At 36.3% G+C, this 134,631-nt stretch overlaps 4 protein-coding genes across 6 annotated transcripts; 2 read left to right on the top strand and 2 right to left on the bottom strand.

Annotated features, from left to right (window-relative positions):
* Window positions 1-24,249: 24,249 nt before the first annotated feature.
* On the bottom strand, window positions 24,250-29,780 carry MS3_00000130 (uncharacterized protein). Its single transcript, XM_051208019.1, has one exon. It carries the CDS (start codon window positions 26,485-26,487, stop codon window positions 25,027-25,029), a length of 1,461 nt encoding a protein of 486 aa, XP_051069798.1. The 5' UTR covers window positions 26,488-29,780; the 3' UTR covers window positions 24,250-25,026.
* An 8,025-nt stretch (window positions 29,781-37,805) lies between these two features.
* On the top strand, window positions 37,806-45,572 carry MS3_00005698 (uncharacterized protein; the record flags this gene model as incomplete). 2 transcript variants are annotated; one of them, XM_012940878.3, is made up of 7 exons in its annotated part: window positions 37,806-38,310; window positions 38,341-38,501; window positions 38,532-38,669; window positions 38,704-38,760; window positions 38,791-38,932; window positions 40,631-40,772; window positions 45,057-45,234. In XM_012940878.3, the coding sequence occupies exons 1-7, from the start codon at window positions 38,250-38,252 to the stop codon at window positions 45,232-45,234; spliced, it is 879 nt and encodes a 292-aa protein (XP_012796332.2). In that variant the 5' UTR covers window positions 37,806-38,249. The 2 variants fall into 2 exon arrangements, with proteins under 2 accessions (XP_012796332.2, XP_051069797.1); XM_051213796.1 differs by having other exon boundaries at window positions 37,806-38,501; window positions 38,704-38,932; window positions 45,057-45,572.
* Window positions 45,573-50,965: 5,393 nt separating this feature from the next.
* ABCA3_11 (ATP-binding cassette sub- A member 3) lies at window positions 50,966-102,990 on the bottom strand. 2 transcript variants are annotated; one of them, XM_051213794.1, is made up of 10 exons: window positions 102,898-102,990; window positions 99,547-99,719; window positions 99,163-99,504; window positions 98,175-98,324; window positions 88,042-88,521; window positions 81,155-82,054; window positions 68,321-69,064; window positions 55,955-56,729; window positions 54,271-54,764; window positions 50,966-52,338 (listed from the first exon to the last, which is right to left on the bottom strand). In XM_051213794.1, exons 2-10 carry the CDS (start codon window positions 99,676-99,678, stop codon window positions 51,988-51,990), a joined length of 4,368 nt encoding a protein of 1,455 aa, XP_051069796.1. In that variant the 5' UTR covers window positions 99,679-99,719; window positions 102,898-102,990; the 3' UTR covers window positions 50,966-51,987. The 2 variants fall into 2 exon arrangements, with proteins under 2 accessions (XP_051069796.1, XP_051069795.1); XM_051213795.1 differs by lacking the exons at window positions 50,966-52,338; window positions 54,271-54,764; window positions 55,955-56,729; ... (1 more) ...; window positions 81,155-82,054; window positions 88,042-88,521 and adding an exon at window positions 94,097-97,575.
* Window positions 102,991-113,850: 10,860 nt separating this feature from the next.
* Window positions 113,851-124,286, top strand: BBS5 (Bardet-Biedl syndrome 5 protein; the record flags this gene model as incomplete). The annotated part of the gene is made up of 10 exons (XM_051219629.1): window positions 113,851-113,998; window positions 114,047-114,112; window positions 114,151-114,200; window positions 114,234-114,361; window positions 114,398-114,533; window positions 114,568-114,663; window positions 114,701-114,763; window positions 116,918-117,067; window positions 123,356-123,427; window positions 124,143-124,286. The coding sequence occupies 10 exons, from the start codon at window positions 113,851-113,853 to the stop codon at window positions 124,284-124,286; spliced, it is 1,053 nt and encodes a 350-aa protein (XP_051069794.1).
* Between the last annotated feature and the right edge of the window lie 10,345 nt (window positions 124,287-134,631).

Below are 134,631 nucleotides of genomic sequence, written 5' to 3'. Positions count from 1 at the left end.
GGTTTGTGAAAAGTTTTAACAATTTCAAAGTATAGACGGTCTGTGAAGACTGAGTATTCTAACCTGGATTATGAAGTGACTATAGGTAGACGACCATTGAAGAAAAATAAGCACTAAACATCTGTTTTGTTCTAGCACACATCGATCCTATCTGGGATAGAGCTGGGAAAGTAGGGTGGTTACTCAGAAATGGGAATGCAAGACAACTTTTAGAAATGTGAACTGCTGAATGTCAACTTAGTAGTTTAAAGGCTGATAATCTGATAGAAGACTCTTTTGATTGAAGATGAGTGAAAGATAATCACCATTAAAAACACTTATAAAACATGATTTTGGCTGATTAAAGATTGGATGTAGGCTATAAAGAATATTTGTTCCATTATTTCACCCCTGAATCTGAGAATTCCTAACTATGGCAAAACCCATGGGTAACATTTCTTACTTCAATCAATTCTGGAGATTACTCAACCATTTTTTAATACTATCGCCTCACTTCCAACACGGTCGAACTCTATTGGTCAAGGTATCTCACTAGAACTTATAGAATAACCTATCTGAATTAGTTACTGGTAAACTCATGATTAATATTATTTTTATGAGGGGTTCATAGGGATTGTAAAATTTAACGATTCGCTTCTATAGAAGTTAGAAATGTTAAATATTGAATACAGACTCAGTCATCCGAAGGTTAAACGCTAGCGGCGAAATCTGAAGGTCTTATGTCTTATCACCAGTGAGGTTATGGATTCTCACTGATGACGAGTCTCATGCTAGAACAAAATAGCTGTCCAGTACTACATGATTTGTGATGATTGTCTAACTATTATAATTTTGTGATGTAAAACACAAAATTCAGTCATCTTCTCGAGACCCTCATACCAATACTTACTATGAATTACATTTCCGCAATATTTACGGGTTGGCTGATAAATAATTAAAGAAACAGTTGTTTTAGTTATATTCAACAACAGAATCATTTCAGCAATATGAAATAAACTGAAAATTCGTCTTGAATCATAGATTTTCTTTGAGGCTATTAATAGGAAAGTAGGTTGAACTATTTTATCGATGTTATTGTTATCTGGTTACATTTTCAAATGCTGCATAAGTTGAAATCATGAGTCAGTTTAAGTCAGAACACCTTGGAAAACCTAGAAGCACTGGACGGCCGTTTCGTCCTAGTGTGGGACTCCTCACTAGTGCACATCCGTGATCCTCCCCCCACAAGATTCGAACTAGAGACCATTAGATAATAATACCATTGGATGCTAGCCCAGTGGTCTAATGGTAAAGCGCTCACGCGCCAAACTGTTAGGTCCTGAGTTCGAATCTTGCGGGGGCGGGATCACGGATGAGCACTGCTGAGGAGCCCCATACTAGGACGAAACGGCCGTTCAGTGCTTCCAGGTTTTCTACGGTGGTCTAGCTTCAATTGATTCATGATTTCCACTATTGAAATTACTAAAATCTTTACAAAATCCCTTCTGTTGCATAGGTATTTAATTCTCTGGTTATAGTTAACTTCACGACAGCACTTATATAACACGAAATTAAAGTATTAATCTATCGTACCTATTGAAAAGTAATATCAGATTTACAAAGAACACATGTAACCATTTGTGTATGTCACATTTTACTTTTTATTATGATGCATTCAAAGACAATAAAATATCGATTATTTCTCCAGCCTTTATACATCACTTTGAGAAATACTTGTTTTACTGAATATTTTTTTAAAAATAGGTTGCAGGTGTAATTATGTAAGTGAAATCAGTAACTGTGTTTTCTTTTATTTCGTGAGTTACTACGTGGGCACGTAAAGTCATCGAATAATTTATAATTTCCCATCAAATTCTTAGCATTGTGATCTTTTGAATTTGTTTACTGTCAAACGTTTTAGGCATAACTGACAATTTGTACCATTCAAGCTGCACAGACATAAAAATAAATTTGTGGAAATAACTTAATCACACTATGTGATGAGATTGTTTCGAATTTTTTATCACCTTTTCTCATGGTATTGGCTTTGTAAAACATTATGTCTTTGTGGGCTTATAGAGTATTGTGAAAACTGCGATCATCTGGAAAAGATTAGTGTCTTGTTCAATAGTTACTAAGCTAAGATGGTGGTTGGGGGTAGTCAACGGGAAACCCTGGAACCAGGTTTCGTGCTATTTGGCACACGTCAGCAAGGTGTACCTGTAATCTTGAGAGAAATGATGCTCCTTGACGGATTCGGTTCCGTATCACCTAGCTTTACAGTCAGAGACTTTGCCACTGGGCTATCCAGGCCGCGACTGACCTCCTGTAGAACTAAGATGTATTCACAATTGACTACCCACAACCACCATCTTGTCTCAACATAGTGCACGCAATATCGAGCCACCTAGACTAGCGGCCATGTTGCAACTTGATCGATACTATTCGATTTGCACTAAAAAGGACCTGACGCATGACACTGATCACCACCCAGTGATCAATCAGTTATGGGTACTTAGCTAAATTAATTTTCGTCTACCTTTGGAAAGTTATGCAACATCTAAAAAAAACTCGGTAATATACCGAATAAATAGAGCTTTATTTAAACGTGAATACTTAATTTTATCCAGTTTCATTAGATAGGCTGTAGCAAGAAGTCTGTGGTCAAACCGAAAATTTAGAAATTCCATAAAACTTCATTGAATATCATTCTCCTAATCCAAATTTAAATATTCACACTCACAGGTAATTGATTAAGATAAAAGACACTTATCCAATTTTCTAAGTGTATATCATCCTAAAGAGAAACCAAACCAGGTATGAAACTCACCAGTATCATATTTTACATCTAGAATGAATTGTGGTCATATATTGTTTAATCAGTCAAAGTGTAAATAAGTAAATGTAAGTTACTTTTGTGATAAATATATAAAAGCAGAAGGCATAAACTCAGTGTAGATCATTCATTTTTATTCTTTTGCAAATCAGTATTCCAAAACAAATACCTAATTACACATTGTGTATTTAGTAATTTTGAAACGTAGGATAAAATATTATTTCCAAATGATCTATCAATGATTTTTATGATCTATCCCATCACTAGAATGAAACTAATTAGCTCAATTTAGAACTGAATTAGTCATTAAAATGTTTTTAAACTACTACTCCTAAGTTCATATAAGTAATCTTCATGATGTTACATAAAATAATACCACTCTCCTTGACTAAATATAAAGATATTTCGTTTTATTATTTTCAGAACTAATATCTATAAAAGTCGATCATTTTAAATGGTATATAAGTTTTTTTGTACGAATTCCTATGGCTTCAGCTATATATAAGAGGCTAACACGAACTCCGTTGGGAAATGATGAAGTTATACGATAGATCACTCGAAATGATTTCGATTTATCTACAGTATGACCGCTATCAATGAGATGTGCCAAGATAGAACTGTGAATTGTTTTTATCTGACCTTTTATAAACCAAGTTGGTAGATGTTCACTCATTCGTTGGTTAAGTTGTCTGGTAAGTTTTGTTTTAGATGATTCAAGTAATTTCAAGGATTTTCATTCTTTTAAAAAGTTACAAAACTAATAAGCATAATTTTCCATTGTTACACTAGATAGTAATAATAATAATAATGAAGAGAATCTTTTCAAACAGTCTATAAAACGATACTTTATAATGCATGTATGTATGCTTAGATTATTGTCTAATAAAAAAATTCTTTATTTTTAGTTAGTACAAATGATATTTCTTACACATTACTTGTACAATACATTTTCATCAATTTTCTATAATAGTACATCCATTTGTATGTAGGTATGTATGGTATCTCGAGAAGTTGCCTGTTCATAGATTATGTAAGAAGAAAATCAATTTGGATAGAATGAAAAATAATTTTCAATGAGAAGTGTTGAAATATCAAAAAATTGTCATTAATAAATATTATCTTTCTTGTATAGGGAGGAAAAAAGCAAACAAACATAAGATTATCGAAAAATTCCTATCATATTTAAATACACATATAGATGAATATAGAAGAATACGAATGAGCCTATCAGAAGCGTTTGAGAGATCCCAGGGTCACGGCGTCAACTTCAGTGCTTAATTCTAACGTTCGATCGGTTCACAGGGAATTTTGCACAAAACGTGATAATTTAGCGGCTATAACAAATAAAATGGTGACTGTAATTTGTGAACGAATCAATCAGGTATAAGATAATAGATCTCGGATTTCGGCGCGAAAGCCTTTCATCTATTTGACTAAATAAATTTCTGGCATTATAGCTGATGACAGTTCGTGGTGAAAACCTATAAATAATTACTAACTAAGGCAAATTATGACAATTATGGCGAACTGGATAGTAAAGACACCAGTAACACTGGCTGTAGACAGGTACTACAATATATACGGATGACTGAAGAACGTACAGACTCCCACATAGGCTTGTTTATGTTTATCGTGTCGTTATACACAAGTAGCATTTTGTGCACTCAACAACCGGAGTGCACACAAACAATATTGAAGTTATATGTTCGAGGTTGAAAGAGTTTTTGAGACTTTATCATGGCTCCAGAGGCTGACTATTCTGTAGCCGTGTGGATGATTTCCTCTACTGCATGCATTACGATTTTAGAACCTCTGAACCTCTTTCTAACCTTGACGAGTTTTTGAACCACGTATCAGAAGTGTATCCACTTTATTTCTTTGGGTTTGTATAACATATTTTTAATCTATACAGACTGTTTTCTGATTGGCTAACATTTATCAAGGTCACTTAAGATTCGTTCAAAGGTCGTCCATAAACTATAGTCTCGCCGAATATACTTTTCAATCAATTCTTTTCAGGTGCACTTAGTATTGTTTAGAGTCCCAGAGTAAACATCAACTCTGAGATGCAGACACATCCAGCTGACGAGTCCTAAATAAGACAAAACGCGCGTACTGGATTCCACTGCTAGCCACTAGCCATCTTTGCTTATAAATTCTCTTCAGGTTCTATAATTTATAAATTCAATATCCAAATTAATAATTCAAAAAAAAATCAGTTTTAAGGGAAAATTACATCATTTAAACTTATAACATGTGAATTTAAGATTGTTTGTCATATAAAATCAATTTGGTAATGTTAAGTTGATAAACATGAAGTATCAGAAGGGGTTTTGTGGAGATTGTAGTAATTTCAATAGTTGAGATGAAGTAGTCACTTGAATAAGTTTAAACGTTAAATGAAATAATAAGCTTAACGATTAGAGTAACATTGGGATGAGAGAAACGATAATGTGGTTGCAAATAAAAAATCAGGTAATACGCAGAATACTATGAATTAGGTACAAAGTCGTAAATAAGGGTGGATACAGGATAAGTTTCTCAAAAACGTTGGAAGATGTTATAATAATAATAATAACAATGCTAAGTTTGAGCTATGATAAAGAATATTAATCAGAATGCGTCACCATATAATAAAAATGATTATTAACTAATTAGACATGTAGTTGCCCAAGGTAGAAGAAGCGGTTGAACATATTTCTTTTGGACGCAAGGCTGCAGCTTTTTGATCCGAACAGCAATTGCTTCAGTTGTCTGAAGAATTCTCAATCTGATGGACATAGGAAGGTTGGTGTTATTATGATATATTATTGCGAATAATTGCTCGATGTTGTCTGTATGACTCATTTGTACTAAATGAGCTAAAATTGAGCTGTTAACAGTTTTGGCTATACCTAAGAGGTGCTCGCGAGCCAAAACTACAAATTCTTAGGATACCTGCCAGTATAACTTGCTACGCAGGAGCAGTTGAATTGATAGACACAGAAAAAAGTAGCTACTCTAAGCAACTTATCTTTCAATCTCGGATTAATCATCGTATGTGTAGAAAGCAATAATCGTGGTCTGCTTGCATCAAAAGTCTTTTGGATTGCTCACTGTAACTTTAGTATTAGCACTGCACTGGATGCATCGCCTTTAAATTGTAAGCGCATACACAGAGACTTTTTGCTCACAGTTAGGCTTGCCTTATGATCTGTTTACTTTGCTAAATGTTTATTTATAAATTTATTCGAATATCCATTTTCTTTCAGGGTAGCACCCAATCCTGTTGTTTCTTCTTCAAACTCATCTAGGGATTATTCATTCATTATTCAAGCATTTCTCTCTCCAAACATTAACTGGACGTAAAGAAGAGTTAAATTAGAGATTATTTTGACATTTGACATATAATTCCCATTTAAACACTAAGAACACGAAATTCAGAGAAGGGATCTTTTTCCAACAAATTTATTATCAAGCTGTACAATCATATAAACATCACATATTAGTTTTGTTAGGACATGTAAGCAAGGGATAAACATGACGATGTGATAGAAAGATTTTAACACAGATTACATAATGTAAATAATTACAATAAAAGATTGCGTGTAGTGTGTGTACATAGAAAGCCTTACAAAACTAATAAATCAGCATTAGATTATAATGTGAATGAAGTAAGGTGATTAAATTGTTTTTGATACGATGATCAAAGGTAATGGATGGGTTAGATGAAATGAAGTGATATCAGAATGGAGATCGCAGTAATTTAAATGGTTGAATTCATGAGTCTGTTTAAGCTAGACCACCATTGAAAACCTGGAAGCAATGGACGGCTGTCTCGTCCTAGTATGGGACTCCACAGCAGTGCACATCCACAATCCCGCGCTCGGGACTCGAACATAAAACCTTCGGTCTTGCGCGCAAACGCTTAACCTCTAAACCACTGAGTCCTGAATACTCACTGCTGAGGGGTCTCATATTAAGACAAAACGACCATCCAGTGCTTCTGGACTTTCAATGATGGTATGGCTTAAATCGACCCATGAATTCGACTATCAAAATATCAGAAATAATCATGAATAAAATCATGAGAATATGAAACATAATTAAAGAGAAAGGGGGATATTTTCAAATACGAAATGAAATAATAATAACATTTTAAGGCCAATGCAACGATAAGAATATGACATAATTCTTTTGTATGCACAGCTCTGGCTTGAACTCATGGATGGCAAGAGCTTCTGCTATTTTAAGGAGTTGAGTACAAAGAATTCTTGGTAGATTTCTTCAAAATGTATAGACAACTTTAAATTCAACCCGTGGATCAGTGAAGTGATTACATTCGATTAGATGTTCAAGAATGGATTTTCTAACTACTGTCCTCTCACCCTTGTAGAACCACACTAGGATGAGTTCTTGTATCCCAGTTGAAAGCGAGCGCTGGCTACGGCTTATGCATCTTGTTCTACAAGAGTAGGTGAACTGGTAGATGCACATGGAGGTGACCAGACGAGGAAAATTATCTTTTACGAATATAGAAAAAATGTTCGTACTGACGAACATTAGTCGCATCTTTACTGCATTGAACGTTGTTTTATAATCATATTCTTTCTATTACATCATCATGTTTATTCCTTGTTCATACGTCCTCACGGAACTAATATTTATAAAGAAATTTCATATATATATATATATATATATATATATATATATATATATTGTACAGCTTGACAATAAATGCGTTGGAAGGAGTTCTCTTCGTTGAACTTCGTACTTTGGCATTTATTTTGTGACAATATTATTTAAGTATTATTATGTTAAACATTTTAATTAATTCAATTCAGCGTATTCAGTTTTGTGTATGTTAGTGATTTATCGACTGTATAAATTTAAACTGCTTGTTTCTAATTGGCTAATTAATTCATAGAGTTTTCTGATGAAGATTTGTAGCTCAGCTAGATGATTTTGGTGAAGTTTTGTTTTCTGGGCTGGATGGTTTGGTCGTCGAGCTTTCATCGTTTTTCTGCCTGAAGTTTATGCTGCTGATGTCGATCAGCAGAACGATCATATGGTTGTTCGTTATAAAAAAGTGTGAATATGTTTGACTGAAAAATTTTACTCACTACGAAAGAACTAGTTATTTATGCTTAAATTGATTTACTCAAAATTACTGACACTTCTTGAAATATAAACTAATAATGTTCTTGCTTGAGTGAAGCCAAACAACATATTTTAATCCGAAAACAAAACTTCCAAAATCTATTTGGTACATTTCTAATCTGTAGTGTTCACTATTTCTTCATTTGAAATCATTTTCTTGATCTTTGAACATCATTATTGCAAGTCCTAACCAATCAAATTGTTTATCGGATAATTGTTGTTCGTACAAGCTTTCCTGAAGGTGGCATTCACTAAACTTAAAACGACGATATTTGTAACAAGTACCGATGGTTTTGAAAGCAATATGGAGCCTACCTTCTTAAGATGTAAGATACTTAGGTTAACTTGGCATTTCTGAGAGTAGTTAGATGGATTATCAGCCATCGTTTACGGAACTTCGCCTAAACAGATGACTTGTTGGTTGTGAATCGCTTTCCGAATGAGGAAACATCATTCTTGTATTTGATTTTCAAAAATTTGGAACTGTTGTTGAGTGAATCGTTAGATACTAGTGATGAACAATTGTAGGTTTTTCTGGGAGACTGTGAAGAGGCGACTATCTTCTGATTTTTTCCATATTTCTATACCACATACGTTTCGCCCATCTGAGTAGTACTCACTTAAAACATGTTTCATATGCCACGTGGAGTTTACAAACCACCACTTGAAACTTAGTCCATTGGCAAATCATATGAAGTCCAAGAAGGTCGACTTTTACTAAAGATTTTTCAATATTAAATTGGAGTAATTGAAAAAAACAAGCCAAAAATATTAATGATTATGGGGATTTTTTTCATTTCATTTGAATGTAAGTTGATGGTTTATTTTTATGTTTCATCCAATGTAAATTTTATATCATCGTAGCGGCTTCCGGAGAATTCTAAACACTGAAAACAACCGATTTGCGGATAAGTTGTCTGATAGTCTTAACAAAATTTCAAGTGTTTGAGAGAGATGATGAATTATTATTATTATTATTATTATTATTATTATTATTATTATTATTTTGATCTCTCAATATGACCATCTGTAGAAGAGACATTCTACGGAGCTGTTCTGTTTCCCATTATTTTGATGATAATTTTTCATGCGATGAAATTCCATGTGAATCAAAGGCCTACCAGTTTCCTCCCTTATTAGAAAAACTGTTGAATCAAGTTTTTTCACTCAAAAACTTCACATATTTTTCCTATTTTTCCTAATTTGAATAAAGCACAAACAATAAGCGTACCAGAATAAGGTGAATACATTTATATCGTGGATTCTTGCCAGCTGCTTACCACCTAGAAACGATATAAATGATAATTTATAACTAATTTACATCTTTACATCATATTAGTGATGATTAGTAGAATAATAATAACAGTTATGGAAAAGTGGATGAACATCTATGTGTTAAAATTCTAGGAGAAAAAGTTTTTTCTAAATACGAGGAGATACGCTTCTAGAGAATGAATATTGATTAGAAAATTACGTAATAACGATCATTAAATTAAATAATAAATATAGTTTTTTGTTATTATCCCTATGAGTAGAAACTTGTATTTCTGACGTTTCGTGACTTGGTGTAAACTACTTCTACAGTTTAAATAAATAACTGAATTAAATCAACACATATTTCAATAGTACAAAGGAAATAAATAATTAAACTTGATTAAATAACAGAGTAAGATGAGTGAAGCTCAAAAGACCCAGGGACGAAAAAGGATTTTGTAGTTGCTTATATGACATAAGATATTACTTAACTAAATAATGTAAATATAAGTTACCACGGTAGTGAGAGAATTACAAATGTGTCCATTAGAATAAATACGTTTGGTATCAACTTCTCAATCGTGATAGTCTTGCTGTATCAAGGTAAATTAGAAATCGCTTAGGTGTTGATTATTTTGAACGATTTATAGAATATCAGTATCGTGTTCACTGTCAGACAGATGATAGGCAATAGTATGTTGGTCTTTAACTCTCAATGTTCTGTACAATCTGCTCTAAAATGTGAACAAGAACTATCCTTACTATGCTTTCAATTTATGTTCTTTGGCATGAACACGTAAACAGGCAAATAAAATTGAGGATGGAAATTTTTCCACTTTTGTCTGTTTTGATGAGCGGTTTGTTTAACATAATGAAACTAGTTTGGTGGCTGGATACGTCCTCTTCAACGCAGAATTTAGTCTAGGATTAATCATACTACCTATTTTGTCACATTTGAAGCTAAACCATAAGAAAACGGGCTTTTTCTCAAATGTAGTGATTCCCATACTTTCCTTTCTTGCTTCCCCACACTCATTAAGATACTTTTGTGATCAATAATAAGGAAGAGGTTTCAAAAACTGCCATAAGTGGCTTTGAAGATAATAGGTTCTCATCGTTTATATCACAAATTGATATTAGTTTGAAAACCACTAAAAAACCAATAAGAACTGGATAGCTGTTACGTTGTAGTATGGGAGTTCTCAGCACAGCTCATTCACGACTTATGAAAACATTAACTTACTAAATATGAGTACGGTGTATTTCAAGCAAATACCAAATCAATAACTTTAAGTCACAGTCATAAAAATTAAATATATAAGCACAGACAAAATGTTTGTATTTAACAATCTATCATAAAAATTCAATCCAAAAAATTAAATCACATTTCTAACAGTCCCTACAATTGATTACATTCATTCAATATTCAATACTTTCAATGTTGATCTACCTCTAAATTAAACTTCAAATTAAGGGGAATAAATCAATAAGTCGACTTGATCAAATTTCAATTTCCCTTGAGTATAAAAAAAGAACGCAAACTTCGTTTACTAATGTCATTCTTTTAAACCACATAGTTTACGAAGTTTATTCACATTAATTATCTATTAATTAATTTATTTTTAAGGGAAAATGATTTCCCGATTGTGAAGAATCAAAATAATTATATTTTATTATTAAGTCACATATCTTTCCTTAATTGATGTTACGCTGTATTCGATTATGTCATTGTATTCATGTGTATGCATACACACTTTATCATACGTCATTCAGGGGGGAAATGTATTTCTAACCAAGTTTAGTTAGAATGTAAACAATGAAATGTGGATTAATGCTTTTTTTAGATAGAGATAAGTGAATTGATATATATATTAATATTACACTGTGCAAAACATAAAAATACGGTTCATTTGTATGCATCAGTACACTATATATCCATGAGATCTATACGCAGGTTAAAATCATGAATCAATTGAAGCTCAGTGGTCTGGTGGTTAGGTGCTCGCGCGCGAAGCCAGTAGTTCCTGGGTTCGAATCCCGCTGGGTGCGGGGTCGTGGATGCGCACTGCTGAGGAGTCTCATACTGGGACGAAACGGTCGTCCAGTGCTTCCAGGTTTTCCATGGTGGTCTAGCTTCAATTGACTCATGATTTCAATCTGTGAAATTTCTAAAACTCTCCACAAAACCCATTCTGAGATCTATACTCATTCCAAGATAACATTTAATCTGTGACTGAAAATGACTATTCTTTAACAAAGATACTGAACGTTATATACACGCACATTCACTTCAAATCAACATAATATTATCACTTAGCATTGATCAGTAGCTTATAATGTCATTATTTAGCTAATTCACTTCCCAGTAATTTAAAAGATGGTTAGAAGTTAAATTTTTATTGCTCAATATTTCGAAAACAATCTTCAACGTATCAGCATTTAAATGATCAGAATCAAATATTCGCCACAGTTAGTCAGAACAGATGCTCAAGCAATTGATTAATACCGACCCGTGTCATGGCAATCTAATTAAAAGAGTCCTGCCATGGATAAAGAACGCTTTTCAAATCACTGATGAGATGTTCAAAGACTGTAGAATAAATGATAGTCATAAATAAACAGAACCACCATAAACAAGGTCATTGTGCAAAATGAAAGTATAACTAAGTGTATATTCATAAACAAGTTCAAACATATTTACCGTTTGTAAACATCCTACAAAAAATTCAGGTCACTAAAATATCAAATCGTTTAGTTTTAAAACTAAACTGAATAAAATTTTACGATTATTTATATGGAGCTTTATGACTCAATGGTAAACTGTGATTGTTGATAGAGTGTGGGCATCGTTAGCTACATTATAACATCGAGTTCTTTGTGATACTAAAACAGAAGACTTGTAACTTCGATCGATTTATTACAATTCAGTCACATAAATATCTGTATGGGGATTTGTGGAGATTATTGTATTTTCATAGTTGCATTCACGAGTCAATCTAAGATAGACTACCATTGAAAACCTGGAATCACTGGACGGCCTTTCCATACGAGTATGGGATTCCTTAACAGTGCATATCCACAACCCCGCACACGGAATTCCAACCCAGCGAATACGGTCTCGCGCGCCAACGCTTCACCTCTAGACTGATGAGCCAGTATCGAATAATGTTAATATCTAACTTTAATCGACCCATAATCTTGCATGACCATTCATCCATTGTGTGAGGCGAAAAACACTTTCACAATCGACATGGACTGGACTCTGTTGGTCATGCGCGCGACAGAAGGTTTTGGGTCTGAGCCCCGAATGCGGGATCGTGGATTCACACTGCTGAGGGGACCATGCATAAGTACCTGTTTCTTTGAATGCTAACATTTAGCCCACCAGTGATTTGAGATAATACGTCACAAAACATTTCAGCGATCTCTTGACTATACCAACTACCTAAGTCTATATTAAAGTCATATAAACGAGCTATTCAACAAGCGAGATCAGAACTGTCTACAACATTGTGTTATTATCGATTGTTAGTAGGAGTCTAGGATAATGAGGAAGGCATTATGGTTTACTTTCATAAAAAAACTAAGGCGATGTATAAATACACTAGGTTACATCAACTGTAACCAAATAGAAGCATAGGCAAATCAAACTTCCCTACTTTTGAACGTTCAATTATCTAAGTAAGGAACTGTAATTTACCGCTGTTATTATTCACGACTACAAATGACTAGTCTCTGTAAGTATATTTCCATCCTGAACCGATTGCCTCGATATTACTATTTAGTCATAAATTTCAGCCTCGTGGAATTGTTTCGAGATTTAGAATTGAAGACAGACGTTTTATCCTATTTGAAACTCGTTATCTCAAGTTACTTTCATCCCGATTTCAATGAGATTATACTACGTTTGAACGATGCTAAAGTGACCATGTGAAGAATGTTCATCAATTTACTAGAACTAAATAAAGATTATCAACCAAAAATTTTCAAATATTTTACACGGATATATTCCACTAGTTCATGGTTAGTTAATTTTTCTTTCATACAATTTTGCCTACGCTAATTTACACAACAGAGTATCGTATACTTTTTTTTTCAAAAGTGATAAATTACGAAAGAGTGAATATTTAAATTAGGTATCACAAGGGATTAATTTTTTAAAAAATGTGCAATTTTCAAATATAAATTCAATGACTTCAATTATCCTTTCATATTTTTTAAAAAAAAGAAAGAATTTTACAGAATCCCCCTTCCCCCCCCCCCCGAAAAAAAATATGGCATGAGATCACATGTTTTATGTATTCACTTATTTTTTTTTATCCTGGTTACTATCTATAAACAGAATATATGTTTTTAGCTTATTTTAAGAAATTTATTGCTTATTCTAGATCAGTTTATGCTGATGGGATGTTTGTTAGCTTAATTTCAAATTATCTTATTTTCTAGTTGACATTAGAATTTAACATAGACTGTAATTAGTCCAATTTGTTTAAAAGTTATTACTGGTTGAATATATCTATGTATCCAGTGAAATGGATTATATTTCATGTGTTTGATCTAAATAAATGATATAGTATTATTACTAGTACACCAAATGACGTATGTCGTGAGAAAATCCCTACTGTTTCTATGACATTGATTTGAACTATTTCTGATTGTTATAAAGTTGTAGAGGTTGTTGTTTTCTAAAAGAAAAATAGTACAGTTTTTCCTATATAGATTTAAATTTCTTATGAAGAAATGACTAAATTTAGAGTAAATTTAGAATTTAAAGACAAACCATTGGTTTTCTCAAATCTATAGAGTAAATTTATTCTAGGAATGATGATCGGTAAAATCAAGACATGGATTCAATTCATGAATTCATTGATTCTTAGTTCGAATAATGTCTGTATGTGCAGACTACTTAATTGAAATCCATATGGTAACCGCGACTATTTATTTAAAATGTTGGGTAATTGTGGTGTTTGTATGAACTATTGATTCATTGTTACTTGGTAATTGCCTGATTTCGAATTCTAATTCTAATATGTTCGTATGTGTTTATCTAGTACTTCTTGGTTAGATTGTGTGATTTCTGGGATTCCTAGTTCGTACAATAATTCAAATACTTTAAATCATCATAGTAATATGTCTCTGAACGAGTCACAATGACTTAGATGCATTCAATCTCTATATCTAGAGTTCTAGTTTCCTTTCGTATATACCTTTTAATTTTTTCTCTTTGAGCAACATACCAAATCATCCCTATTACATTGTTCTGATTACTTTCGCAGTTCATCTCAGTAATCTCATCTCGTCACTTTGATACGATATTGCAACTTAAGGCAACATAAATCTACTCTAGGCTCTAATTGATCAAAATAAAATGAATGAAATGAATTTAAAATGTACATCAGTTTTGAATAGCTTTGAACTAACATTAAAACTTTATCATAATAATAAATAATTTCAATTCATCTTTTAAATACACCAGATTAATAAATATCAACAAATAATTAATAAATTCCTAGATTCAGTTTCAGTTTAGAAAAGACAGGAGGCTTGATGGCCTGTGTTAGTCCTGGCAATGGTGTTCTCTCAGTTGACCCAACTTTCTTTTAAAAGAGTCGACGGATGGAGCCTCAATCACGTGCTGAAGTAATGAATTCCACTCGTTGATGATTCGATGGGAAAGTCGATGGTCAACTGACAAGTAATTTGTTCTCGGCTTGTGAACTTTTTTGGAGTGTCCTCGTAAATACTCTGTTTCGGAAGACAAGAAAAAATGAGGGCATATCAGGTGCAAATTTATCACTAAGCAATTTGAAAACTGTAATCAATTCGTCTCTAGTTCTTTAATATGATAACGGGAATAGGTTTAGCTTGGCTAGTCGAGCATCATACGGGAGCTTCGCTAGTCCGGGAATCAGCTTAGTTGCTGTTCTCTGAACCTTTTCCAAAAGTTCACTGTCTTTTTTTAAGCAGGGGCTAGCCGCTTATATACAGTACTCAAGTTTAGAACGTAAGAACACCACTCTTAATTGATGATTCAATTCAAAAGTTTCTATGTTCACAAACGTTAGTTCAAGATTATTGAAAGAGATGACTTTTTAAAGATATCAAATAAGTACAGATTAGTTTTCTTTCATTTTGCTAATTTCCCATTTCTAATATAATTTAAATGTATACAAGAAAGATAATGTAATGGTGATTTGGAATATTTGTTAAGATTAACTAGATAATAGATGTCAATATGTAATTAATTAGAATCTATTAAAAGATTTCCTTTTTCATTGGGAATAATTTAATCAGATGATATAAGTAAATTATGTGAAAAATTTGTAAAATACAGCAGACAAACTATCCATCTTATGATTTAGTAAACACATTTTGAAACTACCGATTATTATGAACTCAATTTCAATTCCATACTATTCACCAACTAATAGATATTCAACGTCAAAAGGAGTTTTGTGGATATTATAGTATATATAATAGTTGAGATCATGAGTCAGTTGAAGCTAGACCACCATGGAAAAACTGGAAGCACTGGATGGCCGTTTCGTCATACTATGGGACCCGTCAGTAGTGGTTTAATGATTAAGAGCTCGCGCGTGAGACTGACAGTTCCTGGGTTTGAATCTCGCCAAGCGAGATCGTGGTAGCGCACGGCTGAGGAGTCCCATACTAGGATGAAACGGCCCTCCAGTGCTTCCAGGTTTTCCATGGTGGTCCAGCTTCAATTGACTCATGATCTCAACTATTAAAATATATTCATCTGTTACACTATGAGTCGAAAACATCAAAATCAATGTTGACTTATTACTTTTTTTATTGTAATCTTTAGTTTGAAAATAAAGAGATGGATATTTGGCTTTATTATCAGGATGGGTGTGTGTGCGTGGGGATTTTAGTAATTTAAAAGTTGATTTCATGAGTCGATTTAAGCTAAACCATCGTTGAAATCTTGGAAGCGCTGGACGTCCAGCACGCGGGATCGTGGACGCGTACTGCTGATCAGTCCCATGCTTAAACGAAACGACCCTCTAGTGCTTCCAGGTCTTCAATGATGGTTTAGTTTAAATTAACTCATGAATTCAACTATTAAATTTGGTTTTATGTTTACTGAGATTGTTGCTAAACTTCAAGCAAAGAAAATGGAAATCATGCTTTTTGTAATTATACAGATTTATTAACCGCTAAATTGTTATTAATGTCATATTATCTAGCCCTTAACATTATTCATGATTACTTATTACCGAGTTTAGTAACATTGATTCAATAAATAAGAAGCATTAATGTGAAATAATGTTAACAAAGTATACATGATCAAACTGAAATGTCTATTGTACTGAACATTTTAGGTATTGACTATCAAGCCAATTTCCAAACCCTAACACATTAACACTCTAATATCGAATGGCTAACAAAGGGAGAAGAATATAAAAGAATATCCACTTTCAAGATTTGTTTCGGCACCGAAAGTATGGGCATCCATAACAGTATGACTAACCAACCATTACTACTACTAATAATGATAGTAATAATAATAATACTTCGATATTTATACCTGATGTTTATTAGATCAATATGTATACAATTGACTGATCACTGAATAATGAGTAATATCATGTTCGGTTACTATTCAGCAATCAAACAATTGTAAATATCTCATCCACATCTCATCCACAACCTTAACAACTAAAGGTTACAAGCATACTTTATTGACGAGAGCCTGCTGTCAAGGAACTGTAGTCTATAGCTTCTTGTTGACTAACTTTGTTCACTCAGAACCACTACATGTGTTTACTATCATTTATTTTCAAACAAAATAGACTGAGTTTTGTCCTAATTTATACTTCTATGAATGTCTTGAATATTGAATACAAGTGATTCTATCTAAACAAAATGAATATTTTTTCGTTTTTAAATAAATCCGATGGAAATTGAAAACAGAAACAACTGTTACTTTCAAGTGTTATGAACTGAGGAAGGAAAAAAAAACAAAATTAAATTTACATTATAGTAAATTAGCACATAGATAACAGATGTTTTTACTGTCGGGTATGAAATTAATTAAGTTTCACAATTTGTGATAAATATGCTGACTACAGTTAGTTTTTTAACTTGAAGTTATATAACTATTTAAACGATTATTAATATCATGAATGAATCAATGTTACACCACCATTGAAAACTTGAAAGCACTGGACGACCGTTTCGTCTTAGTATGGGACTCCTCAACAGTATGTATCCACGATCTCGCGCAGGACTCAAACCCGGGACCTTCGGCATCGAATGCGAATGCCCAATCCCTAAACCACTGAGTCGACATCAAACGGCGTTAATATCTGACTTCAACCAATCCACGATATTGCACGATTTTTGACGCTTACTGTTAAGGAGTTACATACTAAGACAAAACGGCCGTCCAGTGCTTCCAGGTTTTCAGTGGTGGTATAACGTTGATCCATTCATTATATCAATCTGTAATCAACAATTCCCACAACCCTATACTGATAAACGTCCATTGAAAATTGAATTCCACTATCAGAAATTCATTCGGAAATAATATGGTTTCCTCAATGTGTTGATTAGAGTAATACCTATAGGTGGACAATATTGTTTTTGACGGAATCTTCATCAGGCTTTACTCTAATATACAGTATACGAGAATAGTTTTACTCAAACAGTTAACATTCTTACCACGATAACTACAGCCGTTTTCATAATATCACTGCATACTTTTTACTCCTAGTAACTGGTTACGTAATTCACTTCATTGTTATGATTGACATATAAATCACCTTCATTTACTTAACATTTTGTTACAAATATTATTATATAATAGATTAAAATCTGATAAAGATCAAATTTAAGGCAGTATTGTTCAATTTTGTATGTTTCTCCGAAAATACGACCATTAAACTGGTACATCTTTCATATACCTTGTTTGAATATATGCCAAACTAATAATATCATCTTGCTTCATCCAGACTTGGACATTTTCAGTGTAAATTTGTGATTATTTCTTCTCGTTAATTCTACGCTTTTATTTGTAAACCTCTTCCAGGTTATAAGCATATTTAATATTATTTCGTATCACAGTACAATTTGTGGTGTCTTTGTGTTCTATTACTAATATCCAGTGAATGACAATTAAACCTTGGTATGTCTCTCCATAGCTACATAATTATCTACAATAAATGATTAAATGCAATCGTATCGTTGAAGAAGACAGTTTTACAGAGATCGTTCCTTTAATAATAATAATAATAATAATAATAATAATAATAATAATAAAGGGGCATTCCTAGTTGATGCAATAGTATAGCATTCAAGTCAAAACCAATCTAATGCCACTTCCAATGATCTGGCTTCTTCCTGTTCAACAAACGCGCCTATTATTACTTTTTTTAGTCCTCCAAAGTAACTCAATACGTTGTGGATGATAAAATGTTCCTCAGTTTTTCGCACACACCTACGAATTTACATTTTCCTCTAGAAAACACACTAGTTAAGTCAGAATCACAATCTGATTATGTGCCACTGGGTTCAAATTTGTCACCCTGTAGCTTTCACTGTTACTCTGTAAGGTTATGAATCATGATTAATGTATATTTATTCCCATCACTGGTTTCGTATAATATCCTGTTGAGTCCCAATGTACGCTCTGGGTTATTTGAGTAGTCAGATGGTATATTCACAAAAGACATACATACCTCGTTCTTGGTATTCACAATCAATTTATAAATCTCAGGAACTATCTGGTTTAAGTCACCAGTATACGTGTTTAATATGTCCTCATGGTCTACATCAACACTTCATTCAGATCGGTTACTCTGTTACCTTGAGTCATGAAATAAGACTAAATTTAGTGGTGAACACTTACCAGGATGTATTATGTCCCATTAATTAAATAGTTTGTAGGTAAATTAAATAACATACTTGCAATCAACACTGATTGAATAAAACTGGTGATTTCTATTAACTGTTAATCATCTTTGATCTATCTCCATAAATCCTCGTGAAAAGATATACCTCTTGAATTGGCTAGGGCTATGAAGAGAATTACGGGTTGTTATATCTAGCACATCATGAATCAAAGCTAGAAACAGACAAGCTCTAATTACTTCCTTAATACATACTTCGATACTCTGTCAATTTATTGAGAGCTATTCGATTGCTAACAAGTACTTACACTTGTGATCACATTATAATTTTAACTGATTCAATACTCACCAATATGCCAATTCAAGTAATTGAGCCCGGCTTCACACAATTCATTTCAGACAGTCTAGATCTAATGTAAGATAAATCCTTAAGATAATATTTATTTATTCGGAAGGACTTGTTTTATGTTGTTATTGATATTCAAAGTTGAATTTTCATTAGTTTTCGTTATTATTTTTGAATATCTTCATATTACCTTTTAATAACAAGGTCACTGGTGTTTTGTTTCTACAGTCATACACTAAGAAGTGGCTTTAATTAGGAAACCACTAAACATCACAGATTCCTGATCCTCTATAGGTCAAAATCAGTTCTTCCGGGCCTCATGATGAGCGCTGAATCATCAAATCACTGAGTTGTATTCCGTTGGTTTTACTTATGGTAATAAAATATAATTAGGAAAAAATAAAATATCGTTTTCTAGGTTTGTAGGCGTTAGCTAGTGAATGAACCAATAAGAAGTTTATACAACTTTTGAAGTTAAATAACAACAATTTACGTCAGTGTAGTAATTAAATATTGAAGTTGTTAAGTACAATGTACTGAACGATGATATGCAACCGAGTATTAAAAAAGAGTTACTAGCAATCATAAATTATTGTTATTTTGCCTACGATAATTTTCTTCTAAGGTAATGAATGCATTCCACAACCTAATTAATCTCAATTAATTAGGGAAAGGAGTTTGTAGATGAACTTTGATGAAACCCATTACTTTAAAAATATCTAAACTATTTTCTAATCACTCCTACTTATGTATTTCATATCTTCTCAATATTTCTTCCTTGATTCTAACATAAATACTATATTATTAACTCTATGTCAAAATCTTTTGTTGGTTCTTTCTGTTTATATATATTATTTAACGTAGCAACTGTTTGGTTTGTCGAATGATTATTTCGATTATTACAATTCTCTTTCTTTTAATTACTCAATATTATTTCATAATCAATGTCATTGTGTAATTATAACGTAACGTAGCTACTCGATGAGCATTAATTCATTGGTGTAAATCATATATAAATAACTGAAATGAAATTTCTTCACTGGATTCGTTATTTTTACGGAATGTCAAATTTTCCCTATATCGAAATAAATCTGCGTCTGACCATTTCTTCTAATCACTTACATAGAATCGTACATATCCGTGAATTCTATAATTTAAAAGATTTATAAGCTTTAGCAGTTCTAGGAAACCTCAGTTGAATTAACAATTGGTTGTTAACGGTTTATAAAGTATTTTTTCCATTATCAAACATTTATATAGTCACTTCAACATATCCCCTTTGACAGAAGTGATGAATAAGTGAAAATTAAAGTAGATATTTTTACCGTTTTTTTAATAACGTAAGTTATTGGGATATTTATTACGAAAAACCATTGTAGGTACATGGAATGTCAGGATAGTGTGCGAGAGCAGGAAAGTCATTTGAACAGCTGCAGAAATGATAAGATTCAACCTGATAATGTTTTAAATGAATGAAACCTATTGGATACAATTTGGAGAGTAACGACTAGCTTCAGAAGATCCATTATTATATTCTGTTCACGAATAAAGAAATATCCTCGACACACAAGTTGTAGTGATGCATCTCAGCATCCCTACAGTTAAAGAATACCTGGGACTTAAAATAACTGCTACTCAAGACCAAAGCTAGAATTCTAGACAATAAATTTGAGGCAATCCTGTTGTATGGGTCTGGAAGTTTAAGAACTATCACCATCATAACCAAATAGGTAAAAGTATTTATAAACAGCTCTCTATCCATGATTCTCTAGATTCATTGATCATCGACCATCAGTAATAACATACAGTGGCACAGAATAATCCAGCTGCTAAATGAGGTGGAAATCAAGAAAGCTCTGGAGCTCAATAGGAAAATGTGGAAACCATTAAACTCCTTTACAAGACAGGCTCCAACTTGGAACCTTCGAGACAAACGGAAAAGAGGCAAACGAAAACATACGTGGTGCTGGGAATCAAAGACCAAGAGCAACACTTGGTAACAAATAGAAAGGACATCGAGAGACAAAGTAAGTTGTAGATTCCTGGTCAAAGGAGTATACCCCATGAGAAGTAACATGATTAAGTAAGCCAGTAAGATGAGTAAATTCCTCATGTACTTACGAAATTAATAATAATAACTCAAAGATAATTAAGCCTTCTAATTTCGTCTGTTCATAAACTTATAATTAATATAAGATTTATGTTGTTGTTTTTAAACATCAGAATAATGTAATCTGGTCGACCTTAGTAAGTGGCAAAAAAATCATCGCGACCAACTAGATTTATATTTTAAAAACTAAGAAATAATGATAGAATTTGGTTCCCGTTGCATTATGTTGATTATCGGTGATAAGTTACATTGACGATTATTTTTTACTTAGACAATAGGTTGAAATATAGAGAGATATGTTCCGACGACTGTCATATAGTTGGCTCATAACATCCAATTGTTTTCAATTGTGGCTTAGTTTAGATCGACTCGTGAATTCAACTGTGAAAATATAACTATTTAAATCACAAAATGACTGAGAAAAACAGTAGGAGAGTGTACAAACGGCATGATATATACGTACTGACAACCGTTACGACCAACTCCAAGTGAACAGTCACATCAGCATTCAATGAAATAACTTGTTACAATTAGGTGATTCACACAAACGTGTTCATTTGTCTAAGTCTAAGTGGAAACACCAATATTGAAATGCATTCACAAAGAATTATGTTATTTTTAGTATCTAAACTTGTATTTTACTGAACTTGAAGTAAAATATAACTTTCATAACTATATTGACTTTGTATAATTCTTTTTACATTTCACGGAACTATGCAAGAAAACACTGATGTAAAAACGTTTTAAGATCATGTTAAGCTACTTACCAGTAGCTAGATTGATAAATGCAACTTATTTTCTGTGGTTTAATGAGCGTACTCAATACATGATAGATATAAATCTTTTTAAAAACGTTTTGCACCTTTATTAAACCATTTGTATGGTTTGTAAACTATGAGTGCTTTTATAACGTGTTTATTATTCTCTATTGCATGTGCATTATTCTAAAGTATTACTTTAGTGAACCAGAGCTCTCCGCATACAAATGAACCAAGAACATTCTAATGAAAGATATTTAGTTTAAATGTATCTTTAAATTTTTACTTGTCGAAACATCATCCCCTGAAACCCTATATTGTTGTTTATTGATCTAATAAAATAATTGGCGAAGTTATAACTATGAAGCCGGTCATAAGAGCAAAAAAAGAGAGCAATCTATAACCTAATAGAAATCATTTGATGTAAGTATTTTCGACAGCTGTGTGCCGTAAAGTTTGATTTTATTACAAGTCTTAACACATTTATAACATGCTTCTTAAGGGTGAGAGAAAGGTTATTAAATGCGGTTGGTTGGAACAGAAACAAAGGTATGATTCTTTAAATGAGTTCTGTTTATTGTAACATTCCAACACATTATTAGTTGATTGGTAATTCGTAGATAAAATCAATCTAGGTGACTTTAAGAGGCAAGGTAATAACGGTAATCCCTTTGAAATCTGTCCGCCGTTTCGTTTCAACGACCTTGAACGCGCTGACTGGAAGCGGGCATTCCGTATTTCAATTGCCGTGTGTGTGTTGGGTCCTATGAGTATTAAATGTTTCCATATATAAGTCATCTTTTGATGCATAATAAACACTAAATAACTGCTAAGAGCATTAACTGAGTATTTTCTGTTTTGTAGTGCACACTTTAGCTCTGTTGTTCCTTCGAAACTTGATCTGTGGTCCTGAGTGCTGTAGTGAAAGTCAACAGCTATATATAATTTGTTGATAAGGTCCAGAAAACAACGTAAGAAAGATAAAATAACGTAAAAGGTTATAGATGCGCATAGTTTTTGTGAGTTAAGACGAAATGTCAACTGAAGGGTAAGTCCTAAATATTTGTTGTTCTTCCTTCAGTTAATTTTTTTCAAGGAATAACCTTTTTTTAATAACTATTGTATGTTGTCTCTAGTGCTTCATGCTCAAGTGAAATTTCAGTGGACGTAAGCGACGCGTTCCAACGTATTATGCTGAACAAGAGATTCGGAAGCTGGATTGAATTAGATAATGCGCTAAAGGATTTCCATAAAGTATGATAGGATAAATCTATGTTTTCTCAGATGACCCATACACACTACGTTCACGCAGAAAGTAGATTGTTGAAGGATGTGAGATATAAATACTTGTTCGTAGTGTTTCGTTGCACGTTTGGTCGTAAACGTAAATCAGAAGGTCTGAATGTGAATAAAGAACCGTGAGGACTCTAACTAATGTGTTACATTTAAGGTCTAAATTTTTAAATTGCCAATCGATGTTTCGCGTAAGATTGGAGGGTCAACAATACGTTATAAAATCTTACAACATGTCTCACAACCATCCGTGTACTAGTTCGTGGATGGTTTGTGATCCGTTGAGTAGACGATTGTCATCAGAAGAAAAAGAAAACTTGAAACCAGTTATATTGCACTGTCAGTCGACGGACGAAGTTATCGAAAGTATTAAGGAAAGAACAGGTAAGCAGGTGACCGCTGCTGATGTCAAAAATATGAAAGCTGAACTCTCCACTGGTAAGTGTATATAAATATATTTCAGGTTGGACTCGGAAGCAGGTATTGCAGATGATGCGACAAAACGGTGAAGTTAGAGAGTGTAGCGTGGCGTCGAGTTGAGATTAACTGTGAACACCGCTACCCAGAAACACGTGCCAGACAAATCAGAAGGCGAGGATCGAACGTAACCAGATTTATTTCGTTGGCGATCTCGTGGTATTGAACGAATACCGAGATCGTGCCAAGGAATGGTACAAGTGGAAGCAGAAGACAGGAGTACGTGCGAACAGTACCAAAAACCGCGGAACAATGATGGAAGGTAATGGAAGCACAAAATGGCTATAATTAGCACAGTTAAACAAAAGCACATTAAAACAAACACTGGTACAGTTGGTTATAATAATAATTGTTTTTATTAAACCAGTCGTGTTCTCGTGATAAACGTGAGTCACTACAGGAGCCCCCCGCTAGAAAGGGTTTACACTTTCGATAAAAAGTGGTTTGAATCGTGGGACTGATCGGCCGACGAGCGATTGTAGGACGGAAAGATTGGCGAACAGGAAAGCGATAGTTGATCGTCGAGTTGCCAACGAAGGTCATTTTCGGAGAACGGTACCAGGAGCGATGTGTTGTAGTTATCGCTTGAGTTGGTATGCTACACGAGAGTGGTTTGTATCCAGAATCTGAAGATTGCGTTCGTAGGGAATGCGGACCAGAAACGCTGCAGACGAAGGACGAAACCACGTTGAGCCAAAAGACCAGAAGCGACCATAACGACCAAGTTAGAGACCAAGCGTATGCCAAGCATTCGAAACCAATATATCGACTGAGTGCGTTGACAAGAGCATGGGTGGCCAATCCAGCTTTCGCCAAAGTTGACTGAAGTCGACGGAACCAAACGGAGATGGTCGAGGGCGAGGGCTCAGGAAACAAAAAGAAAATCAAAAAAAGAGAAGAGTGTAGCATGCAAGTAGCATAGGAAGATTCCTACACCGTATCGGTTGTCGACTGTGCGACTAGTCGAGGAAGCGTACGGGTAACCATACTCGGCGACCGGAACGTGAGACGATAGTCTCGTTCGCGTCGCGTGAGCCTGCAATCTCATCCGAAGTCAAGGGCGGCGTGGTCTGCTGATCTGGACGTGAGACTGTCGTCTCATCCGTAGACGTTGCAGATGACGCGTGCTGTTGACTGGGACGTGAGAATGAGGTCTCAGATGTATCTAGCGTGGGACCTGAAGATGGTTTGAGGATCCCGCTAGTAGGTTTGATAGGTCTAGCATTGAGTCTCAGGTTATCAGATAGGGCACTGTCATCGACGTGTGCTGGTTTGAGACGATCAATGCTGATGATCTCGACGCGGCCGTGTCGATCAACCTTGAAGGTCTTTTCGTGACGAGCGATCACGCGAAAAGGGCCTTCGTAAGGTTGTTGCAAAGGTTTGCGTACCGAATCTACTCGTATGAAAACATGTGAACAGGTAGATAACTCTCGAGGGAGAGCGACCTGTCGATGTTGTATCCGAGTTGACACCGGAGGCAGCGTTCGCATAAATGCAGACAGTCGTTGGACGTAGTCTGATTTAGCGAAATTAGGTCTGCTCCGTGGTGTGAAGAATTCCCCGGGCAGACGCAATGTCGTGCCGTATACCAGTTCAGCGGCGGAACATTGGATATCTGCCTTTAAACTCGTTCTGATACCTAAAAGAACGAGCGGTAAGGTTTCGTACCAGTCGTCGTTTTCGTGTGCTCGAAGAGCACTTTTAAGTTGCCGGTGAAACCTTTCAACTAAACCGTTTGAAGCTGGATGGTAGGCGGTAGTGCGTATTCGTTCCGTACCAAGCAGCCGAGTAAGTGAGGAGAATAGTGCGGACTCAAATTGTTGTCCTCGGTCAGTCGTGACAGTCGAGGGACAACCATATAGAGCTATCCATCGTTCTACGAAACGGTGAGCAACTGTCTCCGCCGTGATAGACGTGATGGGTATAGCTTCGGGCCATCTGGTGAAGCGGTCGATGCACGTGAGTGTGTGATCATACCCGTGCGATGGTGGCAGTGGTCCTACAATGTCTAAGTGAACGTGATCGAAGCGAGCATCAGGCGTAGCGAATGTACCGAGGGGGGCGGCTACGTGCCTGTGCACTTTTGATCGTTGACATTGTAAGCATTGCTTAGCCCACATACGAACATCTTTATTCATGGACGGCCAGACGTATCGTGCAGCTATGAGGCGTAATGTAGCTGCGATACCTGGGTGAGATAATCCATGCAGGGCATCGAAAACGAGACGGCGATAAGCAGATTTATTTCGTTGGCGATCTCGTGGTATTGAACGAATACCGAGATCGTGCCAAGGAATGGTACAAGTGGAAGCAGAAGACAGGAGTACGTGCGAACAGTACCAAAAACCGCGGAACAATGATGGAAGGTAATGGAAGCACAAAATGGCTATAATTAGCACAGTTAAACAAAAGCACATTAAAACAAACACTGGTACAGTTGGTTATAATAATAATTGTTTTTATTAAACCAGTCGTGTTCTCGTGATAAACGTGAGTCACTACAAGAGCATGCAGAAAATGGATGTATGACGGCGATATGCTTCAGCAGTTATGATCAGATACGGCTGTACAATCAATATCCCGAAGTCGTGTGTATTGATTCTACTTATAAAACTAATAATAAAAAGTGAATATGATTTTCGTTTTGTTCTACTATGTAGATATTCATTATTCCAGTTAGTGGTGACAGACAATTGGGGTCGAGGTCGAACTGTTATGTTTGCATGGACACAAAAAGAAAAGCGTGCCGATGTTACGTGGATTTTGGATAAATTCAAGGAGATAATGGGTAAATTATAAAATATAAACTGCATAGCTCATCAACTTCTTAGGTGTTGCTGCAGATGGAAATTAGACAATACGCACAACTTACAAAACAACACAGCAATTTCATTACGGAGACGGAGTAAAGAATATATACAACTTCAACGGCTCCAAAGAATGTGCAAACAACAAATTGTTGAGAAATATGGTGAACGCTTTGCGAATCAGGTGGAGAGAAAAGTCTACAATTTTTACTTAAGAATTATAAACAGCTAGACAGCAGGTTTACGATTAACAGTTCTTTGTGGCTTTATTTTATACCACTATTTATACAACTTGTAAACTTATCTTTCCACTTTAGTAGTCATGAAAAATCAATAAACTTTTTCTCATTTTTTTATTTTCGTCTTCTTCATACTTTCATGGGGAGGTTAACCAATCGCTTTAACGAATAATTGTGTGTGAAAATTACGAATTTGTACTACTGTATTAGTTACGAACTGTCGTTAGAATTTAGCGTTATATCGTTGTTCATTGTGATGAATCAACGAGTCAAATAAAACAACAATGCGACTTCCACGTAAAACCTTACAGATTAAACAACCGCCTTACATATTTTTCGTTGTCAGATTACGTCCATTATCAAGTTAGTATTAGTATGGAACTAGACAATTTCATGCAGCTAGTTCCCTGATAAGATGGATTACGTAATCCTTAGACCACCCTTCCACTCACACTTCTTTGCTAAATTATGTTAACTCTTCAGATTGTCTTCACTTATCTTATTAGTTCTTAATTCACTGATTTATTCATTACATCTAGAATTATCACACAATTTATCTTGTATGCTTCTGAACTTCACTCGACTATTACACCACCCATCCTTTATGTTCCCTTAAGTCTAACATCAAATGACCTTTGACCTGTTCAAGCATATACATATGTATAGTTATTATTGATAACCTAGGTCATTCCAATTCTTTGCTTTTTATTATCTTTCATACTATTTCTTCCCTCAATCTTAAATTATAATGCATATTCAGTTGTATGCAACTTGTGAGAAACCACGAAATGTAATGCAGTCACATGATTCTGCGTCAATATTTGTTTTGGCTTTATTTAGACCATAATTATACAACCTTACAGGATTTATAATGTAAAACACTGCGTATGGTTGTCATATTTATATTTAAATAATTCATTAGATGAGTGAACATAGCAGTAGGCAATATAAAACAGTTATCGTAAACTTGTAAACCGGTTTTCCACACGATCTTCCGTAATCCTAAATTCCATAAGCTTCATACTATTCTGAAAAACAACAAATCCGTTTTGAGACAAACAATTAAACTTTGTTCTCAGTATCATATTCAATAAGTTATTCAAATAGCAAGTAACAGACTGTGCCTATAAGTCTTTTATTAACAAGTAGTGACATTCATTCATAACTTCCTAAGTAACACAACAACTGTATTACCGAGACGGAGTGAAGAGTTTATAATAACTCATTTGTGAACCCTATAACAGACACGTCACAAATCAGTATTAACTAAAAAACATGGTTGTGTCACCATGCTCAAAAGAAACACCGATCGTTTTACTCATGAAGATTTTGTTCCTACTTGATGTGGTGTTATACAATATTACTGCAGACGTTCACAAAGCCGCTGAACAACACTATAAACGTCAATTGTCACTCACATAATTTTTCTCAGATACGTTACATAATTATGTCACTTCAGTACAAAACAATGGTACCTCTAATGGATATGACTGTTTATGGCTAAATACAAACAAGTTATATAATATTCACAATTAGGTTAACGCTTGATTGCTTCTACTTACATTTTATAAACAACTACCGACATCCATGTTCACCGTCACCGCAATCAAGGAGGTGAACCATATGTAAAAGATTTTACGGTTCATTTTCATGAAAACTCAATCTGTGATGTATTTTTTGACTATAAACACGGTGAACTTTACTTGCTTGAGTTTGTATTGTTACAAATAACTATATTAAGCTAACTTCAGATTTACTTACGTGGTGAGCAAGAAATACGTCAAACTGCCAATAAATTGGAATAAAAACTATGTTACAAGCACTAGCAATACAGAAATTGATGTGTCATGCAAAAAAGCCTGTTAATAGCTGATAAATAACGACACAAAAAATCCACGACAATATGTAACGTGTGCGCGAAAATCCGTGGCTTACCCGCCAGTCCGTGCCCTTTAAGAATGTCTACATAATTGATTTTTGTGCGAAAATCTATTCAATCTAATAAACAAATTAAACACTGTCTCCGACCACATATTCCATGCTTTAACTTCATCCATCTTGATAGTTACAACAAGTAACGGTGTGGTGTGATCTACTTATATCCACATATGCAGTATATAACAATGGTCAGGAATATAATGTATTTCAGTAGAACATCGGAAAGAAAAGAACGGGAAAGGAAAACAATTGGTATGAAAATGCAGGAACAATGAAGTCTGAGAAGACGGACTGATATTTGCAAAAGAAATAGTCAAGCTTAAGACAACAGATTGATATTTTTGTAAATTACGTGTTAAGTGTATAGTTATCAGATTTTAGTGAAATATTCTGTAATTTTGTATTCAAATACATTCGACTGTTCCCACTCATGTTCTTGTTTACTACAATGGTACATAGAATGCAAAGTCAAATATCTTTCGACTTAAGCTCACAGGAAATGACTTACACTGCCTAGAAACGGTTAAAACCTGTTGATAACATATCGTGACAAAACTGTAAGGGTAGTTCTGACGGACCAAATACTCTTTGATGGCAAAATAACAAATCTATGGTCAACTAGCATTAACTCCTCTAAACACGTTAATGAAATGATAGGAAAATAGGCTACTGAAATAATTCAAGAAATAAAGAAGGAATCAAGTAATTAACAATTTTATTTACGTGTATAACAGACTCAATGATGTCAAAATCATACTATTCATCGTAAGCACCCAAATCCAAGTTACTTCTCTGTCCATTTCTTGCTCTCCTTAACGTTTCTTAGCAAGACGGCTAGTAGATCTTATGGAGCCCGTGGGAAGATGTAGCTCTACACACTTTTAAAATATTTCATTACATAAAATAAGTTAATATCAAATATGATTATACTTCATGTTGAGTTAGCTACCCTAAAGTACTACTTGCAGACGCCATTTACTTTATATTGAGATACATCGATGATGATATGACAAATATCAGTATACAGTTTCATATGAAAGGGAGTTTTTATAGCAATGCACGTTTATTTCATTTCTACGACAATCGACAGACTAAAGGATGGCATAACTGTGGAATCCTCTATTGATCCATCAAGATGAAAGTGCTTCATGGCCACTTTAGAAAACAATTAATTAGAGACAACAATCCATCTCGATTAAATACGTTCAGATGATACTATGGTCAGTTGTGATAATAAATGAGATTGGAAATTTTTCTTCAATTCTTCCACAACTGTTATCCTACAATAAAATTTTTGTTTGAAAAACATGCTTAACTTTTAGTAAGTTTCTTATTAGTAAGAGGAAAGATAACATTATATTTCTCAGCACATAAATTCGACGAATTTATAGTCTTAATATGACATGCGAAGATTTAGGTCTTTAAAAAAACATATTAAAAACAGATTTCTACCGAGATTCGTGGACAGCAATATGAAGCCCAACCCTCCATAACTATCAATAAACTCTGTGACAAAGTAAGCACTTTACATGAATACTGATTCCGAAATTGATAGATCTGACGAAAGTTTTAAAAGGGTAACTTCTAACTCTCTCAGAACAATCTTCTTTACAGCAACCTTCAAGTTGGCCCAGTTCACTTATTCACTTGATGATGTCACAGGTATTCAGTGTTTGACAACGCTTCTACCAGTAACACCTTCTAATATATTTCGTTCCCGCCCAGAGAAATCAAAAGACAGAGTCGAGGAGATCGGAAGAGTGTATTTGGCGATGACCAATATATCGGAATTCTCTGATCTAATCTGGCTAGCGATTGCGGTTGATGTTGAGCACGGCGTTACCACACGTGATCTGGTACGGATGCCTGACCGAGCGCCTTCAGCTAGATGAGTCCACTAAAACATATGGTCAGCATCCAATGTCGAAAACTTAGTGCTATTTATTTTGGGGATTTATTTACCGCTACAGATCACTCCCCCCCTAGTGGGGCAGTGACGACCCTAAGACGTGGCCAGCCAGAAGTTTAAACCCAACGATTTTGTCGTTGGTAAACACTCTTCTGATAGCTTACTAAATTTAGCAGCGTCCGGTCGTCTTTCCTTACTATATGGGACGGAGGTTCAACATAGTAAAAAAAGAAAATGTACAATGAAAATTTCGGATCCTCATAAACGTCATCGTTCTTTTCCAGCCGTCCTGGAAAAGAAAAAATAAAATGTAAGTGCATGTCGAAATACACTCGTATGTGTGTAAAAGAACAATGTCAGAGAAAAAAAATGGAAAATAAACTCATGAACACGTAATAGCGTTAAAAAAAATTGTTTTTTTTGTTGTTTTTTTTTAAATAGAAATAAAAATATATAAGCATATTAAAATTGTTTTTCTTTAAAAAAAATAATATACAATGTCGAGAAGTGCCTTACGTGCAATAGTCGTTTAAATGTTCTGGAAATCTCACCCTTCTTCCAGAACGCGTCGTTTTAAGTTTATTTTCGGATACTGTCGAAGTATCTTCGTGTGTGTTGGTTGTCGGATGAGGTATTATAAGTGTCGGAGTCGTGTCGTTCGATTGTACCGAAGGAAAATCCACGTAGATAGGATTTCCTTCTAAATACGCTGCCTTTAAGCGATCGATGCTGATGCTATCGTTGGTTCCGTTCTTATCGACTATATCGTACTTAGATTCACGTTGAAGAACTTTGAAGGGTCCTTCGTATGCTAATTCGAATGGTCGTCGATGCGAGTCTCGACGAACGAAAACGTGTGTACTATATCGTAAGTCAGGTTGAACGAAAACATCAGTTGATTGAGGTCGAGTGAAAGCAGGTTTAACTGAACGCATTGCGTTTGTAAGCCTGTTCGTGTAGGAGGTTAGATCCATGTTCATGGGGGGGAGTGATCTGTAGCGGTAAATAAATCCCCAAAATAAATAGCACTAAGTTTTCGACATTGGATGCTGACCATATGTTTTAGTGGACTCATCTAGCTGAAGGCGCTCGGTCAGGCATCCGTACCAGATCACGTGTGGTAACGCCGTGCTCAACATCAACCGCAATCGCTAGCCAGATTAGATCAGAGAATTCCGATATATTGGTCATCGCCAAATACACTCTTCCGATCTCCTCGACTCTGTCTTTTGATTTCTCTGGGCGGGAACGAAATATATTAGAAGGTGTTACTGGTAGAAGCGTTGTCAAACACTGAATACCTGTGACATCATCATTGGTGAGCCCGACGTGATCTGGTACACCTAATTGCAACTGTGAGTCTGTTCCTTTTTGGGATTTTTTATATATCATTGCCTTATTTTTTATTTTTTTTTAAACATCGTGATTTTTTTTCGTGTTTTTTCTTGGATATATATATTTTTTCCCCTCGTTCATTATCGTACTTCATACTTCATCATGACTGAACAGACACCTAAAATACTCAAGCTTAAGACTTTGTCCCCACCTTCGTTTCAACTGATGCCTTTCTGGCCCGACAACATCGAAGCCTGGTTTTGCTACGCAGAAGCCGACTTCTCCGAGCACGGCGTGATCGACACACGTGCACAATTCCTCGCAGTAGTCAAGGCACTACCGCGCGAATTCAACAGGTACGTAACACCTAGTATGTTTACTAGTGATGTTTCCGATCCTTACGAAATCTTAAAACGCTCGATTCTTAAACGAGGAGACCTAACCGATCGACAAAGGTTAGATCAACTCTTCAATAACATTGACCTGCAACACGGTTCTGCGACGGACATGTTGCAACGGATGAGAGAGGTTATAGGCCTAAGAACTTTCGACGAAGGTCTATTCAAACAACTCTTGTCAAAACTTCCCCAACAGGTGCAAGCAGTTCTGGTCTCGTTCCAGAACAACGCCTTAGACGAGCTAGCTGCACCTGCCGACCGCATTCTAGAAATTACGAAACCTTCTACTACCGAGGTATTTTCAGTCAAAGAAAAGCCTCACACGACTCAGAATGATATAACCGACTTATGTCACACACTCACGCGTTATCTTAGTCTTCGTACCGACCGTAAGAGATCGCGCACACCACGTAGAAGCATTTCTCGTAAGCGATCTGTCTCTAGACCACGAGAGACAGATAACCCCGACTGGTGTTGGTATCATAACCAGTATGGAAAGTTTTCCAGAAATTGCAGAAAACCCTGCAATTTTCCCAACACGAAACCGACTGATTCGAAAAACAATTCGGGAAACTTCCAAGCCGGCACGCGTTAACGGCAACCGTAGCCGGCGAACAAAGCCGTCTGTTATTCGTCACAGATGTGACAACGAGAGTTCGCTACCTCGTCGACACTGGCGCAGGAGTTAGCGTTCTCCCAGCAAATCCTAACGACCGACTACACGAATCGACCCTAAACTTACAGGCGGCAAACGGAAAACCGATCGCTACGTATGGCAAAAGGTACGTTTACCTTAACGTGGGTTTACGCAAACCCATACACTGGATTTTCGTTGTTGCAGATGTTTCTATACCAATCATTGGTATGGATCTTCTACAACACCACAATCTGATCATCGATACGCGCAAACGGAGGCTAGTAGACGGGAACACTAATTTGTCCGTTTGCGTAACTTCTTTTACTGGTTGTAGAGTATCCCCAGTCACAGTTAAACATATGATAGACCCACTCTATCAACCACTACTCGATAAGTACCCTGGGATACAACAAACTCAACCGAAACTACCGTGTGTAACCAGCAACGTTACACATCACATCACGACTACAGGACCACCTGTATTCTCTAAAGCACGACGACTAGCTCCTGAAAAGCTAAGGTTAGCGAAAAACGAATTCGATCACATGATGGACTTAGGAATCATACGACCGTCAAGTAGCCCATATGCATCTCCGTTGCACATGGTCCCTAAAAAGGACAGCAACGATTGGCGTCCAACTGGTGACTATCGGCGATTGAACGCGAAAACCATTCCCGATCGTTACCCGTTGCCTCACATTCACGATTTGACAGCTACCTTGAAAGGTACAACTGTCTTTTCGAAAATCGACTTGGTTAAAGCGTATAACCAAATCCCTATGGCTACTGACGACATATCGAAAACTTAGTGCTATTTATTTTGGGGATTTATTTACCGCTACACACTGTTCAGAGGTGATGTTAAGGATGAGCTCTTGCATCTGATGAACTGTATGTGTTTTCGTCAATTTACCTGCTGTCCCAAAGATTTATTTATCGTTGGTCGAACTAGCCTTCATGAACATCAGTCGAGATGGTCGAGAAGATGCAGAAATGGATTTATATAAAGTTTTATTATTAAACATATTGTAAGCACAGATCATCCGATCAAAACAAACTAATCGTTCATAGTCATGTGCTAGGTAAATCACAGCTTAACAAACACAGAGAGACCTGTTTTCTTACCCTCGCTAAAGCCTTTGCTATGCATATACCAATTCAAATGTTAATTCAATTTGAAATGCATTGGATTATCCCACTGTTGATACTTTTTACTGAAATTTGATTAGTTTTGATTGGTATATGGGCATCCAGTTTGGAACTTTTCGATATAGTCATTGAGATGCAAATTAATATGGAACAGATGGAATCTAGTTAGCAGTCGAATCCAGAAAGCGAGTTTTCATTTATTTGGGGTTCATCAGCTAGATGTACACGCGTATACCCATGATTCCTCCTTTTCATGAACTATTTCCCGAAGATCTGCTAAATTATTCACCAACTTAGGCGGCATCATCTTCGTTGTTCCCCGGTTCAAACTAGATGTGACAGAAAGTAAACTCTGGAAATCCCTCCACAGCATTCTTGTTGGACAGTAGTGCCATTTATTTGTTTTTTCACCCTGTCGTGTATTTAAGCCTTCACTCAGATCTCTTTTAACCACACTGTGTGTCCTTCAGTCTCCCTCGTCTAGGCTTTTATTATGTGACTTTGGTTAAAGACTTAACTTCTGTCACTTAATTTTTCTGTGGCATATTGCCGGAGTATTGACACGTTTTCGTGTTTGACTAAGCTCAAGAATATGGTGGGTTTCGATGTGTGACTGTTAACCTTCGACTGTTTGCTTGAACAGATTGCTGGAATTCCTGCAGATAGATATCTGATCCCATCTTGTTGTGAATAGTTTTATTGATTCTCGGGTATCGAACTCTTGTTTGCTGCCTATTCCTTTTGTTGTTTAGCATTCAAGTTCGTATTAGAGAAACTCTTAACTGCATGAAACAGGCTGCACGGTTTGAAGTATTTTGTACTTTTGATATAATTCGTTTTCTTTCTTGAATTAGAACAGTTTAAATTGGGCAGGGAGTTTGTCTTTTCATATAACTGAATACAAGTAACTCAAAGACGCTCTGTACTCTTTACAGAAGAACGTAGTCTGGTTTTATCGGATAGATTTTTGTTCGTTTATTCTGAGTTCAAACCGAATATTAGCATTTTGGTCGCTATGTAGTGAATGAGAACATTAGTGGGGACAACCAAATGTATTTGAACAGAGAATTACAGAATTTCTTTGTAAAATCTGAGAACCATACATTAAATTCTTCATTAGCAAAATGTCAATAGATTATCTCAAACTTGACTGTTCCTTCGTTTCCAAATCAATCACTCTCTGTTCTCGTTCTCTTCTCTTCGATCTTCTTAACCTTCTGCAGCGAGACACTTCACTTTCAATTGGTGTTACATACTACTTATATCTGTCGACATCAGTCACACACAAAAGTAACACTTGGTTTTAAACTTAAAGCCATTAACCTCTAGACAATAGGAGGTGCTGATCGACTGTCTTGCTTACCAATAAATATTTTCGCCGAAAGAAGACTGTCAAATTCATACAGATCAACAAAATAATGGCTCTGTAGGAGTCCAGGATAATTCAATTATTATTCATTCAAAAACCACTGTTTCATGTAGTGCTCACATAGTTAACCTTTCAAAACAGTTCAGTATTATGTAAAGCTTGTGTGACAAAAGAGATTAAATCATATAAGGTCGGTTAATTGAGCAAATCGGTTAGAGGCTAGGTTGATTGAGTGTATGACGCACTTGATTATTCGCAACCAGAATAAATCAGCAACTCTCCTGAAGACAATATCTCCAGTCCAGCCTGAGTCTAAGAAGTTTCAATTTTCTAAACCACTACTACGTTATATCTTTTCACTCCCACAGCTACTTGACTGGTCCTCTCAGGCGCCCACATTGTCCAGATATAGCATGTAACTATATTATTTAATCCTCCGATTGTCAGAAGGGGCACCAGCCTTACTACTTGTGAAGAATCTCGGCTTTCACCATGATGCGTTATAATACATCTCAGTGAATATCCTTCATTTCCCAAAATAGGGTCTATACGGTCCAAATTGTTTCTTCTGATCAGGGCTTTTAACAAAGGTTGTTTTCTATGGGATAAGTTTGCAAACGTTATCCTCAACGTTCCTCTTTCATTCAGACTTGGGACCGGCTGTAACCTTGGAAGGATCTCAAAAGGAGTTTCCGCCAAGAGGACAGTGTGCGCCAGTGCTGTGAATAAATAAGTTTTTTCAGCCACATCTTTGGATGTTTGACTATCCAAGTACTCTACCAAATTCTTCTGTACTTCACACTCTGTTTCTTTGTCAAGGCATATTAATTGAAAATACTCAGCAGAACAACACATTCTCCCTGATTTCTGCACAATGAAGGTCAAAGTATAAGACATAACAGTCAGGTTCTTCACAAAACAGTAGACGACCCATACTTTTTCACATAAGTTAGATTGGAATACAAAATGAAACCGAATTTTGTAAAGCGTGACTTTTGTTTTCAGCGTCTGTGCAAAATACAGCAGTTTGACCTCTTTTGGTTTGTATACAATCAGTTTATGCTCCCAAGGTATTTTATCCAAGTATCTCTATGCTTAGATCAAATCACTTTGGTAGTCACGACCAACAAAATCATCGATATACTTATGACTCGACATATTTAAGCATATCATAGTTAACCGAAGGATTAAATTCTGAAATGTCTGAATTTTTTCCACTCAGTAATGTTGTGACTGAAAGTCAATCATAAAGAATCTTCAGCTTGTAGCGGCAAATAAATCCCCAAAATCAATAGCTCTGTAAGTCTTCTATATTTGATGCTGACTTCATTAGTTTTAATGAACTCACTTAGCTGAAGGCACTCAGTCACGCATCCGAATCAGATCACGAGTGCGAACTTCTGCTACCGCTAGCCAGTTTAGATCAGTCACTTCTCGATATATTGATGATCTATCAAATGTATCTTCGAACCACCTTCCTTACTAATTTTGACCTCAGCAGGTGGGCACGATTCAATTATAAGTGTTACTGGTCAAAGTGTTGCCAAATTACAAATACTTGCGGCATCTCCAAGCCCTTTAACGGGTGAAGAGTGATTTTCGTTTGTTTGTCCAAATCCGTCACACAATCTAATGCTCTTGATCCGTTAGATAGACAGGTAGCAGCACTGAGTAACTTTCTATATGCGCGTGAACTCATACTTTACTGATCAATAAAGTAACTAGGAAAAAGTAAAGACATTTCGTTTTTAGCTACGGACTATAATTTAAACCGTGCAAGGCATCATTCGACTGCAATGCCATCCACAATGAAAACGTTAAACCTCTTATCATTAGATATGTAAATAAGTAAATATATACTGTCGCTTGATCTGTTAGTTTTAGGCTCCCAAGAATTCAGACTTTTAGTGGGATCAAAAGAGACTCATAATTCAACATGAACCATCGGTAAATGCCTAACAGTCTGTTAAATGTACCCAGATGCTTGATTATGGTCAGTTGTGAGTAAATCACAATAGCTGACACTTTATTTTCCAAGGGTTGAATGTCTTGACCATCAATGGTATCCTCAAGAACAATTTCCAAGTGTCTACAATATGTAAAGACCTCTGAAGACAGACGAATTGCTTGAAACTTTGCATCGTGCCTCCAAAACCGAAAGATGTGATGACAGCAGTCTTATGCATACTATGCGTAGCTATTTGGATTTGAATGTGTGGCTTAAAAAATGCTACCTTTGAACAGACAGTCATACCTTTCAAGGTAGCTGTCCGGTTTTACATTTGGTGTGACGTATAGAGATCTGAACGCCGGAATTTTTTTGAGCGACTATATGCAAAGAAACCATTCGGTTCATACGAGGTGTTGGATAGTGAATTAGTACAGCGAGTTTTCAAGAATGGCCAAGGTCGCTTCTTCAGTTCTGCGCTTCTGTGATACTTTCCTTTTTGACTGTGATGGTGAGGGTTGTCAATTTCTTGATGTTTAAGGTGTTATCTGGAATTCTAACGTCCTTATTCCATCGGCTCAAGCACTTATACAATATTTGTTCGACCGCAAAAAGAATGTTTTTTTAATTACGAATAATAGCAGAAGATCTGTAAAAGAATACGTCTCCAAATGTAATGGCTTGGGACTCCCAGTATCGGAAGTATGATGTGTAATTGATTCATTTTCTCAGAGAAATATAATATGTACGGCTCGTGTTGCTGCTTGTTTTCTTCGAGAAAAAATATCAGACGGGGAGGTGTATGTGGTTGGTGAAAGCGGAATCAGCACTGAATTAAATGAATCTGGAGTATCTCACTTTGGAATCGGAGTAACGTCAATCTATTCCAATTCATATTTCCTAGCCTGACTTCCCAGCCGACTCGTCTAATCCTCTTCATGGAGTAGAATTAAGACCAAACGTAAGACTAGTTAGTTATGTTATACCTTAGGTGAAAGCCGTTGTTGTAGGCTTTGATAGTCACTTTAATTACAGGAAACTGATGCGAGGAACTGCCTACATAAATAATGGGGCTTATTTCTACGCTACGAACGAAGATGCACAACTACCGGGTGGCAATATTGTCTTCCCAGGTTAGCTGAACTTTTAGATTCATGTTGTTCTCCTGTAGTTACGAATTTCCAATTACCTAGCCAAGCTGACGAGAAAGCTGGAATAGAACAGTAAAATTAAATAAAGCAAACAGTGAAATAAGTTTGATGTATGTGCTGACTATCCGATGGGACTGTTATTTATGGACGATTTCTGAGCAGCTCTAATAAGACCTTGAGAAAATTCTTAGAGTTGGAAGTTAGGGTTAAGGATTAAAGTAAGGTTCTTCGTCACAAACTGACATCCGTTATAATGCTTTAGTGTTATTAAGCCATATATGTGAGACTAATTTATTGACGACCCTTGAGCGACGCCAGTGTGACCTTAAAAGTTTCAGTTTTGGAAGGACAGGAGGCTTGATGGCCTGTGTTAGTCCTGGCAATGGTGGTCCCTCAGCTGATCAAACTTTCTTTTGAAACAATCGACGGATGGAGCCTAAACCACGTGCTGAGGTAATGAGTTCCACTCGTTGATGATTCGATGGGAATGTCGATAGTCAACTGACAAGTAATTTCTCCTGGGCTTGTGAACTCTTTCGGAGTGTCCTCGTAAATTCTCTGTTTTGGAAGACAAGAAAAAATGAGGGCATATCAGGTGCAAATTTGGCACTAAGCAATTTGAAAACTGTAATCAAGTCGCCTCTAGTTCTGCGATGTGAGGACAGGAAAAGTTTCAGCTTGGCCAGTCGAGCTTCATACGGAAGCTTCGCTATTCCGGGAATCAGCTTAGTTGCTGTTCTCTGAACCTTTTCCAGAAGCTCACTGTCAGTATCCACCAAATAACTAGAAATAAATGAGGGTTATAAACCAGTGTGAGAAACTAGAATTATGATTTACAGTTGATGGTTAACGTTAGAAATTAGATTTAGGGTTTTCATCACGCACTAACATCAGCTAAAATACCCAGACGTTACTCAGACAAATGTACAAAGAATTTCGCGCCGGAATCTAAGATGTTATCGTAAGTCTGATTGGTTCGCCCATAAATTATAGTCTTACCGAATGTAGTGTATCCCAACATTTTTTGTGTATTGTGACAATAACGTGTTTATCTTATTCGGGAAATTCAGTGATCAGTACAACAATAAAACCTAATTCAGCACCTCCATTTATCTAACAAATGAGCCAGTAGTCCATCACAAAACAGATAATAATGAATTTCCGATGACAAGTACCTCAACGACACCAAAATGGAAAACTAACTTTGAATTTTGGCAGTATTTTGTTCTCCAATTAAATTTCTATCCAAATATTCCTTCTAAATACAATGTCTTATAAAGCTTTTGGTTAACAAGATGATACCTTAACATAGATTTGTTTCTTATGGTTTAATTGTTAGCGATGTAATTGTTTGTCATATTTGTTCTAGATTCCTACGTATTTTATGACAAATTGACAAAGTTTCTTAGTCTAATAGACAGGATGACGAAGAAATAATAATTAGTTCGAGTTTCCTCCAACTTTCACTGGTTAACCTAAAGTCAGAAGTACAATCTACAAACTTAGGTGCTATCTCAGTCTTATTACTAATCACTACAAATTTGACTGGAATCAGGCGAAATCTGTAAATCGCGATCTAGGAAGGCGTAAAACTGCTTGGTCCTTACTAAGTTGTTTCGTGACCACTTACCAGTCCATAATTCCTTCATATATAATCCTGTTTCTGATTGATATTTCTAGGTACTGGATCTATCGTATCAGCTTTCAAAGTTGCTTCAGGAAAGGAGCCTGTTGTATTTGGAAAACCACATAAACCTATGTTTGATCTACTCTGCCAATATTGCGAATTGGACCCTTCAAAAACTGTGATGGTTGGAGATAAGTACGTTACAATAATGTTTTTAATAACACGTTAATTTCCTCAAAAGTTAGTTAGGTGTACTAAGTATTATAGCCATTCTTTTGCATACTATGCGTAATGAAATTTGAATACATTCATCCGCTTTCACTTAAATATCCGGTCTAATACAATTCGTTTGTATATTTCACTAACTATAAAATTCACGTCGCCAGCTAAGCAAACCTTTTCAGGTATCATTAACTCAAAAAACCTATTTTACACAAGAATGTAGAGCCATTGTCGAATATAACCTGCTAGTATACTAAATAACCTTCATTTTACGTCCATACTTTGTCTTAAATGACGTAGTTCCTATTTCACTATCATCACACTCAGAATTAGTATGCCTTTTTTTTGTCTTAATTATTCGTTGACACTACTCTAAAACTTTGCATTTCCTTTCGCGTTCTGAGTTGTTTTACTCATTTCAACATGACTTAGATATCAGTGAAATTTATTGTCCTTTCAGTCTTTAGCATTCTAACTTATTAACACTCAATCAGTCAGTCAGCTACAACGTAGGACCAGGCACATATATGCATGAGTCTAAGTTGCCATACCTCATTAGCACTACAAGATGAAGACCGAATTCATAGAAATAGTTAATTCAATGATGGCAATATATTTTATTTTATTTTATTTGAACGCATAAATATTGCTACAAGAATGCGCCAAATATATATGCGCCACACAAAACAATGAGAATCCGAAGAGAAAAAAAGAACGTTAACAAACAGATTAGTGTAAGGTGGTGTAATAATAATAATGGGGGAACCGGAAAGGTACAACTAGAAGAAATATTTCAGTTAAGGAAGATACAACCTGTTTTTTATGAAGAAAGTAAAATAAGGTTACAGCAGGATCGCCACTGGCTTCTATTCTGAGCCATATCTGATAACGTCTCTAGCCACCGTGTAGCACCATCTCTCGGACCCCAGCCAGGAGTCGTTAAGGTCCAACAGAAGCCAATCCTTTGCAGCTTTCTTTCATACGACGACACCATGTCATATACTGACCACCTCTCCGCTTCTTCCAACCAGTCCCAAATAATGCACGACGTGGATTTCTCTGGGACGACACTCGTAAAACATGTCCAAGCCACCGAAGTCGATGTTTCAAGATGGTGACACCAATTGCATTATCGTCTCTGTGCCCGAACACACGATGCCTAACCTCTTCATTGCCAACATGGTATTGCCACTGGATGTTAGCAACCCTTCGGAGGCAACGATGATCAAACACAGAGGGTCGTCTAACATCCTCAACTCGGAGAGGCCAGGTTTCACAAGCATAGAGCAGAACTGCTCTGACCAACGCGTTGTAGATCCGATCTTATACAGCCAGACTGACATCAAGAAGGCGCCAAAGATGGCCCAGATTGGCATAGGCCGCTCTGACTTTCGCACTTATGCAGCTACCCAGATACACGAACTTCTCGACTACTTCTATCTGCTCACCATCCAGAGTGAGTACAGGGTTAGAATCCTGCAAGTTTTGTAAAAGTACACGAATTCATTGACTATTTCTATCCGCTCACTAACTAGTGTGAGTGTAGGATCAGGGTCCTGCCAGTCTTGTAAAAGTACTTTGGGCTTCGAAGGTGCAAAGCACATACCATACCTACGGACACTGATTGCCAACTGATTAAGTGCAGACTGCATGCCTTGGGCATTATCGCACAGTAAGACAATATCGTCCGCATACTCAAGGTCAAGAAGTCTTTCTCCAGGCAACAGATCCACACCACCATCACTTACATTCATCAGAGCTGTTTCCAGAATGTCATCGATGGCAAGGTTGAAGAGGAATGGTGAGATTGGGCAACCCTGTCTAACCCCATTGCTCGAATGGAACAATTGAGAAAGGTGGTTGTGTGCCTCCACTCTGCCTGAGGTGTTTGTATATAGGGCTTTTAGGATGTTAATAAACTTCTCAGGCACACCCTTCTTCAATAGACAATCCCAGAGAACAGTTCTGTCCAACGAATCGAAGGCAGCCCTGATGTCGAGAAACACTACGATTGTTGGCCTTTGATAAGTATGACGGTGTTCTAACATTTGCTGAGGGTGAGGATATGATCAATACATCCTCGACCAAAACAAAAACCAGCCTGCTCCTCGTGAGTCAATCTTTCTCGGGTTTTGAACAACCTACGAAGTATGACGGAAGCCAATAGCTTGGACGCAATCGGAAGTAGACTTATCCCCCGATAGTTGTTGCAGGAACGACGTGAACCCTTTCTAAAGATAGGGACAACTATCGACTCATTCCATGACGTTGGTACACTCTCTAGTTCCCAAACATTTGTAAACAACGTCGTCAATTCCTTAGTCAAAAAGTCACCACCATCTTTAAAAAGAGCCGGAGGTAAGTCATCTGGGCCAGGTGATTTGTAACGCTTCAAGAGTTGGAGTTCCTTGCGGACTTCCGCCTCATTTGGTGGATCAGTCGTCACCGGCCATGGAGGGCAGGACAGTCTGACCGATGTTGCCGGATCAGCAGGCCAGTTGAACTGCCCTTCGAAAAATTCTGCCCATCGTCCAAGACGTCGATGGATGTCAGTGATTGGCATCCCGTCACCCTCGCAGATTGTTTCACTCACACCAGACTTCTTGCTGCCAGTGGCTCGGATGAGTTGGAAGAGCTTCCGGTAGTTACCAGATGCAGCTGCTGCTTCCAGCTCATTAGCACGCTTCGACCACCAGGCTTCTCGGTCCTTACGCAAGCTTTGCCCAATTTCATTACGTAACAGTCATTGTTTGTGGTCAAACTCACGGTCACCCGGAGTAGACCGACGGGCTTCAATGAGTTGTAAGGAACCAGAAGAAACCCAGTGCTTATAAGCGGGACGTTTCGCGAACCCACAACTTACTGTACCCGCCATTTTCATGGCGTCATGCAATTGCAACCAATGCTCATCTATACTTTTCAGTGGAATGGTAGCTAGCCTGGAAACTAGCTCGGTTGGATACTTACTTGCAACAGAAGTTGCAACCAGCTTGCTAATATCAATCCGTTGATGGCGGTCACTTCGTTGGCCACAGAAAAGTAAGGTATATGTAGAAGAAAAAAGATTGCATATAAGGATATAGTACAGGAAGAAAGAATTGGTTAGTAGAAAGAAAGTTATATAGCAATCTCACAGTTTAAGGGGAGGCGGAATGTATCTACACCTACGCCATTGTGATCGATTCTGAGCCATGTCACCAAGAGTTTCCAACCATTTATTACAATAGTCACACGGACCCCAACCAAGTAGTCTTCATCTACCAACTTGGTTCAGACTAGGAGTTAGTGACTTTAAGGGCTGATGCCACGTTTTGGTTTGGCCGCCCCTTATTAGCACAAGCTCCAATTCTATCATTTAGTCTTGTACTACCGTCTACTTTATCTGTTTGTCAACCCTTGTTGATTCAACTCAGCCCCTAGTTGGCATGACTTGCTACTGATCAGCAGTCATCGGTCGTCAATGGTCGTAATTGTTGCCATTAAATCCTGGGGCTTTCGTGAATGGATAGTTTCATGTTTAAATAATTCGCCGTCCAACCAATATCCTGTAGGTTCAAACTCCACCCTACCTACCTCTGTTTCGGCAACCACCTATTACTAATGGGTTTATTCAATATTATATTTTTGGTAAAATATAAAATTCTCAGCACAAAGCAAAAAGTATTTCAATTAGTTTCTTTTTCTTATTTCTTGATCGATCCTGACGACAAATATTGAGTGATCACCAGTTAAATGTCAGCAATTCAGGAATTGACATCTGAATAATGTTCATTCTTTTCAATGCATATTGCCAGCCACCACGATGTCTGATTTTACTTTTTGTATCTTGTACAGCGAAAAGTCTTAAACTTTTCATAAACGCGCCATATTAGATTATGCGATTAATATACATAATGTGTTAAAACAAAAACATATAACTTGTTGACATATCTAGATGGCAGGAACAGCTAACCCAGATATTCAAGGAGGCTACCAATATTCATATCACTGGCTCTTACACCATAAATTTTGGCTCAAAACTGTCTATGTAAACATGTACGTTACAAATAAGTCTAAAATATCGTCAAAACTATTTCTTGTTTATATTAATATCCACATTTGTTATAAAAAAGGTCAGATATGTTTCTTTTTCGTCTCTTTTAGAAATTCGACTATGTATTCTATTCCCCTCTACAGTCTATTCATAGTTCACTAAAAAACATCACGTTTTAATTTGCATTCTGCATATTTCATTCTATTTGTCCTTTTAACTTTTAGCTTATATACTGATATCGCATTTGGGAATAAATTTGGTTTGCATACAGTATGCGTCCTGACGGGTGTCACTAATCAAGCGTTAATTGATAAAGTAAACTGTTCACCAGAAGATGAACTTTTTCGACCAAAATATGTTTTGCAATCCGTTACAGATATTTTAAATATTTTAAAAGAATAAATCAACTGTTCTTACCCTCTTGTTTACTCCTAAAATATTTCTCCTTAGTTCGTATGTATTTTCATGTACCAGTGATCATCTTCTAATTAGCTTACTCAGATTTTGTGATTTACATTGTTCACTCATTATGTTCTTAGGCCCTTCTTTATATTTATATAAAATAAGTGCTTGTAAACATGGAATTGAGTCTTAACAAGACACTTTTATATGGCTATATAAATTATTGTCACTTTTCTAAACTGATATACTGTTTTTTTCTGGCAGTGATTGTTTACAGTAACAGGTTTATTTCGTTCAATCAGGGTGTGGTTATAAACAAGTATAGAATTGTATGACTACGTTTTTCTCTTTCAACTTAGTGAACTGGAGTGTGTGCAGTGGGACACAAGCATTAAGTTATCAGTCTACAAAATAATAAAGATAATTATCCAGAAGCTTTATTACTAGTAATTTAGGTCTCTATAATTGGTTACATATTTTTGCTCACTAAAGTATTTGATATAACAGCAGGAGAATAAAAATTATTTTCGGTTTGTCAAGTTATATTACGATTATACGAATGCGACCGCCTGGCTAGATCGATACTCTATACACAGACTGGATCATGTTACACCACATACATGATTCATGACGAAAGATAAATAACTAAATTTTAGATTAGGCAGTGCTTTATTCAAGACAATTACAAACAATCTAAACTTATTGAGTTCGGAGTAGAAATCAATACAAGTAAGAGAAACTACATCTACAAACCAACACTAACCCATTCACCAGATATTTGGGGATGAGCCGTGCTTTAACTGTAAGGGCTACCGATATTATTCGGTTCGCCAAACCTAAGTAGATGAGGCCGGGTTTAAACCATAGATTTGGTAGCTGTTGGTCAAATGTCTCAACCACCACTCCTCGGAAATCACATATTTAGTAGTTAGTAAACTAAGTGTTTATTTGTCCATGTTTAGGGGTTAATCCTATCTTCTAAAAGCACACATCAGTAACTAAGGGAATTTTTAAACTTAGTGCTAAAGTTAATCAACTGGGTAACGTATCTTCCTTGAGTAAAACTAAAGTACATTAGGACGATATCAAGTGAAATGTTTAGCGATTTTACAGTGGCTGTTCAATTATCAAAAATAATTAAAACTAAAAATTACCATTAGGTATTAAGGCTTTTGGTCAAGAGGTCATCACTATAATTCAAAGAAAGGCTCTTCATGCTTTCATAAATTTAACTATCACAGTTATTAAACTAGCTAAGGTGGTATGTTTCTTAGATGTATACCTGAACGGTCGAAAATGAAACGTACGGTTTAGTTGACTAGGTAGTTGTTTTTTTGGATTTAAACTTGATTTCGTCATCTAACTAATAACTATTACTTTAAATCATGTGATTACATCAATTAGATTTTACGCTTTTTACACATTTTCTTGAAAAATTCATTCCGTTTCTCTATGTTATAAAAGTAAATAGATAAGGATATTCGTCCATTTTTCAACATTCAATAAGCCCATGATATCTAGGATTTTCGAGTAGTTTTCCATTCATGTAGTAGGTGAGCGCTACATATTAGTGTATTTTCTGCTGAACATTTCATTTCAAGCTCCTGAAGTTATCCACGTCTAGTTGCTGTGATCATATCATTGTAGCGTATCCCGAAATACTGGAAGAGAACCACAAATATTGTAAAACTTGGGGCTTCAAATAAAAAAAAATTTCAGTGGAAATTACACTCTTATATGTTACACTTCATTAGCTGGACAGAAAGATGCCGGATACCCCACATTTATCGAACACCGAAAAACTGATGGATAACTACATGCTGTATACGTGTATCATAACTTGCTCGAGATAGTGGAGAGAATAGTAAATAGGAATATTAATGTTATTCGTTATTTTTATTAAGTTTCACAGGATACTGAATAGTAGTTAACTGCTGAAAGCAACTGTTATCGTATATATATCCTATATACAAAAACCTCATACAGAGTGGAGGCACACAACCACCTTTCTCAATTGTTCCATTCGAGCAATGGGGTTAGACAGGGTTGCCCAATCTCACCATTCCTCTTCAACCTTGCCATCGATGACATTCTGGAAACAGCTCTGATGAATGTAAGTGATGGTGGTGTGGATCTGTTGCCTGGAGAAAGACTTCTTGACCTTGAGTATGCGGACGATATTGTCTTACTGTGCGATAATGCCCAAGGCATGCAGTCTGCACTTAATCAGTTGGCAATCAGTGTCCGTAGGTATGGTATGTGCTTTGCACCTTCGAAGCCCAAAGTACTTTTACAAGACTGGCAGGACCCTGATCCTACACTCACACTAGTTAGTGAGCGGATAGAAATAGTCAATGAATTCGTGTACTTTTACAAAACTTGCAGGATTCTAACCCTGTACTCACTCTGGATGGTGAGCAGATAGAAGTAGTCGAGAAGTTCGTGTATCTGGGTAGCTGCATAAGTGCGAAAGTCAGAGCGGCCTATGCCAATCTGGGCCATCTTTGGCGCCTTCTTGATGTCAGTCTGGCTGTATAAGATCGGATCTACAACGCGTTGGTCAGAGCAGTTCTGCTCTATGCTTGTGAAACCTGGCCTCTCCGAGTTGAGGATGTTAGACGACCCTCTGTGTTTGATCATCGTTGCCTCCGAAGGGTTGCTAACATCCAGTGGCAATACCATGTTGGCAATGAAGAGGTTAGGCATCGTGTGTTCGGGCACAGAGACGATAATGCAATTGGTGTCACCATCTTGAAACATCGACTTCGGTGGCTTGGACATGTTTTACGAGTGTCGTCCCAGAGAAATCCACGTCGTGCATTATTTGGGACTGGTTGGAAGAAGCGGAGAGGTGGTCAGTATATGACATGGTGTCGTCGTATGAAAGAAAGCTGCAAAGGATTGGCTTCTGTTGGACCTTAACGACTCCCTGGCTGGGGTCCGAGAGATGGTGCTACACGGTGGCTAGAGACGTTATCAGATATGGCTCAGAATAGAAGCCAGTGGCGATCCTGCTGTAACCTTATTTTACTTTCTTCATAAAAAACAGGTTGTATCTTCCTTAACTGAAATATTTCTTCTAGTTGTACCTTTCCGGTTCCCCCATTATTATTATTATTATTACACCACCTTACACTAATCTGTTTGTTAACGTTCTTTTTTTCTCTTCGGATTCTCATTGTTTTGTGTGGCGCATATATATTTGGTGCCCTCTTGTACCAATATTTATGTGTTAAAATAAATAAATATTGTCTTTTTCATCTATTTCCATATTGCATTTTTGAAGTCAATGGTATTACATTTAAATTATGAACCGATCATAATTAGACCAGCGCTGAAAATCTGTAAGCACTGGATGGCCGTTTTGTTTTACTATGGGACTCTTCAGAAGTACATGTAGTTCAAAGTGAAATATTAACACCGTTGAATACGAACTCGACGGTTTAGAGGTTATACGTTCACGCTGGAGACCAAGGGTCCTGTGTTCGATTTCTCCGTGAGAGGTCGTGAATGAGCACTACTGAAGAGTTCCACACTAAGAAGAGACGGTCATCTAGTGTTTCTGGGTTTTCGGTGGTGGTTCAACTTAGATCGATCCATAATTTCAATGAAACTCAACAATCTCCATGATATTTGTTAATGGAAAATCTTGCATCCAGTTATCACATCCAATTACTTAATACCCTCTATCAGAAATTATTTTTACACTTTCTATTAACTTAGTTGATTCTTAACCAAAGTTCAATTTTTGTATATTTGCTTCTGTTGTTTAAATTCGTTTCTCGTGTACCTATTTTTTAGTTATGGTTAAAAGTTATACTTATACACATATCATTAGTTGTCTCTATATATTACATAATATCAAGTATGTTCACATTCTACACGTGACTGTATAGAACAGTGAAATTAAATGAATTTTGTCTGTTTCCTCCATACATACTTTAATCAGATTGCTTAAAATAAATGAAATTCAGAAGAAAAAAATAACAATTCATGCCTTCATTAATTTACAAACCTAAACTTATTTCAACAAACATAAAGAGCGGCCTGGCTGAATATCTCGGCTACCTGTTCCTCCGATCTAGATATTTCATCAAGTTATCTGTTTTTGTTGTTTGTTTTAGCACATAATTATGTCTACTGTGCTCACAATCTATTCAGGCGCGTTTATGAAAAGTTTACAACCTTTCGCTGTACGGATTACAAAAAGGTACAATCAGCGACATCATGGTGGCTGGCAATATGCATTGAAACGCATGAACATTATTCAAATGTGGATTACCGAACTCCTAACATCTAACTGGCCATTACTCAATATTTATCGTCAGAATCGACCAAGATATAAGAAAAGGAAACTTGTTGAAATACTTTATGCTGAGAACTCTATATTGTACCAAAAATATAATGTTGAATAAAGCTTCTAATATTAATAATATCTTTGTAGGTGAATGAATTTATCATTGAGTAAAATAACACGAATTATATAAATAATCTTACTGTATAAGAAATAAGTGATTTGTGGAACGACCTATAATTAATCTATGAAAAATTTGTATGATATCAGTTTATAACAGAAATGACTTTCAAATCATAAATCTATTCAAAGTTCTTATTTATCAAGAATTAAAAGTTCCCGGCTGATGTCTTTCATTGCTGTAATACATGGACTGGAACACTTAAAATAGGTTTATACCACATATCTGTTCATTACATTTAATATTACTATCTATATCAGGCTGATCATGATCAAACTGACATGAATTCTGTAATTATTATTATTATAAATTGACTAAAGTTGAGGAATAGGTTTCATTAATTTACTCAACAAAGGAATAAAAACATGGAAAAATATCGACTGATACACCCAAAAAAGAGGATGCCAATTAAAGAGAAATTTCCAGAATATACAAGACTATTATCTGGTAAAAGCTAAAGTCGGGACAACAATGAATGATCGTGACCAGTGGCTGGAGACATTAACTCAAAATCGATATCAACGACGCAGAAACATTCATTGATATATTCCCTCAAATCTTAAGATTTAATATTATCTCATACTTTTCATTCCCTTATTACAATCCTTCTTTATAAATAAAAAATATTCTGTATTTTATCTGAGTAGCACTGATACTACTACTGTTCTAAATCATTGTATCAACTTTCTGTCATGGTGATGATGTGATGAAATAGCTTGGCTTAATGCCCACTTATCCCCAGTCCTAAATTAATTGTGACTTATTAACCTTTCTTACCTAGGCGTAAAATCTCATCGTTACTCATTTTGTAATTCCTACAACGTAAATGCTGTAAAGTCATTTATAGATAAAACGTATTACATTTCTTATAACCTCCAGTTTACAATGGAAAATTCTTCTTAACATAAAATACCATTTTGTTGGGAAATTCACCTGTATAGCACTGAACCTTATGCATATTCTAACTTTATCAATTCATCATCAAAGAGTTAACTAATACACTCAGTCAGCTACAAGATATTTGAATAAATCATCACTATCAATATATGTTTGTGTATCACAATTGATTGATCACTGGGTGGTGATCAATCTCATGCTTGTCTAGTCCCTATTAGTGCAGATCGAATGCTATCGATCATGTTGCAATGTGGCCACCAGTCTAGGTGACTCGACACTGCGGGCACTATGTATTGAGATTAGATGGTGGTTGGAGGTAGTCAACAGGAAACCCTGGACCCGGGTTTCGTGCTACTTGGCACTCGTCAGCAAGGTGTACCTGTAATCTTGAGGGAACTGGTGCTCCCTGGCGGATTCGATCTCGTGTCACCCAGCTTCATAGTCAGAGACGTTACCACTGAGCTATCCGAGCCGTGACTAACCTCCTGTAGGACTGAGATGTAATCACAATTGATTGATCACTGGGTGGTGATCAATCTCATGCTTGTCTAGTCCCTATATTCAACAGAGTTGTCACAGTTCAAAGTAATACAGTATGACAGAGATAAATACAAAACACACCTTAACACATATTTCTTTAATATATCTACACAAATAATGAGGATAAAGAAAAATAATGTCAACATATTTGAGTAGGACAATTTTTTTCATCATTATGATTACCCACCCACCCAAAAGAACAACTTTTATCCCTAATCCATAAAAATGAGTAAGAAGAAGCACATAGTTATATCTGTCACACACACAGACATACATACATTAAGAAATCAAGCCGAGAGTAAAACAACACACACACACACTGGTCAAACATTCATTGATAAAAAAAACACAGTGTTCACAAAGAAAAAAAATTATGCACAAAGTTCATTTAAAAATAAATAAGACAAAATAAAATGGATTGCACCCTATTAAAAAAAAACCCAAATAAACATGAAATGATTGAAATAAACAAATTACAATATGAACAAAAAAAACAAAGAAAAAGACAGTGATAATAGTAAATAAGTCACAAAAGTTTGGTTGTTAATTTATAGCAATGACATCACGATAATACAAAAGGGATAAATGACTAGATCATAATAAACAATCAGAATTGCTGAAACTTTTAGTCACAAGACTGGCGCGAATACAAATTCGAAAATTGTTTTCTCCGTTTCATTTCTTTTTGTTTCTCTTTTTTGACATTGTGATCATCATAAAGAAAATAAACTCAATTAGGAATTGCATAACCGTAGTGATAATAACAGTTAATTATTATTATGATTACCATTGCTATTATGTAAAATGAACACTAATAGTCTCATTCTGACATAATGACAATTCATTGATCAGATCGTTGAAAAAGCGATAGTAAATCTTTTGCAGCTCTAGCAATCTGATGAGCATGACGTATTAGAATAGTGATCTCCGGTGGAACTGATCGACCACTATGACTGACAGATCCAACAATACCGGAAGAAGAAGAAGGTGATGCGAAGGAAGACGAAGTGGTGATTTGTTCACAATCTTTTCGTAAATTTTCTGATTCTGTGGCAAGATTATTTAATGCATTTTTCACTTCCACTGGATGAGATTCATCAGAAGGGAATAAATTTAATAAATCTTTGACAGCTAACTGAATTAAACGAGAACAATGAGCACTATTGTTACCATGACGATCACCATTAGCAATCTAAATGTATCAAGTGTGTAAAAAAAATAAAAGACATGAAATGAAGGTTACACTGTCATGAAAGATGTCAATTATCATTAGTTAGTTTTATTTTGGTGTAAATCCACTAGTTTACTAAATCAGACTAAAATAATACTACAGTGTATGTTGACATAAACAGTTGGGATAGAAATGCAACTTCAAATGAATTGAACTATTGAGTTATCATATACGTAAACACCGTATAGTTTGATACAATTGTTACATTCGAAATATAATCAGAAATATAATTTATGAATCGTTTTATTTAACTAGACTTTACCATCTACAAACATCTTTTTATAAGAGAAAGAGACGAAACATATGAGAATAAGACTTATCAATTTTTAAGTCAAAATCACAAGATCAACAGTTCCAAGTTCATCCTAGACAAATTAATATGATAATTCTTAGATTCATACGCAAAAGATCCTGGTCAGTGTGTCTGATAAAAGAACTTTTAAATAACTGGTGATCTGTAATTTCACTATGCATTGAAACCAGATATAAAAAATTAATTAATGAGTATAGTGTAATTCAATAGAACGGAATCGTATGCATATTTGAATTAATGATGCCTAATGATACTATGTGACTGGCTTAAAGAGATTACATTACATAACCACTGAAATTTCACACGTACTTGTCAATATTACCATGATGATTGTTTCGTAATAAGAGACGTTAGATTTTCATGTTAAGATTTCTATTCAACGTCCTTCAAACGGCTGATTGTTTCAGTGTGGTGGAAAACACTAGTTTATTCATAAATGTCGGAAAACTAAATTAAGCAATGGGGAGTTCTATGCTATGAAGAAACCGCCGTCCAGTGTTACCAAGATTTGACTGGTGATCTAGCTAAGATCAGTTCGTGATTCAAAACTAAAATCTTTATAATCCTCACAAATCCCTTTTACCAATGAGTTATATGTTTTTTATCAATTAAAACATCGTAACAACAGGAGAACATGTGTTAAATTCATAAATTATGAACAGAAGTTCTGTTATACAGGAAAAATACCACTGAACTACTAAGATCAATAAAAAACCTGAATATAATTCATTCATCAGTATAGGATTGTGGAGATATTTGAGTTTTTATTGAGATCATCAACCAACTAATATTAGGCCACCAATGAAAACCTGGAAGCACTGGACGGCTTCTTCGTCCGGGTATGGGACTCCTCAGAAGTATGCATCCACGATCCTGCACACGTGACTCGAACCCAGGACCTTCGACCTTACTTCCTCGCTGATGATGCAAAAATATGTATGATAAGGCGATCAGGTAGTAAAGACAATCCAACTATACAAACCATTATCAATTAATATAGGTATATACATATTTCACGATAGTGCTACACAATATGAGTGTGAGAACCTAAAATACAATATGAATTTTATTGCGATTGGCAATATCCATATCTCGTGAACCGAAAAGAGATTGACACGCAACTCGATGACCAATCACACGATTATATGACCCCTGTTTAAGCAATACACACACGGATGAGAACCAATGATAGAGACAGACTGCAAAAATCAAAGTAGGTTAAGTCGGGTTCGAATCTGAATTCAATTATTTAAACTCAAGAGCTCTGACTGTTATCAAACCATTAATTTGACTTGCTATTGATAATCTTTAACTATATATATATATATATATATATATATATATATATATATATATATATATATATATATATATAACCTTACTGTAGTTACTACGTAAAGATAGTTCCACATGTATAACGTCCAATAACAATGATAATGGTAATAGTAATAATAACCTTAAAATCAAAAAGTACGCACCAAAAATAAAAAGCTGAAAATGTCTTTAATTCAAGTACTGATTGTGTTACGACTGGAGGGAGACTGAATCAAAAGTATAAACAACCAGAAAAATATTCTCACCTCTACCAAACTTCGAATACGCATAATAATTGTTTCAACGCATCGGACAACTCGTTCTGAACTTGGAGCTTTCCAAACTTGATCTCCATTAACCCCAACAACACCACCACCACCACCTGGTCTAGAATGTTTATCGATTTGATGAAACGATTCATTGGATGAGTGTATTAATGAGGATGAACGAGAAGCGTTATCGTAGTCTGGAGACGACTTACTTATAGATACTAAAACTTCTGAATGATGTAACGGCTTTTTACTATCAATCATTGTTGGCTTGTTCAAATGTGAATTCAGTAGACGTGATGATTTTCCCTGATGGTGATGATGATGAGGATGATGATGATGACTACTAGGAATATTCATATTTGGACTGGTTGTTGTAACACGACTACACAACTGACTCGCTAGATTTTGACTGATCGGTATTGGTGCTGGAGAAGGTGAACCAGTAGCATTAGGTGCAGTATAATCATCGGGTATATCAGGATTTAAAGCTGAAATGAATGCATTTAAGGGTAATATGGTTACAGAAAAAGAGAGAATGAGAATGTGATAGAAATGTAATAGTCCAGTAAAATAATAGACATTGACCTTAAAAGTTTTTTCAACGACATTTTCCATCAAAAAGAATTCACTACTAGTAATTAATTAACTTCATACAGTCTAATCTTCAGTGCTGAGCAAAGAACTCTACGAAGATCGACTCCATATTGTAGACACACATAACCCTAAATGATCCATAGTGTTAAACTTTGATTGATGGTTAACCATGTTAAGAGGCAATCAACAACCTTAAATCTATATTGCACGCTTACTGATAACTACTACCAGGATAATTTTCAAAATACATTCCAAATGTTTCGCAAGCGTAACTATTATTGATACTATCAGCATTTTAGTTCGTTAGGTTTTCACCGTATTAATTTCCTACTTTTGTCGCTGTGCTGATGTGAAGTATGTCTGCTAGGGTGGATAATTCACTACGTCTGGAATTTCTAAAGAAATCCTACTCTCGCAATGTGGCTGGGTCCGGTTACATAACTTATTGATCTTACGGCAAACTTGATCAACAGACTTTGATTGGTACTGATGATAAGATAGCACTGTACTTGATTCAGTTCCATACAGGATCAATTATGATCTAAACAAATCAATGTTAACCATATCTAACTAACAGTTACGATACCTGATGCATGTTCATCACTGTAAGGCAGCATAAAGTGTATGTTAGATACAGATACGCTTTCCTTCTAATTACCAAGTAATTATAAAATTTATATCTAGGGTTTTTCTGTCAACTGACTTTAATCACAGATCAATTTTTATCTGAAAGTTAAACGACTTAACCATTGAGCTACTGCATCATTATTTTGTCATATAAATTTCACATCAGAATTATTTTCCTTTCACTCACTATTTTAACGAACAATCATTCTATTTCCTCAAATTACTGGCGTTATCAATTAATTACCATAGTATCACTCCCCTATCAATTAAACATCATTACTAACAGTATGTGTTTTATGTTATAACATTTTTCAAACAATTAAATTTAAGCACCAATTTTAATTCACCATAAATATGACATCTATTTAACGATAGTTCCCTTGGAATATTTATAATTTAAAAAAGAAAAGAGAAAACAATTCCGATATTTGGAAAATATATTGAAGTTAAAACTCACCATCAGCAAGTGTGATTAAAGTACCCGATACTAAGGTGGGTTTTGAGTTGGACAAAGGATGCTGAATAAGATGTGGAGTATTAACATAAGTTGGAATATTTTGTGGTGCTGATGAGACAACATTTTGACTAGTTGAAGTGAACACAAATGATTGCTTTAGTTCTTCATTATTTCTACTGTGTAATTTATTACTTTTTACAAGACCACGAAATGATGGCGTTATAAAATTCGTTTGAGATATAGAAGGATGAGAATGACCGAAACCTGTTTGATGCGTTACACCACCACCACCAGTTACTGATGCTGGTGATCCACCTCTGCTTCCACGTAGAATAATACCTTGTCTAAGTAAAACACCAGAATCCAGACAATGTGAACCAATTGCGTAATTACCTTCATTACTAGATTTATCATTACTGCCACCAGCGACAATAACTCGTTCCATATCATATTCAGAGTCATCATCTTTATATTGTTCAGCATCCACTTCACCAACTTCATCATCATCATGTTCTTCACCATTATCCGTTATTTCTTCACCATATACTCTACTTCCATCTTCTTCGTCTTTTTCATAGTCCCAGTGATAATGTGTTGAAGGTGTTTCACTAACTTTGGTAGCTTTCAAATTAGATGAATACACTCCAACTGATGTTGTTGTCGTTGTTGTGATTGGTGTTTCGCTGGTCAGTTGTTGACCATCTGAATCACAGCTGATTTTTAATGGATTATGAACCATAACCATACCAGCTGAAAAGGCCGCTAATAAGGCAGACTAAAGACGAAAATCGAAAATTATGTAGATAATGTAAGAGACAAAAATAATTACGGATAAAAAAGTATGTGTAAATAAAATTCAATAAAAATCAGGAGATTAAAATTGTTTAAATAATAATCACTTTTAAGCATAAGTGGATTTTGGCTGATAGCAAAATCCAGGACGCGCATTTCATCCCATTTGCGAATAGTCATCTGAATTTATCCCCACATCAGTGTTGACATTCATACAGCGACTCAAAATCAAGTACCGATTTTCAGATAACTACTAGCTTGTACAATGAGAGGGTAGTGAATTTCAATTTACATGAAGTTTTTTGGAATATTCCTGTTGATGGTAAGGATTATAATTAATCGGTACGTTTTGGCATGCGTCTATCCTGTGAGAATTGGGTTGATACTGTCATAGAAAATTGCCAATACTGCTTGGAAATATTTTTGACTTAATGGCAACGGAATACACTTTCAATAATTATCCAGCTATTAAACTGAAGTAATGTACATACAATCTTGTCAACGTTCATGACCTCAATGACCAAGTTTTGTTACTCTGATATTAATTATAATCAGTATTTCTAACTCCAATTGGAATTATCTCAATTAACTAGATCATTAATATTTGCTGTTCTGCAAAATATTAAATTATGTTCCCAGTTAACAACTGATGAGATGTGTTAAACATAAGTTTGATTTATTTCGATGTACATTTATCAGTCCACTTGCCATTATGGATTGGTTTGTATTGATTGTATAAAGTATACTGCCTCCAAATGCATTTCTAAGCTCAGCAGAAGCGTTGGGAAATCATCGTTTCAAAACAGATCTGTGCATGTTAAAAATTTATATATTCAAGCTCCAAGTTCACCTCGGTCTTCGAAATAATTAGCAATAGTGGTAGTAATGCATCTTGTATAATTTTAAAAGTTCTTATCCATTATTTCTACTTAATTACATTTTATTCATATTGTTCAGATAGACAATTGTCTTCTATCTAGAATTTATTTTCATTTTACTGGTTTATATTACCTTTCGATCAATATTGTATGATCTTCCCTAATATTACATAAAATCACTTTCCACTACATTTTTAAATGATCCCTTATCCTGTCTATGTTGAATAGTATCAATTTAACTATATAAACAAAAATATTGTTTTTATATTGTAAATGTTGAATTTCTTCATTGGTTCAAAATTTAACATTCATATCTATTGATTTTCACTATCATTTCAAGGATTTATTTACCCATTGCTTCATTACCGGGTCTACCCCTTTAACTCCGTTACCAGCTAAGTGCATTTCAAAGTCGTGTTTAGTCAAAAACAATCAATACTATCTCTGTATATTGAAGATGGGATGATTGCAAACCATTAAAATAATAATATCAATCATGAAAATTTTAAAGACGAAATAAGATGATGTAAAGTTTTATTTAAAGTCTTCCTATTTTCCTAACATTTCTTATAATCATCTTAACATGTAATAATGAAAAATCTAAAATAAGTTATGTAACTTATTTACTAAATAATGATTTATGCATTTAATATTGAATCATACAGTTTGCGTATGACAGAGCTAACAATATTGAAATAATATTTGCAGACTAACTAGAAACTTTTGATGGTGTTGTATTCCGTGAACTAGATCGTTTAATTGTGGAGTTATTGTTGTTATTATTCTAGATAATATTTTCAGTGACTTCTATATAAATAAGATGCTGAAAAAGCTAATGATACTATATGGTTGTCTAAACGAAAGTAGACCAAATATGGTTTAAATATGAAATTTATTAGTTAAATGATGAATTCTTTCATCATTAAGTTTCACTCCTTCATGTTATTACTTAGAAATGAAATGATTAATTAAACTATATTATGTGTCTTCCGTTTAACAATTGAATAAATCTACATCTGTGTTTAGACTAACTATAAGTTCATAACAAGGATTTTAACGGTAACCACCATAGCTGTTATCAGTTTGCATGTTATCAGTGAAACAAATCCATTTTTTTAATATCGTATTAATCTAATCAGTTACATCATTTTTAGACTATAGCATTAGAGAATGTTCCTAGTAATGCTACGAAAACATTGATATGATACAACCCATTCAATAAATATTCTTAACTCATAATGACAACTCTATTCCAAGTGTTGCACAGAACTGCTTGAAGATGGAACATAGTCTAATTGAAATACAACAGTTAAACGAATACGGCAACAATATGATAAGTGTCCAAACTGAAATGTATATCATATCATAGCGTATTGACTAAATTAATAATGATATTGATAAGAAGAAACCACAAGTGACATAAACAAATTAACCAAGTTGGATAATAGTTCAGCATGACAGTCGATTGTATTCTGACAAATTCTGTCATGTATTCATCCAGTACAACGCTTGCTAATGTCAGTAATAAATTAAATCCAACTAATGGTCACTGTAAAAAAAAATCTTTCCTTAAAATATATGTTTTTTGCAATTCCAAACCAGGCTTGATTTTCCTACATTTTATAGCTCATTGTAATTTATGAATTTATGAAGAGGGATAGAGGTGGTAGCGTATTATCGACAATAAAATTTGTTATCGATTCGTGTATTATTAGTGTAAATCAATTTCTGATTACCATACGTAAACTTCTCTCAGTCATATAAAATTTCGTTTAATTCCATACTTTATTCATTATTTTTCTTACTTCACTTGACTGTCAAGATACACATCGAAAGAGTAAATTCGTAACAGTTTTCTATTAGATACTTTAAAAGTTAATTTACAACTGGTCATATATTCAATCAAAAGAAATTGGCCAGAAAGGAATGGTAAATAAAAAATGATTACATATCGAATATGAGAATTAGTTTCAAAGCATAATTAAAACATGCGACGTAACAGGATGAATGAGTAGTAAGTAGTAAATAGATCAATAAATAAAAATGACAACTAAATGAAATATACAAAATAAACAAACAAATTGGTTGATCATTTCAAACATAAACCATTAGTTTTACGTGAAAAATAAAAATGTACGCGTAAATGATGATTTTACATCATTAAGAAGAAACAGCACATAATTCATGTAGAGTAGATGCAAAATTGTTAGTTAGTTGATTCATGTTACTTATGCACTCAACTTTAAGCTACACATCAATGTTGTATGAGAGTATGTTCTGTCGCGCGGTGCCCGATTCTGACATTAATACATAAACTTCCTATACGTGAACCCAAAGCAGCCGCTTAAGTGAGAGGAAAGCTTTATTAGTTAACCCAAATCCAGAGACTTGCATATATATATATATATATATATATATATATATATATATATATATATATATATATATACCTCCTTTAAAAATGTTTGAATCAAACCAGTGGCATGTTTCTCACTACATAAAAAAAGTAAACCAATCTCAGCTGATAATACGACCCAATGTGTTAGAGTGTTAGTGTTATGCTACTAATCAACTGTTCGAAACTCAAAATAGATGGAACAAGATTTGAACCCATACGGCTTAAAATGTAGGTGCTTTACCCACTTTGTTATTAATACTTCGTGTGGAAAACAATGCACAATAGTCAGATGAAGATCACCTGAATAATCACCAATTATACTATTATTATTGTCACGTCGACTACAGTCTGTCATAGTTGTGTAGCAGATGAACAGGTAGGACGACATGTATCGATCGATATTGTTGCAACATTTCACATTAATCCAACTTGATGAGATTAGTTAACACGAGCAGGAAATCAAGCAGGGAAATTACTGATATAAAAAAAGACGCTCATAAAAATAAGTGAAAAGGGGCTGTAGATTTAATATGATGTTTCGAACTTAGTTAAAAACAAATATCAACATAAAACATAAATATGAATTGTTTCAAGTTGTTACAGTCATTTTCCTTCATAATAATTAGAGAAAAATCAACGAAAAATCGGATGATGTTAGAATAACCAAGAGGGATATTAGTTGGAAATGGTAAAACACTAAAGAGTAATAAAAAGCGACATGTCGCATGACTTATCTATTACTGCTTCCTAACATTTCAAAAGAAACAATTAGCCAGAAATCTCTTAACTGTATATAGAACTCAGGTTGATATTCGGTGCTTTCAAGAACTACGTGAATGACCCATCCTGTTTACCCTGAGTTGCTTTGCTAAACTGATCCTACTACATTACAGAAAGGAGGGTTAAATAGGTAACAGATAATCTACTTAACTAAATCGATGAAAGTCTTATGAACTAATTTGTCTTAAACCACAACTCTGCAAATCATTCAAATATATTTTTACTCAATATTTCTAATATCTGTCTGAAATGCTTCAATAACATGTATGATCCAATATTTGTGATCTATGAATACGTTGTTTTAATGAATATGTTTTATAGTCGTAGAATGACAAACTACTGCGTAGTATAACAGACTAATAATAGACAATTGGATATTTGCGCGGAACTTTGTCGTGAAAATGTAACGTTTAGATGAACATTTTTTATGAAGATTTCGAGAACAATAAAACTAAAAAATATCTAGATAACGTCTACCCGACAATGTTTCAGATATCAATTCACTTTGATGTAATAAGAAATAAGCTATAACGATATCCTAACTTTCTCAAATCTAGCATTTGAAATCAAAAATCGATTTAACCATAGTTATAACTGCTTTGACGGACCTAATACTTTTTCGTCATCATAACATAAGTTAAGAAAATTCCAGAGTAACTAAACACATAATTAGAAGCTTTGTAAAGATCCTACATAAACCTGGCATCTATAAGCGTAGTCCCCTTCAATATAAAACGTATCTTTAGTCACTACTCTTTCAAAGCGTCGATAAATATGCTGAACTTCCAATAAAGTGACAGGGAATTGTGAAATAAAAAAGACCACTGAACCTCATCGAAACAATCTACTCAGTTGACAAGTTAATCGAATGAAATTAGCTCATGATACCAAATATTATTTTCAAAAGAAATAAAACATGCTATGGAGTTGAATACACAATTGATGACTACTGTTATAAGTAGTACAGATAAACTATTATTAAAATATTTTATTATGATGAAAGTACAATGATAGTTGTATGTATATAGATGAATAAATAGACCCTCACAGAAACAAACAAACTAAAAAGCAAAACAAAAAATAAAGACATCATCACCATTACTTACAACCATCGTTATGAATAAACCAAACAAATATATCAATAGTTTCAATGAAATCTCACAAAATATACTCCATGGTGATAGCTATATACACAGAATTTGATAGACAGAAATATATACAAAAATAGTGATAAGATGGGAATTTCATAGACATGAGTAGTAAAGATGAACATATCAAAACAAACGTTGTGAGTATAGAAGCACACAACACAAGACGCTTTTTGTAAGTTGATAATAAATTCATTGATATCTCATCCTTACCCCAATTCAAAAACATTTCTACCATTATAACAACGTATATCAATTACATTTTGCTTGGATCCTATGAGAATTCATTGATAAAATCTTTAGAAGCCAGATAACGGCTGATAATATTTGGTCTAAACGGCATATGCTACGAAGATGTTTAGAGATTCGACAGACTACTTATCAAACTTTGGCTGTATGAATACTTAATTTGTTGCTTAATTTGCTACGCTCCCAGGAGTTTCTCGAGTTTAAAGGCTACCAATGAACCTACAAATATTGATGTTTTCTGCACAAGAATAAGCTTTTTAGTAAAGCTTCTACTCTTGCTTCGTATTATTTCTTTACAACTCGGTGTTAAGGCCTAGGATTATTCGAGTAACCCAGAAAGTAAGTATCAAGATTTCAAGTAACAGGTATATTATACAATCTTTTGTCACAAACAATAATGAATCCAGGACATTTCAGAACTTTATTTTGCTGAAGAGACTATAGGTTATCTTGATTTTCGCTAATAAATATTAGCTCTTTTGTGTAAGGATATAGTTCGCACTGGATCCTGTTCGTATTAAAAGAATCTCAACTGTTCGTCGTTAAAAATTACTGTGGACAATCGTAAAACTAAACAGTATCGACGGGTGGTAGCGGTGATAATTGATAAAGATTCTCTTCAGCACACCCCTTGCAGCTAACATATTGTTTCTAGTCAGTACTCTGGTTCACAGAATCACATCAAACAAAGGCAATACTCAATAAAACTGCTGCAGAATACCTACAGTTAACTTTCCGCAAGTGTGATGCCAACTTGAGGCAGTCTGGGAAGACAAGATGGTTTGAGAGTTCCCTCAGTCTATCATTGATTCAATCTTGGTTGCAAGCTAGCGACATGCACTCCATTACATTCTTCAATTAAATCACTCATAGAGAAAAAAATTCAACAGTCAACAACACTGGCGTCATGGTGCATGTCATTTCGCCAGGTCGTGTTCATGCAGCCATTAAGGTAGAAAGATATATAAAGCATAATTGAACTCAATTATGTAGGTAATTTCAACCGATTCTGTGATTATGTTTAAATATAACAGCTTGTAAGCAGATAATGAGAACATAACAAAATAAAATGAATTAATCTCATCTTGTCTAAATCTTTATCTTCAAAATAGTCAAAATAAAATCCTAACCCGTCGACAGTTATTGGAAAATTCCAATTTCAGAAAGAAAACAATAAAATTGTTCGACTAATAATGAATATATCAAACTAAGGATCAGTGTCAGACAAGACTGCTTACTCTCCCCCTTCCTCTTTCTTCTGGTGGTTGGTTGGATTATGAAGACCTCCACATCTGAAATGAAGCACGGAATACAATCGACAGCCTTGATGCAACTAGACGATTTGAACTTTTCAGATGACCTGGCCCTTCTATCTCATACACATCAACAAATGCAGGTCAAGACAAACAGGGTAGCAACAAACTCTTCATCAGTAAGCCTCAACATACATAAGGGCGAAAGCAAGACCCTCAGATACAAAACGGTGAACACCGACCAAATCTCACATGGTGGAGAAGCTCTGGAAGAGGTGGGAAGTTTCACGTATCTGGGTAGCATCACTAATGAACTTGGAGGATCTGATGCAGACGTAAAAGCGAGTATTGGCAAAGCAATGACATCATTCCTATAGTTGAACACACGCAACCCAAAACAACTATCAACGAACAGCAAAGTCAGAATCCTCAGTACGTATGTCAAGACAGTTCTGCTGTACAGAGATGAAACCTCGAGAACTACTACGTCATCAAAAAGGTACAAGTATCTTTAAACAATAGTCTATGCAAGATACTTAATGTCCGTTGGTCGGATACCATCAGCAACAGTCTATTACGAGAGAGAACAAACCAGCTTCCAGCTAAGTAAGGAATTAGGAAAAGACTCTGAAGGTGGATAGGATATACATTGAGGAAATCGACAGACTGCATCAGGAGACAAGCGCTAACCTGGAATACCAAAGGGAAAGGAAAAGAGAAAGGCCAAGGAACACATTGCGTCGGGAGTCGGGGCAGACGTCAAAAGAGTGAATAGGAACTGGGAACAACTGGAAAGGATTGTGTCCAAGACAGAGTTCGATGGAGAATGCTAGTGGGTGGTCTATACTCCTCCACAAGGGGTAACAGGCGTAAGTAAAAATATCAGACTACATTTTTCGTTATTCTTAAGAATGTGAAGCGTTTGTTATAAATACATTCACATTCAAGGAATAATTGGATCATCTTATTTTTCTTTTCTGTTAATTACTGTAAAAGATTATTAAAAAATTGATAGAAAAATTATTTACAAAATCCAGCGAACACTTATTGATTGAATATTTTCTTTTAACAGTTCATAAAACTGAATTAACTCATGTGGTTCAATATTTTATTACCAAATTAAATGTTAATAACCCGAAAGTCTTTTTACTTATTTTTTAAGAACAAATATTAGTAATTTCTTGAACTAACGACAGGAAATTGGTAAATTACTGATAATGAATGTCTAAGAATTATGGTTAAAACGGTGTAGTTGTAGTGATACTAATCCAAGTAACAATAAACAACTCAACCGATTGATCAAGAAAACGGGTATTAAAATAGCAAGTGTTAATGAGACTATCTCAACAACAAAAAAAACGACAAAAGTGTTATTTACTCACAATTTAGGAGGTAAGATATATGGATAGAAAACTTTAGGGAACAGCTCATCTGACCTACCCAATTACCTTACAGTTAACCTCTATCTCTAATCTCCCTGAATGATAAATTGACACTAGTGTCTCAACTCTTAAATAACCCGTAAATACCTAAAATCGATCGTGAGCAGCAGGCATTAATGGATAAGACTCCGGAGATCCTTAAGGATAATAGTCAAGTTTTAGTGATTGCTTTGATCGAGCAGTAAAATTAAAATACACCGACGACCTTGAGGGACTTACCAACAAATCAAGAAACGCTACCTGGTTACAAAGCAATTGGCGATACAAAACAATGAAATAACAGTTTGATCGTGATAATTAACCTTCACATGTCCAATTATCCCTTGTAATAAAGTTCATATTTACCCGCACTAGAAGTCAGGCCGGTGTTGTAATTTAGGGTTATCACCCCATAGAGTATTCGTCACCAACTGACATCAATAATAATACGAAAAAGTTAGGGTCAGTTATTACGGGTAAAACTGAAGTTTTGAGTTAGATTTACAAATAGCGGTCAGGGTTTTCAACACGAACTGACATCAACTATAATGCAATGCTTTGACACCATTCTGTTTACACACTTGAGAAATTTAGGGTTAAAATTTAAAGAGTAAAACAGGGAGAATATTATCTAGATTCACAAAACACTCTTGAACATGTGCATTGAATCATATCAGGTGCTTTAACAGACAATCTAACTTAGGATCATGTATGTTTTGCAATTTAGCTTAAATGTTATCTAAAAATCAACTTCTGGTTGCATAAGACATTTTTATTGTTATAAATATTTTCGGAACTAAATATATCTAATGTCCACTTTATTAGTGATAACGTACACACCATCTATCAATACACTTTAAATTCCGAGCAAAATATATGAGGCTGCTACAAAACGGAGCTGTGTTGTACAGCTGTAGTATGTCATATATTTTCAGAATGAAACAGCGAACTTTTTATATCCTAACGAAAAATAAGGGAATGGTAACTGCTAGGATTTGTTTATAGAATATTATTACATAAATTCCTATTGGATAACTATTAAATAACTATATTATATGTACAGTTATATTCCTTTTGTTATAAGCTTCTATTTGATTTATTGGCTACTATTATACGATTTACTATTCCTAAGTTATTCCCAATTTATTAGTTACAGTCTCTCACACAGCCACTTGGCACTCGTCAGCAAGGTGTACCTGTAATCTTGAGGGAACTGGTACTCCCTGATGGATCCGATCCCGTGTCACCCATCTTCACAGTCAGAGACGTTACCACTAGGCTATCCGGGCCGCGACCGACCTCCTGTAGGACTGAGATGTATTCACAATTGATTGATCACTGGGTGGTGATCAATCAATTGTGAAGGGACAGAAAGGCTAGGAGCTAAACGTTGTATACTTAAATATGACAATTAAAACTGGCCTAGCCATAAACGTATAGATAATATGATGGACAGTACACTGAAATATTTTAATATACGTAGTCAAGATTGATATGACGAGCAAATAAATATCTAGAATAAATAGTAATTTTAAAGTAATATTTTTTTATCATTCTGAACCTATAAGATCAGCAGATAAACACCAATATCACGCAGTTTTCCAAGCACTTTACGTGTATCAACCCTTTGTTGTTGGTTCTATACCACATTTTTCTAAATTCTACCCAACCTGAATATTACTACTATTCTGTCTCATTTGAAGCTTATCAGCAACTTCAGATTACGGACTGACTTTGATCAGACGACCATTTAAAGCTAGAAAGCACTGGGCAGCTGTTCCCTAGTATGAAATACCTCGACAGTATACTTCCACAACTTCGCTAAGGAACAGAGTTAGTGACATTCAGACCTCACAGCGAACATATAAACTCCAGATCACTGAGTTGTCCTCCAACGGCTAGTATTGGTTACTTTAGTCAATTTATGACATCATGCAACCGTCACCCATTGCTAGTGGCAACATTTGTCTCACATCAGAAATGGTTGAACTCTATCGTTCACAACTTCTTACTAAAATTCTAGAGGTTACCTTTCAGAGTAAGTCACTTCAAAATCAACAATCCATAACAAAAATTGTTACATCGATCAAACTTTGTTTTTGATATCATTTTATAGTTGTAATCTTCTCAGAATTCTGCACGTAGTACAATATGTTGACTACGGTGACATAGTTGTTGTAGAATCGATAACAGGATGCACACTTTGGAGAAATCCAAAACTTGGATGAAACAACAGTCCAATGTTTTGTAATCTGAAAAAGTGCATCAACTAAAATCTATTCAGAATAAAAACTATCCCTATATTAAACCTATCTAAATAATCTTAGATAGTATTATTACGGTTATTAACTAATTTACTAGATAAAGTTTTGTCCTAGGCCCCGAATCACACTTTAATTGTTGTTATTAATACTACTATTGGATTACCCAAACTAAAATAAGTACAGAGAGGCTCAAACTCAAACTTGAATGTAGAACCCCTGAAGCAGTAAACCCTATTCCTAAATTAAAAACTAAAGCTGTTAAGAAGAATTCTAAAAAAATGATGAAACACAATGGATATCATGAAAGTAAAACAGACTGACAAATGAAACATAGAATTCATGGATATGTTTATAAACTTTAGAGCATGTGTTACCATTATTAAAAAAAAAGCAAAACCAATAATCAACATGGAAGATACTGAATTTTTACTACATCTCGTTACACATATTCATTTCTAATCACCTTCGTATGTATAAATATATCAATATCTGTAATAACTTTGATTGTAAATATTATAGATTGTATAAGCAGCTCATGAGAACCTAACGCAATAAAATGAATTCATATTATTCTACACTAATCTATGTTCTCTTTTTGCTTTCTTTAACCAACATTGTTCCAGACAATGAAATCAATGTCACTGAATTAAATCTCAAGTACAAACCATTGGAACAGTAATATTGTTTACAAGGTGTTCTCATTAAACATAAAATGTAATGCTATACAAATAATAATACTAATAACAAAACTGATCAAGGGTTCACATAACTATGATTAACTTTTGAAAAAAGAAAATTATCCAGAAAGAAATTGCAGGGAAGACAAACAAAAAAACAAAAGACTCTTTTCCTAAAAGGTAATAGCCAGTTTAATAAAAATAAAAAATTCCTACAGATTTCTCATTATACCAGGTTAAAATCAATTTAGCTAAGTAACAAGGAAATATCTAAAATGTAAAGTGAATTAATTAAGTTCATATACATATTTTTTTCTTAACCAGAGTTCTTCTACAAGATTGTCGTTTAAGTTGAGATCGCCAGTGAAAATCAACAATCATTAAAATGCTTTGATTATAATAGCTTATATTGTTAATAATTAGATGATTGAACTATGTAATGATTTTATAGTAACACACATTTAGAATATATTAGAAAACAAAAGAACAGAAAATTATATACTCACTTTTTCCTCTTTTAAAACTTGAACAATAGAATCTAGTTGAATTATACGTCCTTCCAAATCTTCTAAACGTTGTTCTACAATATCTTTACTATTTTGTAAATCAGATAATTGTACTTTTAATTCAATATTCTCTTTGTGTAAACGTTCCACTTCATTACGAGCAGCTACACAACAAGATTCTGGATGACGATGATGATGTGCATGAGACTGAAGTGAACGATCTTGAATATCGTTAGAATTTTCAGCACTCAGAGAATTAATTAACGAATGTTCTGTGAGATTTTTTGGTGAATCAGATGATTTTACGATACTACTTGTTGACTCGGATAGAGAGAGAGGATTACTACCACAACCAGTAACATCGGAATTAGTAGTGATAGTACCAGCCGTTGGTACACTAGCTCTATGCTGAGCTATACGACCAGTATGTGATAAATGTAGCCTACGTGATCCAGGCAATGGACCTGGACGACTTGTAATTGGAGGTATTGGTCCTATTGAATCTAATTCATCATTCCCACCACTTATTTGTTGGGTATGATGACTAGACTCTGCTCTTCCAGTGGATGGTGATAATGGAGCTGTTAATGAAGCATTACTATGCTTAAATGATGAATTTTCTGTTATATTTTGTTGATTATTTAAACTGCTTTCTTCAATATCCACAGAAAGTATATTACGATCAGATGTAACTATATGTATATTGGACAAAGCATTCTCATTTAAATCACCTTCACCAGCCACCTAAATGTGAAATTAAATAGAATAAGCTAGAAAATATATTCAAAAAATATAGTATTATAGTGGCTTCTTTGTTATAACATCTACGTGGATTTAAACTTTCAGGCAAAAAAATTCTTATTCTGGTCTAGTATTTTGTAAAGGATTATGTTAGTAAATTTGTGGCGTATCTACTTTCCAATGTTTAATACGTGTGAAATATCTAGCGTTTCCTAGTTCATTTAGTGAATGGGCGTTGAATATAATTTTCATTGAGAATTTCATTTAAAGCTTTTTTCATTCGGTAAGTTGGGATACATTACAGTATCTCGTTCAATAAAGACATGAGTAGATAGATGCAGATGACTGAAATGAGATCCTTAGTGAAAATTATACTTTTATATGCGGTACTGACCCGGTTAATGAACGAAACAATTCTAAAGATCGCACTTTTATTAGATACTGCAAAAAGATGGTTGTGATCTTCCATATGTTCCTTTGTTATACCTTTTGACTGCTGACCAATATTACATACCAAGTCAGAATCCTGATTCTAATTTGGTTTATTTTACATCTAGTATTTCCTCAATAGCCTAGTATCCCCAAATTAAACGATTACAAGGCCAACAAGTACTAGTAACCTTGAGCAAATCCACCTAAGTCCCTATTGGTCCACTATTCGTAAGCTCCTATCTATGCTCTATCTTGAGTCCAAAATTCAGCGACCAGCTTTAACTATATTTATATTTCAAACCGACATGATTTACATACAGAAATAACGGACTGCATCACACCATATAACGAAAAATAATAATTACAAATAAACAAGACAAGAGCGGCTATGGATAGGGGAGACTGTAAGTAATAGACTAAAAACGAATGAAGAATAGTGAATCCTATAACAGAAAATAATGAGTTAACCGAAAACTTACGGTAAATGGAATATCTATACTCCAATAATACCATGGGTCAAAGGAAAACGTTTTGATAATAAAGTACAATGTACCTTAGTTTCCAAAGACTCATTGGCCGATTTTTTACCATACATCTATTGCCGAATAGTGTCATGTAAAAACTAAAAACATTTTACTTCAACTGATATTTCTCTATCATTTAAACAGAATTAAAGCAGTTTAAACAAATCAACTGTCTAAAAAGATCACTCATAATACAATATACTTTATATTAACCAATAACACTAACAAGAATAATCTCGAATTAATCACAATGGGTAGTCAGTTCATGTTTACTGTCAGTCATTAATGATTCGAGCAGAGATATAAAAATCAATACAAGAAATTATATTCAAAGTGTAAATTAAGTCAATTATTCTGGATTCTTCATTTCATTTTATCAAAATATGATAAAATTACCGGATAATGTTTTTGAAAAAGTATGAGAAATCTATTTTGACGAGACACCATTCACACAATATACGTACCATAATAAAAGTACAATAAATATGCAAGACGAATAAATGTCAGGAAAGGAAAACGACTCTACACTTTTCTAAATGGGTAATGGTACAATTTTCGATATATATATAAAGAGAGAGCATAACATGTCATGTCTCAACTTCAACCAAACACTATAAAAGAATACATAACAGATGACTAACTCCTCCTGGAGTCCCTCCGAGGGCTACTGCCGGTCCCAAGCCCAGATAAAGGAGGAGGGTTGGGCATGGGATTAGCGACCCCATCCCGTAGAAAACTAACTCGCTAAAAAAACGCTAACCAGAAAAAATTATTCAAACCACTTAAACACTGCCCTGGCAGTCAGAAGGTCTTCCTTTAGAAGAGTTATGACGCCTCATGATGAAAACCGAGTTCCTTCGGAAGTCAAGAGGCTGATGCCCCTTCTGACAACCAGAGCAATCGTTTATTTAGGTACATGGAATGTTCGTACGATGTGGGAGACTGAGAGAGTCTTCCAAATTGCTGCAGAAATGAGGAGATACAACCTAGAGGTGCATAGGATCAGTGAAGCACATTGGACGCAAGTTGGACAACAACGACTAGCTTCAGAGGAGCTTCTGTTATACTCCGGCCATGAAGAAGAAGAAAATGCCCCATATATATATATATATATATATATATATATATATAATTTCGTAAACAATTCTCAGAATTTACCCATAATTTAATCTACACTCGGATATAACAGTATATCCAACTGGTTAACTGTTAAAATAAACTGCTAAACTGTCAAATCACGTGTTTTACACTTTAAAGCGACTGAAAATGTTACAAGAGACTGAATAATTTAACCGGAGTTTAACATTAACCTCGAAATCAATGATATATTTTGTTCAAATTGATTCTTTACTTAAATGCTATTGATTTACTCTTTGGTCTACTGAACACGACTACGCTAATATCAAGTAGCATCATATACAAACTTTTATACACAATATTATCTAGAATATAAAACTAATGATTGTAGATAATTCCAGAACACATACATACATACATATACACTATATTTATGCAAAAAGGTACTCATTGTACAATCATTTCTTATGGTTCTTTTCATTGGTTAGAAACCACAAAAGTGAAATAACCTCACGTAGTTTACTTCACCAAGTAATATTCACTTAGGAAATAACTTAGTTAATGGTTCACATTTGGTCAAATCAGAACACACACAGAGAAAGAAGAGAATTACGAGTAAGAGTAAAAATTAACTTGGAGACAGATAAAGCAGAAGATCGAAAACAATAGAAAACTTCAATAGTAAACATAATCTTGCAGAGTATTTTGACTATGAAACATTAAGAAGCTTTACATAAACTCAAAATTAAGAACAATTTGTTGAAGTCTAAAGTTACCTATCTGATTGTCCGTGAGTATCTGTCTAAAGAGGTGTTTTTAACCTTGTTGACTTTATATCCCTTTTGACTGTCTTGCTTTGTTGAGCTTTGATCATGTGATTGGCTGTCCCTTATATTATTGATTAGTTAATATGATTTGTCGACGTCCCTACTGATTACGAATTGATCTACCTAATGTAGTAATTGTCGCAATCGATACAATTTATTTTGACAAGAATATTGCATTTGCCCTCTGCTAGTTTGTATAAGATATTGTGTTGCCTTTTAATTGATTCTGATTTTGAAGGGTTTTAAAATCCATGTGATAGTTTCTAAGATGTTTTCATATATGATGAGACTATTTCTTTGTAGTAAGCTCTATCGATTGTATAGTGTCGAATGATACCACTAACAGAACACTCAGGTTCTAATAGTTGAAACGAACCTCTGATCAGATAAGTAACCAATCAACTGACTACTAACACTTTCGACTAGTAATCACACTATTCTGTGAATAATTCACATTAATTATATAATAAAATACTTGAGTTGTAAAATTAGTCTTTAATAAACATTAAAACTAACTGATACATCAGTAAGCCTCTATAATTCCTTGTTTTTGATATTTAAGACTGCAACTGATCAGTTTCAAGTATCATAGGTGCATTATCAGCGGATTACCTCGATAATAGCGTTGTGTTACAAGTTTTGGTGTATTTAGCACATAGAAAGCAGTATGATTTAGGATGCGGGTTTCTTCTTATATGGGACTCGTCAGTTGTATGCACTTGTATTCCAGTGTGTATTCTTACACTAATATTTGAATCTAGTTTATATTGTTTTAAACACCCAACGCATTCATTATTGGGCTAGTGAGTCCAAATAGTCACTAACTTGTTCAACAGGTATGAAGACATTAAATATTTGTAAACTATCGTTTTTTTATACTATGGACTGTAATTAATCAATCATTTTTGCTATATATGTACATCCTGAGAAGATAACCTCAATAAAGTACTATTTCACAAGCTTTAACTGATAACATTTACAAACAAACAAAAAAAACAATTAGGAAGGAATATTTATATTCAATAACAACAATTTGTATCTAATATATGACATTCTTTACTTAGTGTCTCATCTAACCTTGTACTATTATTATTTTAGGTAAGTGGTATGACTCATTAATAACATTGACAATATCATTGTTTGCTATAAACGATATATATGCTTCCAAAAAACTTTATTCTAGTCTATCAGAAGTTTATATTTTACCCTGAACTCTCTTAAAATATAAAAAGACAAACAAAGAAAGTTCATTTACATTAGGAAGTTTTGTGTGAATGTGAATTATTTGTTTACACTCAAAGTTTACGCTTATTTTTTTTTACAAATTATTTCTATTTGAAACGAGGAACATAAACTGAATGATATTGTTAGATAGTACATTAATAATAATGTATAAGACACCTTAACAGTGTGTATTCATGATTCAGTATTGTTACCATTACTATTATTAGCAGTGATTAAATTTTGTTTTCAGTAATATTCACAATCTGACTAGGCAAAATATACAACAATAACTACACAATTTATTTTCTAATAATAAATAATCAAATTCGACAAATAAGTGTTATGTTTGAAAAGATTATGAGATCACCTGATCGGTGAACGGAACGAAGGGTCAGAGACGCAACGACAAGACAAGCTTAAATATTCCGATGTGTCCCAGCCGCGCTAATTAGATAGAGAAGACATGGTTCACATGAGGGAAAGGTACATCCCACAAGCAGACAGAAGCACGGACAATGACAACCACACAATGCAAGCGTATATGCATACAGCATAAAAACGTATTTGGGAAACATCACAAAATAGCATATTAAAAGAGAGAACGAGCCAATGACATTTATGGTTCTTTCAAGTGGGAAATACAATCTGAAGGTAAGAATGTGTGTTTTTAAAGCGAGAGCGAGGGATTCAAATTTTCGAAATAAAATTACAAAAAAAAAGTTCACCAAGTGATTTCTGGGGATTTAGCATCCCCAACATTAAGGTTGGCAAAGTGTGAGGTTGGGCGTTTGAAGCCGGAGATAACGAGTTCGAGTCTCGGTACATGCAGCTGATGAATAACTAATAGAACCAGGCGCCCGTCCTGGATTTCACTGACAGCCGCCATTGAACGATACTTAAAATGCTTGTAACTTAATGTCAATATCGAGGCTATCCGCACAGGTGAACTATATATAAAAAAGATTACTTAATTGTAGTCCATAACATTAACGGGAAGATTCAAACGACTAATGTAAATAAATTAAATGTTTCACTGGAGCTTATGTTCAAGTCACAAAACAAAATGAACTATCTGTTGCATAAAAATTTATACATATTCTTGTAATTATCAAAGCCATTCATTCAACTACTAAAGGTCTAATAAGCCTTATTCTCTCTCACTCACTCATGATACCTGTGAATAACACATTCACTTCAATTGCACCAATAGTATAATTACAAACACCGCTAGAAAAAAATAGTATGTGTACTGATGATGACGATGTTAAAAATGGTAGCATTAATATGTGGGGTCCCAATAGATCGATATGGTTAAATAACAATTTTACATTAACCATTTAAAAACAATTGTACAAAGCTATGCGTAAATTATTAATGATTTTTTATCACTGAAAGTGAAATAAATTTCTCTTAAGTGTTATTCTTAGGTGGTAAATACTTATCGACTGAAATGATTAGGAAATATGTTAAGTAGGCTTAACCACCACCTACGTCCACGAGCAATGCTTGTTAATGACGTACTAGGTTCGAAAAATGTTAGGCACAACTAAAACAAAATGTGGTATCAGTTCATTACGTCATTGACTATTGGGCTGAGCCATTCTGGCAGATGTTGACTACATAGTTGAGGTCCATGAGATAACTGTAATCAGTGTTTAGGTAATTTAGGTGGCATAGCTGACAACCGTTCACAATAACCCACATCCATTCACTCTTCATCTTCCCTATCGATCGTCAATTCCAGTTTCTCTTCATACATACATTTCAAGCTGTATTCCAAAGTCGAACCTTTCTTTATATCATTGCTACTACATCACTTCGACGATTTTGTTATTCTTATCTCTTTATCCTAATCCAATGTAGCAACTTTAGACAACACACATCTGTGCCAAAATCTATGTTGATGATATCTGTATTTCTATATTAGAGAGGGATTGAACAAACAGAATTATTCATTGGATTTATTAATCCAAAACTTCTAACGAATACATATGATATAATCAGACTCATTAAGCAGGTACTTGAGTATGAGCCACACTTGAAGTGTTTGGGTTAATGATACTATCCGGTTGCTCCAAGTGAAATAAGAGGAACTGGGTTTGAATCTTGGACTTGGCAGTTGAAAGTTTAACACCTTAATCAATAAGCCAGTACATTTTAAATACTTAGTTATAACAGTATCAGAGAGATAAGGATAAATATTAAATTTCACAATTTATAACTGGTAGGTGTAAATCTTAAAATTTATCTTGTATGTTGAAATGATAAAATGATAAAGCACTAAGTTCTATCTGATTTTTAATGCACTTGAAAAACTATACTAATAATGGTTGAACAATAAGAATTCCAAGGAATCATGTGTAAATTAGTTTCAAAGAAAACTTTTCAAGTTGAATGTGTTCATTTTTCACTAAGAAACAAAAGCACACTATAGCTAGAGAACCCTTGAAAAGTAGAAAGAATTAAATAGGTAATTTACTTTATAATTTTAAGTTAATTGTATGAAAACTAATTTATCAAATATAGATGAGAAATGATTAATTGACACTGTTTAAGTCGATATTTCACTATAACACTTAATTTATTTAATACATATAAAATCGTATACAGTAGTACACCGATAATCTACGTACTACACAAATAAGGAGATAACATTATGAATAAATGAAAGGAAGCATAATCAAACGATAATTGCTAGGTTGACCTCAACTTATCTAGTTTTTATGATGAATGTAAATTTCCTTTCGCTAACGAAAACTGTATCAAGTGGTTATTAAATGGCATAAATAAGGATATATCGTAATAATGCAGAATAAATTCATTCCTAATTTCCATCTAAACACTAATCTTCAATATCATTACGTACGTTCCGTTTAGTAAATGCATTCGTTCTTTTCAAACTATGGTCTTCATATTTATCTATTTTATTTCTTCATGTATATAAACACAAAAACATCGGTACAAAAGGGCAAGAAAATATATATGCCCCAAAAGAAGAAAATTATTTGTAGGCTGGGATACTCCCTGCCCCCGAATGCCCTGGTATGGCCGAGAGTGGGGTGAGTCCGCTCTCCCTCTCGAAATACTCTCACACGGCCACGCGTATACAGCCTCTGCCAAGGAAGTCCTACTCATTGCCTTCTCGTGGCGGGGGTGTTGTTTACGAAAATGAGAGGACGAAAAGCGAATGTCCGGCGCTTTAACCGGATCACAAACCAATGGTGCACATGGGCTCCAGTATCCTGCGGGAACAAATGGTGTATGAACCAATCGTTGGTCACCGGCTACCATGGGATTGCATCTCCTTACGATGCTCCACTGCCTTGTGGGTTAGACCTTTAGGTTAAAGGCTCGGGGAGTGGCCCCTAAGATAACCACCTGCTTCGGTTTGGGCACCCGGGCAGTATCACAGCCCACACACAAACGATGAACTCTATGACTATGGCAACTACTTTTCTCGCTCCGAAAAACAATCAATCAATTCAAATAATTATCATTACTATTATTGTCATTATTAATACTATTATTATTATTACTACTACTACTATTATTATTGTTATTATTATTATTATTATTATTATTATTATTATCCACATTATTCACCCTCTTTTATACTTATACAGTGGCTCGTCTTTGGTGGAAATCCGACTGTATCTAAGCGTTCTCGAGTCACTGTCCGGTCGAAAATTGTATGTTACCATCGAATATGAGTACTGAAGCAGTTTTTCTGAAACCACGTGCGCCATTCAAACTGGCAGCCTTCAACGTTCGCACACTTATGCAGGTTGGTCAACAGATAGGGCTGGCTATGTCTTTGGAAAGTCTTAATATCGATGTCTGCTATCTATCCGAGACTGCTCCAGTATCCTGCGGGAACAAATGGCATATGAACCAATCGTTGGTCACCGGCTACCATGGGACTGCATCTCCTTACGATGCTCCACTGCCTTGTGGGTTAGACCTTTAGGTCAAAGGCTCAGGTGTGGCCCCTAAGATAACCACCTGCTTCGGTCTGGGCACCCGGGCAGTAACGCAGCCCACACGCAATTAATGAACTGAAATTGTGTGGCGCATATATGTTTGGCGCACTCCTGTACCAATATATATGTGTTCAAATAAATAATCCGAGACCCATATTCAAGACTCTGGTGAAGTACTACAAATTCGATCTCCATCTGTCACTTCAAAAGCTTGTTTTACGTGCGCTTATCCGAGGACCCTGTGGCATCTTCGTCTGGTCTTGCTGGCGTTGGTGTCACACTGAGCGCTAGAGCTGAGGCAGCACTAGTCGATTGGATCCCCATCAACAGTCGGTTATGTGCTATTAGATTAGAGAGTTCCATCAAAGTGAGAAGAAATCGGCGTTAGAAACGATGTCTTTTCGTCATCTCCACCTATGCCCCAACAGATTGCAGCCCAGATGCAATCAAGGATGAGCTTTACCACCAGTTAACTGTTCTTCTCCAGAAAGTGCGTTCGACAGATATTGTAGTACTAGCCGGAGACTTGAATGCTCAGGTCGGGCGTCTAGGCACAGAAGAGAGTCGTTTAGGTGGCCGATGAAGACTCGTTGGTCGCAGGTCAGATAACGGGGACCGTCTACTGCAACTGTGCACAGACCACAACCTGTTTCTGGCTAGCACTAACTTCCGGCACAGTCATCGCCTATGTGCCACCTGTCGTCCTCCCTCTGCATCTCAAGCCTGGACTCAGATTGATCACATCGCGATCAGCTACCGCTGGCGTGGTTGTGTACAAGACTGCAGCTCCTTTTGGAGTACCTATCTGGACTCTGACCATGCCTTGGTCTGCGCCAATCTTGCCTTACTTTTCAGTGGACAACGAAGTGACCGCCATCAACGGATTGATATTAGCAAGCTGGTTGCAACTTCTGTTGCAAGTAAGTATCCAACCGAGCTAGCCTCTAGGCTAGCTACCACTACACCGAAAAGTATAGATGAGCATTGGTTGCAATTGCATGACGCCATGAAAATGGCGGGTACAGTCAGTTGTGGGTTTGCGAAACGTCCCGCTTGTAAGCACTGGGTTTCTGCAGGTTCCTTACAACTCATTGAAGCCCGTCGGTCTACTCCGGGTGACCGTGAGTTTGACCATAAACGAAGGATGTTACATAAGGAAATTGAGCAAAGCTTGCGTAAGGACCGAGAAGCCTGGTGGTCGAAGCGTGCTAATGAGCTGGAAGCAGCAGCTGCATCTGGTAACTACCGGAAGCTCTTCCAGCTCATCCGAGCCACTGGCAGCAAGAAGTCTGGTGTGAGAGAAACAATCTGCGAGGATGATGGGATGCTAATCACTAACATCCATCGACGTCTTGGACGATGGGCAGAATTTTTCGAAGGGCAGTTCAACTGGCCTGCTGATCCGGCAACATCGGTCAGACTGTCCTGTCCTCCATGGCCGGTGACGACTGACCCACCAACCGAGGAGGAAGTTCGCAAGGAACTCCAACTCTTGAAGCGTTACAAATCACCTGGCTCAGATGACTTACCTCCGACTCTTTTTAAAGATGGTGGTGACTTTTTGACTAAGGAATTGACGACGTTGTTTACAAATGTTTGGGAACTAGAGAGTGTACCAACGTCATGGAATGAGTCGATAGTTGTCCCTATCTTTAAAAAGGGTTCACGTCGTTCCTGCAACAACTATCGGGGGATAAGTCTACTTCCGATTGCGTCCAAGCTATTGGCTTCCGTCATACTTCGTAGGTTGTTCAAAACCCGAGAAAGATTGACTCGCGAGGAGCAGGCTGGGTTTCGTTCTGGTCGAGGATGTATTGATCATATCTTCACCCTCCGCCAAATGTTAGAACACCGCCATACTTATCAAAGGCCAACAATCGTAGTATTTCTCGACATCAGGGCTGCCTTCGATTCGTTGGACAGGGCTGTTCTCTAGGATGGTCTATTGAAGAAGGGTGTGCCTGAGAAGTTTATTAACATCCTAAAAGCCCTATATACAAACACTTCAGGCAGAGTGAGGGCACACAACCACCTCTCTCCATTGTTCCATTCGAGCAGTGGGGTTAGGCAGGGTTGTCCAATCTCACCATTCCTCTTCAACTTTGCCATCGATGACATTCTGGAAACAGCTCTGATGAACGTAAGTAATGGTGGTGTAGATCTGTTGCCTAGAGAAAGACTTCTCGACCTTGAGTATGCGGACGATATTGTCTTACTGTGCGATAATGCCCAAGGCATGCAATCCGCACTTAATCAGTTGACAATCAGTGTCCGTAGGTATGGTATGTGCTTTGCACCTTTGAAGTGCAAAGTACTTCTACAAGACTGGCAGGATTCCAATCCTGTACTCACCCTGGATGGTGAGCAGATAGACGTAGTCGAGAAGTTCGTGTATCTGGGTAGCTGCATAAGTGCTGGTGGGGGTGTGAGTGATGAGATCAATGCACGAATAGTGAAAGCCAGAGCGGCTTATGCCAATCTGGGCCACCTCTGGCGCCTTCGTGATGTTAGTCTGGCTGTAAAAGGTCGGATCTACAACGCGTCGGTGAGAGCAGTTTTGCTCTATGCTTGTGAAACCTGGTCTCTCCGAGTTGAGAATGTTAGACGACTCTCTGTGTTTGATCATCGTTACCTCCGAAGGATTGCTAACATCCAGTGGCAACACCATGTCAGTAATGCAGAGGTTCGGCATCGTGTGTTCGGGCACAGAGATGATAATTCAATTGGTGTCACTATCTTGAAACACCGACTTCGGTGGCTTGGACATGTTCCACGAATGTCGTCCCACAGAATTCCATATCGTGCATTATTTACCGACGCTGGGACTGGTTGGAAGAAGCGGAGAGGTGGTCAGTGTATGACATGGTGTCGTCGTATGAAAGAAAGCTGTGGAGGGCTGGCTTGTGTCGGTCCTTCACGACTCTCTGGTTGGGGTCCGAGAGGTGGTGCTACACAGTGGCTAGAGACGTTATCAGATATGGCTCAGAATAGAAGCCAGTGGCGATCCTGCTGTAACCTTCTTTTACATTCTTCATAAAAAGTGGTTGTGTATCCCTTACCTGAAAGATTTCTTCCGATTGTACCTTTGCGTTCCCTGATTACTAGCACATTACCTTACACCAATCTCTTCGTTATTGTTCTCTCTTTTTTTTGTGCTCCTTAGCTTTTTTTTCTTTCTTTGTATTCCTCTTCGAATTTTCATTGTTCTGTATGGCGCATATATATTGGCGCTCTCTTGTACCAATATTCATGTGTCCAAATAAATAAATAAATAAATGGGTCCCCAAACCGAAGCAGGCGGTTTTCTTAGGAGGCCACTCCCAGAATATTTGACCTAGAAGTCTAATCCACAAGGCAATGGAGCAACGTTAAAAGGTGCGGTCATATGATAGCCGGTGACCAATAATAGGCTCATATGCCATACGTTCCCTTAGTATCCTGGAACCCATCTACACCATGTTCAACTCCCCTAGATGAATCGTCTGTAGCCGCAAACGCAATCCAGGCGGCGGACATTCGCTTTCTGTCCTCTCAACTTCGTAAACAGCACCCTCATCCCGAAGTGGTGGGTATGACTTCCCTGATAGTGGCTATATACGCGTGTCCATAAGTATTTCTGGAGAAAGAGCAGAACCTCCCCACCGTCGGCTGTACCGGGGAATTTCGCTAACCCTGATATTACAACTATCATGATCTCTTTGATATTTAACTACTCAGTTTTTTTCTTTTACTGTACTTTTGTGAAGTGTAACAATTCATCTAATTAGTTAATTAGTGAGTGTGTGAGTTAGTGAGTGAGTGAATGAATGAATACAGATGATATGGAAACGAGTTATTAATGATTAGTTCATCATCATTAAGAGCATTCATTAACCTTACCGGCAACATAATTTTCTGTATTTGTTGATCATTAACGTATTAAGTATTTTCAGGTTAGATGTTCAACACAATAGGTTTAAACTAATAAATAGAAATAGAAAACTGTAATTAGACAAAGTGACGAGATTTTTCTCTACAATTACCACTTACCTGATCATATACAGGGTCATCACGAGAACGAACGAATTTCTCCAATAAAATTTCACTTTTTGCATTCACCGGTGGTGATGATGAGGATGACATTTCTAATCGTAAATTTTCATTATCTGGTAAATTCTCTGAAATCAATGTTTCTTGTAAAATATCATTACATTCATTATTCAATTGTTTATTTAAATTATCACATGGACTACTACTACCATCACTATTATTAGTACTATGTAAACGTCCAACATCATCTATATGATTATCTTTTGTCTTAGGTGATGGTAACGATGGTAAAGGACCGTTACGACGCGCAACAATAAATTCATTCAATTGTTGTCGTTTATCTGTATTAAAATAGTCTGTATATGAATGGTGTGTTTTTCGTGATTTTTTGAAAGACATTTCAACAGTCGTTGTAGCTGGAGCAGTAACAGCTGTACTAGTCGGATTTATTACATTGGTCAATGGTAAAAATAATGGCAATAAACGTATCGATGCTTCAGTGAGAACATCTAATGTTAAAGTATGAAATTCAATGGTAGATAGTCGACCTAATTTTTGACGTGCTTGATTACGTACTGATGAATAAGTTGTATTTGGAGGTAGAAAAAATAGCGTTAAATTAGTAATTGCAGATGTTTGACGTAGTGTTGTTGTTTTATGTAAAGATGGTCTAGAGTCAGGTCTGGTCTCTTTAACGATACTATTATGTAGTTCATTCTTTGTGCTGACGTTGTTGTTATTGTTTTCATTGTTTTCGTCTGCATCAGTCTTGCTAACATTAGAACCATTGAATACTGAATAGTTGTTTAAATGTTTCTGATTATTAAATGTATCCAGATTTTCAAGAAATGAATTTGTTAAACGACGATCTGCTTCATCATATACATCAATACATAAATCCTGTAATCAAAGGGGAATAAACACGATTCACATTAAAAAATAAACCAGGTATTTTATTGTGTACTTCATTATTTTTTTTTAAAAATGGTTACCAAAGAAATCGTTGTACAGTAACCGATTCAATCGTCTAACTTCATTTCTGTATGAACAACATTTTCACTTCAATTTAAATACTACTTACAAAAATATTAAATTTATATTTTAAACTTACTTATGATTTAAAATAAACTTTTTCCTGAATGTTTGCATAACGAATTGAACTTGACGTACTTTTCATAAGGAAATTACAAAATTTAATCGAATTGCGTTACAATCAAATGAATAGAAATAGAAAAAAGAACAGCTAGCCCAAAATGTCTGTCAAAAATGGTTTCTTTTTCATGATCGAAAGTTGAATTTGTTAACTTACAATTAGTATAAGAGAAGTCATTTGATTTTTGTTTTAATATACACAAGATTTATAAGCAAATAGAGATGGTGGCTAGCAGTGGAATCTAGAACGCATGTTTCGTCCTGTTTGGGACACTTCAGCTGGATGTACCTGCACCCCAAATTTGATGTTCACTTAGGAACTAGAGGCCAGTACCGTTCGCTTCAAACATCATCACCACGCATTTAAAAAGAAAGTTTATTTGTTGGAGGAAACTGAAGAAGTGAAATGAAATTCAATTTACATGTGAACATGGAACGTCTACGGAGAAATAAAAGTATTGACTGAAACATTAAAAACATAATTGAATTAAAGTTTTTAATTTGACTAGATCACGATCAAACACATGTTTTCTTTTTCAGCGTAAGTCCACACTAAATCAACTCGGTTAAATGGAAGTATTAAGATTAACATAAGTAAGCGATAAAAAAGACTATGAAAATCTCTACTGTTTTTAGTCATTTAAAAAAAACCCAGAAGACATGAACAAATAATTTTGAATGTAAAATCGAGTGTATTACAAAGTATATGTGTTGTTTAAGCATCATTAATACATGTCTTTTCAAATAGTTTGATATAAATAACTAGTATATTTGTAATATCCCAATGAGTAGAAAAATTAGATTTTCTGACGTTTCGTGGCTTAGTGTAAGTCACTACTTCAGAAGTAGTGGCAAATATGCTATTTATTTATAACAATCTACCCAATGCTCAATTCATTCGAAATTATCAAATCAAACCTCGGTAATGATACCTACAAATAGTTTGATAGTTCATGAAAAGATATTATCCATTAGATTTAAACGCATCTTTCTTTAGAAATTGTTGACATGGTTGTAAATAGAGTTATAGATGACTCAAAAAGATTCTCACATTTATAATATACACTCTTGTTGTGTTTATTCTTATTTCATCAAAATTTAAACACGTGTACTGTGAATTATTCTCAAATGTTTATTAGAATAGATGCGGTAACTTTTTTACAAAAAGAATTATTTATTTGATTATCAACTTTGAAGGAATAATGAAACACTTCTCTTTTTTTAATTGATTTCTTTCACTAATTCACAGTATAATCAAAATGTTACCGTCTTATCTAGTATTTCATTGGTTTGTCATATAACTTCCTATGTACCCCATACGTTTACACAGTCGTCGATAAATTAATCCCTTAAAAATTCGATTTTATAACTAGTTTCTATTATCAAATTTGAAATGTTTTAAGTTATCCCGTTATTTTTGACTAAAATTGGTTCAGTCTTGGTTGGTATGTGGGATTACTTAGATAAAGCCATCAAGAAACAAATTGATATAGAACAAATAAAATGTAGCTAACAGTGAAATCCAGGACACATATTTCGTCCTGTTTGGAACTTGTCAGATGGATGTACCTGAATCCCAGAGTTGATTTTCACTCCGGAACTCCAACCCAGCACCGTTTACTTCAAATGGCATCGTGCTATTCACTTAGCTACTGAGTTTAGACAACCAACCACTTGTGCAATGGATATGCGATTCAATTCAATTCTTCACTGAAATCAATAATTATCCAAATGATAATTATCATCACAGTTCGATATATGCTTTCTTGATGACAGACAGCTAAACTTTTAATTATGAAATGTAGCAGTAAATATTTAAGCATTGTTCTTATAGTTTTGTCTATTCTCCAAATTGTAAATACAAACGACTTCAATTGATTAGTTGTTTCTGTTGGCATAGATTTATCTTGAGTGGAACCTAGAAACTTACATCTCACTAACAATTATTCTATGAATTTTATTACTGTTATTCTTTTTCATTGGATAAACAAGACAAGTAAATATCCGCTTTATCTAAATATCGTCAATTAGACCATAATAAGTGATTACAAGTACTATTTATTTCGGTTTGTAATTCATGTGATTGGTCATAAATATGAAAATAAGCACAACTGAAGTCTCAATAGATGTTTATTTTTGTGAAATTTTTGTTTCAAAATTGAACGACTTATTTATATCGTTAATTGTATGCTAATTAAATTTTTTTAAAAACGCCAAAAACATAGAATATTAATGAATAAATACCTAGAAAGCTTTAGGTTAGAATTAAGCAAATTGACAAATATGAAATAATTGATTAAAACCATGAAAACTAATTTATCTAAAGAACAATAACTCAACCTTTATAATTGGTTTTACGTTCTATACGCTTTTAACAGCCCTCAAATGACCTGGTACGACTGAGGGTGAAGAGTCATCTCTCCCTCTCAGAATACTCTCACATGGCCACGCGTAGACAATCACTGACAATGAAGTCCCTTGTTTACGAAATTGAGAAGACGAAAACCGAGTGTCCGGCGCTTTAACCGGGTTGGCGGACACGAAGAGTTCACCTAGGAGAGAACTCTGATTCCACATCAATAGTGCACATGAGCTCCAGGATCCTGAAGGAACAAATGGAATATGAACCAATTCTTGGTCCCCGGCTACTATGGGAATGCATCTCCCCACGTCGCTCCATTGCTTTGTGGATTAGACCTTTAGATCGAAGACTCGAAGTGTGGCCCCTTAAGAAAACCTCCTGCTTCTGTTTGGGCGCACGGGCAGTATTTCAGGATTCACACAAAGCGAGTGACGAAGTGTGGAGCACATATATTTGGTGCCTTTTTGTACGAATGTTCATGTGTTTAAATAAATAAATAAATACTTTCCAACAAGAACCAACACGAATATTTGTAAGAACCTACATATTAAGTGATTATTTAATAATTAAAGTGGGTTTGTAGAGATTGTTTAATTTTATAGCTGACATCACAAAATGATATCAGTTAGACACTCATCAAAATTCAGGGAGCATTGGTCAGCTGTTATGTCTTAGTATGGAACTCCTCAGAAGTGTACATCTATGTCCTCGCACTGTTTATCGAACCCAGGACCTTCAGTTGTCGCTACAGACCAGGTAACACAAACTGATTGAAGTTAGGAGGATAAGCGCTTAATACGACACCTAAATATCCTGGGCTGGATAAACGGTGAGACGACATGGATGTGTAATTCTGAGGAGTTCCCTACTAAGACATAGCAGCTGACCAATGCTCCCTGGTTTTGGATGATTGTCTAACTAAGATGAATCCGCGATGTAAAGTATGAAATTGAGGTAGTTATGTATACTGTTGACTTTCAAATAAGCAATCTTGCCTTTTATTTCATAAATTACATAACGTTAGGAAGATATATATATTATTGTCAGCATTACTGACTAACAAAAAGGATCCGATGAAGATGTAAAGGCAAGAACAAGCAAAGCAAGGTCAGCATTTCTACAATTAAAGAACATTTGGAACTGTCAACCAATATCAAATTGAGATTCTTCAATACGAACGTCAAGACAGTTCTACTCTAAGGAGCTGAAACTTGAAGAACTACCTGTGCGAGAGAACAAACTAGGTTCCAGATAAGAAGGAAATTGGGAAAAGATGCTGGGAGTGGATAGGATATAAATCGAGTAAATCAACAAACTTTATCAAGAAGCAAGCGCCGCTCCATGAGGGGTAACAGACGTAAGTAAGTAAGTAGACTATGTTGATACACGGATTATTCTTTGAGAGGATGATTTAATGTTATATAGTGTATCACAGAGTTGGAATGGTTAGCAATGAAGGTCAGGAAGCGTATTTCATCCTGTTTTCGGATCCTGTCAGTTGGATGTACTTGTATTCTAATATTGCTGTTCACGATAAGACACAAACCCAGTACTTATTGTTTCAAATATCAATGCATTATTTATCAAACTACTTGAGCTATGATAATATCAAATTGTATGCTTATTTCCGGGAGATGAAGATAATAATAAGCTAGTAGTTGTAAACTTTATACTTACTAACACTCGTTATCACATAAATTTGAATTATCGTTATTCAATAATAGAGCCCTTATTGTAAGGTGACCCTAAAAACTTCCGATGTAATAATTAAAGGAAGGAAGAAATGATGAAGTTTTATAAGAGACAACTGATAGAAGATGTGCAAATGAAGTATTTAATGTATGATTTTCGTATTTTACCAGGACATTCTGTAACCTTGCATTAACTAATAAATTGGTCTTTCCCTGCCTGAGTTCTTCATTCCCTATAATAATTCACCAGATTCTAGTTACAAAAGACCAATCCAGTCCAAGGTTATCAAAACACGAATATAAGTAAATTGGGGAGAAATTCCCTAACTTCTTCAATACATAAAACTAAGGAGTGTATTCACAGCTCACACTAATATTTTGGAGTAGAAAATACATAGCTAAAAAACACTTCAGTGCAATAGTGAAAGAGTGTGAATATTTATGTAGTTAACACTATGAGGCGTTGGATAATGGTTCCATTTAGTGTAACGATTTGAACACATTTCTTCACAACTGTAATACACAGCCTCATAATTATGACTAGTGATAATTGAAAGGTCTAACCTTGATCGCACAGATGTCCAACGTAAGAGTAAGGCATTTAAGACAATTTTATTAATGTGATTCCATCGTTGCTTACTAACAATTCGGAAAACTTATTTCAAAAAATGCTTAAACTAAGAAGTGGTATCAGTCTATAGAGTTATTGACTATCGGACTCAGTTGTATATGTATGTGTAGACGACCTGATTATGATCCATGAGATTATTGTGACCAGTGGCTGGAGGCGTTAGGTGACATGACTCAGAACCGCTCTCAATGATCTAGATATTTATTATTTCCCTTAAAACACTTTTATTTCTATTCCACAAATCCATTCTTTCTTCGTGAGTCATACTGTCTATCCACAATGTTTTCTAGTATCACTGATACTTTTACTACCTCTACTACCATGGGATTTGCTTTGATAATTTTATCTTACTGTACTGCCCATTGTGGTATAGCAACTTGAAGCGAAACAAATATGTACTAGGTTCGATGCTGTTTACAACTAACTGATATTTGGCTAATAATTATCAAAGTAGAAAAAGGAAAGCAGAAACAACAGCTAGATTATTTCATCCATTAACATGCGTCGACAATCATTTTACGTGCTTTGGAACGTACATGTAAACTGGTAAAGATGATCAGAGATCAAATAAAGCGGGTATTTGTCCACATTTAATCATCGCAATAAGCATTTGGTTTTGTATAAAAACACCAACAACTAAGTTCGAATTAAACTAGTTGCTCAACTAGTCTATATTATATAATCTATCTTCAGTTTAAAAATAATTTCCATTTATATGCTCTCCTAGAATACTTATGAATAAAGCGAACGTTTGAATAATGTTAATTATTCCATATTATTATCTCTTAATATTATTCCATCTCCAGATTCTAACTCAATTCATTCTGGACACTTCATATATAAAGTATGTACACTTCGTTTTAATGGTTTCAGGTTTTAAGCAGCTGAGGAGAATCCATGAAATAAATGAATTTGTGTTATTCTACTACGAAATTTGTTCTTTTTTTTATTAAAGTGTATAAATTGGGAAAATTTTTATGAAGCACACGAAACGTTTTACATTTTGGAAGAAAAACGAATGAACGAACGAACAAACAAACGATGAACTTACGATAAATGCATTATTAGATAGATTATTTAATCTTCCTCTAGCTTTAATGATCCAATCTTCTTGGTCGTCTGCTTGTTCAACATTTGAGGTAGCAATAGAAATAATAGTATGTCCAGAGGAATTAGTCAATTTTAAATTCGTTGATTTCGGTGCCAATGATGTACCATTCGATTCATGTATTAATGAAGTTGAAATTAAGAAATGACCATTTGTTATCATTTCACTGTTATTATTATTCACTGATAGTTCATTACTATGATTTATATTTTTATTGATTCCACCAAAAACAGCTGCTTTATGATCAGGTACATGACGTGTAAGAAAATAAGCTAAACTATCTGTCAAATCATAATACGCTGAAACTAATACATCAACCATAGAAGACCAAGCAGATTGTAACCTCTCTTCATTTGACATTGTTGCCATCTTTTCTTTAGAAATAATCGATTCATTTAATGCTAATGCTTTGTCTAATGCCAACTGAGAGGGAACGAGAGAGAGATAGCAAGAAAGAAAGAAATGAAGAGTATATTTATAAGGAAGTCTGATTCTACAACTGACAAGCTCTTCGTCACGCGTACGAACATCATATCATCTATTAGTATCCTGTGTTGCATATAAAAGTAAGGAAACCTTATTCTTTAAAAAGAGGAACAAATTACATTGTTAGATGGATGTACCTGAATCCCATAGTTGATTTTTATTCTGGAACTCCAACCCAAGACCGTTTACTTAAAACGGAGTCGCGTTGTCCACTTAGCTACTGAGTTCAAATACCCAATGCTGGATCCCACTGCTAACTACATTACATCTATTCTATATCAACTTGTGTTATAGTAGCTATATCGAAATAATTCGCACAGGATGCCCACGTACCCACCAAGACTAATTAAATTTCAGTCAAAAATATCAACAACGGGATAATATAAACCATTTCAAATCGAATAAATACGAGAAAAGATTGAAAATAGAGTTAAAATTATTCATAAAATAAGGTGATTAGAAGCAGTGAGTTAGAGCCCATAGCAACAATTATTTCTACTTGGTAAGTTTTATTTATACACATAATGAGTTCAACCGATTAACCAATGAACCTTTAAGTATCAAACCACAAAAGACAAATTTACTCTCGTTAGTGAAGAGTATACTAGTCAAACAATAATAATGACAAATCGAAAATAAAATAACTCATGGGGTATGTTGATAACATCGTATTGTCAAGTTCATCAGTAATGTGCTTCCTTGAGATGTTCGTAGTTTAAATTTCAAGTGAACAAACATTTAAATCAAATGTAGACACCGATATTGGGAAAGACCATGAAGGGCATGCATTCTATCGTCTAATCAACTGAACAACTTCCATAAAACAATATTGAGAATAAACTATAACTTAGGATGAATGAAGCTCTAGAATTTTTATTCAGAGTGTTCTCGGTATTCAACCTAAATAGGATTCATCATTTATTTTGATGATAAATACTTAGTTCACAGTATAAATAAGCAGGTAGAAAGAACTTGTCGTTTGAATGCTTGTCTTAGCTCTTTTAATGCTACTTTTTGTATCTGGTCGTCGCTGATTGTTATGTCGGAAACGCTTATCACTTATACTCGGAACGAGGGACTTCTGCGATTCCCACGACGCGAAAGTAAGAACACAAAGAAAATACACTCATTTATATATTGATTGTACACCCATTTTGATTAGTAATTAGAATGTAATCACATGTATGAAAAATGCTTAGAGTTATAACAAATCACTTACTAAGCATAGTTCATGTCAATGGAATACAAGAATATCGTATATTATACAGAATAAAATATCATACGAGAAAAGAAAACAAATACTACATTGAGTAATCATTACATTGAATCAAAGCGGAAGTAATCTTGAACAAAACTCATAATGAGTAAATCAATAGAAAATTGACTTTTCTTTCGATCATATCAAATCTTTCGATGAACCCTTTCACACTGAGCCCTTTGAATTTGCAGAAAACATTTAAGATCATACAGCGAGATCAAAATTAGAGTATAGCAGATATCTTGTTGCCGTTTTGAGAAAAACGACGACTGTTATCCGCATTACTTTATCTCACCAAGTGGCAAGAATATCAGAAAATAGATAGCCCGTAATTGTGATCAATTATTATTTTTAAAAAGTATTTATGTACATTTTAATTAACAATTATGATGAAAAAGTGATTAAAAAATTCATGCTGATTAGTTCCATAGAAGAGTAAACTGTCCAGTGGGATTACCCAGTCCACATCACATTATTAATCAAATTTTATATTAGAGTCACTGTAAACTCATCTAATAGAGACCTAAGATTATGATCGCTAATTAAACTAGTTCCTGTCAATAACACTCAACTATTTGTAGGATATAATTGCAATCCTTTCATTTATGAAATATTGTTTCAAGGACTTTTTGGTATATACGCTAATATACGTAAATAATCTGAAACCGATACTAATCTGCTTTTTCACAATTGTTTTAGTAGATCTCGTTTAACTGTCAATAGTCACATGTCACCACCCACTCACTGATCACCACTCGTCAGTCCGCGGTGACTCTGAGAATTGAACGTGTAGCCCACTGTTGGTGAATCAGGGAGGATGGAGAGTGAGTAAACTCTGTGGCATCAACCACCACACCGAGTGGTTGTGATGACAGGTAGTGTGGATTTGGGAGGTGAGAATGGAGTTTAGAAAATATGGAACGCCCCACGATTTTGTGCAGGGGCCATGCTAATCTTCTCTGTATCGTTCCATTTTTAGTATATGTACCGCCGAAGCGAGTGGTGACATGCGACTGAACTGTCCATAGTATTCTCAAGAAAAAAGCTTATTTCTTTAAGGAAGTGACTGTGTTGTTTACAAAGGTTTGACAGTTGGAGAGTGTTCTAACATCATGGAATGAGTCGATAATCGTCCCTATTTTTAAAAAGCATTCACGTCACCTATGCAAGAACTATCGAAGAATAAATCTACTTCCGATCGCGTCCAAACTATTGGCTTTTGTTATTCTTCGTGGGTTGTTCAAAACCCAGAGAGATTGATTCGCGATGAGCAGGCTGGTTTTCTTTCTGACAGAGGATGTATCAACCATATCTTCACCCTCCGCCAAATGTTAGAACACCGTCATATTTACTAAAAACCAACAATCGTAATGTTTCTTGACATCAGGGCTGTCTCCGATTCGTCGGACAGGACTGTTCTCTGGAATTGTATATTGAAGGGTGTGTCTGAGGATCTCATTAAAATCTTGAAAATCATATTTACAAATACCTCAGATAGAGTGGGAGCATACAACCACCTTTCTCAATTGTTCCATTCGTGCAGTGGTTTCACACTTTTCTATCGATGTTATGGAAACAGCCCTGATTAGATGTAAGTAGTGGCGGTGTAGATCTGCTGCCTGGAGAAATACTTCTCGACCTTGCGTGTGTAGATGATATTGTTTTGCTGTGCGATAATACCTAAGCCATGCAATCCGCATTTAATGAGCTGGCAATCAGTGTTTGTAGGTATGGTATATGCTTCGCACTTCAAAAGTGCTCAGTTCGGTGACATGCACCATGCGTTCGGAAACAGTGACGACAGTTCATTTTGGCGTCACCACATTAAAACACCGACTTCGGTGGCTTGGATATGTACCAGGAATGTCGCTCCAGAGGATCCCACATCGCGCGTTATTTGCTGATACTGGAACTGGTTGGAAAAGTGAAGAGGTGGTCAGTGTGTGACCATGGTGTCGTGGTATGATAGGAAGTTGTATAGGACTAGCATATGTCGGTCCTTCATGACTGCCTGATTGGGGTCCTGGAGATAGTGCAACACGTTGGCTTGAGACTTTATCAGATATGGCCCAGAATAGAAGCCAGTGGCATTCCTGCCGTAACTTTCTTTTACTTTCTCTTTGAAAGTTAGAGGGAATTATTTCACTGAAAGAATTCTTTCTGGTTGTACCTCTGCTAACTGAACTACCCCTCTCATTATTATTATTTCACAACCATACACTAATTTCTGTTCGTTATTGTCCCCCTTTTTCTTATGCGCGCTTTACATTCTCTATCTCTTCACATTCTCACTGTTATCACGTAGCGCATATTTGGTGCCTCTTTGTACCAATATTTGCTTTCAAATAAACAAATGATGTACTAAATGTCATTCAAAATGGTGGGATAGTTTATCTTTGATTGAAAAAGGAAAGAAATAAAACAGTTTCCCTCCATGTTGTTATCTGATCAATAAGGAAATTGGTGAATTTCCTCATGATAGGTTAGTTAGACTACACTCCCATGAAATAATACACACGCACTTTCATTAATAGATAGATTTACATCACATTAACGATGATGATGAAGTGTATAGTGTGTATATATTTCTATATCTAAATATGAATATACAAATGTGTAAGGTATCTAGATGATTATAAGATCAAATATTTCTTTGGATAGGTTTTCCATGTATGGAAACTTCAGAGAATTTAAAAAGGTAATTTCTGTCACAAACTGACATTGATTGAAAGACTATCCTTAAATAATACGTTAACTTATCATTTTATTTTCGCCAAGCTTCCAAAGGTATCCTGTCACGAAGTTTTAATAAGAAGTCAAGAGTATCAATATAACTGAAGGGATAAGCAATAGTAGACAACGATTTCGACTTATTAAGGAGGCAGGCATTAAGAATCTGCCTGTTAGTCAAGGTGTTTCGGTAGACAACAGGACCATTATTCACTCATAGTCCACATGATTTAATCTATTGACAGAACACTTGAAGGAAAAGTTCAAATTGCCTCCATTTACCTTCCAGTTACCCCGCTATCATTTAACAGCCTACATGGGAAATTGACACAAGTCTCCCGGATCTTAGTGTGGCTAAAAAGGCCATATCCAACCTGAAGAGATGCAAAACAAAACCCGAAAGATTGACCCAGGAGGACTTTAAGGATGATGGTCCAGTTTTAAAAACTAAGCTGACTGAGATACTAACTGGAGTTTGATTATTTATTTATTTATTTGAACACATAAATATTGGTACAAGAGAGCGCCAATATATAAGCGCCACACAAAACAATGAGAATTCGAAGAGAAATAGAAAAAAAAGAGAACAATAACGAAGAAATTGGTGTAAGGTAGTGTGGTAGTAATGAGGGAACAGAAAGGTACAACTAGAAGAAATATTTCAGTTAAGGAAGAAACAACCACTTTTTATGAAGAAAGTAAAAGAACGTTACAGCAGGATCGCCACTGGCTTCTATTCTGAGCCATATCTGATAACGTCTCTAGCCACTGTGTAGCACCATCTCTAGGACCCCAACCAGAGAGTCGTGAAGGACCAACACAAGCCAGCCCTCCACAGCTTTCTTTCATACGACGACACCATGTCATACACTGACCACCTCTCCGCTTCTTCCAACCAGTCCCAGCGTCGGTAAATAATGCACGATATGGAATTCTGTGGGACGACATTCGTGGAACATGTCCAAGCCACCGAAGTCGGTGTTTCAAGATAGTGACACCAATTGAATTATCATCTCTGTGCCCGAACACACGATGCCGAACCTCTGCATTACTGACATGGTGTTGCCACTGGATGTTAGCAATCCTTCGGAGGTAACGATGATCAAACACAGAGAGTCGTCTAACATTCTCAACTCGGAGAGACCAGGTTTCACAAGCATAGAGCAAAACTGCTCTCACCGACGCGTTGTAGATCCGACCTTTTACAGCCAGACTAACATCACGAAGGCGCCAGAGGTGGCCCAGATTGGCATAAGCCGCTCTGGCTTTCACTATTCGTGCATTGATCTCATCACTCACACCCCCACCAGCACTTATGCAGCTACCCAGATACACGAACTTCTCGACTACGTCTATCTGCTCACCATCCAGGGTGAGTACAGGATTGGAATCCTGCCAGTCTTGTAGAAGTACTTTGCACTTCAAAGGTGCAAAGCACATACCATACCTACGGACACTGATTGTCAACTGATTAAGTGCGGATTGCATGCCTTGGGCATTATCGCACAGTAAGACAATATCGTCCGCATACTCAAGGTCGAGAAGTCTTTCTCCAGGCAACAGATCCACACCACCATCACTTACATTCATCAGAGCTGTTTCCAGAATGTCATCGATGGCAAAGTTGAAGAGGAATGTTGGGATTGGGCAACCCTGTCTAACCCCACTGCTCGAATGGAACAATTGAGAAAGGTGGTTGTGTGCCCTCACTCTGCCTGAGGTGTTTGTATATAGGGCTTTTAGGATGTTAATAAACTTCTCAGGCACACCCTTCTTCAATAGACCATCCTAGAGAACAGCCCTGTCCAACGAATCGAAGGCAGCCCTGATGTCGAGAAATACTACGATTGTTGGCCTTTGATAAGTATGGCGGTGTTCTAACATTTGGCGGAGGGTGAAGATATGATCAATACATCCTCGACCAGAACGAAACCCAGCCTGCTCCTCGCGAGTCAATCTTTCTCGGGTTTTGAACAACCTACGAAGTATGACGGAAGCCAATAGCTTGGACGCAATCGGAAGTAGACTTATCCCCCGATAGTTGTTGCAGGAACGACGTGAACCCTTTTTAAAGATAGGGACAACTATCGACTCATTCCATGACGTTGGTACACTCTCTAGTTCCCAAACATTTGTAAACAACGTCGTCAATTCCTTAGTCAAAAAGTCACCACCATCTTTAAAAAGAGTCGGAGGTAAGTCATCTGAGCCAGGTGATTTGTAACGCTTCAAGAGTTGGAGTTCCTTGCGAACTTCCTCCTCGGTTGGTGGGTCAGTCGTCACCGGCCATGGAGGGCAGGACAGTCTGACCGATGTTGCCGGATCAGCAGGCCAGTTGAACTGCCCTTCGAAAAATTCTGCCCATCGTCCAAGACGTCGATGGATGTTAGTGATTAGCATCCCATCATCCTCGCAGATTGTTTCTCTCACACCAGACTTCTTGCTGCCAGTGGCTCGGATGAGCTGGAAGAGCTTCCGGTAGTTACCAGATGCAGCTGCTGCTTCCAGCTCATTAGCACGCTTCGACCACCAGGCTTCTCGGTCCTTACGCAAGCTTTGCTCAATTTCCTTATGTAACATCCTTCGTTTATGGTCAAACTCACGGTCACCCGGAGTAGACCGACGGGCTTCAATGAGTTGTAAGGAACCTGCAGAAACCCAGTGCTTACAAGCGGGACGTTTCGCAAACCCACAACTGACTGTACCCGCCATTTTCATGGCGTCATGCAATTGCAACCAATGCTCATCTATACTTTTCGGTGTAGTGGTAGCTAGCCTAGAGGCTAGCTCGGTTGGATACTTACTTGCAACAGAAGTTGCAACCAGCTTGCTAATATCAATCCGTTGATGGCGGTCACTTCGTTGTCCACTGAAAAGTAAGGCAAGATTGGCGCAGACCAAGGCATGGTCAGAGTCCAGATAGGTACTCCAAAAGGAGCTGCAGTCTTGTACACAACCACGCCAGCGGTAGCTGATCGCGATGTGATCAATCTGAGTCCAGGCTTGAGATGCAGAGGGAGGACGACAGGTGGCACATAGGCGATGACTGTGCCGGAAGTTAGTGCTAGCCAGAAACAGGTTGTGGTCTGTGCACAGTTGCAGTAGACGGTCCCCGTTATCTGACCTGCGACCAACGAGTCTTCATCGGCCACCTAAACGACTCTCTTCTGTGCCTAGACGCCCGACCTGAGCATTCAAGTCTCCGGCTAGTACTACAATATCTGTCGAACGCACTTTCTGGAGAAGAACAGTTAACTGGTGGTAAAGCTCATCCTTGATTGCATCTGGGCTGCAATCTGTTGGGGCATAGGTGGAGATGACGAAAAGACATCGTTTCTAACGCCGATTTCTTCTCACTTTGATGGAACTCTCTAATCTAATAGCACATAACCGACTGTTGATGGGGATCCAATCGACTAGTGCTGCCTCAGCTCTAGCGCTCAGTGTGACACCAACGCCAGCAAGACCAGACGAAGATGCCACAGGGTCCTCGGATAAGCGCACGTAAAACAAGCTTTTGAAGTGACAGATGGAGATCGAATTTGTAGTACTTCACCAGAGTCTTGAATATGGGTCTCGGATTATTTATTTGAACACATATATATTGGTACAGGAGTGCGCCAAACATATATGCGCCACACAATTTCAGTTCATTAATTGCGTGTGGGCTGCGTTACTGCCCGGGTGCCCAGACCGAAGCAGGTGGTTATCTTAGGGGCCACACCCTGAGCCTTTGACCTAAAGGTCTAACCCACAAGGCAGTGGAGCATCGTAAGGAGATGCAGTCCCATGGTAGCCGGTGACCAACGATTGGTTCATATGCCATTTGTTCCCGCAGGATACTGGAGCAGTCTCGGATAGATAGCAGACATCGATATTAAGACTTTCCAAAGACATAGCCAGCCCTATCTGTTGACCAACCTGCATAAGTGTGCGAACGTTGAAGGCTGCCAGTTTGAATGGCGCACGTGGTTTCAGAAAAACTGCTTCAGTACTCATATTCGATGGTAACATACAATTTTCGACCGGACAGTGACTCGAGAACGCTTAGATACAGTCGGATTTCCACCAAAGACGAGCCACTGTATAAGTATAAAAGAGGGTGAATAATGTGGATAATAATAATAATAATAATAATAATAATAATAACAATAATAATAGTAGTAGTAGTAATAATAATAATAGTATTAATAATGACAATAATAGTAATGATAATTATTTGAATTGATTGATTGTTTTTCGGAGCGAGAAAAGTAGTTGCCATAGTCATAGAGTTCATCGTTTGTGTGTGGGCTGTGATACTGCCCGGGTGCCCAAACCGAAGCAGGTGGTTATCTTAGGGGGCCACTCCCCGAGCCTTTAACCTAAAGGTCTAACCCACAAGGCAGTGGAGCATCGTAAGGAGATGCAATCCCATGGTAGCCGGTGACCAACGATTGGTTCATACACCATTTGTTCCCGCAGGATACTGGAGCCCATGTGCACCATTGGTTTGTGATCCGGTTAAAGCGCCGGACATTCGCTTTTCGTCCTCTCATTTTCGTAAACAACACCCCCGCCACGAGAAGGCAATGAGTAGGACTTCCCTGGCAGAGGCTGTATACGCGTGGCCGTGTGAGAGTATTTCGAGAGGGAGAGCGGACTCTCCACACTCTCGGCCGTACCAGGGCATTCGGGGGTTTGAGATCTACGCCTAGTCCTATTGGGTTCTTTTTGAGTGCTGGTAAAGTTGTGAAAAAGAACGGATATATATAGTGTTATAGTGAACGAAAAAGTTAAGTAGGGATGACCAATTTATTATTTGATACATTACAGAGTATCTACGTAAAATATCAAAACCACACATTTAACGCTTCATTTGCACATGTCCTATCAATTGTCTCTTGCAAGCTTCATCGTTCCTTCATTCCTTTTTATTACATTCCCGTTTTCTTCAATCCAACCTCCTCAGCCTTTTTTGTTCGGATTACTGGTTGGCACAGATAATAAATAGTGGGATGAAACTGAAATGTATTTTTAACTATTATTATTATGCTGATATAGAGGTAGAAAGTTATGAAACTTAATTCAAAAGTTCGGAAATAATCGAAAATTGAGTTTCGAATGGCCTAGACCAAGAAATGATAAATAAATTTAGAGATTGCTTATGCCATACAAACTAGTTCAATAATATATACATCAGTCTTGACTTTCAATTTGACCAGACGATCATGGATTTTAAGGTATTTATTTGTTTTTTTATTTTACTTTATTTATTTATTTGAACAAAAATATTGGTACAAAGAGGCACCGAATACATATACACTACACAAGTCCATTGATTTGTGTGTGGGCTGGTACTGCCCGGGTGCTGACGTTCAATAAATTTATAGCAAAAAATTCAAATCAAGAAAGTGCATGACTTAGTTGAGCCTTTTCAAACTAGACATCTGATGCTCGATATCGATCTTACTAAGACGTATTCATTTTGTATGATTAGATACCTTCTATCAGAGTCTAGAAGTTAAAATAAAACCAGATGAGTGAATCTCGTTAGCACATAAATAAACGGTTGATACGCCTAGTAATAAAACAATCTCAGAACAGTTTTTTAAGAACTTACATCAATTACAGTTTTTCCAGATGAATCACGAATACAAACATCTGCCCCATAGGCTAACAGCAATTCTACCTGACCAATTTGACCATATTGACATGCAACATGAATAGGTGCTGTGCCTTTGATTGGATGAAGAAAATTTGGATTTGCACCCTAAATATTTCCAATAGAAAGGTGAAAACTACAGTTTCTTGAAATATAAGGGAAATATAAAGGAAACATAGGAGCGCAGGAATTAACAACATTGTTTCTGAGTGAAGAACAATTGAAATTAACCAGCGAACCTGAGACATCGAAAATTCCTGGCTTTTTATAATACCTGTTGCTGAATTTTCATCATTGGCTAATACACCATTCAACAGGGAGACGGTTATTGAACTAATGATTAAAAATGTTACATCCCAGATTACAATTACAATATTTCCCACTACGTTATGAGTCATATTTGTTATCTTACAGGTAAGAACACTACCCAGCTGTTCAGAGTGAAACTGAGTCTGAGATTTAACAGCTGATAATCGGGGAATCAAATCATCACAGACAAATGACAGACTAGCATATCATGCTAATAAAGGCTATGGAAAATAAAGTTTATAGGTGCGTTCTGAGACTGCGACAATTTGCACTGATGAATTATTGCATCGTAGTATACATTTACCTTTACTAATCACTGAGTTGCAACCAATGTTGAAGTTTTCAAGTACTGATATCAATAACATCCAACCGCCTAACATACAGATGCAGTCGACTTCACATTACCCCTATCAGTAAATCTACCACCTATAATCCATTATTATTTCAAACTACATTTAATGTTAAGACTAACCATAGACGAGCAACAATTCTCAATTGTCACAGTCGCTGTGGATCGCTGTTCCACAGCTAACCTGGCAACGCAACTGAAAAAAAATATTCACATAAGCGGATAAACACACTTGAATAAGACAACTTAAATCAAGAATTTCGTTTGAAAAATAGACCAACTACTTACCAAAGCAAGTAAATACAGACTAGTCTCTAAAACTCCAGTCCTTACACTAGCATGGAGTTGCTGGTTTAAATCATCATGGTTAACGTTTCGTGGTTTCTTAAAAAATCCCAAAAACAAATACTTCTCACGTATAAAATCAGCTTTGGTTGGATGCACTGGGTCAGTAGGTAAAGGTTTTTTATGAGGATGAAAGGCTTTGCTGGATCGATTATCCGAATTTAACCCAGCAAGCATAGGTTCGTACAGTACATGTTCCCAATACCCATTTGCACCGGCAGACGCCAAATAGCGTACCATAGAAAGTTGTGACGGCCTCCAGCGTGACTTCTCAAGATGTTTAACCTATATTTTTATTAATTAAGACCAACTGTAGAAAGAACAAACCTGGCTTATATGTCTTCCTAGCTGTCGGTGAATGGAACTACATTCATCACATAAGAGCACACCTCTATTGACAGATGCCCATTTTGGGGACGATGTACTACAGTCGGCGCAAAGATCCGCTTGGGTATTCATACTCGATCAGCGAAATTCATCAAAATCCATCACTGGAGGAGCTTAATAAAATTATATTATAGTAGTAATGATAATAATGAAACAAATAAACTTCCCATTGGAATTACATATAATAAACGTAAATCATTAGATGTAACAAGGCAAAAATGTATGCATTTGTCCATGAGATCCAGTTGTTGCGAAATCCCTAATCCTTACACAAACGTTGTACAACATTGTGAATCCGAAACTACTAAGCTACGAACACTAATGGCATGAACACAAAGATAATGTGGTTAATTTGCCCAAGAAAAAGGTTTAAATATAAACTGACCAAAAAATAGAGAAGTTTATTCTTATTGTACACTTTTAGGGTACACATATCGTGATAGAAGTAATAGTAATCATTTTCTAATCTAAATATGGGCATTTGCTTAACTAGCAAATTATAATGCTCAAATAAGTTTCTCAATAAAATCCGAAGTAACTAATAACCAAGGTCTAATGATATATTAATACATAACTCATCAAGTTCAGATGCATGTTATCGGCTTTCAGTCATATTGATTTTCCAAAAGCTAATGATACTACCAAAATATCTAAATCACAGTAAATAGAGTGGATTTTAGACCTAACTGCTTTAGTCATGATACAACATCCGCATCTTCACTATAAAGGTTTTACCAATACATTGAGTTAACATTTGGTTAATAAATATTCACTCTCACTTTTTAAATAATCAAGCTTAAGTGTAACAAAAACACTTTATATGAGTAGCTGTTCAAAGCTAACCACTATTTTTTTATGCAAGTTAATATTTTTTAACACGACCAATCTAAAAAGAAACTTCCTATTGAGAATCAATATTAGAAGTCATATGATTGAACATAAAAAAGGTTTCTCAACTATTAGAATTTTAGTGGTTCCTTAACTTGAGTCAGTTTATGATGGAACTCATCTTCACATTATGGACATTTTAAGAACTACCAGCCCTAATGACAATTCTCTAAGCAATAATATGTTGCTATTAGCGATTAAACTATCACAGAAGGTGCCCCTAACAATTAGTGGAGGGTGAATATATGATTAATATATCCTCGACCAAATGGAAAACCAGCCTGCTACTCGCAAGTTAATCATTCATGGACTTGAATAATCTGAGAAGTATGATACAAGTCAATATTTTGGAAGTAATCGAAAGTATATTTATCCCCTGATAGTTTTTGCATAGGTGACGTAAGCACTTTAAGGATTAGAACAACTACCACTTTATTCTATGATAGTAAGACACTTTTTTATCCCCAAACTTTGCAAACAACGCTTTCACTTCCCTGATCAGAAGTTCGCCACTATTCTTAGAAACAACTGGAGGTATATCATCCGGACCTGATGAGTTATGGCTCCTTAAGAGTTAGTCTCTTCTAACGGACCCCTTCAGAGAGTTGATCGCGTTATGAACCACGTGTCCACTGTTGAGCAGATGTTGAAGGTGCTTGGTAAACAAATGTTTCAGCTTATGCTTAAAGCTTTTTCTTGCTAAGAATAGATGATTACCTGAGTATAAATGAAAGGGACGGTCACTTTTACCCATAACTTAGGTTGGGATGCCAAAAGACCCACCTAAGTGTTCTTTGATTTGACTTGGACTATTAATACGCCTCCTACGAATACTATGTCTGAGCACCTGGTTTACTGAAGATAAGGAAGCATATTGGAAAGTAAGTCTTTTATTCCAGTCGAGGTGCAGATAGTGGAGGTATAGGCAGAAACGACGAATAGAGTGATCTGTCTGTTTTTCCGAATCCCTACTGTACCATTGTGCTGAGACGGACAGTACATAAGTAACTGTCAGCAGAAATCCAATCCACGAGAGCCTGTTGTGCTGCCTAAATTAGTGCCTCACGTAAATCAGCAAGACCAGGATCAACTGCTTTTGCGCCTCCAGATGAATGATGTGCATATTTCGCTGGTTATCTATACTGGTTGAGATAGATCAATAGAAGGATTTTAGGGTCTTAGCTTGTGATGCCTGCTATTGAATTTGACGCAGTGTTTGAATCCTAACAGCTAAAGCGTGCTTTTAAGCTTGGTTTCAGAAGATTTGGAGCCGTATTTTGTGAACCCTAACACCCCTAGCACCAGTTGGACATCAGGAAGAAGTCGACAACATAATATTCGGTTTGGTAGCGAAAGTAAAATTAACTGTACCAAAAGTGTAGTGGCAAAGATAAAGTTGCAACCAAATTGTGAGCTTTGTTCAGGGTGGCGAATAACTTGTTATTTGCTTCAAATTCATTGTTGTCAAGACTACGATACATCCAACCAAACAAGAGGTATACTTAAATGGGGACTGTACGGAACAACTGAGCCATGCTTCAGGATGACCATATGTGTAACTGACCAACGGAAATACCTTAACACTTATTGATTACAAAGTAACAGAGATACACTCCGACTACAAAAGACGGACAGATAAGCATACTGATAGAGTTGTCGAATGTGAATTTCTTTCGAGAGTATAATTCCCCAGTCGATGACTAGTAAACATCAATAACCCCATTAACACATTGTAAATCAGTCTGAATACTAGTTGTTTGTCAACACAGTAACGACACTTTTTTTCGTACGTACATCAGCACCAATGAGCATTGTATTATCTGGTAACGTCTATAATTAGAGCTATTTTAGCCTATTAAGACTGACTGGAACAACAACCCCCATAAAATGTATCAAACGAAGTTACAAATTGGGAATTTTCTTTGGAAAAAAAACAAATGTAGGATTCATTTCATGCAGATCTGCATGCAGTGAAATTCGAATTTCAAAAACGTGAACATTGAAGGACGTCCACTGAGGTATATAACATTCTATATGAGTCATAAAATACAGAATTCCATTAAACATTTGATCGAATTGTAATTGTACTATTATTTCTCTCACCCTATCTGACCTATATTTATTCTGATCATGGATCTTAAACTTCACTTAACATATATGCAGATTCAAGTTAACATCCTATATGACAGAAGCGAAGCTGAGAAGTATCGTTTCACGTATAATAGTGGTACAAAATGTTCTTAACTATGGTTTGCATGTCTTTTATCATATTAGGCATATACTTGCAAAAACGTCAAACATCTGACATTTTCCTTACAAAGACGATATTGGTTCAGTGAAACCTTCGTCAAAATTAAAAACATTTAGGTTTTATTCAATGCTTTATGCATAGTGCAAACCTACTTCATTTACTGAGCAGCTAGACAACCCCCGTAAGACGTTAGAGCATACCCATTGGATATACTCGAAACGCCACAACCAAACGACCTTGGCAAATGCACGGAAATTAAATTTGCGCTGCGAACAGAAGTAATTCAATATTACTAGATTAATTGCCCAGAAGTCTAAGTGCATCGAAGTTCAAATGGTTTTGTAGTGAATAAAAGAAGCTTTGGCCGAGAAACTCCCCACCATGGTTCAGTGGGGAGGTTCACATCCTTCTCCGTAAGAGAAGAAAAATGTGGGATAGATTTAGGTTACTGGGAACTGATGAAACTAAATCCCAGTATAGAAAAGTCCGGAATACCTGTGCCTTGACCCTCCGTAACTCTAGAAAGTTGTACGAAGAAAAGATTGTTAAGGAATCCATAGAATGTCCTAAACGCTTGTATTCTTATATAAACCAAAGTACAAAGAGATAAGGAAATATTCCTGCTCTATGGGGAGACAGTACTGCCGCGTCACTAGTAGAGGACGACTTTGGTAAAGCTCAAGTGTTCTCAAACTACTTTAGCAATGTATACACCATAGAAGCACCCTTCCCATCAGCGCATAAAGATCCCCCCATACATACACTGGATAGTGTGACCAATAAAGAACTCAATGTCTTTGGTCTACAAAATAAGCTTGACATAGCTAAATTCACGAGGCCAGATGAATTACATCCTAGGCTACTAAAGGAATTATCTAACTTCGTTGCAAACCCTTTAAGTATATGCTTTAAACTTACCGTAACGCATAGTCGTTTACCCAAAGACTGGAAAAACGCCATAGTAAGTCCTGTCTTCAAAACAGGTACGAAACACAAACCTGAGAATTACCGCACCTTTAGCCTAACTAGTGTGGTTGTTAAAATATTAGAAAAGATTATTCGGAAGGAGCTGTTTAAGTATCTCGATAAAAACCGGATCCTTTCGGAGAAGCAGCACGGTTTCAGAATAGGTTGCTCTTGTCTCACTAACTTATTAGTGGCTCGTGAAAGCTGGTGCGCTCTTAAGGACCAAAAGTCACCTGTAGACGTAGCCTTCATTGATTTCAGTAAAGCTTTTGACAAGGTTCCGCACAACCGGTTGTTATATAAGTTAAGAAATTTAGGGATTGGAGGCAATCTATTTATGTGGATAAAAGACTTCTTAGTTGGGCGTCAACAAAGAGTTCGGGTGAATTCAAAGTTATCTAGCTGGGGAACTGTGCTTAGTGGAGTGCCTCAGGGTACAGTTTTGGGGCCAGTGCTATTCCTCTTGTATGTAAATGACCTTCCTCGTCTCCTATCATTATCGGTCTTGCTATATGCTGACGATGTCAAGATATGGAGAACGATACGATGTGAGGGTGATAGCTTAGAACTTCAAAATTACCTGAAGAAGTTATCTGAGTGGTCTCAAACATGGCAGTTGCCGATAAATACTTCCAAGTGTGTTGTGATGCATATCGGTCATCAAGGTACAGATACATACATGATGAATAACACTGAGCTACCTGTTGTCCAGACATATAATGACTTAGGAGTCATCGTTAGCCAAGACCTAAAGACTACTGCACACTGTCGTGCAATAGCCGCCAAAGGTTTTAGAACGTTATGGTCAATACGTAGAGCTTTTAGTCATGTCGACGCTAAAACGTTTTTGACTTTGTATACAGTGTTCGTACGTCCTAAACTTGAGTACTGCATGCAAGCGGCCATCCCCTGCTTAAAAAAAGACAGTGAGCTTCTAGGAAAGGTTTAGAGAACGGCAACTAAGCTGATTCCCGGAATAGCGAAGCTTCCGTATGAAGCTCGACTGGCCAAGCTGAACCTTTTCCCGTTGTCACATCGCAGAACTAGAGGTGACTTGATTACAGTTTTCAAATTGCTTAGTGATAAATTTGCACCTGATATGCCCTCATTTTTTCTTGTCTTCCAAAACAGAGAATTTACGAGGACACTCCGAAAGAGTTCACAAGCCCAGGACAAATTACTTGTCAGCTGACTATCGACTTTCCCATCGAATCATCAACGAGTGGAATTCATTACTTCAGCACGTGATTGAGGCTCCATCCGTTGACTCTTTTAAAAGAAAGTTGGATCAACTGAGAGAGCATCACTGCCAGGACTAACAAAAACCATCAGGCCTCCTGTCCTTCCCAAACTGAAACTGAACTTCCTTACTTAGTATTAGATCATCATCGATACCTTCAGGTAGGAACCTAGGTATATTTACCAATTCAAAGAGAAATATTACTAAATGGCAGTGAAATACTGGCATGAGTCTCCAGGTTTTCCCCTGGAAGACACCTGAAGATTCATCTGGACTTCATCAGAGGGTAACGAATTCCAGAGTACAACTGCTCACAGAGTGTAGAAGGCACAATACATTCCGTCTTACTATATTGCGTCTCTAATTTCTGGATGATATTCCTTAGGTTTGCGTCAGAAGTGAGCTTAAACAGATGTTTAGGGGAGTGCCTATGAATATTTAAAACGCTATAGATCGTTAAAAGTTCAATCCTTAAACACCTAGACTCTAATGTGTAAACATTCTGTGATTTGAGGCGCTTTTCTTAAAGTTTGGCTTGGAACACCCGGAATGGCTCTCCTTGTGATACGTCCCAGTGTGTTGTTATCTTTTAGGAACAAAGAATGATAAAATTTATTGTCGTACTATAAATACGGCTTAATAAGGCTTTAAGGATTAGACAGAGCTATTTACTGCCAAGTTGTATGCGTAGTCTGCGACGCGTCTCATATGGAATACTTTACACTTTGAAGTGTTTAAATTTGGTCGACTTTTATCCACCTTACTTTGAAGTAGAATCAGGTCCTTCTGAAATACCGGCTTATTAACACGGTTCAAAATTATCTCCAAAGTTTCACGTAGTCAGCGAATAATAATAAACCAGACGACACTTGCTGAGCAAGGTCATTCATATAAACAAAAAAATAATGGGTCCTTGTATCAAATCCTGATGGGCCTAGCCAAGACATTCTGTAACCTGAGAAAATTAAGATCTACTCCGACCAAAACTTTAGGGGTTAATGCCCTCTATATCTCATTCCAATAAATAATATCCCGTTAAATGAGTATTTACTGTGGCCAAATCTACTAGTATTATGAGTTTACTAGAGATCATTCAATAGCCACATCAACAGTTGTAGAGATATATTATATTGCTAATGATAAGTAAGAATTCGCGAGCGCGCAGAAACAAGCACACGCAGAAGCGAGAGGGAGGAGGAGAGGAGAGAGCATGAGAACCAACTCGATTCAACCGAACGTGAGCCGATATATTCAGACGAAAATAATTCACAGACATGTGATGAGTAGGATAAGTAATGAACAACCGAACGAAAAATAAGTGAATGGAACCATCCAAGAATTATTTATGGGTCATTCTCACAGGTATTATTATAACATGATAAATAAGTGACTAAATTACACGTGTATTCATATTCCCTTTTGATCATAACTTTGTACTTGACCTATTGGTTACTATCATACAATTAACAATTCCTAAATTATTCCAAATATATTAGCTACAGTATCCAATACTCCCTGTTGGCTGAATCTTGAATGATCAGTATTTTTCGTTTTACGGTGTTATGCAATCTTGTCTCCTTATATATAAACCGAGTATGTCTGAGACACACGAATCATATTTTGAAGGCTCATATTTGTGTTCTGTATCGGACGGCCTGGACTAGGCGAGATGCTACTATACAGAGGGCCGATAACGATTTAGAATTAACTCAATGCTGCTAGTACTTATCAATGAATTTCCTATTTATCATCCTTTTATTAGTATAATTATCAAGCCCCTGACCTTCTGCTTTGACTAAAAATTGAGCGTAATCGATTTGATTGAGCCGATCCTTCACCTGCGGTTATAAAATTTTGATTTCAAGGCCAATCTTCATATCTGATGGAATATTAAGTTCACTTTCCACGCAACATCTTTTTCACGAATCAGTAAAAATTAAATAATTTCCTTGGAATGGCTTCTTGTCGTCTCGATACCAGTTAAGAAGAAAGTAAGACTTAGGCACCATTATCTTTGTTTGTACCCGCTTTTCTCCTCACTTCTCCAAATACAGAGTAGCTATTCATTATTGCTTTCTAGATGCTTCCCATTTCACAATGCTACATCTTTGTACATAGCAAAATTCTAGCTTGTGAATTATGTGAGTAGCATGTTGATAAACATATAGTTGTCAAAAAAATTAACGGTAGTAGCGTCCCTAGTACGTTTTTACGCTCGACGAATCACTTGCATCATGAGTGTACGTGGAGCTACATACTAACATTAGTTAAAGTTTCAACTTTCCACAGAAAACGCTTGAAAAATCCGAAACTGCTATTCAATAGTCAGACAAAAGACCGAGACAACTGACCATCTGCTATTACCTTTTTGTTGACAAATTCTGACTGGTCTAAATATCCTATCAAGAGTCTATCCTACGACAAGACAAACTTAATTTATGAATTCGAAATGACGTTATTAGTGGAGTGTCTGGTTGACCATATAAACATTATAAAAACCACAACTATGAAATGATCGAAATTGAGTTTTTAGCAAGTATGTAGTGGTATCGATCCTAACGACACAAACCTCAAGGTTGAACATGAGATAAATTGCGAAATAGGCATTCAACATTTACCACGGCGCGGCCAGCGATAGTGAATACTCATGCAATAAATCAGATGAAATGGCTCGGCCTCGCAGCTGTAGTCGTTCTGTATAATTTGTTTTTACTCACATTAAAGTTATTACCCTATCTTTAAATAGAGCAAGAACAAACATTGATGCAAAATGGTATGAATTCATATTATTTCGAGGTTTCTCGTCAGCTGCTTACAAACCAAAATTGTGATAGAATTTTTACATGGAGATAGTGTGAAACAATTGACATAAATGAGTGTAAATAACGTGATTACAATAATAACTATATATATATGCTAGAAACAGGTCAGAGGTCAAAAGAGGGGGGTTAATCCAGAGTGGGTGGTGTAATAATTTAGTGAAGTTCATAAATTGTGTGATAATTGTAGAGATTAATGGAATTAAATAATGTTAAGGTAGATTACGTAATAATAATTAAATAGGGTTTGGAAAGTTAAGATGATTTAAGAGGATCAGGTGGCGGAAATGTGTGAATAAAATTTATTTTAAGAATCAGGTAATAGGGGGGGGAGTATAAATTATCTTAGAATAAGTAAATGAATAAAATAACCAAAACACAAAACAAACAGAAACAAAAAGATTACCAGGGTAGTGATAAGTTTATTAAAGTCTCTTTTTGGATGCATAAGTCCGGTTTCAGTTTCTTAATTGCAATGGCTTCAGCAAAGCGGAGAGTGGTAGTAGTTCTTTGTCTATTGATTATTTTAAACGCGCTCATAATATCGACGGTATGCCCGGTGTCAAGTAGATGCCGAGCTATTGCACTGTTAAAAGCTTTAGTCCCTCGCAGCGTCAAGTTCTTCGGAATATGCTCAGAAATGCGAACCTGTACTCTTCTCTCAGTTCTTCCAATGTATGTGCTACGGCACGTACATGTGAATTGGTAAATGCAGTTGGAGCAACTGAGGGGAGAGGACTTGTCGATTTTCGTTTGTTTCAGTGAGCAGTATGTTTTCCATAACGTAGTCAGTTTGGCTGCCGGGTAGGTCACTTTTAAAGCGGAATTAATTCTGTGATTGATAATTCATCTCCTTTGAAGCGTAAGGATAGGAAGCAGGTTTTCTTTTCAACTGTATCATGCTTAATCGGAGGGTTTGTATTAGCATATTTGTGGATGAATTTATCCGGATATGCATTTTCACGTAGGCATTTGGTGATTGTAGTAATTTCTTCTTCGAGGCATTCTTTTGAGCAGATTTTTCGTGCGCGGTCAAAAAGGTTTCGCACAATACCCTTTTTATAACTCATTGGACAGAAGCTGTTAAAGTTGAGATAAACTCCGCTCCGAGTGTTTTTTCTTTCGGTGAATGTGTCTTTGTAGTGTGCCGTCTGATGTTCGCCTAATTCCAATATCTAGGAAATGGAATTTATCATCAACTTCATGTTCCATGGTAAATTCTATATCTTTGTGCACTTTATTGAACAGACTAAGTAGGTACATGGAGTGTTGGTGATTTTTGAAGACAAGGAACATGTCATCCATATATCTGCAGTAGAGTGTGGTACTGTCGATTGCGTGCTTCAGTTTCTTTTGTTCCAGATGTCCCATAAATATGTCGGCAAGAATTGGGCCTAGAGGGCTGTCCATTGCTATTCCATCAATCTGCCGGTACAGAACATTGTTAAATTTAAATTGTATGTTTTTTGTACACAAAAACAGGAGCTGTTTAAATTCCTGGGGTGGTAAAGGCAGGCGTTCTGGATATTCACATATAATCTCTGCCGTTTCTTCCAAGGGGATATTTGTGACCGCGCACGAAAAATCTGCTCAAAAGAATGCCTCGAAGAAGAAATTACTACAATCACCAAATGCCTACGTGAAAATGCATATCCGGATAAATTCATCCACAAATATGCTAATACAAACCCTCCGATTAAGCATGATACAGTTGAAAAGAAAACCTGCTTCCTATCCTTACGCTTCAAAGGAGATGAATTATCAATCACAGAATTAATTCCGCTTTAAAAGTGACCTACCCGGCAGCCAAACTGACTACGTTATGGAAAACATACTGCTCACTGAAACAAACGAAAATCGACAAGTCCTCTCCCCTCAGTTGCTCCAACTGCATTTACCAATTCACATGTACGTGCCGTAGCACATACATTGGAAGAACTGAGAGAAGAGTACAGGTTCGCATTTCTGAGCATATTCCGAAGAACTTGACGCTGCGAGGGACTAAAGCTTTTAACAGTGCAATAGCTCGGCATCTACTTGACACCGGGCATACCGTCGATATTATGAGCGCGTTTAAAATAATCAATAGACAAAGAACTACTACCACTCTCCGCTTTGCTGAAGCCATTGCAATTAAGAAACTGAAACCGGACTTATGCATCCAAAAAGAGACTTTAATAAACTTATCACTACCCTGGTAATCTTTTTGTTTCTGTTTGTTTTGTGTTTTGGTTATTTTATTCATTTACTTATTCTAAGATAATTTATACTCCCCCCTATTACCTGATTCTTAAAATAAATTTTATTCACACATTTCCGCCACCTGATCCTCTTAAATCATCTTAACTTTCCAAACCCTATTTAATTATTATTACGTAATCTACCTTAACATTATTTAATTCCATTAATCTCTACAATTATCACACAATTTATGAACTTCACTAAATTATTACACCACCCACTCTGGATTAACCCCCCTCTTTTGACCTCTGACCTGTTTCTAGCATATATATATAGTTATTATTGTAATCACGTTATTTACACTCATTTATGTCAATTGTTTCACACTATCTCCATGTAAAAATTCTATCACAATTTTGGTTTGTAAGCAGCTGACGAGAAACCTCGAAATAATATGAATTCATACTATTTTGCATCAATGTTTGTTCTTGCTCTATTTAAATTCATAAAGGGAACCAATTGCATGAAATTTCTGAAAACCCTATCTTTAGCCTGAATTTGTTCTTTACAAACATCCAACGTTATGTCTCGAACTTTTACAATATGACGAGTTAGAATAGACCATGGTGTGGCTTTCACGCAAGATCTTATGGATTAGGTAGTCATATCAACACAAATCTACGACTTCAGGATTAGGTTTGTTATTGGAGAAGCACTAATAACGAACTAGACCATAATTTTACAAGTGTATATGGGCCAAGAAAGATTTTACATATGAGTAAACGGTGAGACGACAGTTTATGAACCAGCAAGTCACAAGTAAGTGAATACTTCTATGACGACGGACCACGGGTGAACTCGAGGAAGCTGTAGGAGACTCAGAAGGAGCCGAAGATATTCCGTCCAATCACCTTTTGGAAGAATGTTCTGGAATACCTACGTGTAGCTTCCCTATTGGACAATACTAATAACCCCCTGTATGCTGATTAGTAGACTGTAATGATGATTTTGTTTTTGCTAAAAACTATAAATACCTGACAATTTTGTACAATAATTGACACTGTCTGGGAATAATGTTCCTTTCACTATTCTTCTGTCTTCTCATTGAGACTTGGAAGAATTCCGGCGTTCTAGTGCTCGGGTTGTACGCGGCATATCAAGAACAACCTACTAGATATAACAGTTTCCAAGGTCATGATGCCCTTTTCAGTTCCCAGTGCTCACGTATGGTCAGATTACGGTGGAATTTAAAGAAGACATTATAGTCAAGTGGCTATGACGAATCAATTTTCGAAAACTTCCTTTATTTGTGGTTGAAGTGATCAAGTGACTGACGGACGTTGTGTAGGATGTTGTGACGTATTTCTGTTACATAGGTTGGCGGTTAAAGTTTGCTAGAACGAGACCGTTTCCGCTCTGCACCGATGGAGACTAACCCAGATTATGATAGCTGTTGTAAACCGGATGATAAAAGCGCCAGTAACACCGGCTACAACCTTTTTAGGTGTAACTGAAGCCTCAGTAGTTGAATAGTATAGTACTGTCAAGATATATGCGCAATGAAATGACAAGTTTACGTGAATTGTTTTGAGGAGTCTGCAGGACCGTAGAAATAGACAAAATGGTTGCTAAAAAACAAAAATCCAACCAGAGAAGTGTTAAAGCAGACTGGGTAAGTAGCACTACCATAAATATACCCAGCACGTCCTCGGTATATATGATAGACCATCTCAAAAAGGAAACTTCCAGCGCGTTAAGTACCAACAAATTACAACTATATTACCAACTATACGAGAGTATGTGCAGCTGGGAACCACAACATAGACGGATGACTAGACAGTATATCTATGCATAAATAGACTGAGCTACGTGCACCGTGTCGTCGTCCACAAGCGGCATTTTGTGGACACCACCACCGGATTACACATAAATAATATAGAAGCAATGTGATTGAGGTGAAAGAATGTTTTTAAACCATGTCAAAAAAATATACACTACTTTTTCGCTTCGCATAATACATATTAAGGCTCTATACCGACCGTTTTCTGATTGACTGAAACTTATCAAGATCACCGGTGTTCTTTCAAATGTCATCCACAAGTTATGCTTTCACCAGTGCTGCTGAATCCGACCCGGCAGTTTCCTGTACATTAATAGATGTTAGATTAATTATCGTCCGCTACATACAACCATCTCATTTTGACATCTGTTTCTCTCTTGACTAGCTAGCACATTAACATATCTGATATGCCTGGTACACACTTATATAATTTGTGCTTCTTAATGTTCCCTGGTCAATCAAAAATGATTATCTTGGGTTACATTTTAAATTGTGCAATTCCCTACTCTCTATCATAATTGTGGCTTTATTTTTCGACTAACTGGGTACATAACCATTATTAGTTTGTAACTACTGTGTATTATACATGTGTGCTTTTGCTCGATATGAGTTAGTTTTCATGTGTTTTTCGTCGCATGTCATCGCTACAACCCAAATATTTGGAATTCTTGCACCCCACCCACTCGCAAACCTTACAAAACCATATGTTTTCCTTGTGAGTCTACAAGACTACTGATCGCATTTCTTGTAGCACCATAGAGTGCCTATCACTAATATCATTTACTTACAGAAATAATGAAAAAGCATCCGATATTTTATACCGTCTATGTGGATAGTAGATCTGTTCGGTAGTAATGTGACCTCCTAGGTCGTATCGAAATAATACTTCATAGTCACTGTCCAACGTGATATCAAGTTTCTGAGACGACTGTGATGACTCCATGAAACAAATAAAGTCTCACTGATGTGATTTTTTGAGTTAAAAAATTTGAAAGGTATGAATTATGGAGTCCAAACACCTGACCCAAGTTGTCTATCCGTGACCTTAACGAAGATCACTAAACTGCTCAACCCTTAGGAATCTTCAGTCCGAAGTAGAAACGGTACAGCATGATGGTCTATTAGGCTTGGACTCAGAAACATTTCGCCGGATTTACAACGTTCTCGCATAAAATGCCTAGTTTGATTGCTAAACTGATTTTAAAATGTACGATGCATCTGCTGTTTAGTGAATGGGAGAATATCCAACCCGTTTCTCAGTAAAATAGATCTTAGTTACTATGAAATCTCCAACAATAATAACCCAGGAAAAATGGATGACCCATCGAAATGCATATAAATCTTAGCGACTATCTCAACAACGAGCTAAAATACCCTAAAATTAAGTAAATATGGGCTCTCAGTCTTCGGTCTCCCGAGTTATTATTACGAAAACGCGACATATCCATGTATTATTGTTCTGTAATCGTAAGCCAAAAATAATGCATTTCAATACAATATAACTCACAATTAAATAATGGTTGAATATTTAGAGCGTTTCTGGAACAACGTAATTTCCTAGTCTAAAATTCAACTGTGATTTGGGCGAGTATCCTATTCAGTGTGACTATTATACAGAACGAAGCTAGCTAAGAAACGAGGCCTTCAATTTATGGATCAGACTATCTAGTATTTGCAACGCGATGGATTCTAGGGTCGTTTGAAACTTTCTCCATAATCAGATATCCATCTAATTCAACATGCTCACTGGAGCTTGAAGATTCCAAAACGCACTTTATTGTTTAAAGCCGCTCTGTTCTGTTCCCATATATTAGCCATATGTTTCTAGTGACATCATGAATTATATATCTTTTCTCGTTCATAGGGTTCCCGGCTAATCCGACCCTCAGAATTTTGAAAATGCCTTTGGATAATATTTTTTCAATCCAATGACACAATCTCTGCCTCATTCCTCTACAAATTTCGACAATTGAAATTTTCTTTTAAGGCATGCCAATTGTGTTTCTATGGTGTGTCGTCACAACGAAGCAGCCAAATAAGCGTCAGCGCCCAACCAAATATGTTGTCATATTCCAATGAAGTGTTGTGGCAGGATAGAGAAGTTCGCTTCGATGCTCCCCGTTGCGATTTAGTTTTTAGAAATGGAGAGGTAAACTTTAAACTTTTGGAAAATGTCGAAGATGTGAAAGGAAATAATGGAGACAAAGGTATTTGTTTGTATAAAATACCAAAAGGCTGTAAAATTTGTTTTTCAGGGGATTTATACATTACCAACTTAAGGTTGCTCTGGATATCTAAGTGTGTAATGCGGAACAGTTTGTGTAGGATTAATTATATGCTATTACTTACACTACTTAAGCTATTGGCTTTGGCTGCATCATAAATATTTGTTTTAAGAATGTCAATTCAGTAAGTACATGAGAAGATCCACTTTATGGCTAGAAAGCAGCTGAAAAAAGCCTGGCGGTTGATGTTCTTACTACGTTTTCTGGGACAAAGTATGAATTCATTTTTGCTGAATGCGGAATTGGTGATTCCAAAATGATGGAGTACATTACAACAGTTTACAAGTTAGTTTCGTCCTCAAAGCCTTCCAAATTCTAAAGGGCATATGATTCTACGAGAATTTATCGAGAATTACGGGTTCGTGGAGCACTAGTGAAAGGAAACCTTCTTATGTTATTGCCATTAGAAAGTTTATTTGATGAGATAGATGGAGTATGGAATCTTTCATCTGATCAAGTAGTTAAATTTCAGAAGTAGATAAGTTATCAAGGGAAACCTAGGAAAGTTGTTTGTAACAAATTTTCGACTTGTTTGGACATCTATAATTAACATGAACTTCAATATTAGCATTCCTTTCCTGCAGATAGTAATTATGTCGAAAAATACTAAAATTCTTACTTCAGCAAATGATTGCAACCAGAAAATCTAAGTTTGGAGAGGCACTCGTAATTCAAACCACACGGCAGGTAGGTAAATTCAGTACGTTTTAATATAGTATATAGGTGGTCATTTATCAAAATTCGAAAGAATATGCTTTTACCATAGAACTGATTTTATCTCTTCGACTGAAGTTTATATAAATTATATTAACTCCCATATCCGCTTACCACGGCTGTAACAAAGAGCCGTAGAGTTGATTGTGGAAGAACGTTATTATTTAATAAGTCTTACTAATTGTAATCAAACGACGACTAACCGTAGCGTTTAGTTATTAGGTAATTAAAATTAATGATAGAAATACAGTCATCCAATCAAGATGACGTAAAACCTGACACATGCGTACATAGGATAAATTTGCCACATCCCATTAGTATTGCACAATAAAACTGTCAGGGTAAATCTTAGTGTAGCAGCGTTGAAAATAAAGTTAGTGGGCTCTGAAATAATCAGTCATTGAAAGTGCGGTTTATAGAAATATCAGTTTGCGAAATAAAAAAGTTACGAGGTATTCAGAAACTTAGAATCTGAGGGAAGAAAAGGAGTTAGTGCACCTGCGACAGTCAAAGCTATTTTGACTCATGTAATTGAAAGTCATTAATCATTGGCTACAACAATCACGCAGACCCCAATCAGCTAGTATACACCTGTCTACATGTTTTAGCCCAAAACTCAATGCTTTCATGAGCCAACACTGTGTCTCGGTTCTGTCACTCCTTACTCCCTCCAACCTACTTCTTCCCCAGCCATTATCGCACATCGAGTTATTCGGTGAATAAATATACGTAATACATCTCCTAATCACTTCGATCGACAAAGATTCGCTTTGAGAAACAAATGCTTATCTGAAGACATGTAAACATTAAAAAGAAAAGTATTATAGCACATAATTGTTTTCAATAACTTCTTTGTCAAACTTCTCAAGTCCAAAACTGTTATTTTTGTGTTACAATATAAGGAAAATTACATTCAAACTAATCCATGTTGTACGTTTAAAATGACAAATTTCGGGTTGACTGATTTTTAAACAGTACAACTTACTAACATAATAAAACAACATCATTAATATTGTTGAAGAAAGGTCGTTTGATTCTTAATTCCATTTGTGTCTCCCATCTTCACCATTGTTCTCCCTCCCTTCTGTGAGGTTTGTCTTATCCCCAGTCATACACTCACCTTTTTACGCGATACTCCGATTATTAATTTTTCTTAATCTTAGTATTATTACTGTCATTACTATTATTGTCATTATCATTATTATAGTCACAACAAATTTGACATAATAATTCCTATAGTTCGCTAATTTGTTTTGCATACGATTGTATCATATTGACTAGAATCCATTATCTTGATTAAAACTTATTCCTTCTTGCCTTTATGTATAACCTCTTCTCAACAATACTAATGATGTTGTTTTATTTTGTTAGTAAGTTGTACTGTTTAAAGATCAGTCAACCCGAAATTTGTCATTTTAAACGTACAACATGGATTAGTTTAAATGTAATTTTCCTTATATTGTAACACAAAAATAATAGTTTTGGACTTGGGAAGTCTGACAAAGAAGTTATTGAAAGCGACAATTCGCTGTAATACTCCTCGTTTTAAAATATTATGTGGGAATTTCCAAACTTCATAGACATTATTTTGATTCAGTATACATAAGAATTTAGGAGTCACTTATCAGTTAATCTATTAAGATGTTTACAACCAAACGTACACATCATTATACTGAGTCTCATTATCTCTATTAAAACATTATATTAAGGAAACATAACGTACACAGTTTTGGTTACGTCTTTATTGTAAATGTCTCATTTTTTCCCATTTTAAAATATGTATGGTCTTATTTGACTTATGAATTAACTTGTGTGTAGTTCACATCAGGAAAACATTTTACCATTGATTACAACCTAAAATACCTTTCGGTTGTAATTTTTTTATGTAAAATATACAGTCTTGGTAGCGTAAGTTCCTTGTAAAATCATGCATCAGTTTACGTTAAGAAACCTGTCTATTCTTAAAGGCAGAGTTTTCAGTCCTGTACAAACTATTGGAATCCGAAAAATAATACTAAGTCTTAGGTTAGTGTAATACAAGAACTTCAGTTCAAGGTACAGCAATGAACTAGTCAAAATGGTTACTTAGCAAAGACAATCTATATCTGCATTTTGTTTTGCTTTCAGGCAGGATCGTATCTTCTTGGGTTTCGAATAGATCCACGCGAGCATCTCAATAAAGTAGCGAAGCAACTTGGTAGTTTACATAGCATTTATTGGAAAAACCCTGTTCTTGGAATTACTACTGGTCAAACAAAAGATGAAACAATACAAAATGTATGTAAATATGGGATGAATATATATATATATATATATATTGAAATGGGAAGTGACATCTTTAAAGGTGTGAAATATGTTTGATTTACCCTCTGTTTCTCTATCTTACGACCAATAAGAAATGTATCTTATAGACATATTATAAAGAGCATACTCTCAAAAAATAATATAAGTTTTTCAAATTTAGAAAAACGTTTCGTCCTTGTTACTCAAATCTTGTTATCCCGTACGTTTATTTTGAACAGCTAGGGGATAGTCTATTTCAACAGAAAAATTTGTTAGTCAAATTCAGACGACCGAAAATGTAAAGGTAGTTGACTTAAATACATTTAAGTATTTACATCGAAAATGTGATGGTATATAAATTGAATGTGTGTCTATTTGTTTTGAAAGAGAATATCTGATTAAAGTTTTAAATGAAACGATTATATATAAAGTTGAATAACTACATTCTGGGTTATATTTCTTACACTTCATTGGAATGAATTTGAAATACGTGAGGGAGCAAATATGACTTAATTTTATTATTCAAAGGTCATAGTCGGCATTCCTCGTTAAATGTATCCCCAAAAACATTGTGTCTTATGCTTTCCAGCGAAACTTAATGGACTTTTATGCTGTCAAATGTTGCCGTTTGTGATAACAAGAGTCAAACGGCCAAGTTTGCCTTGATATTATTTAGATGAACACAAGGAACATATTGTAATGAACGAACACTCAGGTAGGAACAACCAATGTATTGTTTCGTACAAAGTTACAGAATATCTTTGTAAAATGTGAGGACCGTAAATTGAATACTTCATCTGCAAATTTCTGTCGTTTGTCTTTCACATTCTGTATGATCCTTCCAGTTTACAATTCCTTTCTATTACCTTCAACTCAATCTTCTTAGCCTTCTGCTGCCAGGTATTCTCCTTCCGATTGATATGCCCCCAAATGCCCTGTTATGGCCGAGAGTCAGTCAGTCAGTAACAACGTAGAACTTCGTGAGAACGTACATCAGTCCGAGTTGCCACACCACATTAGCACAGAGATGAAGTTGTCGATTCAAACCCCGAGAGTGGGGAGAGTTATCTCTCCATCTCAAAGTTCCCTCACATAACCACGCATATACAACCACTGCCAGGAAAGTCCTACTCACTGCCTTCTCGTGGCGGAAGTGCTCTTTATGACATTGAGAGGACGAATAGTGAATGTCCGGCACTTTAACCGGGTTGGTAAATATGGGAGGTTTACTCAGGAGGGATTGGAAAACACCGATTCCAATCAAATGGTGCACATGGGCTCCTGTATCCTGAAGGAAAAATTGGTGTATGAACCAATCGCTGGTCACCGGTTACCATGGGACTGCATCTCCTCACGACGCTCCACTGCCTTGTGGATCAGACCTTTAGGTCAAAGGCTCGAGGTGTGGCCCCTAAGAAAACCAGCTGCTTCGGTCTGGGCACCTGGACAATATCACAGCCCACACACGAATAAAATGAAAATGACGATATTTACCGAAAATTCTGTTCACACTTCGATTTACAGTCAAACAATTCAAATTATTATTATTATTATTATTAATATTATCATTATTATTATGATTATTATTATTTACTACGTCGTTTATTCACTATCTCTTACTCCCCCTTTATGTATCCTTATTTTTCCACCTATACAGCAGCTTGCCTATGGTGGAAACTCGACTGTATCTAAACGTTCTCGAGTCACTGTCCGGTTGAAAATTTAATGCTACCACCAAATATGAATACTGAAGCAGTTTTCCTGGAATCACGTGCACCATTCAAACTGGCTGCCTTCAACGTTCTCATATTTATGCAGGTCGGACAACAGATAGGGCTGGCGATGTCTTTGGAAAGTCTTAATATCGATGTCTGCTGTCTATCCGAGACCCGTATTCAAGACTCTGGTGAAGTACTACAAATTCGATCTCCATCTGTCGCTTCGAAAAGCTTGTTTTACGTGCGCTTATCCGAGGACCCTGTGGCATCTTCGTCTGGTCTTGCTGGCGTTGGTGTCACACTGAGCGCTAGAGCTGAGGCAGCACTAGTCGATTGGATCCCCATCAACAGTCGGTTATGTGCTATTAGATTAGAAAGTTCCATCAAAGTGAGAAGAAATCGGCGTTAGAAACGATGTCTTTTCGTCATCTCCACCTATGCCCCGACAGATTGGAGCCTGGATGCAATTCAGGATAAATTCTACCACCAGTTAACTGTTCTTCTCCAGAAAGTGCGTTCGACAGAAATTGTAGTACTAGCCGGAGACTTGAATGCTCAGGTCGGGCGTCTAGGCACATAAGAGAGTCGTTTAGGTGGCCGATGAAGACTCGTTGGTCGCCGGACAGATAACGAGGACCATCTACTCTAACTGTGCACAGACCACAACCTGTTTCTGGACAGAACTAACTTCCGGCACAGTCATCGCCTATGTGCCACCTGTCGTCCTCCCTCTGCATCTCAAACCTGGAATCAGATTGATCACTTCGCGATCAGCTACCACTGGCGTGGTTGTGTACAAGACTGCAGCTCCTTTTGGAGTACCTATCTGGACTCTGATCATTCCCTTTTCTGCGCTAATCTTACCTTATTTTTCAGTGGTCAACAAATTCCTCGTCCTAAACGGATGGATGTCAGTAAATTGGTTGCAACTAAATATCAAACCGAGCTAGCCCCTAGGCTAGCTACCATTCCACCAAAAAGTATAGATGAGCATTGGTTGCAATTGCATGACGTCATCAAAATGGCGAGTAAAGTCGCTTGCGGCTTCGCTATAAGCTTATAAGCACTGGGTTTCTGCAGGTTCCTTACAACTCATTGAAGCTCGCCAGTCTACTCCGGGTAACCGTGAGTTTGACCATAAACGAAGGATGTTACGTAAGGAAATTAAGCAAAGCTTGCGTAAGGACCGAGAAGCCTGGTGGTCGAAGCGTGCTAATGAGCTGGAAGCAGCAGCTGCATCTGGTAACTACCGGAAGCTCTTCCAGCTCATCCGAGCCACTGGCAGCAAGAAGTCTGGTGTGAGAGAAACAATCTGCGAGGATGATGGGATGCCAATCACTAACATCCATCGACGTCTTGGACGATGGGCAGAATTTTTCGAAGGGCAGTTCAACTGGCCTGCTGATCCGGCAACATCGGTTAGACTGTCCTGTCCTCCATGGCCGGTGACGACTGACGCACCAACCGAGGAGGAAGTTCGCAAGGAACTCCAACTCTTGAAGCGTTACAAATCACCTGGCCCAGATGACTTACCTCCGGCTCTTTTTAAAGATGGTGGTGACTTTTTGACTAAGGAATTGACGACGTTGTTTACAAAGGTTTGGGAACTAGAGAGTGTACCAACGTCATAGAATAAGTCGATAGTTGTCCCTATCTTTAAAAAGGGTTCACGTCGTTCCTGCAACAACTATCGGGGATAAGTCTACTTCCGATTGCGTCCAAGCTATTGGCTTCCGTCATACTTCGTAGGTTGTTCAAAACCCGAGAAAGATTGACTCGCGAGGAGCAGGCTGGGTTTCGTTCTGGTCGAGGATGTATTGATCATATCTTCACCCTCCGCCAAATGTTAGAACACCGCCATACTTATCAAAGGCCAACAATCGTAGTATTTCTCGACATCAGGGCTGCCTTCGATTCGTTGGACAGGGCTGTTCTCTGGGATGGTCTATTGAAGAAGGGTGTGCCTGAGAAGTTTATTAACATCCTAAAAGCCCTATATACAAACACTTCAGGCAGAGTGAGGGCACACAACCACCTCTCTCCATTGTTCCATTCGAGCAGTGGGGTTAGGCAGGGTTGCCCAATCCCAACATTCCTCTTCAACTTTGCCATCGATGACATTCTGGAGACAGCTCTGATGAATGTAAGTAATGGCTGTGTGAATCTGTTGCCTGAAGAAAGACTTCTCGACCTTGATTATGCGGACGATATTGTCATATTGTGCGATAATGCCCAAGGCATGCAATCCGCACTTAATCAGTTGACAATCAGTGTCCGTAGGTATGGTATGTGCTTTGCACCTTTGAAGTGCAAAGTACTTCTACAAGACTGGCAGGATTCCAATCCTGTACTCACCCTGGATGGTGAGCAGATAGACGTAGTCGAGAAGTTCGTGTATCTGGGTAGCTGCATAAGTGCGAAAGTCAGAGCGGCCTATGCCAATCTGGGCCATCTTTGGCGCCTTCGTGATGTTAGTCTGGCTGTATAAGGTCGGATCTACAACGCGTTGGTGAGAGCAGTTCTGCTCTATGCTTGTGAAACCTGGTCTCTCCGAGTTGAGGATGTTAGACGACTCTCTGTGTTTGATCGTCGTTGCCTCCGAAGGATTGCTAACATCCAGTGGCAATACCATGTCAGTAATGCAGAGGTTCGGCATCGTGTGTTCGGGCACAGAGATGATAATTCAATTGGTGTCACTATCTTGAAACACCGACTTCGGTGGCTTGGACATGTTCCACGAATGTCGTCCCACAGAATTCCATATCGTGCATTATTTACCGACGCTGGGACTGGTTGGAAGAAGCGGAGAGGTGGTCAGTGTATGACATGGTGTCGTCGTATGAAAGAAAGCTGTGGAGGGCTGGCTTGTGTTGGACCTTCACGACTCTCTGGTTGGGGTCCTAGAGATGGTGCTACACAGTGGCTAGAGACGTTATCAGATATGGCTCAGAATAGAAGCCAGTGGCGATCCTGCTGTAACATTCTTTTACTTTCTTCATAAAAAGTGGTTGTTTCTTCCTTAACTGAAATATTTCTTCTAGTTGTACCTTTACGTTTCCCCCATTATTATTATTACACTACCTTACACTAATTTGGTCGTTATTGTTCTTTTTTTCTTTTACGCTCCTTACCTTCTTTTGTTCTCTCTTCCCATTCTCATTGTTTGTGTGGCGCACATATATTTGGTGCCCTCTTGTACCAATATTTATGTTCAAATAAATAAATAAATAATGAATAAATCCGGTTGATATTACATGCTACTTATGCCTGTCGACAAGTAGTATAAACCACAATATTCCGGGCACCTCATGTGATAATTATTAACATAGGATTACTAAGTATCCATACAAGTCATATTATCATTTATCCCAGTTAAAATCACACTCAGATTTACATTTGACAGGCAGGAATATTGAGACATTTCCTTCAGCCTAGATGGAATAAATCGAAAATCCAACTACATTACAACAGTATTTACCACTGATTTTGCTGCAGAGGCGGTAGCAGTTCAACAATTCGAACCTGAGCTATGTCCTAAAACGTCACATTCAAGGTGTCATCACATGTGATTTCTCACGCAAAGTCAATTGATGAGTGATACTTTGTTTTAATGTTCCTAATTTTTAGTCATTTTTGATTACCACCTGAATGTGTTAAATTCATTCCTCATTTTTCTCATACTCCCTAAGTGGATATTTACCTTTTACGCATTTCGTTTTATCTAATTATTTTTCTTTTACTCTTCGATCATAACGCAACCTTATCTTGGTTCTGGAAATTATGTATTACTCTTAATATTTTACAACAGATTAAGTAGGGTAACAGGTGTAAAATTCTGACCTCGACACATTGATAACTCAGACTAAAAGGGTGATTTCTTAATAAGATAAAATAGTCCCAGCAATATATTAACTGACTGAATATAGTAAATCAAAACTGAGCATCAAGATAGGGTAACATCAATTTAATGTAGATGTACATGTTACTTAAATTACGAAACTCTCGTAACAGTTTAACATGTTCATATTTGCAGATTAAAATTATGTGCTATTCCATGTAGACAGTCTAGTATCAATCTGTTTTCGTAATCTTCTATGACCAGTTTGGTACACATTGTTACTTCCTTATACTTTCTGTCCTGTTGTTGGATTCCTGCAACAAACTGTCCGGTTTTCAATTGATTAGTACTTCCTTTTTGAGAGGGCAATTTAGTACATTTAAAGGACTCTAATTTGGTAAGGAATATTGACTGTCATGTCGTATGCGCTGAATGATGTGTTTGATTAGATTAACAGCTGAAAACTGAGCCGACACTGCATACGACAAACTGGCTGACAATATAGCCACAATTTGATGTGCTGCCTCTGTAGAGATATCTCCTCGATCTCTTATGTTGACTGACCTTTTCGCATCTATCTTAGCTGTATCTGGAATGTGATTGTGTTACATTGGCGTCTTAACATCATAATATTCGACCCATTCAATTTCTCTTTACAATACATCTCCATTGGCTAATATTTTATCAACGGATTTTCTTTGTGAAACTTTGTTTTCCTAACCATAGGTAAAGAAAATAAATGAAGACATAGATGAATCTAGAGGTCGAACTGCTGAAGATCACTGTGATATTCTTTCAGTAAGTCGTTAAATATAATAAGTCGCACCAAAAGCTTTTTTCCAGTAAACATTGATTTGCAAAATATATAGCTCGTACATTTTAAGACCTAAACATCTTAAAAACTGATAAGCAGAATATTTATTCCTCAAGTCTGTATCACGTAACTGTATTAAGACTGTTCTATAAGTAGTACCATGAAGCCATAATAACCATAACATATCAACCAACCATCCCTGTCCAAAGACCATTAGGATTATTTGGATGCCCACTCTAACAATATGGGAATAAAAACAGGTTTGTGTATCAGTAATGTCCGGTCCTCCAAATACAGTTATTCGGACACACATGAAATTCCTGTAATCTCATGGTACGTAGGCAATTTTATGATCAAAATTAGACATGATTCAGCAATAACACGAATTTGCATGATAGGTCGTAAACACGTATGGTAAAGACCCCTTAGATTAAGGAATTGCATCAACTAAAGGTAGTTTGATGTTGGACCAACGAGCTAGTTGTAACTGGCACTTAGCACATTGAGATTCTGTTTCAGCAAAATGATTATAATATCCGTAGCTATACCACTTACGGAAATATTCGTTTTTCTACCGCAGCAGTATCATTTGTGGCTTTTACCTAATACAAACACTTAAAGCTGACAGACAGATAAACAAATAAATGCCCACAACAAGATTTTACGCTAAAACTCTACTATTTTTTACATTTTACAAAGGTTTATCTAGCGGATGGAACCAAACTAAAAGACAGAGAGCCAGTGTATAACGAGGACCTTGGCCTTGCTGTCGAACGTCTACCAGAAAACTACACTATATCTGACTTGTGGAAGATAATACCAGAAAGGAAAAAAGACAAATGATTTTCATCAAAGGAATTTATCATAATCCTGACCATCTTTACAAATAACAAATAAATATTAAAAACATGTAAAGAATGTCCTTGTGTATAAACTCAACCACCGTGCAATGAAGATATAAATATAACTTTATCCATTTCCTTCAAAATATAGTCATTCTCACCCAATAAACTGTAATCTACATCATTGATTAAAATGAGAATTCCAGGTCGAACGCTTTTCCCTTGTAAGAAGAGTTCAGGACGTTCTTGTAAAAGATTTTTCTCCAACCAAACAAGCAAATCACCTAGTCGAACCACTGTTGGTGGTAGGTCAACTTGATATTCTTTTTGCTTGTTGAACAAAAGTTCAGCCCCACCGGAAAATTCAATATCAAGTCTCATCTAATTGTTATGATCTGAAAGGAAATAAACGAAAGATTAATGCATCCCAGATGAAAAAATTATATGGTCGCCAGATCTTAAAAAAAGATTCCGTAAAAAGAACTTGTGCTTTAAAACAGGTTATGAAGATAAAAAAAGACTCTTTTGATAGGTGATGAAGAGCCAAGCACTTATCACAAATTAACAATTTCAAGATCCCTATACACTTTAGAAACAAAGACTTTTTTGAGCGAACAGTTTTCAGAAAGTTTGTCATCAGGTTCTAACGCTTTATACATCTATAATCTTTGTGTTACAGTGGGCAAAATTAAGTAAACATGAATAAACTAAACAATGTTAAGAATGTGGACTTTCGTATCGGTTAAGGTGTAAATATATCTTGTTTATGTCATTTGTAAATTTAACAGGTCATTTAGAAAAGGGGCAGGCAAACCGTTATAAGATATCGAGTTGTAATCAATGTAGTAGAATAAATCACGTAAATGTGATGCATAACTGGAGAAATATTGTCTGAATGACTGAGGTGATAATTATAACCCAATCACGTGGATAAAATGTGGAATTGTGTAGACATGCACAGACGAAGAATGAAACGGCAAAAAAACGTAAAGGAAATTAGGTAAGGCACTCAACGAATACATGGAATATCATGCTAGACTCACTGAAACAAAATGTGAATTTTATTATAAATTTGCTACTATTTGCTCGATTATACTTATTTAAACTGCTAGGAAATAATTGTCCCTATTCTTAACCGGTACTGTTAGAAATCAATAACAATGAGATGTATGAGTCTCTGTACCAATATTCTGGATTTTAATCAGTCTTCGTAGTTTTTCAATAAGAACATGAAATACGCTAACTATAACAGACACTCTGAAAATTCTGCTCAACTTTGTCTTCTCATTGCATTATCGAAATTTATCAAAGGGAATAATTGTTTTAAACTTTTAACTATAAAAAATAAACAAGGCATTAGATTAAAAAGTAATAACTGATTAACTATATTTACACTTTCAGATTGGATGTAAATCCTAACCAATAATGACTCATTAGATAAGTGTAAGAATTTGGTAAATAATGAACACTAACGGAGAGTTACTAAAGTTTAAAAACAAGACACGTAAACATCACATAATAATGCATCAGTTTACAACTTCACACTTTCTAATTTCATAGAAGGAAAAGACTAACGAAATAAAAACAACAAAATGAACAGACATAAAGACAGGAGACGAACTAATATATCTTTATGAATGCGTCTGCGTTGTGACAAATTGTTCTAAGCTATGATACCTACAACTATCACTCGACTATTAACTCTTTGGAGCTTATATCATTTAAATTACTATCCGGTAGCTTAATGGACTGATATAGTATGTTAGTATAGTGAGTTAGACTTTGATATATTCCTGATTTAAGCAGTCAGATGATGAATCGATATATGGAATATGTAATAGATATTAGCTAGTGCACGATAACCTCAAAGACAAACTTTTGTTAAAGTTATACATTCAACATCAACATCACTAACATGAATGATCACTACATAACAATAGTGCGTTGAAGACACTTATGATCGGATACTTGTCTACAATCAATTCACATCAACTATCTTTAGTGATTTCAAACACATAGTTCCCTTTATTATTTTAAAGGGAGCAAGGACGAAGATTGGTGCAGAATAATATGAATCCATTTTATTTCGTTAGGTTCTCATCAGCTGCTTACAACCTAAAATATTTGAAAATCAACGTTACTACTGATATTGACATACTTATACACACGAGGGTGACTAAAGATGAATATATGCATCATGATGCACCGAAGATTTCAATAGAGTTAATAAGGTCATAAAAATTTTTGTTTCGGATTAATAAAGTTTGAAAGGGAAAGTTCCAGAACATTGAAATAGAGATTAGGACTCATGAAGTTAATAAACATTAGATAATTGTGCAATGAAGCAACTGAAAATAGATTAATAGTAACAAAGAAATATATGAATTGAAGGAAAATGACAACGAAGTAATTCAAACTTCAGGAAGAGTTGAAATAATGGATGACGTAATAAATAAAAAGAGGTTTAATGTTACCAGGGCAAAGCAAGATTTACTACTGTATCTTTTTGGATACATAGATCTGGTTTTAGACGTCTGATTTCTGTCGCTTAGGCAAACTTCTAAAGGTTGGAGTTTGATTGTTCGTTAATCACCTTGAAGGACTTCAGTGTATCGACTTCATGTCCTGTATCAAGGAGATGTCTTGCGATGGCATTGTTGAATGCTCTTAATCCATTTGATTTTAAACTTGCCGGAATATGTTCTTTGAATCGGACGTAGGCTTTCCTTCCTGTTTTACCAATGTAACTGCTTTGGCAGATACATGTAAATTTGTACACACAGTTGGTGGTAACATGAAAGGGATACCTACCGACCTTTGATTGTATTAAAGAAATGTTGTTTTGGACAGGAAAATTAGTTTAGCTGCAGGATAAGTTCTTGTCAATGCAGTTTTTAGTTCCATATTGATTGACCATGTGACATCATCACCTTTGAATTTAAGTTGGATAAAAATTGGTTTCTTATTTGCTGCAGTTTCTTTGGGTTTTTTATCTTCACGTTTTCCATATTTCTCAACAAATTTCAGTGTGTATCCGTTATTCTTTAAACATTTTTTAACATTCATAACATCCTCTTTTAATGTGTCGGCAGTATATATTCTTTCTGTTCTATGAAAGTGTTTTGACAAGTGCCTTCTTGTAACTGATTGGACAAAAGCTACTGAAATTGAGATAAACCCCGTTCCATGTGTCTTTCTTATAAACTAAACGTTGAGATGTCCCATCTTTCCTTCGTTTGATTGCGATATCGAGAAAATGGAATTTGTTCTCATTTTTATGTTCCATAGCAAAATGGATATTTGGATGGGTTTCGTTGAAAAGCTTTAGTAGATTTATTAATGTTGTTGATTATTACATACGATGAATGTATCACCAACATACATCGAATAATACACTATTTCATCGATCGCTCCTTTGAGCTTGGTTCTTTGGAAGTTAGCTATGAAAAAATCTGCTACGATAGGACCTAACGAACTTCCCCATTGCTACACCATAGGTTTGCCGGTAAATGATATTGTTGAACTGGAACTTAACATCTTTTGCGCACATGAGTAACAGTAGTTTGAATCCTGATGCTGGTAGAGGTAGAATGTCAAGATGCTGGCAAATTATGCCTATGGTTTCAAAAAGTGCTATTTTTGTAAATAATCATGTCGCATCAAAAGAAACCATAAAATTACCAGCAATATTTTTGTGGTTCATGCTACCAGAAAATCCAAATGAATCCTTTACTGCATTCGTGGCTAATCGTTAGTGAAAGCATTCAAAAGCTAATAAGAAACAAGGAGCTTACCACTACATAAACTTGTCCTCCTAAGTGCTTAAACTTAGCTTACTACATAGGTGTATCATAATGATATATGCCAAATAAACTCTTCGTATCAACGGTAATATTTTATCAACCACGCAACCTTTATGATCAGTGCACATTCGAAAAATTATTAACCAGTTTCTCATTTCCAAACTAAGTGTCAACAGATACGAACACTACAGCACAGAAGGTAGGTGGTGCATTAATCAGATGAGGTACGCAGACAGATAATATAAATGGTGTGATAATTTTAGAGGTTATGAAGGGTTTATATAAAATTACTGGAACTTCGAGACCAACAGGCTGGATTCCGTAAGATCTGTCAAGTATAGATCGAATCGCAACTCTACGGATCATTGTGGAATAATCAATCGAATAGAATTCATCGCTCTACATCAACTTCATTGACCACGAGAAAGCATTTGATAGCGTGGACAGAACAACACTATGGAAGCTTCTTCGACACTACGGAGTGCCTCAGAAGATAGTCAATATCATACGGAATTCCTATGATGGGTTAAACTGCAAAATTGTGCATGGACGACAGTAGACAAACTCGTTCGAAGTAAAGACCGGTGTCAGGCAAGGTCGCTTACTCTCACCCTTGCTCTTTCTCATGGTGATCGACTGGATCACGAGGACGTCAACATCTGAAGGAAAGCACGGGATACAGTGGACATCTAGGATGCAGCTGGACGATCTAGACTTCGCAGATGATCTGGATCCTCTATCGCAAACGCAACAACAAATGCAAGAGAAGACTAATGTAACAGCAGTCTCAGCAGCAGTAGGTCTCAATATACACAAAAAGAAAAGCGAGGTTCTCCGATACAACACAGCATGCACCAATCAAATCACAATTGAAGAAGATTTGGAAGATGTAAGAACCTTTACATATTTGGGCAGCATCATTGATGAACACGGTGGGTCTGATGCAGATGTGAAGGCGTGGATCAGAAAAACAAGAGCAGCATATTTACAATTGAAGAACACCTGGAACTCAAAACAATTGACAACCAACACAAAGGCTAGAATTTTCAATAAAAATATTAAGACAGCTCTTCTTTACGGAGCTGAATTCTGGAGAACAACGAAAACCATCAACCAGAAGATACAGGTGTTTATTACCAGCCGTATACGTAAAATACTTCGGATTCGTCGGTCAGATACTGTCAGCAACAACCTGCTGTGGGAGAGAACAAACCAGATTCTAGTTGAGGAAGAAATCATGAAAAAGCGCCGGAAGTGGATAGGACACATTGAGGAAAGCACCAAACTGCGTCACAAGACAAGCCCCCACTCAGAATCCCCAAGGTCAAAGGAGGAGTGGAAGACCAAAGAACACATTACGCCAGGAAATGGAGATAGACATGAGAAAAATGAACAAGAATTGGATGGGACTAGAAAAGAAGGCCCAGGACATAGTGGGTTAGAGAGTGCTGGTCGACGGCCTATGCTCCATTGGGAGTAACAGGTGTAAGCAAGTAAGTACTGGAACTAAAGATTGATAAGATGGGTTACGCAATAGTTGAGCAGGATTTGAAGAGTTTACATAAGTTCGGAGAAAGTAAGAGAATTTCACAACAGGATCGACACTTGCTTTTATTCGCAGACATTTTTGATAACAACTCAAGCCACAGTGTTGCACAATAGTCATACACTGACCACCTCTTCACTTTTCCAACTAGTCCCAGTATCAGCAAATAACATGCGATGTGGAATACTCTGGAACGACATTCGTGGTACGAATCCAAGCCACTGAAGTCGGTGTTTCAATGTAGTGACATCAAAATGAATTGTCGTCACTGTTCCCGAACGCATGTCACCGAACCTCCACGTTATTAACATGTCACTGAATGTCAATCATCCTTCGGAGACAACGATGGTCAAACACAGAGAGTCGTCTGACGTCCTCTACTCAGAGTCCATGTTTCACAATCATAGAGTTAAACTGCTCTCACCGACGCATTGTAGATCAGAACTTTCACAACCAGACTAACATCGCGAAGGCGCTAAAGATAGCCCAGAGTGGCATAAGCCGTTCTGGCTTCCGCTTTACATGAAGTGATCTCATCACTCACATCACCAGCACTTACACAGTTACCCAGACACACGAACTCAATCACTTACAACTGCTCAGTAACAAGAGGGAGTTCAGGCACAGGGTCCCCCCAATCTTTTGAAGTGCGAAGTACGTACCATACCTACGGACACTGGTTTCAAATCATTAAATGTGGGTTGCATGGCTTGGGTAGCATCGCACAGCGAGACAACATCCGCAAGAGCTGAAATTGAACATGTGTATAGTGAGTATCAAATAAAGGTAAGTGGAAAACCCTAATTCTAAACTGGTGTAGATGAGCTAAAGGATAAAGAGGGAAAGATCTTTTGGACACTGGTTAACGTGGGAATGTGGTATTAAGAACTCTAGTAACTATTATGTATCGAATATTAGGCACACGGTTTTTAGTAAAAGTAAATTCGTGATGTTAATAAATAATAATAATCGGGAACTGTTACTTTTTCGCAGCTACTACGTGTTTTAGCATGTTATCCTCTCTGGTTCTGGTTTAAATATTTTTAAGAATGTTCAAATTAGGATATGGACAAAATATCGGCACAGATTTAGGGGACTCGATTGGCATTTGCCAACTCGTGTCACTTGTGTGGTAGGTGAGATATCTGTTTGCCGACTAAAGAACGAATTTACTGTTCAGCAGTTTGCTCTGTTCTACTTAATGAATATGAAACATGGCCATTAGGAATAAAGGATATTCGCAAAATGCTAGTATCCGATCACATTTTCGAAGCTTCGTTCGTGTATTTCGGGACCACTGAGTAAGCAATCCCTGGTTTAGGAAAAAATGCTAGTTAAGAATGGTAAATCAACTGATGAGGTGGCATATCTCCAATAGCTGTATTTGAGACATCTTTTATGTATACCAAACCACTGAATTCTTCGACGAGCGATGTTGTGTGGTGTAGGAGTAGGCTAGAAGAAAGTTTTGGGAGGTCCAACCAAAACGAGGCATTGGTACTCGCTTCGGTGGTACGTATACTAAAACTGAAACGACACAGAGATTAGCATGGCCCCTGCGCAGGGATGACACGCAAAATCGTGAAGCGTCTCATATTTTTTGCCCCCAAATGCCCTGGTAAGACCGACGACGGGGAGAGTTAGCTCTCCCTCTCGAAATACTCTGACATGGCCACGAGTACACAGCCAATGAAAAGAAAGTCCTACTCACTGCCTACTCGTGGCGGGAGTGCTCTTTATGACATTGAGAGGACGAATAGTGAATGTCCGGTACTTTAACCGGGTTGGTGGATATGGGAGATTTACCCGAGGGGATTGGAAAACACCGATTCCAATCAAATGGTGCACATGGGCTCCAGTATCCTGAAGGAACAAATGGCGTACGAACCAATCTTTGGTCACTGGTTACCATGGGACTACATCTCTTGACGTTGCCCCACTGCCTTGTGAATAATACCTTTAGGTCGAAGGCTTAGGGTGTGGCCCCCTAAGAAAACCATCTGCTTCGATGTGGGCACACGGGTAGTATCATAGCCCACACACAAATTAAGTGGCTTGCGTGATGCATGTGTATTCGGTGCCCCTTTGTACCAATATTTACGTGTTCAAACAAATAAATAAATAAAATTGGTCTATGAAGTCATTGGCAGTTGAATTAGGCCATGTTAGTGGGTGTAGACTATTTGGTTGAGGTCGGTGTGATTAACGTAGCCAGTGGTCGGAGACTGAATGGAATGGCTCAAAATCATTTGCGATGGCGCATAAACATCCACTTTTTGTCTCCTACCAAATTATGAGTTTCTAAATTCCCCAAAACTTGTTTACTTCACTAATTTCCTTTTAATCGTATGTCATATGTTTAATCTCCGTCACCACTGATACTATCACTACCTCTACTATTGAGGTTTGGCCTGATATTTTCATTTCTGCGTTTATAAAGTGTAGGATCGTGAAACGATGTACATACGTACCAGTTTCTACTTTGTAACTGGCTGACTGATATGGAAATATTACTTAGTCACTTACTTTTGACCATTTAACCTAGCAGGCTGTCAATAACAGATTTTATTTGTCTTTGTTTTGGTAACAGAAACATTCAGAAAAAAATCAAACCCCAATTTATATAAGACTGTACATGCTTTAAAAGAACTGGGTTTTCGGCATTTACATCGTACTGATGGGACAGTATACAGGATTGATGATCATGGGCGTGATAAAACTCAATTTAGATACTGTAACTTAAAGATTCACATTGCGAATCTCTACTTAGTGACTTGAGCGTTCTTTAGTTATCAAACCAGATACAGCTTAAGTGAAACCATCTAAGGACCTTTGATTGCATAATGCAATGAAGCCACTCGTCTCAGAAATAAAGTGGAACTACAGGATTTTGTTAAAGGGTGTACATACTTTTATTTCCTTGACGAATTCATTAATTTACTGTAACTCACAGAGTTGCATACCCTACTGTATTTCGCTAAATTAGTCTATAGGCTGGGTGTGAGAAACAAAGAAATTTAAGACAATATTATGTACACAATACTGTACTCAGTCAGTCAGCTACAACGTAGGACCAGGCACATGTGTGCATCGGTCCAGGTTGCCATACCGCATCAGCACAACGAGGTGAACACCGGATTCATAGCAGTGGTTAGGTCAAAGGTGGTAATATATAAGAGAAAGATTGCATATAGTACAAGAAGAAAGAATTGGTTCGTAGAAAGAAAGATATGGAGTGATTTTAATCTCTTAGTTTAAGGGAAGACAGGGAGTGTATACACCGACGCCATTGTGATCGATTCTGAGCCATGTCACCAAGAGTCTCCAACCATTGGTTACGATAGTCACGCGGACTGTACTGAGATTAATCGAACATGAAACACCAAAAAAAGGTTAATTCGAAGTGTTTTACTAAGTTGTCGCGTTTTATACCAACGCACGAGGAAACCACTAGCAAACAAATGCACAAGGTTACATTAGAAACTAAACGACCACAGAAGACCGGGTTGCGAAAACCATTAGCAGATGAGAAACGTGGTGAACACCTCAAATGATATGGTTAATACATTTTTGGCAGTGGGACCTAATAGATACCAGAGTGTATGTATGCAAGAACTAAACTATCATATTATAAATTTTGAAAGGAAGATTTTGAACTAGAAGTTAGTAGCAGCTCCAATAAAAAATCTTCGGCTGAAAGGCTTTGAATGAAGAACAACATGTAGCATTACGAAAGTGTAATAACAGGTTATTTTAGATTTCACTATTAGTTAGCTAGTCGATGACCACTGGCAATAAACTCTAACACAATGATGTAAACTGATCTATATGATATCGCGGTTGACGAAGTGATTTTATTAATTTACTGACCACAGCCAGCTGGGCGTATTCGCAAACTACGATCTCGAGATCACAGCTCAAGAAGGATATTATGAAAATGAACGAAATGTATCTTACGTCCCACAGTTGCATAGTTAAATTATTGTAAAGTACATTCCAACTCCAAAGGCACATCGTCATCCGTGTAACCGTTTTGAAACAAGTTTCTACCAGCCATAAATCCCAAAATAAACTAGAACCCTTCGAACTTTTTCCTAAGTATCACTATTTCCTTGTGTGTTGGTGTCATCTAATTGAGCACTAGATAATTTATTTGTTGTTGTTGCATCTTGAAATAAAGAGTAAGTAGAAATGCTCCTCTCATACTACATGGCGATAAGAATATCAAGTAAGTTTTTATGAGTTCACCTGATCGGTTATTTTGAAATATTAAAGTGATTTATCACAGTTTTTAATACTCACTTCCTGAAATAGTGTCATCCACCTGCCTATTTAATTTTGTTCAATGCACATCAAGGTTAAACAGAAATCATTTTTCACTCAATGTACAATATGCACTCAATAGCTAGTATTTTTTTGTTCAGTTAGTGAGGGTATATTGCATATTAAAACATGATTTTAAGAGATTTTAATTCAATCCTTAACTTTCACTTTGTATATCTCTTATTTGACTAGTAGTGAGCAACATTTGTGTGTTTATTGAAGATAAGGGGTTGGCATAAGATGACTAAAATGAAATCCACACTAATTATTGCCCACTTTTATGCACAACCTACTCACCAAACAAACAGAAAACAACTCAACAGTGATAAATATTGTACGTTTAATAAACGCTTGGGAGGATAACTACTAAAAATGTCGCAAGTATTCGGATTTTGACAACCACTTTACACGTAACATCGTTGCTATGGAAGTATGATGACCCAGCCAAATTATAAGTGAGAAGTGGAGAAGCTCGAAGATATACTTGCTAGGCCATCGGTATATTGAGGTCCTTTATTCATAGCCGGCTAACTGTTGAACGCATTTTGTGGATTGATGAAAATATTATTGATATGGTGAGGATGCGTGGCCAGGCGCATTCAAGGGATTGTCAAATAAAGCTAATCCGTTTACCAGGACCATTTGTTTTGGGGGCCGCTTACGCTAAAAACAAC

Source organism: Schistosoma haematobium, chromosome 3 (assembly GCF_000699445.3).
Source record: "Schistosoma haematobium chromosome 3, whole genome shotgun sequence".
Classification (NCBI taxonomy): domain Eukaryota; kingdom Metazoa; phylum Platyhelminthes; class Trematoda; order Strigeidida; family Schistosomatidae; genus Schistosoma; species Schistosoma haematobium.
Note: the sequence above shows the minus strand (reverse complement) of the source record. Positions and strands in the feature narration are given on the sequence as shown.

Bases quoted from the DNA above. Each gene is read 5' to 3' on its own strand.
- MS3_00000130 (XM_051208019.1), bottom strand. From the start codon at position 26,487: ATGTGCTTTTGTTTAACTGTGCTAATTATAGCCATTTTGTGCTTCCAT.
- ABCA3_11 (XM_051213794.1), bottom strand. From the start codon at position 99,678: ATGAATACCCAAGCGGATCTTTGCGCCGACTGTAGTACATCGTCCCCA. The intron at 99,505-99,546 runs GTTTGTTCTTTC...ATAAAAATATAG, and splicing joins TAGGAAGACATATAAGCCAG to GTTAAACATCTTGAGAAGTC. The intron at 98,325-99,162 runs GTAAGTAGTTGG...GGAAATATTTAG, and splicing joins GTCTGTATTTACTTGCTTTG to GGTGCAAATCCAAATTTTCT.